We start from the raw sequence: 144,179 nt of genomic DNA, 5'->3' as shown, positions 1-144,179 counted from the left end.
GTTTGCATGGGTCATATACCCCAAACATAGTGTTGTTTGTTACTTTTGTTTAAGGCCCTAGGTAATTCTAATGTGCAGCCAAGGTTGAGAACCACTGCTATAGGGTCAGACTACAGAGGTTCAAATCCCAGCCCTGCTATATGACTTTAGGCAATAGACTTAACATCTCTGTGCTTCGATTATCATCTCTAAAGTAGGGATAGCTAACTATATCATAGAGATATGTGGATTAAGGAGGCAGTGTATATCAAAAGCTTAGTAGGCACTCAATAAATGTTATTTTTATTGTTAGTAATCAAAAGGATAATAGGGCATGAGATTCATCTTAATATTGACTCTGCCAGCAAACTATCATTTTAGTGGAAAGCACGCATTTAACTACATTTAAAAATCTTGTTGTTTTTAACTTACAACATCTTCACTTCTACAATTCTCTTAAGAACTTATGGTTTTTGCTGGACAAACACCAGACACCACCTATGATTGGAGAGGAAGCGATGATCAATTATGAAAACTTTTTGAAGGTTGGTGAAAAGGCTGGAGCAAAGTGCAAGTAAGAATAATATAATTAACAAAAGAATATGTTATGTTAAGCATTTTAAATGCCTCAAATATTGGCCGGGCACAGTGGCTCACACCTGTAATCCCAGCAGTTTTGGAGGCTGAGAGGATTGCTTGAGCTGGGGTGTTTGAGGCCAGCCTGGGCAACTTAGGGAGATCTTGTCTCTACTAAAAATAAAAAAATTATCTGGGTGTGGGGGCGTACACCTGTAGCTACTCAGGAGGCTGAGGTGGGAGAATTGCTTGAGCTTGGGAGGATGAGCTGTGATTAAGCCACTGCACTCCAGCCTGGGTGACAGAGCAAGACCTTATCTTTAAAAAAAAAAAATAAACAAATCCTCAAATATTAAATGAAGTAAATGGAATGACATTTGAGTCCATTTAAGTTACTAATGAAATTTAATAAAATTATTTACAGTCAAAAAATCACATTGGTATGAAGTTATTAAAATAAATAATATAGCCAGGTGTGGTGGCTCATGCCTGTAATCCCAGCACTTTGGGAGGCCGAGGTGGGCACATCACGAGGTCAAGAGAACAAGACCATCCTGGCCAACATGGTGAAACCCCGTCTCTACTAAAAATAGAAAAATTAGCTGGGCGTGGTGGCGTGTGCCTGTAATCCCAAGCTACTCGGGAGGCTGAGGCAGGAGAATCACTTGGAGGCGGAGGTTGTTCCGAGATCGTGCCACTGCACTCCAGCTTGGCAAAGAGTGAGACTCCATCTCAAAAAAAAAAAAAAAAAAAGAAAAGAAATGATTTCGTTTATGACACTTTCAGCCTTAAGACAGACGAAAGCAAACAAAAAAGAATGCAAGGCCAGGCACTGTGGCTCATGTGCCCATCTCTGCAAAATAAAAAAAAATTTAATTAAAAAAAAAGAATGCAAACATTTATGACTTCGGCTAGGCATGGTGCCTCACATTTGTAATTCCACTGCTTTGGGAGGCCAAGGCAGGTGGATCACTTGAGGCCAGGAGTTCAAGATCAGTCAGGGCAACAGAGCAAATCTCCGTTTATATATATATATATCTTTTTTTTTGAGATGGAGTCTTGCTCTGTCGCTAGGCTGCAGTGGAGTGGCGCAATCTTGGCTCACTACAACCTCCGCCTCCCGGGTTCAAGTGATTCTCCTGCCTCAGCCTCCCAAGTATTATTGTATTAACAAAAGAATATGTTATGTTAAGCATTTTAAATGCCTCAAATATTGGCCGGGCCAATATAAATACAATATAATACAATATAAATACCCAATACAAATACTTTTTGTATTTTTATTAGACACGGGGTTTCACCATGTTGGCCAAGATGGCCTCAATCTCTTGACTCATGATGCGCCTGCCTCGGCCTCCCAAAGTGCTGGGATTACAGGCAAGAGCCACCGCGCCTGGCCAAATCTCCATTTCTTTAAAAAAAAAAAAAAGTTTGACTTAATATTTTAAGTTTTTGAATTATAAGGAGTCTCTGTTGTTCTTTCATTTTTAATTGTATGAATTTATGCCATTGTTTGCTAATTTATGTAGAAGTCATTTTCTCTTACTTTGGCAGATCATTTAAATCTTTATTTTCTTTTCTTAGGCAATTTTTCACAGCAAAAGTCTTTGCTAAACTCCTTCATACAGATTCATATGGAAGAATTTCCATCATGCAGTTCTTTAATTATGTCATGAGAAAAGGTGATTCATTTTTACTGTGCTTGAACTCCTTATCCGGGAATCAAGTAGCTTTTTGGTCTGTGCTTTTATAAGTATTTCTTCCACGTGAAATCACTCTAAGTTTGAATAGTAGAATTTCTTATCTTTTGACCAAGATGTGTTACATAAACTTGGGTTATAAAAAAACAAAAATTTTTTAAACCCTCATGTGTCTTAAAGATAATAGTAGACTAGAAATATTAAGATCTGAACCAAGAGTTTTAATGTATGGTAATTTGAAATAATTTTAATTTACTGATAATTTTATTTTACCAATATATTACAAGTTGAGTTGACTGATAGTTTCAAACCCACAGCTGTAATATCAGTTTCAAGGAGCATCTATTAAACAGTTTGGACTTATGATTCCTACAAGTGCCATAATAATCTGTGAAAGCCTATTGTATACAATCTTTAATAATTGGTTGCTGTAATTAACCTCAGAAATAAAAGCAGCTTCATTGAAGGCATAACATTATACTAGCTGTCCCTGTTTGGTGGAACACAAGTTCAATTGGTAAAGAACAGTATGTTCAAGGCGTCAATTTTATTATAGCTTTAGTCATGGTAGAATTATTGAACTCTGCCATTCTATGGTTTTTTGTTTCAAGCAATTTTGTGGTGAGAAGAAATGTTTTTAGAGTTACTAGATTAGCTTGTCTCAAATCTAGCTCTTTATCTCCTTTTTCATATCTGAAGGATAGATCTTAAGAATTACTTTCATTTTCTTGTTTATTGTCAGTTTGGCTTCATCAAACAAGAATAGGACTCAGTTTATATGATGTCGCTGGGCAGGGGTACCTTCGGGAATCTGTAAGTATTAACCTTATAGATATTATATTAACTCTTATAGACACCAAAATGTAAACTGTAGTTATCACTGGGTGTTGGGACTACAGGCTCTTCTCATAATACTTTGTTTTATTTCTGTCTGTGTGTGTTTGTGTGTACATACTTAGTTTTACCGTAACAAAGCAACTTGTACACTTTCAACTTTTAAAATTGAACATCATCTTTCCAGTGAAACAAAAAACAAATTTAAAATAAAATTACAATAGAGAATGTCAATTCCAAATAAGATCCTACAGGTTCTACTGATTTTCCCATGGAGTAGCAGCGTTCAAGTCATCATTAACAGAGAATTTATGCCGGGTGTGGTAGCTCATACCTGTAATCCCAGCACTTTGGGAGGATGAGGCAGGTGGATCACCTGAGGTCGGGAGTTCGAGACCAGCCTGACCAACGTGGAGAAACCCCATCTCTACTAAAAATACAAAATTAGCCAGGCGTGGTGGCACATACCTGTAATCCCAGCTACTTGGGAGGCTGAGGCAGGAGAATTGCTTGAACCCAGGAGGCAGAGGTTGCTGTGAACCGAGATAGCGCCATTGCACTCCAGCCTGGGCAACAAGAACGAAACTCCATCTCAAAAAAAAAAAAAATGTATTGGCTGGGTGCGGTGGCTCAAGCCTGTATTCCCAAGGCCTGTACTCCCAACACTTTGGGAGGCTGACGTGGGCAGATCACCTGAGGTCAGGAGTTTGAGACCAGCCTGACCAATATGGTGAAATGCCATCTCTACTAAAAATAGAAAAATTTGCTGGGCTGTGGTGGCGCATGCCTGTAATCCCAGCTATTCAGGAGGCTGAGGTGGAAGAATCGCTTGAACCTGGGAGGCGGAGGTTGCAGTGAGCCGAGATTGTGCCGCTGCACTCCAGCCTGGGCAACAGAGGAAGACCCTGTCTCAGAAAAAAAGAGAATTTATTTTAAAGGTGTCATTTTAAACTGCAAGGATGCCCCTTAAAAATCACAATTAAACATGCCAAAGGAAAAGCAATGTTGTCAAAATGCTCACTTTAAACTATCAAAAGGTTTCAAACCTACCCTTTGCTGACCTTCTATAACCCCATTTTATAAAATTTATTTTCTTTTTTTAAATAAGAGACCGTAGACAAGGAGACCAGGCGTGGTGGCTCACGCCTGTAACCCCAGCACTTTGGGAGGCCGAGGCGGGTGGATCACGAGGTCAGGAGATTGAGACCATCCTGGCTAACATGGTGAAACCCCGTCTCTACTAAAAATACAAAAAAAAAAAGCCGGGCATGGTGGCGGGCGCCTATAGTTCCAGCTACTTGGGAGGCTGAGGCAGGAGAATGGTGTGAACCCAGGAGGCAGAGCTTGCAGTGAGCTGAGATCACACCACTGTACTCCAGCCTGGGCGAGAGAGTGAGACTCCGTCTCAAAAAAAAAAAAAAAGAGAGACAGACAGTAGACAAGGAGATGTTGGTAAATGCTAACTGTCCATATTCACATAGACACATAGTCTATGCGCTCAATAGAGGAAAGCAGCTAGAATTCTATGCACTACTACACAGGGGCCTAGCACCTTCCAGCTTCCAGTAGAGCAAAGGGAACAGGTTTTTCTTTTTTTTTCCATAGACCTCGGTGGTGTTGATTCCATATAGTTTTTGTTCAGACACAGGATGTTTCCGTTTTGGGGTTTGGTTTTTTATTTTTATTTTTTTAACAAATGACATGTGTTACTAAACAAATGTTTAATGTATATTGACTATACAAATTCCTTTTTAGATTCTTTGTCTTCAAACTTTAAAAAAAAAAGGCCTTTTGGCTGGGCGCAGTGGCTCATGCCTATAATCCCGGCACTTTGGGAGGCCGAGGCGGGCAGATCATGAGGTCAGGAGATTGAGACCATGGTGAAACCCCGTCTCTACTAAAAATACAAAAATTAGCCAGGCATGGTGGTGGCCACCTGTAATCCCAGCTACTCAGGAGGCTGAGGCAAGAGAATCGCTTGAACCCAGGAGGCAGAGGTTGCAGTGAGCCTAGATCGTGCCATTGCACTCCAGCCTGGGTGACAAGAGCGGACTCTGTCTCAAAAAAAAAAAAAATAAATAAAAAGCCTTTTAAAGGGGAAAATAAAAAGAATGTAGCATTTTAACATTTAAAAATCACTGAAAAAGTTTTGGTTATTCATGAATGATATTAATGTGTCACTATTTTTTGAAGGGCCAAGAATTCCACCACCCCCCCTTTTTGTTTTAAGAAAATATAAGAGAAGCCAGACACGGTAGCTCACGCCTGTAATCCCAGCACTTTGGGAGGTCAAGGCGAGTGGATCACTTGATGTCAGGACTTCGAGACCAGCCTGGTCAACATGGTGAAACCCTGTCTCTATTAAAAATACAAAAACATCAGCTGAGCATGGTAGCAGATGCCTGTAATCCCAGCTATTAGAGTGGCTGAGGCAGGAGAATCGCTTGAACCCAAGAGGCAGTTGCAGTAAGCTGAGATCATGCCACTGCACTCCAGCCTGGGCAACAGAGCAAGACTATGTCTCAAAAGAAAAAGAAAAAAGAAAATATGAGAGAGAAAATGAATGTAACTGTATTGCCACCTCTGGATTTAAGGTTGCTAGGTCAGTTACCAAGAGGCTGCTTGTTTCCTATTAGGCACTGCTGTAATTAGGCCAAGTTATCAACAGAGAATTGTAACTTCATGGTCCAAATGGCTATGCTTCTTCTAAGTATGGGTATCTAAATTATATGGACTTACTTTTCACCTCAGGCTTTTTTCCCAAATATACAGTGCTTTTTTTTTTTTTTTTTTTTTTCTGAGACAGAGTCTCGCAGTCGCCCAGGCTGGAGTGCAGTGGCGTGATCTCGGCTCACTGCAGGCTCCGCCCCCTGGGGTTCACGCCATTCTCCTGCCTCAGCCTCCCGAGTAGCTGGGACTACAGGCGCCCGCCACCTCGCCTGACTAATTTTTTTTTGTATTTTTAATGGAGATGGGGTTTCACCGTGTTAGCTAGGGTGGTCTTGATCTCCTGACCTCGTGATCCGCCTGCCTCGGCCTCCCAAAGTGCTGGGATTACAGGCGTGAGCCACTGCGCCCGGCCTCATACAGTGCTTTTTTTAAGGTTGTAGGGGAGAGGGGAAGGGAGTTGGGCATAAATATAAACTAGGTTAATTAATCAAATAATTATTCAGAGATAAGAGTTAAAGAAATGTAAATTTCTTGTTACAGTTCGTATGGTTCCTGCTATAATTTGTTGCATTCTGTTTTGTCTAGATTTCTGTAGATAGAATCTGTTAGCTCATTCTGAACATTTATACTGTAAAACCTTTCCAGGGCCACACTACAATTCTCTTTAAGGTTCAGACCAACTTGACAATAAAAGGCTCTTGCTTCTGGCCATCTCTTTCTAGCAAGGAAGACATAATTAGCCACCTGCTGGTACTTGTTTAGAGGTCAGGTCCAAAACTGGAGTGCTTCCCTAGCTCTGAGAATTCTTGTTAGCAGTTCACTTGATTTATAAAAACAGCAATATTGATTTATAAAAACAGTCCCCTGTTACTGCTTGTCTTGCCTCTTTCCATGGATGGAAACAAAGATTGAAAGAGAGATGAGCAAAAGGGAGAGAAAAGAAACAGTGTACTTCTATAGTTTTTAAAAAGGAATAATTTTCCCCTTCTCTCAATGAAAGAAAACACTTCTCTCAAAGTATTTCTTCCATCCTTGGCCCATTGCCTTTTGAAACCTAGACTTTGTGTCTTACTAATTTGAAAGGCAGTGGCTTCCAGACCAACATTTATAATCTGAGTAGAGTATACAAAGTTTTATTCACTTATTAAATCTTATTAAGCATTTAGTAAACATTTATTTGGGGGCAGGTATTATTCTAAGCTTGTAGGGCTCATGTTTTACTTTGTGACAATCTGTTTTGCCCAGATTTCTTTTTTTTCTTTCTTTTTTTCTTTTTTTTGCCCAGATTTCTGTAGATGGAATCTGTTAGCTCATTCTAAACGTTATACTTTAAAACCTTTCCAGGAACACAGTACAATTTTTGTTCCCTTGTAGACCTATTTGTTCTAGGAGAGTGGGAAGACAGACACTAAATTATAAGCAGATAATATCAAATAGCCACAAGTTATATGTAGAAAATAAAACAGTAAACTAGGCAGGAATATGACTGGGATTGACAGACGATTTTAGGTAGGCTGGAAGGAGCATCTTTTTGAGATAGTGATTAAGTTTTAGCCATGAAGTATGAGAAAGAAGCCAGTCTTATGAAGATGTAGTATAGAGGAAACAGCAAATACAGTGTCTCCAAAGCAAAATGAAGCCTGGACCTGTTCTAGGAAAAGAAGGAAGCCAGTGTGGCTAGAACAAGGATTATAGTAACAGAAAATGAAGTTGGAGAAGTAGGCAAGGGCCACATGTAGGGCCTTTTGGGCCACAGTAAGGACTTTGGATTTATTTTGAGGCTAATGGGAAACCATCGGAAGTTTTAAACTGAGTCTGTCAAGATATGATTTACATTTTAAAAGATCATTCTGGATGCTGTATGGAGGATATAAGGAACTCAAAGTACAGCCAGGCACAGTGGCTCATGCCCGTAATCCCAGCAACTTTGGGAGGCCGAGGCAGGCGGATCGCTTGAGGTCGGGAGTTCAAGAACAGCCTAGCCAACATGACAAAACCCCATCTCCGCTAAAAATACAAAAATTAGCTGGGTATGGGGGTAGGCACCTGTAATCCCAGCTACTTGGAGGCTGAGGCAGGAGAATCACTTGAACCTGGGGAATGGAGGTTGCAGTGAGCCAAGATTGAGCCACTGCACTCCAGCTTGGGCAACAGAGCAAGGCTCCATCTCTAAATAAATAAATAAATCTAGAGTATAAGCAAAATATTTAGGCACCTTACTGTGATAGTCCAGGTGAAATGATGGGCCCCTGACTAGGGTAATTGGTGGCTGTAGAGAAAGCCAGAAATAGATTAATTCAATATATATTTTGGACTCCCCTCCTCCCCAGAAAAAACACAAATTGCTGCTAGATTGGATGTTCAGGGTAAGGAGTTTGAAGGCATTGATGAAGAAAAAGAGAAGCCAAAGACAAGTCTTACATTTTTATTTTGAGTAACTCTTGGAATACAGGAAAAGCAGGTGAGGACCAAGGTTGGAGATGACAAGAGAGCCCCATTTTGGACACTTCAAGTTTGAGATGCCACTTGTCCTGTAAACTTAAAAGTATCTCAGATCTACTAGAAATATGATATTTGAAATGGTTAAAGCAAAAATAACATTGTTAAAGTAAATATAAGAAACCATGGGAGGGCACAGTGGCTCACGCCTATAATTCCAGCACTTTGGGAGGCCAAGGCAGGCGGATCCCTTGAGGTCAGGAGTTCGAGACCAGCCTGGCCAACATGTTAAACCCCCTCTCTACTGAAAATACAAAAATTAGCCAGGCGTGGTGGTACGTGCCTGTAATCCCAGCTACTCAGGCTGAGACACAAGAATCGCTTGAACCCAAGAGGTGGAGGTTTCAGTGAGCTGAGATTGCGCCACTGCACTCCAGCCTGGACTGGACTGAGACTCAGCCTCAAAAAAAAAAAAAAAAAAAGAAAGAAACCATGGGAGGCTTTGAAATATATAATCCTGTAATAGGGAAAGCCTTTCTAAGTATGACAAAACCCAGAAGTCTAGAAAACAATAAATTCAGCTAAATTTTTAAAGATCTATAGGGCAAAGCCCATGTTAAAGTAAAAAGAAAACAACAAACTGGGAGAAATATCTGAAACAGTCAGAAATGGCCAATTACCCTAATATATAAAAAGCTCCCAGAAATCAAGAAGAAAGCCATTAACCCAATAGAAAACTGGGCAAAGATATAATGTATAAAAAGTAAAATTCAAATGCTTCTTAATCATAAGAAACAACTAACTTCACATAAGAGAAATGCCAGATAAATCTACACTAAGTTGCCATTTTTCACCTATCAAATTAGCAAAGATCAGAAAGTTTGAATCGACACCTTTAGCGTTTAATTTTTTCACAGTGCTTCTGAGCCAAAAGAAATCCCTAAAAGTTTCACTTATTAACTAGTTAATTCTAAACAATGAGTATTCATTAAGCTTATTAGCCATTTGAATAAGTAATACACTTAAGTTGAAAGAAGATATTTTTATTTCATTCTTAAGTACAGTTATTAATGGGATGTGTACAACTACTTAAACCTGGGAATTAGACTGGACACTTGTCCTCCTCATTTCCTGTTCACTAATTTTTGTGTGGTACTTTACCACAGGAACCATCAAAACCTAGCTTTGCAAAGATTCATGTCATCAAAAGGAATATATTTGGTTGGGTGTGGTGGCTCACGCCTGTTATCCCAGCACTTTGGGAGGCCAAGGCGGGCAGATGGCGAGGTTAGGAGATCGAGACCGTCCTGGCTAACACGGTGAAACCTTGTCTCTACTAAAAATACAAAAAACTAGCCAGGCATGGTGGCACTCGACGGTAGTCCCAGCTACTCAGGAGGCTGAGGCAGGAGAATCGCTTGAACCTGGGAGGCGGAGGTTGCAGTATGCCAGGATTTCGCCACTACACTCCAGTCTGGGCGACAGAGCAAGAGTCCATCTCAAAAAAAAAAAAAAAGGAATATATTCATGACATTTTGGTGATTTAAAAAAATTTTTAAAAAGGAATAATAACCAGGCACAGTGGCTCACACCTGTAATTCCAACACTGGGAGGCCAAGTTGGGCAGATAGCTTGAGCTTAAGAGTTCGAGACCAGCCTGGGCAACATGGTGAATCCCCATCTCTACCAAAATACAAAAAATTAACTGGGTGTGGTGGTGGATCTCTGTGGTCCCAGCTATTCAGGAGTCTGAGGTGGGAGGATCACTTGAGCCTGGGAGGTAGAAGTTTCAGTGAGCCGAGATCATGCTACTGCACTCCAGCAGCCTGTGTGACAGAGTGAGACCCTGCCTCAAAAAGAAGGAATACATTGAGATCCAGTATTGAAAATGTGAACTACCTTGAGCATGTAGTTCTAGCTTATAGCAATATCTGTCATGCAGTATCTGACAAATGTTGCTGTTTCACTCAAAATTTTAAAATATCCTGATGCACCCCTGTACATTAACTGTGGTGCTCCTGGGACACCTGTGTGCAGAATTCGGAACTGTAGAAATAGCCTTCACATTGCTGGTGGGAGTATAAAATTCACATGGCGTTTGTGGGGAGATGGAAGTTTCCCAGTGTCTATCAAAATTCTACATGTGCATATGCTACAACCCAGCAGGTCCACTTATAGAAATTATATTCTATATTCTTCCACAATACCTATGAATGAATAATTAGGTTAGCCCTTATGGTATTATTTTTCGTGTAGCAAAATATTAGGAAAAAACTAAATGTACCAACAGAGGCCTAGTTAAATATGGCACATCTATACAATGATATAATATATAGCTATTTATTCTCAAAGAGTGGAAGCTATTTGAGAGTCAGTATGGAATAACTGTAAAATATATTACTGAATGACAAAAGCAGTTTTCATGGTATGTTGATACATCCTTTGTGTAAAAAGAGGGAAAGGCCAGGTGCGGTGCCTCACGCCTGTAGTCCCAGCACTTTGGGAGGCAGAGGCGGCTGGATCACGAGGTCAAGAGATCGAGACCATCCTGGCCAACATGGTGAAACCCCGTTTCTACTAAAAATACAAAAATTAGCTGGGCATGGTGGTGCACGCCTGTAGTCCCAGCTACTCAGGAGGCTGAGGCAGGAGAATTGCTTGAACCTGGGAGGCGGAGGTTGCAGTGAGCTGAGATCACACCACTGTACTCCAGCCTGGGCAACAGAGCAAGACTCCATCTCAAAAAAAAAAAAAAAGGGGGGAAAGAAATATATATGTATTGGTTCATATTTGCATCTGTTACCTTTGGGAAGCTGCATCAGAAGTTGATAATACAGGTTACTTAACCTCTGGGGAGAAGAAATAGGTGAGAGGCTTTTTAATCAATATCTTTGTTCCCTTTGAATTTGGAACAATGTAGAATTTACTACTTTTCAAAAATGTTAAAACTTAAATTAGTAGAAACAAAATTTAATGCAAAATAGTTTTACCACTAAAATAGTCATGAATTTATTTATTTATCAATATAGTATCAATGCTGAATTTTTAGTAATGAAATTATATTCTAATATCTAATGAATCAAGATTGGACATTTAACACTTTATTTTGTTTTATTTTCAGGATTTAGAAAACTACATATTGGAACTTATCCCTACGTTGCCACAATTAGATGGTCTGGAAAAATCTTTCTACTCCTTTTATGTTTGTACAGCAGTTAGGAAGTTCTTCTTCTTTTTAGATCCTTTAAGAACAGGTAAAAGAAAATCTTATCTAACTTAGATAATATGAGGCTATTATTATATCTAAATCTCAATAACTAGAGAAAACTCTTGAAAAATATCATTTATTTTCCTGTCACTGCCATTAAAAATTTGGTGAATTTCAAGGAGATAAAAAGGTAGAAAACACAGTAGCAGTACTTTGGTTATGTTTATCTGAAGATCTTTTATGATTTACTTGCCCTGACTATAACCTGCTATGTGACAGACGGGGGGACGTCACCTAACAGTGGAGAAGTGTGAACTGGGTAGTCAGTCATAAATACCTCCTTCCAGTTCTAGGAAGCCAGTTATTCGGATATAATTTGCTGTCTCTGCTATGTAACATATTGCAGAATTGTTCTCTTTTTGATGAAAAATCTGTATTTGGAAATATGAGAGCCATTTAGCCAGTGATGCATATTTTTCTCATTCTCTATAAGGATCAGATTGGTAAATATGGCCTCATTAACAGTATGTTTTATTAACTGTTCAAACCTGCCCAGACTTAAATACATGTAACTGGAGCAGAGGAAAGGACAGAGAAGGTCCAAATCAAAGTGCCTGATTGTCCTTGTGTCCTTGAAAATTCAGCTATGGGCCCGGCACAGTGGTTCATGCCTGTAATCTCAGCACTCTGGGAGGCTGAGTTGGGTGGACCACTTGAGCTCAGGAGTTCAAGATCAGCCTGGGCAACATGGCAAAACTTTGTCTCCACAAAAAAATTACAAAAATTGGCTGGACACGGTGGCTCACACCTGTAATCCCAGCTACTCGAGAGGCTGAGGCAGGAGAATCGCTTGAACCTGGGAGGCAGAGGTGAGCCGAGATCGCGCTATTGCACTCCAGCCTGGGCAACAATAGTGAAATTCCGTCTCAAAAAAAAAAAAAAAAAATACAAAGATTAGCTAGGCGTAGTGGCGTGCGCCTGTAGTCCCAGCTACTTGGGAAGCTGCTGAGGTGGATCACTTGAACCCAGGAGGCAGAGGTTGCAGTGAGCCAAGATCGGGCCACTGCACTCCAGTCTGGGCAACAGAGCCAGATCTTGTGTCCAAAAAAAAAAAAAAAATCCAGTTATGAATCCAATCACAGCATATGGTAGCTGACAGTGTTTTTTGAACTCCTCTACTATAAGTACACACATATATACTTTTCTCTTTCAAATTTTACAAAATAATATCACATGTTTTGACTGTTACATAGTATGCTAAGCATTTTACATGGATTCATTCATTTTCATCTCATAACCCCATAAGAAAGGTACACTATTGTCCACGTTTTATGTGTAAGGCAACTGAGACTTAGCTAGGTTACATATTTAAAAGTGGCATTCAAACTCCCATCTGGGCTGGGTGTGGTGGCTCACACCTGTAATCCCAGCACTTTGGGAGGCTGAGGTGAGAAATCACCAGTGCCCAGGAGTTCAAGACCAGCCCTGGCAAGATAGACCTTTTCTGTACAAAAAAAAAGCAGCAGCCAGGCGCAGTGGCTCACGCCTGTAATCCCAGCACGTTGGGAGGCTGAGACAGGTGAATCATCTGAGGTCAGGTGTTCAAGACCTGCCTGGCCAGCCGGGCGCGGTGGCTCACGCTTGTAATCCCAGCACTTTGGGAGGCCGAGGCGGGCGGATCACGAGGTCAGGAGATCGAGACCACGGTGAAACCCCGTCTCTACTAAAAATACAAAAAATTAGCTGGGCATGGTGTTGGGCATCTGTAGTCCCAGCTACTCGGAGAGGCTGAGGCAGGAGAATGGCGTGAACCCGGGAGGTGGAGCTTGCAGTGAGCCGAGATCGCGCCACTGCACTCCAGCCTGGGCGAAAGAGCGGAAGCCCCTTACGTAAAAAAAAAAAAAAAAAAAAAAAGACCTGCCTGGCCAACATAGTGAAACCCCATCTCTACTAAAAATAGAAAAAATTAGCTGGGCGTGATGGCGGGTGCCTGTATTCCCAGCTACTTAAGAGGCTGAGGCAGGAGAATCGCTTGAAACCGGGAGGCGGAGATTGCAGTGAGCCGAAATCACACCATTGCACTCCAGCCTGGGCAACAAGAACAAAACTCTGTCTCAAAAAAAAAAAAAAAAGAAGAAGAACAAGAAGAAAAAAACAAACTCTGCTTTTAAACCACACCTATGTACCTGTGTATTGCTTTCTAGTCCAGAACCTGCCAAAAATAAATGGAGACAGTGTCCCTGTTAGTATGCCAGCAGTACTATATCTATAATCACAACTTTTTTGAAAATCTGACATCAGTATAATTTTAGAATTTACCACTTAGATTTATATAGCTGAGGTATACAACTAGAGATGTTATTAAATGTTGCCTGTAGATTTCTCTCTTTTTTTTTTTGCAGGGTGGGGATGGAGTTTTGCTCTTGTTCCCTAGGCTGTAGTACAATGGCTTGATCTCAGCTCACTGCAACCTCTGCCTCCCAGGTTCAAGCAATTCTCCTGCCTCAGCCTCCAGAGTAGCTGGGATTACAGGCGCCCTCCACCACACCCAGCTAATTTTTTGTGTTTTTAGTAGAGATGGGGTTTCACCATGTTGGCCAGGCTGGTCTGGAACTCCTGACCTCAGGTGATCCACCCGCCTCAGCTTCCCAAAGTGTTGGAATTACATACGTGAGCCACCATGCCCGGCCGAGATTTCCCTTTCTGTAGCAGTATGTAATAAGGACTTTGGAGCATAAGAGCTCGAAGCTTTAAGCTTTAAAATATCAATTGTGTGATTGTTCCTGTTAAAAAAAAATTTTTGTGATTGAGTTGCTCTTGAAATTAATTGTGTTTCTTTATGTTCTTAAAGGAAAGATAAAAATTCAAGATATTTTAGCATGCAGCTTCCTAGACGATTTGTTGGAGGTAAATGTTTTTAAACTACTTAATTGTATCGCTTGACAGTTGCTATCTTCTAATGATGTCTTTGTGTTCCATTAGCTAAGGGATGAGGAGCTGTCCAAGGAGAGTCAAGAAACAAATTGGTTTTCTGCTCCTTCTGCCCTGAGAGTTTATGGTATGTTCCCATCATCATGCTAAAATTTGAATTCTCCATTCTTCAGGTAATTGGTGTTCAGAGGACAGTTTTATACATACACTGATATACCTTAAGATCAAAGTATTTAATTACCTTAAGCTCTAGTATTCTACATTACCAAAATTTACTTGTTTAAATACCAATGTTTTAACTTTTTGGACTCCCCCCAACCTTTTCTTTTTGAAGACAGGGTCTCACTCTGTCACCCTGGCTGGAGTGCAGTGGCACAATGACGGCTCAGTGCAGCCTTGAAGTCCTAGGCTCAATCTTCCCACCTCAGTGCCCCTACCCCACCTCACCCCACCGACCCCAGTACTGGGACTACAGGCGCCATGCCTGGCTAATTTATTTATTTTTTTTAGAGATGGGATCTCACTGTATTGCCCAGGCTGGTTTCAAACTCCTGGGCCCAAGCAGTCCACCTGCCCTGACCTCCCAAAGTGTTGGGATTATAGGCATGAGGCACTGCACCCAACAGAACCCTTTTTAAGTTAATACACTTTATTTTCAATAGAACAGAATGTAATTTGATCCTTGTTGACTCAGGAGCATCATTATGAACATTAGCTGTTGTCATGCTTTGTTGATAAAATGCTGTTCCCAGGGTCTACTGATGGAGCTATTCTACATTATCTTGTTGGGTGGTCTTTTGACTCCTTTGGCTTTTTTTTTTGGAGATGGAGTCTTGCACTGTTACCTGGGCTGGAGTCCAGTGGCACGATCTCGGCCCACTGCAACCTCCACCTCCCAGGTTCAAGCGATTCTCCTTGCCTCAGCCTCCCAAGTAGCTGGGATTACAGGCACCCGCCACCACACCTGGCTAATTTTTTTTTTTTTTTTTTTTTAGTAGAGACAATGTTTCACTATGTTGGCCAGGCTGGTCTGGAACCCCTGACCTCTGATCCGCCCTCCTCGGCTTCCCAAAGTGCTGGATTACAGGCATGAGCCACCGTGCCCGGCCTCCTTTTGGCATTCTTACCTCTACTTTCAAGTGCTAGCATTTCAGTGCTTTTTGTTGTCCTCTACCTCCATTTAATTTAGAAACCTGGGAATGTTTAAAAAGACTGCAAACTGAAAACAAATAATGATGTAAGTGAAACAGCCCAGAGACTATGGCCTTCATGATGGGTTTTCTTTGGCTGTTTCTAGCCCAAGGGTTTTTCTGATCAAGATTGCAAAGGTAGCTGATAGTATTACACATAGGCCACTACCCTAATCATAACATGAATAGTTTGAAAATCAAAATATTAACCAAGAAAAAGAACTTTTTGTTAGTCTATTCTTCTGATTAAAATTTTATTGTGGTCATAAGTGTCTTTATTATTTTTCTTCCCAAGGCCAGTACTTGAATCTTGATAAAGATCACAATGGCATGCTCAGTAAAGAAGAACTCTCACGCTATGGAACAGCTACCATGACCAATGTCTTCTTAGACCGTGTTTTCCAGGAGTGTCTCACTTATGATGGAGAAATGGTAGTAGTTTAAATCTGCTGCTAAGTTTTAAAAGTTTAGGCTCCCAGAGTTTCCACAAACCCTTTTCTTGATGTAATACAGCCCTTTTTTTTTTTTGACACAGAGTCTTGCTCTGTCGCCTAGGCTAGAGTGCAGTGGTGTGATCTCAGCTCACTGCAACCTCCACTTCCTAGGTTCAAGTGATTCTCTTGCCTCAGCCTCTGGAGTAGCTGGGATTATGGGCACATGCCACCGCATCCAGCTAATTTTTCTATTTTTAGTAGAGATAGGGTTTCACCAGCTTGGCCAGGCTGGTCTTGAACTCCTGACCTCAGGTGATCTGCCTCCCAAAGTGTTGGGATTACAGGCGTAAGCCACCACACTCGGCCCAGCATTATTTATATCAGTGTGTAACAGTGTCTTTAAAATGTGTAAACTGATCAAATTACTTGAGATTCAGAGTCTTTGGTCTTAATGTAAATTAAAACGTCTGCATTATGGCCTCAGGGCAAATAGAAAAGCTTATTTTGTTCATTTCATTGTCAGTGCACCTATTGTACGGTAGTGCATTCTAGTTTAAAAAAAAAAAAAAAAGCCGAGGCCAGGCTTGGTAGCTTATGGTTATAATCCCAGTGCTTTGGGAGGCCAAGGCCACAGAACCACTTAAGGCCAGTCGTTCAAAACTAGCCTGAGCAATATAGCGAGACTGTCTCTACAAAAAATAAAAAAATTACTTGGGCATGGGTGGAATGTGCCTGTAGTATAGCTACTCGGGAGGCTGAGGCAGGAGGATTGCTTGACCTGAAGAATTTGAGGCTGCAGTGAGCTATGATGAGGCCACTGCACTCCAGTCTGGGCAGTAGAGTGAGACCATGTCTCTTAAAAGCTGAAACATTAGTAAATTATTCTGCTATTTTCATTTAGATAGTTCCGTCATTAAATTACCAAGTCAAATGTAGTAACACATATGCCATGATTTAATTCTGAGAATCAGGTTGTATTAGTCTCTAGAAGTGGCTATATGAAGATAACATGCACTTGTCTTTTTATTATGACAATGCAAAATACTTGAGAAGGAAAATTCTAAACAGCATTTTAAAATCACTATTTTTGCTGCTAAAAACATGGGTTAAGAATCTGATAACTTTGGGAGGCCGAGGCGGGTGGACCACGAGGTCGGGAGATCGAGACCATCCTGGCTAACACAGTGAAACCCCGTCTCTACTAAAAATACAAAAAATTAGCCGGGCGTGGTGACGGGCACCTGTAGTCCCAGCTACTCCGGAGGCTGAGGCAGGAGAATGGTGTAACGGTGTGAACCTGGCAGGCGGGCTTGCAGTGAGCCGAGATGGCGCCACTGCACTCCAGCCTGGGCAACTGAGCAAGACTCTGTCTCAAAGAAAAAAAAAAGAATCTGATAAATTTCCCAAACCAGTTATGCTTAAAAAATAGTCATATTGTCATGAGAATGGGGGTCTTACATTTTATCATTTAGCTTCAATAGCAGTTTGCTAAATAACACCATTAGTAACAACAAAAGAAAAGAAGGGAAAAGGCACAGAAAGTTTACTTTGTAACTCCCACAGCTGTAAACAATAGGCAGTGAGGAGCTTATATTATTAATATAATGATTCCTGATGAATAAAGAAAATCAGAGGCTACAACTCTGGATGAAGTCAGATCACAATCTGCGTTCTTTACCTCTTTAGTACTATTTATGCAGAAAGGAACTTTTCTAAGAATATAAAATTTTTATCTAAGTGAGAACCTCCCAATTACTTTACTACTTTCTTTTTTTTTTTTGAGACGGAGTCTTTCTCTGTCCCCCAGGCTGGAGTGCAGTGGCGCAATCTCAGCTCACTGCAAGCTCCGCCTCCCGGGTTCACGCCATTCTCCTGCCTCAGCCTCCTGAGTAGCTGGGACTACAGGCGCCCGCCAACATGCCCAGCTAATTTTTTGTATTTTTAGTAGAGACGGGGTTTCACCGTGTTAGCCAGGATGGTCTCGATCTCCTGACCTTGTGATCCGCCCGCCTCGGCCTCCCCAAGTGCTGGGATTACAGGCTTGAGCCACCGCGCCCGGCCTACTTTACTACTTTCTACCATTAAAAAAAAATCTATGAGTATCCTGTGTTTTGTTTTGGTTTTTGTTTTAGACGGATTCTCGCTCTGTCGCCCAAGCTGGAGTACAGTGGCGCGATCTCAGCTCACTGCAAGCTCTGCCTCCTGGGTTGACGCCATTCTCCTGCCTCAGCCTCCCGAGTAGTTGGGACTACAGGCGCCTGCCACCATGCCAGGCTAATTTTTTGTATTTTTTTAGTAGAGACGGGGTTTCACCGTGTTAGCCAGGATGGTCTCGATCTCTTCACTCTCGGCTCACTGCAAGCTCCGCCTCCCGAGTTCACGCCATTCTCCTGCCTCAGCCTCTCCGAGTAGCTGGGACTACAGGCGCCCGCCACCACGCCCGGCTAATTTTTTGTATTTTTAGTAGAGACGGGGTTTCACCGTGGTCTCGATCTCCTGACCTCGGGATCCACCCGCCTCGGCCTCCCAAAGTGCTGGGATTACAAGCGTGAGCCACCGCACCCGGCCACGTATCCTGTTTTTATAGGGAAGGCTTTCTGTTCTCTTCATGTCTTTCTGGCCTTTACATTTTGCCTTTTTATGGATGAGAACAGTGTCAGCTCACTGTAAAATGTCTGGCAATCTCAAGACAGCTTCTTATTGGAAATCTGAATTAAAAATTTTAAACAATATTTTAAAATAGCAATTTAAATATACTGTTCTGAGACTGGGCACGGTGGCTCACACCTGTAATCCCAGCATTTTGGGAGCCCGAGGTGGGTGGATCACCTTGAGGTCGGGAGTTTTGAGACCAGCCTGACCAACTTGGAGAAACCCCTTCTCTACTAAAAACACAAAAGTAGCCAGGCGTGGTGGTGCATGCCTGTAATCCCAGATACTCAGGAGGCTGAGGCAGGAGAATGGCTTGAACCTGGGAGGTTGTGGTGAGCCGAGATCGTGCCATTGCACTCCAGCCTGGGCAACAAGAGCGAAACTCCATCTCAAAAGAAAAAAAAAAAAAATAGTATACTGTTCTGTTCATTCCAGATAAAAAATGTTTTTCAAAATAACTGCACTGAAATGAAGTTATAAGTTTATAGCTTAGTCACTGTCTTATCTGTTTCAAAAGTTTGAAGCAGGATGCAGTAGTTCATCCCTCTAGTCCCAGCACTTTCGGAGGCCAAGGCCAGATGATTGCTTGAGCCCAGGAGTTTGAGACTAGCATGGGTAATACAGGAAAACCCCATCTCTACAAAGAATTTAAAAAATTAGCCAAGTGTGATAGTGTGCACTTGTAGTCTCAGCTACCTCGGAGGCTGTAGTGGGAAGATTGCTTGAGCCTGGGAGATCAAGTTTGCAGTGAACTATGATCGTACCACTAAACTCCAGCCTGGTTGATAAAGTGAGACCCTGTCTCAAAAACAAGAATAATGAAAGAAAATTGTAGTTTAACACAGCAAATCTCTCATAAAAAAATGAACTAGGGCTGGGCACAGTGATGCATGCCTATAATCCCAGCACTTTGGGAGGCCGGGGCAGGCGGGTCACTTGAGGTCAGGAGTTTGAGACCAGCTTGGGTAACATGGAAAATCTTGTCTCTACTAAAAATATAAAAATTAGCTGGGCATAGTGGTGTGCACCTGTATTCCCAGCTACTTGGGAGGCTGAGACAGGAGAATCGCTTGATCCTGGGAGGCAGAGGTTTCAGTGAGCTGAGATTGCGCCACTGCACTCCAGCCTGGGCGATAGAGCAAGACTGCATCTCAAAAAAATAAATAAATAAAAAAGAACTATGTCCTCAAAACTGTCCTGTGTAGATTATATATAGAATTCCTATGGCTGGGCACGGTGGCTCATGCCTATAATCCCAGCACTTTGGGAGGCTGAGGCGGGCGGATCACCTGAGGTCGGGAGTTCGAGACCAGCCTGACCAACGTGGAGAAACCCCACCTCTACTAAAAATACAGAATTAGCCAGGCGTGGTGGCACATGCCTGTAATCCCAGCTACTCGGGAGGCTGAGGCAGGAGAATTGCTTGAACCTGGGAGGTGGAGGTCGTGGTGAGCCGAGATTGTGCCATTGCACTCCAGCCTGGGCAACAAGAGTAAAACTCTGTCTCAAAAAAAAAAGAAAAAAAAATCCCTAGAAACCAATATTAAGTATATAAATGGATTTCCCACTTCATAACTTAGGGAAAAAAATTAAATTTGCCACCTTTGATTGCAGAATAGCTTCAAATCATAAGATATTCACTTGAAAGTTAATTTCAACTAAGGCCTCTAATGAACATTATTTTCTGTTCTGTAGGACTATAAGACCTACTTGGACTTTGTCCTTGCATTAGAAAACAGAAAGGAACCTGCAGCTCTACAATATATTTTCAAACTGCTTGATATTGAGAACAAAGGATATCTGAATGTCTTTTCACTTAATTATTTCTTTAGGGTAAGTCTCATTTGCATAAGTGAGTCATTGTTCCTTAAGATATATCATTTGGTTGCTGCCGGTGCGGTGGCTCATGCCTGTAATCCCAGCACTTTGGGAGGCCGAGGCAGGTGGGTCACGAGGTCAGGAGATGGAGACTATTCCTGGCTAACATGGTGAAACCCCGTCTCTACTAAAAATACAAAAAATTAGCCAGGCGTGGTGGCAAGTGCCTGTAGTACCAGCTACTTGGGAGGCTGAGGCAGGAGAATGGCCTGAACCCGGGAGGTGGAGCTTGCAGTGAGCTGAGATTGCACCACTGCACTCTAGCCTGGGCGACAGAGCGAGACTCCGTCTCAAAAAAAAAAAAAAAAAAAAAAGGCCGGGCACAGTGGCTCACGCCTGTAATCCCAGCACTTTGGGAGGCCGAGGCGGGCGGATCACGATGTCAGGAGATTGAAACCATCCTGGCTAACATGGTGAAAACTCTTCTCTACTAAAAATACAAAAAATTAGTCAGGTGTGGTGGTGGGCGCCTGTAGTCCCAGCTACTCGGGAGGCTGAGGCAGGAGAATGGCGTCAACCCAGGAGGCAGAGTTTGCAGTGAGCCAAGATTGCGCCACTGCACTCCAGCCTACTAAAAAAAAAAAAAAGAAAAAAAAAAAAAAAAAAGGAGATCACAAACATGGCTGGGCGGGCATGGCTCACCTTGTAACCACACTTTGGAGGCCGAGGCAGGCAGAAATCAGGAGATCGAGACCAGAAACCCTCCTACTAAAAAACAAAAAAAATTAGCCGCCCGGTGGTGGGCCCTGTATCCCACTGCTCGGAGAGCTGAGGCAGGAATCGCTGAACCGGAGGCGGATTGCATGACCGAATCGACCACACTGCACTCACCTTGGGGAGAAACACAAAAAAAAAACATGGCTAGAGGAAATTATATATTGAACATATATTGGAAAAAAAAAAACTACAACTACCAAAGTCTATAAAAATTCCTGTGGAAAGGAGCTACCTTTTCTGAACTGCTTAGCATCTTACAAGTTTTTCATCACAAGTATAGCATTTATCACATATTTGTATTTCCAATGGTAGTACAGCCCCTGACATGTATTTACATATTTTTGTTTTACATCTAGTCAAATCAGCTTTCACTCAGTTATATTTTTTTAAGTAGGAAAGAAAAAAAAACTAAAAACTTGATTTCTTTCTGAAATCTGTTATGTAAATGCTTTTATTAAATTTAAAAATCGGCCGGGTTGCGGTGGCTCATGCCTGTAATCCCAGCACTTTGGGAGGCCAGGGTGGGCGGATCACAAGGTCAGGAGATCAAGACCATCCTCACTAACATGGTGAAACCCCATCTTTACCAAAAATACAAAAAAATTAGCTGGGCGTGGTGGCGGGCGCCTGTAGTCCCAGCTACTCAGGAGGCTGAGGCAGGAGAATGGCATGAACCCAGGAGGCAGACCTTGCAGTGAGCCGAGATTGTGCCACTGCACTCCAGCCTGGGCAACAGAGCGAGACTGAGTCTCAAAAAAAAAAAAATTAAAAAATCACACCCCAGGCATGGTAGCTCACACCTGTAATCCCAGCATTTAGGGAAGCTGAGGCAGGAGGTTCACTTGACCACAGGAGTTTGAGACCAGCCTGGGCAACACAGGGAAACCCCAACTTCTACAAAAAATTTAAAAAATTAGCTGGGTGTAGTGGTCACATGCCTGTGGTCCTGCTTACTGGGGAGGCTGTGTCCAGCCAGTTGTAGATACTTTTATTTGCTATGTTGAAATAAATAAACCATAAAAATAATTTTTAGGCCAGGCGTGGTCGCCCATGCTTCTAATCCCAGCATGTTGGGAGGCCAGGCAAGGAGGGTTGCTTGAGCCCAGGAGTTGGGAAACCAGCCTGGGCAACATAGGGAGACTCCATCTCTACAAAAAAATTAAAAATTAGCTGGGCGTGGTGGCACATGCCTGCAGTCCCAGCTACTTGAGAGGCTGGGGTGGGAAGATCACTAGAGTCCGGGAGGTCAAGCCTGCAGTGAGCCATGATTGTGCCACTGCACTATGGCCTGAATGCAGAGTAAGACCCTATCTCTAAAAATAAAAATTAAAAAAACTGAATGCTATATGGGCTTATATCAGCGGCTCATCTGAGAAAATAAATACCAACCCATCATAGGAATGCCCCTACTTTAGACAAACCTATTAAGTAAAAATCCAATCTTAGGAAAATAAATGTATTTGAAATTAAACACTGAACTCTTTTTCATAAAGATTTCTTTACAGTATTTTCTACTCTTAGTGGAATATTAAATTGTTTTAAAAATACTTTAAAAATATTTCATATAGGCATTTTGTCAAAGCTTATTTAGGCCTGGTTACATGGGATAAGGTAAAAAGTGTCCAGTGCTGAGCCCTATAATCCTGGGCTGTTCATAGAGCATTTGGACATCAGTATCCTAGTGATAAAGCTGGGCCTGGATGATTCACTCTAGATCATACCATCTAAGTCTATTACTGTATTAACAGAGCGTGTACCCAGATTCTTATCTACTTCAAAGGGATTCCTTTATGGATACTCTGATTATTAGTGGTAACAGAGTAGGCATTAGGAACAAAGTTGACTATTCACCAAAATTTGAAACTTCACATTTCCAGTGAATAATGCTCACCTGAAGTATTTTGTATTCCCACTGGATGACAGCAGTTTCTTCATTTTTTTGTTAAAGTTTATAAAAAGGAAGAGTTTTGGGAGGTCTACCTCCATTTCTTGTATTACGTAGAAAGCAAAGTGTAGGGTAGGAAGGGAGACAGTAGATTGGGGGTTTTAAGAGAATAGTGAAGGCAGGAATAACATTCATGGAAAATGAGAGGAGCAGATGAAACAGAATCTGCTTGATTAAACAGAATAATTGTGATGAAACAATAATTGTGAGGCCATGTTGAGGGCCCATTTGAGGTTGGAGAACATTCCTATGTAGAAGCAGCAATCCGTAATCTTTTTTTTTTTTTTCCTGAAGTTCTCAATAGTTAAGATATAGGTCTAAAAAGGTCAATACACTAATCGAGAATTTAGGTTTTGCTCACTGATGTGGAATAAGGTCAAGAAAGCTAAGAAGATTGGCAAGAGAGAGAAGGATGAGGTTTGTGGGCTGATAGGAAAGGAAGTGTAAGTAGAAAGGGGTTGTAGGGCTAGAGAGGGATGTTGTGTATTTCATTTTTTACTTACAGATTTATTTCTATTAAATACAGGCCATACAGGAACTAATGAAAATCCATGGACAAGATCCTGTTTCATTTCAAGATGTCAAGGTTATCTTTTCCTTTAATTTACGTATTACCAGATAATTATGAGATAGTCATTTGTATTACATGAAATTTTATATGAAAGCAACTAATGAAGTACTATTTGAATCAAGTGTTTGCTTTTTGTTCTGAACTGATATTTAAATCATTACGAACTGAGACCACACTTGCACTATTTATGTAGTTTATAATTTTAGTATTGTCATCATTATGTTTTCATTGGAAGCATTCATTCAGACAGTCAGGGGGCCGGGCACAGTGGCTCACGCTTGTAATCCCAGCACTTTGGGAGGCTGAGGCGGGTAGATCACCCAAGGTCAGGAGTTCGAGACCAGCCTGGTCAACATGGTGAAACCCTGTCTCTGCTAAAAATACAAAAATTAGCTGGGCGTGGTGGTGCATGCATGTAATCCCGGCTACTCAGGAGGCTGAGGCAGGAGAATTGTTTGAGCCCAGGAGGTGGAGGTTGCAGTGAGCTGAGATCGTGCCACTGCACTCCAGCCTGGGCAACAAGAGTGAACTCTGTCTCAAAAGAAAAAAAAAAAAAAAGAAAAGAGTCAGTACAGTCTACATCCTATGGCAGTCTATTCAACTGTAAACTATATTTTTACCTTGGAAACTGTTTTAGTATGCTACCTCAAAGAGCCTGTTCACTTTGAGTAATTTTACTACAAATTTTATTTTACTACAAATTTTGTAGTAATTTTACTACAAAAAGATTAGAAAACATGTACTAATTCCCTGTAAATATCTATGTTGTACACTTCATGATATAGAAGGAGGTCTTCTATATGTTGCAGTAAGTTTTAGCAGAATTTAGCTTCTTTTTGGATGTCTAATGCATATCCAGAGAGAAGAACTCCCCTCTCCCATCCTAATAAAATATTGACATCAATATTGGAAATGAAGCTTTGTCACTATCTCTGAAACATTTAGATGTTTAACTGAGCTGAACTGTTAGCAAAAAAAAATTAAACCAAACCCGTTAGCCGGGTGTGGTGGTACGCGGCTGTAATCCCAGCTACTTGGGAGGCTGAGGTAGGAGAATGGCTTGAACCTGGGAGGCGGAGGTTGTGGTGAGCCGAGATCACACCATTGCACTTCAGCCTGGGCAACAAGGGTGAAACTCTGTCTTAAAAAAAAAAAAAAAAAAAAAAGCCTGGGCGCAGTGGCTCACGCCTATAATTCCAGCACTTTGGGAGGCCAAAGCAGGCAGATTACTTAACATCAGGAGTTTGAGACCAGCCTGGCCAATATGGTGAAACCCCCATCTCTACTAAAAATACAAAAATTAGTTGGGTGTGGTGGTGTGCGCCTGTAGTCCCAGCTACTTGGGAGGTTGAGGCAGAAGAATCGCTTGAACCCAGGAGGCGGAGGTTGCAGTAAGCCAAGATTGTGCTACTGCACTCCAGCCTGGATAACAGAGCGAGACTCCATCTCAAAAACAAAACAAAACAAAACAAAAAACTACAGAGAAAACCTTGTTTCACCAATTAGAAGGCAACAGAAAAATATGTAAGAAATTAGTTAACGTGCAGTCCCTGAACACTGCATTAGATAGTTCTGTCACTAATTACCTATGTAGCTGGATTAGGCACTGAGCCTTGGTTTCTTCATCTATAAAACGAAGGATAGCTATCACATAGCTAAGGAGTTATCCAATAAAATTTTGTGGTTGTAGGTAGAGAAAAGGAAACTGCCTGTTAAATGGAAAAGAAAAAAAGTAGAACAAAAAATTAACATAAGCCCAAGTGGCAGCCCTCAATTTTATTCCTCTGTACTTCAGTGGATGCAAACAGCCCTGAATTTTGGATCACTGTGTGTGATAGAAATTAAGTGGATCAAATTTCATTGTATTTTTTTTCTCTCTTGCAGGATGAAATCTTTGACATGGTAAAACCAAAGGATCCTTTGAAAATCTCTCTTCAGGATTTAATCAACAGTAATCAAGGAGACACAGTAACCACCATTCTAATCGATTTGAATGGCTTCTGGACTTATGAGAACAGAGAAGCTCTTGTTGCAAATGACAGTGAAAACTCTGCAGACCTTGATGATACATGATCTCTGAAAGACTAGACTGTCTTATATTAAGAAATACTTGAATGCTGCATGTAAAGCCTTTAAAGCAAAATCCTCAGAAATGGTCTAAATAAAACACTTGATATACCTAGAGAACACAGCAAATGTTTTGGTTACTGGAATTTTGGTTGCAATAGTTTTAGAAGCAATAGGACCAAATATTGCTTGTTAGGAGGTAGGGTAAGTTCTGGTTCGTTTTAGTTCAAAGAAAGATGGGAAGTGTGATTTGCTATAGGTAGATGATGTTCAGTTTAAATCTGTATAATCTTCAGAGATGAAGTTTCCATGGAATATTTCTGACAGTCATTTAGAATGTGAATATTTGAGTGACAGTGCATATATATATACACACACGTGTGTGTGTGTGTGTCTATATATATAAAATCTCAAAGATGACAAACTTACCCATTCATTAGAGTAGAGCCATTTTATTTCTGGGTTAGGATTAGGATTTTTTTTTTAGGGGGGTCAAGCAATTCTCCTGCCTCGGCCTCCTGAGTAGCTGGGATTATAGGCACCTGCCAACACACCTGGCTAATTTTTGTATTTTAGCAGAGACAGGGTTTCACCATGTTGGCCAGGCCTGTCTCGAACTCCTGACCTCAAGTGATCTGCCCGCCTCGGCCTCCCAAAGTGCCGGGATTACAGGTGTGAGCCACGGCGCCCAGCCTTTTTTCTTTTTTATTTTTTTCTTGAGACAGTCTCCGTCTGTTGCCCAGGCTGGAGTGCAGTAGCATGATCTCTGCTCACTGCAGCCTCCACCTCCCAGCTTCAAGCAATTCTCCTGCCTCAGCCTCCTGAGTAGCTGGGACTTCAGGTGTGCACCACCATGCCTGGCTAATTTTTGTATTTTTAGTAGAGATGGGATCTTGCCATGTTGGCCAGGCTGGTCTCGAACTCCTCACCTCAGGTGATCCGCCCGCCTCGGCCTCCCAAAGTGCTGGGACTATAGCCACCATGATTCACAGTGATACATGAGCCACTGTGCCCAGCCTTGTTCTTTCTTGTAATTGGATGTTTTAATAAAATGTATTCAAACTACTATTTTACTTTCATGAAAATCATTGGTATAAAAAATTTGTCAGCCGGGTGCGGTGGCTCACGCCTGTAATCCCAGCACTTTGGGAGGCTGAGGCGGGCGGATCACAAGTTCAGGAGATGGAGACCATCCCGGCTAACACAGTGAAACCCCGTCTCTACTAAAAATGCAAAAAATTAGCTGGGCCTGGTGGCGGGCGCCTGTAGTCCCAGCTACTCGGGAGGCTGAGGCAGGAGAATGGCGTGAACCTGGGAGGCGGAGCTTGCAGTGAGCCGAGATCGAGCCACTGCACTCCAGCCTGGCAACAGAGTGAGACTCCGTCTCAAAAAAAAAAAAATTGTCTAGTTTTATTAACCAATACCAGAGTTACATTTTACAAAACTTAATTCCAAGCCTGGACAACATGGCAAAACCAAGTCTCTACAAAAAATAAATAAAAAACATTAGCTGGGCATAGTGGTGTGAGCCTGCGGTCCCAGATCCTTGGGAGGCTGACAGGGAAGGGACTGCTTAAGCCCAGGAGGTCGAGGCTGGAGTGAGCCATGATTGCACTATTGCACTCCAGCCTGGGCAACAGAGTAAGACCCTGTCTCAAACCAAAAAACAAACTTCATTTTGTCAAGGATTTTTGTTAAAGAATTTATGTTAATTCAGGATAAAGACTTCAGTTATACGTTACATTTAGTTTTTATGAGATGCTGAAAGATTAGAAGAAGGTAAATATGAACTATCTATGATCCAGAAGGAACTGGAATTCTTTTTTTTTTTTTTTTTTTTGGAGACGAGTCTTGCTGTGTTGCCCAGGCTGGAGTACAATGGCGCAAACTCGTTCACTGCAACCTCCGCCTCCCAGGCTCAAGCGATTCTCCTGCCTCAGCTTCCCGAGCAGCTGGGAGCACCTGCTACCATGCCCGGCTAATTTTTGTATTTTTAGTGGAAATCCATCTCTACTAATTCACCATGTTGGCCAGGTTGGTCTCGGACTCCTGACCTAGTGATCCGCCCACCTCGGCCTCCCAAAGTGTTGGGACTATGGGCGTGAGCCACTGTGCCCAGCTGGAACTGGAATTCTTAAAAGGACTGAAAAGGAAGTAGAAAAAAGTGAGTGAAAGAGGCTTAAGGTAAGACAAACCATTGAATACATTTATGGGAAATTTTATAGTTTGCATAAACAAAGCATAAACTTAAGGCACAGTGAATAACTGTATTGATAAACATAAACTAGCCACTATTGGACAAGCAGCAAAAGTAAAATTCAAGAAACAAAACCTTCATAAGTCACTACTTCCTTTTGTTACAGTCATAAAATTTTCTGGGTAAACTCTAGATACTAGTACCTCTAGGGAGACAGGATTCAGAAGATCACTTTTAGACACACCTACCTTCACTTGATAACCAGATAAATATCTGTGAGTGAGAGGTACTATCTCAAATGAAGTTAAAAACAAATTAGAAGGAAAAGGTCAGGTTAGCATGTTTTAGAACTATTGGTAAACTATAATTCATGGGACATTATATAATCAAAAGATTAATATTTTAAGCACTAAGTTATAAAGGGTTTACACCCATAAATAAAAAGATTACCATCACTTACTATGAAACACCATTCCATGAATCCATGTAGCTAGAACACTCCTAATGAAAAGTTTAATTATCCTTCAACCTGTAGTTGAAGAACTCAGTTCATGTTCATTGACAGATTTCCATTACAGACCCACTATATTGATGTTACTTTCTTTGACACTATATTTTATGTAGATACATTAAGATTGAAAACTTAATGCTGTTTAGAAGGCTATTAATATAACTTAATTTCTGAAAGCTTTGAGTTTCTGAAAAGGCTTTTAAGATCAAAATTTCTGAAACACTCCACACATTCTTCCTCACCCACATTTAATTATAAATCAGTGTTATACTGATAAAAGGTTCTATACACACATTTAGAAATGTGTGTGTGTGTGTGTGTGTGTGTGTGTGTGTGTGTGTGTGTATTTTTCTTTTCTCCCAAGATGGAGTCTCACTCTGTCACCCAGGCTGGAATGCAATGGTGCAATCTCGGCTCACTGCAACCTCCACCTCCCTGGTTCAAGTGATTCTCCTCCCTCAGCCTCCCGAGCAGCTGGGATTACAGACGTGCAGCACCATGCCCAGCTAATTTTTGTATTTCTGTAGAGACGGGGTTTCACTACGTTGGCCAGGCTGGTCTCAAACTCCTGACCTCAAGTAATCTGCCCGCCTTGGCCTCCCAAAGTGCTGGGATTATAGGTTTGAGCACTGTACCTGGCCATATTTAGGAATATTTTCAAAATTAGCTTCACAATATATACATTTATAAGGTTTACAAATAACCAAGTAGGTAGAGGAGTGGCCAACCAGATTCAAGCAAACTGTCCAGTCTTCACTATTGCTACTTCTAAATGATGAATGATGGGTAATTTCATTAGGCTATCATAGTACCTTACACAATATCTAATTGCTCCTGATGGATTAAATCTATACCTGTCCCACTATCCCCCAATCCCCTCCAAACCACTTTTCTATAGGATTAACACTGAACGGATAACATAACCAGGATGCCACATGGATATTCACTAGGTATTAACATTAATAAATCTATTTCATAAGTAGTGTTTTAATATTATGTTCAAAGCTAGTTATTTGAGTCCTGAAAAAGAATACAAGATTAAGTGGCTTGCATTAAAAAATGGAAGCCTATCTTAATATCTGGTGTTATAAATACAGATTCTTACATAAAACAGTTATTCTCAATGAAAGAAAATTCAAAGTGCTTCCATCTTGCTCCTTTTATTATATGGGGAAGCATCCTTAGTGTGAAATTAATGGTTAGATATATAAATGCATGGCATAACATGAGAAAATCTAGGAGAAAATATCCTCATTTTAATCTAAGACTATGGAATTATCAATTCCAATTAGACTTAATCAGCAACTTACCTTTTTTAAAAAAAGCAAATGCACAAATAGACAGGCTTGATAATTTAACTCTTCTTAACTATTAAGGCTCTAGGATGTCCTTAACTTTTTTAAAAGATCATTTTAAAACCAAAGCACTAATTCTATGCACAGTAAAAACAGTACAAATATCTGAATTTCAGATCTGGCTTTTGCTAGATAAGATCCTAAAAATGAAGAAAACATTTTCCCTTTCCAGATATTTTAATAATTTAAAATATAAATAATTGTATTAAGTCCCACTGAATAAAGAATGTGAAAGTTTTTGTATTTAAAAAAAAAAAACTTAAGAGTTTGAAGCTTGATAGTCATTTCGTTTTATGGTGGGACAGAGACTGGATTTTGCTTGCTTTCCATAATTACTTCACTGTCTCCCTCCATTTCAAAATTGACATTCACAAATGAGCTGGATATCACTGTCTCTGGTTGATCTGTCTGAACAATGGAATCAGTCTGCAATTTATTCTGTTGATATTGTCTTTCTGCTTCTTCAGACATCCTGTTTTCTTCTTCTTCTTCTTCTTCCTAAAAAAAAAGGAGCAACATCAAGAATAGTTGAAATACGAAAGGCCAAAAGGTACATAGTGCTGTTTTCCCCACTGTCAGCTTATGTTTAAAAAAAAAAAAAAAAGCCGGGCACGGTGGCTCACGCTTGTAATCCCAGCACTTTGGGAGGCCGAGGCGGGCGGATCACGAGGTCAGGAGATCGAGACCACGGTGAAACCCCGTCTCTACTAAAAATACAAAAAAAAAAAATTAGCCGGGCTTGGTGGCAGGCGCCTGTAGTCCCAGCTACTCGGAGAGGCTGAGGCAGGAGAATGACGTGAACCCGGGAGGCAGAGCTTGCAGTGAGCCGAGATTGCGCCACTGCACTCCAGCCTGTGCGACAGAGCGAGACTCTGTTTCAAAAAAAAAAAAAAAAAAAAGCAAAAAAAAAAAAAAAAAAAAGTGTCACGTTCAAATCAGTTTGGTCTAATTAAGACATACTTTCCCTTTCTCCTGCTCTCTAATTGAAATAACTACTGTAAAACATTTTAAGGAAAGTAGTTTTCTCTTGTTTTTTTTTTTTTTTTTTTTTTTTTTTTTGGAGAAAGAGTATTGCTCTGTCACCCAGGCTGGAGTGCAGTGGCTCACTGCAACCTCTGTCTCCCAGGCTCAAGCAATTCTCCTGCCTCAGCCTCCCGAGTAGCTGGGACTACAGGCACCTGCCACCACGCCCAGCTAATTTTTGTATTTTTAGTAAAGACAGGGTTTCACCGTGTTGGCCAGGCTGGTCTCGAACTCCTGATCACAAGTGATCCACCCACCTTGGCCTCCCAAAGTGTTGGGATTACAGGCATGAGCCACCGTGCTCAGCCCAAAAGAGGTTATTTTTTATAACAGGGTCCAGCACTACATCACTTAGATGAGACCTGAATTAGCTTTGACAAGGACTATATTTCTTTCAGATTAAGTCTAAGCTAAATAAATAAAAAGTTAGCTTCAACTGTATCACTTCAATTGTAGGGTGTCAGTCTATTCGGTTGAATAGGTTGGTTCATTTACTAAATGATATATAGCATAGTTAGTTTTCTCATAAGCATCAAATATATAGATAAGGCAGCACCCACCCTCAAGAAATTTACAACTTAGTAGGGAAGTTAAGACATGTAAAAACAGTATTATGACAGATGTAGAGATTTTGAATGGGTAAATAATTTCTAGTTGCAGAACTACTAAATTCATTGAGGAGGTGGCATTTGTATTGGACCCTGCAGAACAGGTAGTCAGTACACAGTGAGTAGCCCCAGAAGATTACTCTGGGGCTTGCTTGAGAATAGAGAGAGACCACTTAGGAGGCTAGTATAATAGTCCAGATGAGGTAATGAGGCTCTAAGCAAGGCTTATAGTGTTAAGAAATACTTACTTGTTCATAAAACAGGTTTGAAACCATATGACAAATGTTAAGTCAGCTGACCTTTCCAGGCTCATGTCCAGTCACTCCCACATTGTACCTTATGCTCCAGTGACAATAAACTATTATATTTTTGCCATTTCCCCAACCATAACAATGTACCTTCATGCCTCTACATTCTAGCTTTACCTGAATTGCTGCCCTCTATTTGCTTGAAGAATAGCAGATGCCAATATTTGTTGTGCTCACTAATATACACTAGGTGCTGTTTCAAACATTTTATATATTAATGTATTTAATCCGTAGAGCCGCCCCCGAGCATGGATGCTGCAATTCTCCTCATTACAAAGATAAGGAGATTGAGGCTTATAGAGGGGTTAAGTGTTCTGTCCAAGGTTACAAAGTTTTAAGTGGCAGAACAGATTTTGAATTCAAGCCTTTTGGTTCCTGAGCCCATGATCTTAAGCACTAAAGGCTTTTATATTTTAAGACAAAATTCACTTCACTCTCACCTTAAGACCTCACTACTTTTAAACTGCCCTCAAATTTTTGCGCATTAACACCTGGCACATACACATTTCTTGTACTTAAATTTTTATCTGTGTCAAACCCACTCCACTTTTCCTATATCCAGTCCATGTACTCTAAGTATCTTGTTTCTTCATCTTAGAATTAGAATGATAATCCAAAGAGAGGCGTGTGAAGATTAAATAATGTATATAAGGCATCTCACACAGCACTAAGACAATAAAATCTAGCCTAGTTTTGCACACAGATCATAGGAAAATTCCAGTTTTAAGGAATTCCAAAATGTATGTTACTTTGATAAAAGAAATTAATAACTCTAGAATGAAATGCCTAGCGTAAGAGAGCTATATGTTGGGCAGTTAGAAAATACATATGCTCAGTATGCAGCCCATCAAGTCCATAGCAAACCAAACTGAATCAAGAAAATGTAAAAAGGAGGCATACCTCCTTCTTCATCCGATAATATTCATCAATGGCATATTGGTACTTTGGGGTGCTGATACCCAAAACAGATGCAATCTTCTCTCCAAGGAAGTCACACACTGAAGATACAAAAGTTAAAAGACTTACATAATTCTATAAACATTTCTTGAGCACTTTCTATGTGTGAGACACTGTAGGAATACAAGAGTTACTGATCCTGCTCTCAAGGAGATTATAAAAACCTAATATATCTCTCTTCTGTATATCTTCCCTGATTTCTTCAAGAAGTACTGGTGGTTTCAAAACTCCCAACAAGTCTTTTCATATCTGTATTAGAACACTTATCACTAGGTATATCTGTTATATGTTTATGTCTTTAAGAAAAGTGTATATTGCCAGGCATGGCGGCTCATGTCTATAATCCCAGCACTTTGGGAGGCTGAGGCAGGCAAATCACATGAGGTCAGGAGTTCAAGACCAGTTTGAACAACATGATGAACCTCATCTCTACTAAAAATACAAAAATGAGCTGGGCATGGTGGCGGGTGCCTGTAATCCCAGCTACTCACAAGGCTGAGGCAGAAGAATAGCTTGAAACTGGGAGGCGGAGGTTACGGTGAGACGAGATCACACCACTGCACTCCAGCCTTGATGAAAGAGCAAGACTCTGCCTCAAAAAAGAAAAATGTATACTCAGAAAGCTGGGATATCACTGGGCTGGAGGAAGGGAACGGCTTGTAGTATAACACTCACTGAGTGCCTACCATGTGCCAGGCACTGTGAAAGGTTAGGCGTAGAGAGGTTAAAGAACTTAACCCAGACTGATAAAGCAGATCCAAAGTTCAAAGCTAGGTCTGAATCTAAAGCTCATGTTCTTTTCATTACACCAACCTGTCTAGCATATATTGAGTGCTTAGTAAATATTTGTTGAATCAATTACTATTCACAATTAGCTCTAATAAAAAGCAGAAAGTGATAAAAAACTATGAGGGAGTTAAAAATGAAAGCAGAAGAAAGCTTTATAATTTAAAACCTATATTTTAAATTAGCATTATTAAGTTATAAGTTGATAATTCATTTCCTTCAAATATCACTTAGTCACATCTCAATTTAAGAAACGAAATATTAATGAAATAGAAATATAAATTAAGTATAATACAGGCTTTAGAATAAGCAGTGAGACAGATTGAGAATGTTATTAATTGGAAACCAAATGACAAAGCAGCAAAATAGCTGTTAAGAGAAAGGGTTTAAGAACTTGAAAACCGTATCTAAACTAACATAGTCATTTTTCATTCCTCAAAAAAAAAAAAAAACCATATTGGAAGCTGAAGAATGTTTTAATGTGAAGTACAAGTTAGGTTACTATCTCCCAATGCTAGCTAGCTCTTGAGGACAGTGATTAACTCCCTATTGTTTCTCCTTCAGTTTGGAAACATCCTATTTAGCAAAGTTCCTGTTGCTGAAGCATGTTACAGTAATTATACAATATTCAAGCAGAAAAGCAATACCTGAGAGAGTTGATGTAGCAGCCCGAAGCATGTAAAACCATAAGTAGGGGCCCCAGGTAAGTTTTGTCTGCAATAAGAACTCATGTTAGTAACATTCATACCTAAATTCATTCCACATATTTAGGCCATAATGAAGTAGTCACATACTTGGTAGGCACCGGGAATATTCTATAGGCAGTACTACAAAGAGACTGCAATCCAATCAACAATTTAAAATCTTTAGAGTTAAAAATTCCACAAAGATATTTTACATTCACCCATATAACTACCACTACCTTAAGCCCATAGAAGAATCAAAAAAAGATGCAGCCACTGAAATGGAGGTGGTAATCGCAGTCTGGATTATTTTATGAGTTGACAATCCAGAGCTTTCCTTTCTCCTGTCTTGCTGCATTTTTGTCTCCACTATTTATAAACACAACACCACAGGGGGTGTTCAGTCAATAGAAAGAAACTTAAGGATGCCATCTGACATACTTATGCTATAGCAGGGAAATAAAGGTTCACAGAAATTAAACAGGATATGTAAGGGAACATCAAATGAGCTTTTAATGGTGGGAAAATAAGGGACAAATAAGTGGCAAGATAAGTTTTGTTTAAGTCTTTTTTTTTTTATTATTATTATACTTTAAGTTCTAGGGTACCTGTGCACAATGTGCAGGTTTGTTACATATGTATACATGTGCCATGTTGGTGTGCTGCACCCATTAACTCGTCATTTACATTAGGTATATCTCCTAATGCTATCCCTCCCCCCTCCCCCCACCCCACGACAGGCCCCGGTGTGTGATGTTCCCCATCCTGTGTCCAAGTGTTCTCATTGTTCAACTCCCACCTATGAGTGAGAACATGTGGTGTTTGGTTTTCTGTCCCTGCAACAGTTTGCTCAGAATGATGGTTTCCAGCTTCATGCATGTCCCTACAAAGGACATGAACTCATCCTTTTTTATGGCTGCATAATATTCCATAGTGTATATGTGCCACATTTCTTAATGCAGTCTATCAATGATGGACATTTGGGTTGGTTACAAGTCTTTGCTATTGTGAATAGTGCTGCAATAAACATACATGTGTATGTGTCTTTATAGCAACATGATTTATAATCCTTTGGATATATACCCAGTAATGAGATGGCTGAGTCAAATGGTATTTCTGGTTCTAGATCCTTGAGGAATCACCACACTGTCTTCCACAATGGTTGAACTAGTTTACAGTCCCACCAACAGTGTAAAAGTGTTCCTATTTCTCCACATCCTCTCCAGCACCTGTTGTTTCCTGACTTTTTAATGATCACCATTCTAACTGGTATGAGATGGCATGTGGTTTTGATTTGCATTTCTCTGATGGCCAGTGACGATGAGCATTTTTTCATGTGTCTGTTGGCTGAATAAATGTCTTCTTTTGAGAAGTGTCTGTTCATATCCTTTGCCCACTTTTTGATGAGGTTGTTTGATTTTTTCTTGTAAATTTGTTTGAGTTCATTGTAGATTCTGGATATTAGCCCTTTGTCAGATGAGTAGATTGTAAAAATTTTCTCCCATTCTGTAGGTTGCCTGTTCACTCTGATGGTAGTTTCTTTTGCTGTGCAGAAGCTCTTTAGTTTAATTAGATCCCATTTGTTAATTTTGGCTTTTGTTGCCATTGCTTTTGGTGATTTAGTCATGAAGTCCTTGCCCATGCCTATGTCCTGAATGGTATTGCCTAGGTTTTCTTCTAGGGTTTTTATGGTTTTAGGTCTAACATTTAAGTCTTTAATCCATCTTGAGTTAATTTTTGTAGCAAACTTGACAAAAACAAGAAATGGGGAAAGGGTTCCCTATTTAATAAATGGTGCTGGGATAACTGGCTAGCCATAGGTAGAAAGCTGAAACTGGATCCCTTCTTTAAGTCTTAAAAAAGGACTAGACCATAGAACTCAAGACAAGCTCATTGCATATTTGGTAAGCCAGGGCCACTGGCAGAATGCAATCCACAATGCACACCTACGTAGTTAATCTTGGTTCTGTAATTCCAAATGAATTTTGTGAAGCTTGCCAAACAGATGTTATCTGCCTCTCTAGATGAAGCCAGTGATAAAGGCATGCTTCATTGTACCAATACGTTTATCCAAAGAAAACACAGTACAAAGCCTTCAAGGAATCAAATGTATTAATAATTGTTTTCTGGAGTTTTTTTTAAGACACAGTCTCACTCTGTCACCCATGCTAGAATGCAGTGGCACAATCTCAGCTCACTGCAACCTCTGCCTCCTGGGTTCAAGTGATTCTTGTGCCTCAGCCTCATGAGTAGCTGGGATTACAGACGTGCACCAATTGCACGAATTTTTGTATTTTTAGTATAGATGAGGTTTCGCCATGTTGGCCAGGTTGGTCTCAAATTCCGGCCCCATGTGATCCACCCACCTCAGCCTCCCAAAGTGCTGGGACTACGGGGGTAAGCCACTGCGTCTGGGCAATAATTGTTTTAATATGGCTTCCAAGGAGGGGAGAAAGAGAAAAACTTGTCCATAATCTTCTTATATATACTAATGATTAAAAGGGCATTAAAAAGGCAAACACAAGAATATCTGTTGAGACTGAGTGGATGGGGCAGGGCGCAGTGGCTCACGTCTAATCCCAGCACGTCTAACGCCCAGCTAATTTTTTGTATTTTTAGTAGAGACGGGGTTTCACTGTGGTCTCGATCTCCTGATCTCGTGATCCGCCCACCTCGGCCTCCCAAAGTGCTGGGATTACAAGCGTGAGCCACCCGGGCTCCGATTTTTCAAGACTACTTGACTTCTTTTACAACATGGACCCTTCCATATAGGCAATGAAACTAAAGCAAATGGTGGGAAAAGAACTGTTACCATATAGAACAACTTTTAGAGAAATAAAAAAGTAAAAAAAGTCAGACAGAAATTACTACGTATTTCCATGAAGTCACAGCAAGTACGCCTTTCTCTCTTGCCTCCCCTTCCACCTCCTCCCATGCCTAACACAGCAAGACCAACCCCTCCTCTTCCTCCTCAGCCTGCTCAATGTGAAGACAATGAGGAAGAAGACTTATGATGATGATCCACTTCCCACTTAATGAACAGTAAATATATTTTCTCTTCCTTATAATTTTTTTTTTTTTGAGATGGAGTCTTGCTCTGTCGCCCAGGCTGGAGTGCAGTGGCGCGTTATCTGCTCACTGCAAGCTCCGCCTCCCAGGTTCATGCCATTCTCCTGGCTCAGCCTCCCAAGTAGCTGGGACTACAGGCACCCACCACTACGCCCGGCTAATTCTTTTTGTATTTTTAGTAGAGATGGGGTTTCACTGTGTTAGCCAGGATGGTCTCGATCTCCTGACCTTGTGATCCGCCCGCCTCGGCCTCCCAAAGTGCTGGGATTACAGACGTGAGCCACCACGCCTGGCCCCTTATAATTTTAACCCTTTTTCCTTTCCTTTCCTTTCTCTGCCTCGCCCCACCCCGCCCCACCCCGCCCTGCCTCGTCTCTCTTTGTCCCCCAGGCTGGAGTGCAGTGGTTCGATCTCGGCTCACTGCAACCTCTGCCTCCTGGGTTCAAGCGATTCTCCTGCCTCAGCCTCCCAAGTAGCTGGGACTACAGGTGCCCACCACCACACCCAGCTAATTTTTGTATTTTTAGTAGAGATGGGGTTTCACTACATTGGCCAGGCTGGTCTGGAACTCCTGACCTTGTGATCTGCCCACCTCAGCCTCCCAAAGTGCTGGGATTACAGGCATGAGCCACCACGCCCGGCCAACATTTTCTTTTCTATAATGGAGGTCAATATAAGCAAAATGTAATTCACCCATTTTCCACCACCTAGAAATAATTATCCAAATATCAGGGTATCTTTCCAGTCTTTTCCTGAGCATATACTTATTTTTACAACATTGTTGTCCCTTACATATTTTCTCTATCCTATTTTTCCACATGTATTATATCATATTAATATAATTATAATATTAAGCCTATTTACTTCATCTGCTTAAATTCCTAAAGGTGGAATTAACTAGGCCAAAAATATAATCATTTAGGAAGGTCTTCATTCACTTTGCAAAACTTCACACTAGAAAATCTGCCAATAAATATGCAGTAGCAACGTATGTGATTGCCCACTAACTTGTAGCTCCGCCGGGTGTGGTGGCTAATGCCTATAATCCCAGCACTTTGGGAGGCCAAGGTGGGCAGATAACGAGGTCAGGAGTTTGACACCAGCCTGACCAACATGGTGAAACCCCATCTCTACTAAAAATACAAAAATTAGCCAGGTGTGGTAGCGTGTGCCTGTAATCCCAGCTACTCAGGAGACTGAGGCAGGAGAATCGCTTGAACCCGGGAGGCGGAGGTTGCAGTGAGCTGAGATCGCGCCATTGCATTCCAGCCTGGGCGACAGAGTACATCTCAAAAAAAAAAAAAAAAAAAACTCCCTCTCTCTCTCTCTATATATATAGTTATAGTTGTTACCTATATAAATGGATTGAGTGATGCTTTTCTAATATAGTCAAAACTAAAAATTATCTGGTCTCATTTTTTGCCTCAATTTTTTTTTTGAGAGAGTTTCACTCTTGTTGCCCAGGCCCAAAGTGCTGGCATTATAGGTGTGAGCCACCATGCCCGGCCACCTATAACAATATTTTTAAAATATATATAGACTTACACAAATATACACATATTTGAGGAATATTAACTGAAACTAAATTAATGTGTAAGAGAATTAGAGACGGTATGTTTATTCTTAAGGTTCATCTAAGGTAAAACTGAAGTGAGTTACTATAAGATTATAAAAAGATCGGCCGGGCGCGGTGGCTCACGCTTGTAATCCCAGCACTTTGGGAGGCCGAGGCGGGCGGATCACGAGGTCAGGAGATCAAGACCACGGTGAAACCCCGTCTCTATTAAGAATACAAAAAGTTAGCCGGGCGTGGTGGCGGGCGCCTGTAGTCCCAGCTACTTGGAGAGGCTGAGGCAGGAGAATGGCGTGAACCCGGGAGGTGGAGCTTGCAGTGAGCCGAGATTGCGCCACTGCACTCCAACCTGGGCGACAGAGCGAGACTCCGTCTCAAAAAATTTAAAAAAAAAAAAGATTATAAAAAGATCTAGGTCTCCACTTTTTTTTTTTTTTTGAGACAGAGTCTCGCTCTGTCGCCCAGGCTGGAGTGCAGTGGTGTGATCTTGGCTCACTGCAACCTCCACCTCCCAGATTCAAGCAATTCTCTGCCTTAGCCTCCCGAGTAGCTGGGATTACAGGCTCCCACCACCATGCCCACCTAATTTTTGTATTTTTAGTAGAGATGGGGTTTCACCACCTTGGCAAGGCTGATCTTGAACTCCTGACCTTGTGATCCATCCCCCTCGGCCTCCCAAAATGCTGGGATTACAGGTGTGAGCCACCACATCTAGCATAGGTCTCCACTTCTTATCCTCTACTAGTGTCATATGCCAGGCGTATTAATCTTAAATCTTTATCTTAAATGTCAGGGTTTTAAAAATTGAGTCTGTTTTACAGAAGTACTATGGAAATACAGGACCTTTTCAAAATTCCTTTGTCTTATCATATTTATGATGTATTAAGAGGAAACAGAAAATTGAAAGTCTGCTCTTAACATTAAGTGAAGCCAGGTTTATCTTCAGTTGTTAAAAGAACTGTGCCCAATAGGGCCAGGCATGGTGGCTCATGCCTGTAATCCCAGCACTTTGAGAGGCCAAGGTGGGCAGATCACCTGAGGTCAGGAGTTCGAGACCAGGCTGACCAATATGGAGAAACCCTGTCTCTACTAAAAATACAAAATTAGCTGGGCATGGTGGCACATGCCTGTAATCCCAGCTACTTGGGAGGCTTAGGCAGGAGAATCGCTTGAACCCGGGAGGCAGAGGTTATGGTGAGCCGAGATTGCGCCATTGCACTCCAGCCTGGGCAACAAGAGTGAAACTCTGTCTCAGAAAAAAAAAAAAAAAAAAACTACTCCAATGGATAAGCATTGGCTGTTGTATTGGTCTACAGCAGGAAACCTAATGATACATTGAAATTGGCTAGTAGTGGTGAGATTTAGCTATACACATTAAAAAAAAAATTTTTAATTGGCTAATAGGGTATTATCTACAAAGATGTGGACAAGGTTTCCAACAATGAACAGAATAGTACCTCAGAGCTAATAGCACTGAGAAAGCCATTAATATCCCTGCTGTTGTTTAAATGTGTCCCCTAAAAAACGTGTGTTGGAAACAATATAACAGTGTTGGGAGCTGGGACTGAATGAGCAGTGATGATGCCATGATGGCTCCAGCATCATGAATGAATTAATGCCATTATTATGGAAGTGGGTTTGTTATAAAATCATGAGCTCTATCCTCTTCTCTCTCTGTCTCTCTCTCACCCTCTCACCTTCTGCTATGTTCAATGATGCAGCAAGAAGGCCCTTGCCAGATGCCAGTCTCTCAGTCTTGGACTTCCCAGCCTCCACAACTGTAAGCCAATAAAGTTCTGTTCTTTATTAATTACCCAGTCTGTGGTATTCTGTTATAGCAGCACAAAATGGGCTATCACAAACCCAATAACTGAAGGGGTAAAAAGAGAGAGCAGTTACTGGGAACCCTGGGATAATACCCAAATGGAGAAGGCTTCCCAATACTAGCTGTGGCCTTAGTAGAAAATCCAGTTACCCATGGCATATAACAAGGAAGGAATCCCAGAATCAGAATGGTGAAGAGTAAATAACACAACCTCATTTTATTCCCTGCCCTCTAATTTCCTGCTGGTGGTTCACATTGGCTAAACTCAATAGAAAGCCAGAGGACAAGAGAGTCTACTAATACAGTGCATACATGCCGAAGTACAATGCAGCATGCAGAGGAGTAGACAGTAAATCTACAGGAGCAAACAGAAACTTCATATGATGCCTAGTCCACAAACACAAGAAAGGATATGGTGATAAGAAGTAGTTTTATGGTTACCTGCTATCAAAATGCTCTAACATTAAGATACCAATCATCTGTTAACATACTCCACCAGGCCGGGCGCGGTGGCTCACGCTTGTAATCCCAGCACTTTGGGAGGCCGAGGCGGGCGGATCCCGAGGTCAGGAGATCGAGACCACGGTGAAACCCCGTCTCTACTAACAATACAAAAAACTAGCCGGGCGTGGTGGCGGGCGCCTGTAGTCCCAGCTACTCGGAGAGGCTGAGGCAGGAGAATGGCGCGAACCTGGGAGGCGGAGCTTGCAGTGAGCCGAGATCGCACCACTGCACTCCAGCCCGGGCGGCAGAGCGAGACTCCGTCTCAAAAAAAAAAAAAAAAAAAAACATACTCCACCATGTAAAAGATTTTCTACTTACTCAATAAAAAACCTATTTATTGCCACCGATGGAGATTCTGAAATACATATTAGAAAAATTATCCATGTAAAACTGCTGGAAGAAAACATAGGGGAAAACTACATAACATTGGTCTAGGCAATACTTTTTTGGATTTGACCCCAAAAGCTCAGGCAACAAAACCAAAACCAGACTAATGGGATTACATCAAAATAAAAAGCTTCTGCACAGTAAAAGAAACAATCAACACAGTGAAGTGACAACCCATGGATTGGGAGAAAATACTTGCAAGTCATACATTTGATAAGGGGTTAATATCCAAAATATGTAAAGAACTTAAACAACTCAAAAGCAAAAAAACAACCTAATTAAAAACTAGGCTAAGGACCTGAACAGTTACTTCTCAAGAGAAGGCATATGAATAGTCAACAGATATATGAAAAAATGTTCAACATCACTAATCATTAAGGAAAGGCAAATTAAAATCACAATGAGATATCACCACATACCTGTCAAAATGGATATTATCAAAAAGATAAAAGATAACAAATGTCGGCAAGGATGTAGAGAAAAGGGAACCCAGGTGCACTTGTTGGTGGGAATGTAAATCAGTACAGCCATTTTGGAAAACAGGATGGAGGTTCCTTGAAAAACTAAAAACAGAATTACTATATAATCCAGCAATTCAATTTCTGAATATATATTGAAAGTAACTGGAATCAGTGTATCAAAGAGATATCTGCACTCCCATGTTTATTACATCATTATTCACAATGGCCACATTATGGAACCAACCTAGGAGTCCATATCAGATGAATGGATAAAGAAAATGTGATATATATACAAAACGAAATACAATTCAGCCTCTAAAAATAGGGAATTCTGTCATTTGTGTAACATGGATGAACCTGGAGGACATTATGCTACTGAAATAACCCAGGCACAGAAAGGCATAATACCACGTTTTCACTTACGTGGAATCCAAAACTGAACTCATAGAAACAGAGAGCACAATGGTGGTTACCAGAGGCTGGGGGTTAAGGTGAAATGGGGAGATGCTGGTCAAAGAGCTCAGTGTTACAATTAGGAAGAATAAATGGTAAGTACTTGAGGCAATAAATATGTTTAATAAAAACAGAAAAATGGGCTGGGCATGGTGGCTCACGCCTGTAATCTCAGCACTTTGAGAGGCTGGGGTGGGCAGATCACCTGAGGTTGGGAGTTTGAGACCAGCCTTACCAACATGGAAAAACCCCATCTCTATAAAAATACAAAATTAGCCAGGCGTGGTGGCGCATGCCTGTAATCCCAGCTACAAGGGAGGCTGAGACAGGAGACTCACTCTAACCCAGGAGGCGGAGGTTGCGGTGAGCTGAGATCGCGCCATTGCACTCCAGCCTGGGCAAGAGCAAAACTTCGTCTCAAAAAAAATAAAAAAAAAACCAGAAAAATAATTCAAGATTCAAAAGCCTCTATTATGTATACATTCCATTAACTATAACAATGGCATTTAAATATATACATGAAGTTGGCATCAAGATGCTCTTTTACGGCCAGGCGCGGTGGCTCACGCCTGTAATCCCAGCACTTTGGGAGGCCGAGGGGGGTGGATCACTTGAGGTCAGGAGTTTGAGACCAGCCTAACCATCATGGTGAAACCCTGTCTCTACTAAAAATACAAAAATTGGCCAGGAGTGGTAGCGCACACCTGTAATCCCAGCTACAAGGGAGGCTAAAGCAGGAGAATTGCTTGATCCCAGGGGCGGAGGTTGCGGTGAGCGGAGATAACGCCACTGCACTCCAGCCTGGGCAACAGAGTGACACTCTGTCCCCAAAAAAAAGATGCTCTTTTACTACTTTAAACAACACAAGAAAAATGGATTTGAGGCCAGGAACTCATGCTTGTAATCCCAGCACTTTGGGAGGCCAAAATAGGAGGATCATGTGAGCCGAGGAGTCCAAGACCAGCCTGGGCAACATAATGAGACCTCATCTCTACAAAAAACTTTAAAAATTAGACAGGCGTGGTGGCCTGTATCTGTAGTCCCAGCTACTTAGGAGGCTGAGGTGGAAAGATCGTTTGAGCTCAGGAGGTCAAGGCTATAGTGAGCCATCATCATGCCACTGTACTACAACCTGGGCAACAGACGAAGACCTTGTCTCAAAAAGAAAAAAATTAAAATAAAAAAGGATTAGCATTCCTATGATTTTCATAGTATCAGACCAGTAATCCCAGCACTTTGGGAGGCCAAGGTGGGTGGATTACAAGGTCAGGAGTTCGAGACCAGCCTGGCCAACATGGTGAAACTCTGTCTCTACTAAAAATACAAAAATTAGTTGGGCATGGTGGCAGGCACCTGTAATCCCAGCTACTTGGGAAGCTGAGACAGGAGAATCATTTGAACCTGGGAGGTGGAGGTTGCAGTGAGCCGAGATCGTACCACTGCACTCCAGCCTGAGCGATAGGGTGAGACTCCGTCTCAAAAAAAAACAAAATTTGCTTCTTATACCTTTTAAAACAAAGTCTACATTAATGAAAAACAAAATTAATGGCCATCTATTGCTGGTGGAAGTTGAAGGAAATGCACAGCAGGTAACACATTTTTATTTAAAGAATATTCTGCTTGAGCACCATTCTGTCTATATAAAAGGATTCAAAAAGTAATCAAATACTCAGCGGGCAACTTCCCTAAATGGCACTTAAAATGTGCTTATCTTGCCAGAGAAAAATTGAAAAAACTATTCAGGTGGAAGTCTTTGGTTAGTTCTAAGCTTTAAAAATCTTTTCTGAACAGAAATGAGAATGTTGTCTGGCAAAAAAAAAAAAAGATTCAGTGGAAAAATCTCCTGAGTGGCTGAATACATTATGGTTTAATACATTAAACCATAATGTATTCTATTAATATTTAAAGTTTCCCTCCAAGGCGGAGCTTGCAGTGAGCCAAGATCGCACCACTGCACTCCAGCCTGGGCGAGAGAGTGAGACTCCGTCTGAAAAAAAAAAAAAAAAGTTTCCCTCCAAAAATATTATAGTTATTTAAGGGAAATAAAACCACCTGCAAGTTTATTTTATGAATGTAATTCTACATTAAGCTACACACAAAAAAATATGGTGACAGACTAATATTAACATGGGCGTACATAAAAAATTAACCAGATGAAGTCATTTGCAATTCAGGCAGCTATAAAAAATATCAGAGAAATAGGCCCAGCTCGGTGGCTCACGCCTATAATCCCAACACTTTGGGAGGCTGAAGCGGGCGGATCACGAGGTCAGGAGATTGAGACCATCCTGGCTAACACGGTGAAACCCCGTCTCTACTAAAAATACAAAAAAATTAGCTGGTCGTGGTGGCGGGTGCGTGTAGTCCAGCTACTTGGGAGGCTGAGGCAGAAGAATGGTGTGAACCCGGGAGGCGGAGTTTGCAGTGAGCCAAGATGGTGCCACTGCACTCCAGCCCGGGTGACAGAGTGAGACTCCGTCTCAAAAAAAAAAAAAAAAAATCAGAGAAATCAATTGTATCTCTTTTTGCTAAAGACTTAAGTAATTATTATTCTATCTCAGTTAATTTAGTCAACATGTATAGTCACATTTCCTAATTATAAATTTTTCATTAACTGTATTAGGTTTTTCTGTGAAAATTTTACTTAGAATTCAAGTAAAATGTCCTCTCTCAGCTTCAGGCTGTAAAGCTACCAACTGACAGTATAATAACAGCTCATATTTGCCTAAAAAAAATTGTACTTTTTTTTTGTTTGTTTGTTTTTGAGACAAAGTCTTGCTCTGTTGCCCAGGCTGGAGTGCAGTCGCTCGATCTCGGCTCACCGCAACCTCCATCTCCCAGGTTCAAGCGATTCTCCTGCCTCAGCCTCCCGAGTAGCTGGTATTACAGGTGCACGCTACCACGCCCAGATAATTTTTGTATTTTTAGTAGAGACGAGGTTTCCCCATGATGGCCAGGCTGGTCTCAAACTCCTGACCTCAGTGATCTGCCCACCTCGGCCTCCCAAAGTGCTGGGATTACAGGTGTGAGCCACTGCACCTGGCCCATTGCACTGCACTCTTAAAGGCATGAAGTATCAAAAGGGAATTTTTTTTTTTTTTTTTTTTTGAGACAGAGTCTCGTTCTGTGGTCAAGGTTGGAGCACAGTAGGGTGGTCTCTGCTTACTGCAATCTCTGCCTCCTGGATTCAAGCGATTCTCCTGCCTCAGCCTCCCGAGTAGCTGGGATTACAGGCTTGTGTCACCAAGCCCAGCTAATTTTTGTATTTTTAGTAGAGATGGAGTTTCAGGGTTTCACCATGTTGGCCAGGCTGGTCTCAAACTCCTGGCCTCAAGTGATCTGCCCACCTCAGCCTCCCAAAGTGTTGGGATTACAGGCGAGAGCCACCGTACCTGGCCCAAAAGAAAAAATATAATTTTAAAGCTTTAAACTTGATATTTCAAAATTGGAATCATAAAACAAATCAATTTTATAAACTCAAATGATACTAAATCTGGGTGCACAGCTAGATTTGTTATTTAAAAAAGAAAATGATACTAAATAGGAACTATGGAGAAAATTAATTAATTAATTTATTTATTTATTTTGAGATAGTGTTTCACTCTTGTTGCCCAGGCTGGAGTGCAATGGCGGGATCTCGGCTCACTGCAACCTCCACCTCCCAGGTTCAAGCGATTCTCCTGCCTCAGCCTCCCAAGTGGCTGGGATTACAGGCACCGGCCCCCACGCCTGGCTAATTTTTTGTAGTTTTTTTTTAGTAGAGACGGGGTTTCACCATGTTGGCCAGGCAGGTCTCAAACTCCTGACCTCAGGTGATCCACCCACCTTGGCTTCTCAAAGTGGTGGGATTATAGGCAAGAGCCACCATGCCTGGCCCCAAAGGGAAAATATAATTTTAAAGCTTTAAAATTGATATTTCAAAATTGGAGTCATAAATCAATTTTATAAACTCTAAAATGATACTAAAATCTGAATATAGAACAGGATCTTTTTTTTTGAGATGGAGTCTCGCTCTGTTGCCGGGCTGGAGACCAGTGGCGCGATCTTGGCTCACTGCAATCTCCGACTCCCAGGTTCAAGCCATTCTCCTGCCATTCATCCGCCCACCTCAGCCTCCCAAAGTGCTGGGATTACAGGCGTGGTCCACTGCACCCGACCTATTTTTTTTTTAAATGATACTAAATAGGAACTATAGAGAAAATTTAAAATATAAGTTATAGGGTTTCAATCTTGAATCGAGTTCTAAAATTATCTCAAGTAAAAAAAAAAAAAAAACAAAAACCGCAAGTAAAATTTCTTGTGCTACTTGCTATATTTGCTTTATTAATTAATACTACTATATATTTTTCTTTTCTTTCTTTTTTTTTTTTTTGAGACAAGGTCTCACTTTGTTGCCCAGGCTGGAGTACAGTGGCATGATCATGGCTCACTGCAGCCTTGAATTCCTGGGCTCAAGCAATGCTCTTGCCTCAGCCCTTCAAAGCAAAGATTACAGGCGTGAGGCACTGTGCTCAGCCAAGTCACTTTTCAGTGAGTTTTCATACATATTATCTCATTTAATCTTTAAAAACAACTACACATAGGTGAGGCAAGTTATCTCTCTTCTTTGTAATCATGGAACTTTAACTACAATGAAAGTTAAGTTTTTGTCAAAGCAAGGTGACTACTACAGGACAGAGCCAGAACTAAAAACCAAGTTTCTGACGTCTCATGGTACCTCTCAGTGAAGAAAATATAAAAAGATTTCTTATCACCCAGGGATCTGTTGGATTGGGCTTCACAACTCAGGGAAATTCCAACATGAATATGCTATATACATGGTCATTAAAGACTTTAAGAGTGGATATAGACCTCTATCATAACAGCATGAGGAACTCTGGACCCACTTCCCAGTAAAACTGATGAAATTCATTAAAAAATAAACATTTAAAGCCCCTGGAAATGGTCTTAATGGCATATAAATGAATAAACATCTATTCAAGAAAATCTATGAAAATTTGGTAACAAAAGCAAACGTCTGTGGTAACTGAACTAAGACCACTCCCTCTCAGCACCCTCCCAGCAAAGGGAGGCAGAAACTGCACTTCAGACTGGTACAGCCAAGAATACAGGGTTCCCCCTCCCCTCAGCTTCCAGTTGGGTTTTCTTCTCAGGTGGAACAGAATATTAACCAGCACTTCTCATCTATTACTAAGGCCAATTTCCAGGTAAGTGTAGTTGACAGGGGGTGACTTCTTCCACCAGCTTCTGCTCACAGAATAGAGGCTCTACCTTGAGCATGGCACCAGTGAGAATACCAGCGCCCTGATCGCCTTTACCCAGTTCATAAGGCAGCAGAGGCAAGTTCTACGCCAGCAGGGGCAAGTCAAAAATACTTAAAGCTACTAACCCCACCACCCATAAATGCTCAGCTCCTAAAGTGAAGGTGTTATTCAGACAGAAATGAGCCATTGTCCCCACCCCCAGCTCCAAAACCTTGGCTCAGAGATTGCCCTGAGTGACAGGCAGAAGGGCGGGGCTGGGGTACAGAGTCAGCCAGGACAGGAAACAAAGCAGATAACTCCTAATCTCTTCCCAAAGGAACTGACTTCATTTGCAACACACCTAGAAAAGTCCAAGGCTAAGGGTGTTCTCAAAAACATTGGAGATTGTAGCAAAATGTACAGTGGTCCCCCTTTATCTGCAGGGGCTGTGTTCCAAGACCTCCCATGGGTGACTGAAACTACGGATAATACTGAACCCTATACTATGTTTTTTCCTATATACACATACCTATGATAAAGTTTAATTTATAGATTAGTCACAGTACGAGATTAACAATAGCTAATAACAGAACAATTATCACAATACACTGTAATAATAGTTATATGAATGTGGTCTCCCAAAATATCATGTTGTACCGTATTCGCCCTTCTTCTTCTGATGAAGGAGGTACCAAGTGTGACAGTATGAGATTTTATGATGCTACTCAGAACGGTGATCAACTTAAAATTTATCAATTGTTTATTTCTGGAATTTTCCATTTAATATTTTCAGAGCACAACTGACCATGGGTAATCACAAAAAGCAAAACTACAAATAAAGGGGGGACTACTGTAACTGGGAGAAGATTCCTAGATTCAATAAAAATACAGGCTAAACTATAGGCTAGCTAATTTGCAGGAAAGAATAGGAGTGGAGAATAGACTTCACTAAAAGAACACGGCAGTCACTAAACAAATAAACAGGCAAATAACAATGACAAGATGTGGGGGCGCAGTACCCAGAGTTGCTATAATATATAATCTAAAATATCTAGTGTCCAACAAAAAATTATGAGACATGCAAAGAAACAGAAAAGTATGACCCATACATAGGAAAAAAAATCAGGCAACAAAAAATACCTGTGAGAGTGACAAGATGCTGGATTTAACAGAAAAAAAAATTCAAATAGCTTTTATAAATATGCTTGAAAATGTAAGAAAATAACAAATTAAAAACAAAGGAAGGTATAACAGTATCACATCAAGTAGAGAGTATCAAAAGAGACAGAAATTATTAAAAACAAAACAAAACAAAAACTGGCCAGGCGCAGTGGCTCATGCCTGTAATCCCAGCACTTTGGGAGGCCAAGGCAGGTGGATCAAATGAGGTCAGGAGTTCCAGATCAGCCTGGCCAACATGGTGAAACTCAATCTCTACCAAAAATACAGTAATTAGCCCGGGCATGGTGGTGCGTGCCGGTAAGCCCAGTTACTCCAGAGGCTGAGGCAAGAGAATCACCTGAATCCAGGAAGCAGAGGTTGCAGTGAGCCGAGATTGCGCCACTGCACTCCCGCCTGGGCGACAAGAGTGAAACTCCATCTTAAAAAAAAAAAAAACAGCCAGGCTCAGTGGCTCACGCCTGTAATCCCAGCACTTTGGGAAGCCAAGGAAGGTGGATCATTTGAGGTTAGGAGTTCAAGACCAGCTTGGTTGTCTCTACTAAAAACACAAAATTGGTGGAGTGTGGTGACTCACGCCTGTAATCCCAGCACTTTGGGAGGCCGAGGCGGGTGGATCACAAGGTCAGGAGTTCGAGACCAACCTGACCAACATGGTGAAACCCCGTCTCTACTAAAATACAAAAATTAAAAAATACAAAAATTAGCAGGATGTAGTGGTGTGCATCCGTAATCCCAGCTACTCGGGAGGCTGAGGCAGGATAATCACCCAGCCCGGGAGGCAGAGGCTGCAGTGAGCCGAGATTGTGCCACTGCACTCCAGCCTGGTGATGAGTGAGACTGTCTCAAAAAAAAAAAAAAAAGAAAGAAAGAAATGTAAATGCTTCTGTAGAAAATATTCACTTAATTCAAAAGATAACAGTAGAAAAGAAAGGAGCAAAAAGACATGAGACATAGAAAATAAAAGGTAAAATGGCAGATGTAAATCCAACTATATCAACATAAATTATGAATGGATTAACAACCGAATCAAAGGGCAGAGATTGTTAGACTGGATAAAAAAAAACAAAATCCAACTATATGCTGTCTACAAGAGATACTTTAGATTAAAAAATACAAACAGATTCACAGTAAAAGGGATGGAAGAAGATATACAAAACAAACTATAAAAAAGCTCACACTGGCCGGGCGTGGTGGCTTACACCTATAATCCCAGCACTTTGGCAGGCCGAGGCGGGTGGATCACAAGGTCAGAAGATCGAGACCATTCTGGCTAACACGGTGAAACCCCATCTCTACTAAAAATACAAAAAATTAGCTGGGTGTGGTGGCACGCACCTGTAATCCCAGCTACTTGGGAGGCTGAGGCAGGAGAATGGCGTGAACCCAGGAGGTGGAGCTTGCAGTGAACCGAGATCATGCCACTGCACTCCAGCCTGGGCAACAGAACGAGACTCTGTCCCCAAAAAAAAAAAGAAAAAAAAAAGTTCACATGGCAATATCAGTAGCAGACAAAACAGACTTTTTTTTCCTTTTTTTTCTGAGGCAAGGTCTTACTCTGTCACCTAGACTGGAATGTAGTAGTGAGATCCCAGTTCACTGCAGCCTCAACCTTCTAGACTCCAGCAATCCTCCCAACTCACCTCTCCAAGTAGCTGGGCCCACAGGTGTATGCCACCACGCATGGCTAATTTTCTTTATCTTTTGTAGAGACAAGGTCTCACTACATTTCCCAGGCTGGTCTCAAACTCCTGGGCTCAAGAAATCCTTCTGCCTCAGCCTCCCAAAATGCTGGGATTACAGGCATGAGCCACCATGCCAGACCTAAAATAGACTTGAAAACAAAAAACATAACTAGAGATAAAGAAGGACATTTTATAATGATAAAAGGGTCAATCTATCAGGAAGATACGAAATTATAAATACATATGCAGTTAATTTAATAACAGAGCACCAAAGTACATGAAACAAATCTGACAGAAAGGGAGGGAGAAATAGACAATTCAACAATAATAGTTGAAGACTGCAATATCTCATTTTTAATAATAAATAGGGGCTGGGCACGGTGGCTCACACCTGTAATACCAGCTCTTTGGGAGGCCAAGGTGGGCGGATCATGAGGTCAAGAGATCGAGACCATCCTGGCCAACATGGTGAAACCCCGTCTCTACTAAAAATACAAAACTTAGCCAGGCGCACGCCTGTAATCTCAGCTACACGGGAGGCTAAAGCACGAGAATCACTTGAACCTGGGAGGCAGAGGTTCCAGTGAGCTGAAATCGTGCCACTGCACTCCAGCCTTGGCAACAAGAGTGAAACTCTGTCTCGAAAAATAATAATAATGATAATAAATAGGACAACTGGGCAGACGATCAGGAAGGAAACAGAAAGCTTGAACAATACTATAAAATCAATTAGACCTCACAGACAACTATAGAACACTTTCAACAACAACAGAATATACATTCTTCTCAAGTACATATGGAACATTCTCTAAGACAGACCACCTACTAGGCAGGCTATAAAACAAATGTCAATACATTTAAAGGGCCAAATAATATAAAGTATGTTCTCTGATCAGAATGGAGTGAAATCAGAAATCAATAAAAGGAAATAAATAGACAAACTCACAAATACGTGGGAAGTAAACAACGTACTTCTAAATAACCAATGGGTCAAGGAAGAAAACCAAAAGGAAAAAAAGAAAATACTTTAAATAAAAATGAAGGTATAGGCTGAGCGCAGTAGCTCACACCTATAATCGCAGCACTTTGGGAGGCCGAGGCAGGCAGATCACCTAGGTCAGGAGTTTGAGATCAGCCTGGCCAACGTGGTGAAACCGTCTCTACTAAAAATACAAAAAATTAATTTGGCATGGTGGCGTGCGCCTGTAATCCCAACTACTCGGGAAGCTGAGGCAAGAGAATTGCTTGAACCCAAGAGGCAGAGGTTGCAGTGAGCCAAGATCATGCCACTGCACTCCAGCCTGGGCGACAGAGTGAGACTCCGTCTCAAAAAAAAGAAGGTATAACATACCAAAACTTATGGAAAGCTGGGCATGGTGGTGCACATCTGTAAACCCTACTACTTGTGAGGCTGAAGCAGGAGGACCGCTTGAGCCCATGAGTTCAAAGCCAGCCTAGGCAATATGGCAGGACCCCATTTGTAAACAACAAGAACAACAACAAAAATTTGTGGAATAAAACTAAGGCAGTACTTAAAGGGAAACTTGTATTCGTAAATGACCAATTAAGAAACCTAGCAATAACCTAGACTTCTGCCCTAGGACACTGGAAAATGAAACACAAACTACACCTAAAGCAAACAGAGGAAGGAAATAATACAGGCAAGAGCAGAAATTAATAGAGAATAGAAAAACAACAAAGAAAATCATGAAACCAAAAGGTGGTTCTCATGGAAGACCAATCAAAATTGGCAAACATTTAGCTAGATTGACCAAAAAGAAAGAGTAAACGCCCAAAATTACTAGAATCCAAAATGAAAAGGAAAATCAACCTTATGAAAAATAAAAAGAATTATAATGAAATACTACTGTATGCCAATAAATAAGATAACAGATAAAATGGACAAATTCCTAGAAAGACACAAACTCATACACAACTGACTCAAAAGGGAACAATCTTAATAGCCCTATAGCAAGTGAAGAGACTGAATTAGTAATCAAAAAAACTACCCACAAAGAAAAGCCAAGGAGGCTTCACAGCTGAAGTCTTCCGAACATTTAAAAAATAATTAAGGCCAGGCGCTGGCTCACACCTGTAATCCTAGCACTTTGGGAGGCTGAGACGGGGGATCATTTGAGGTCAGGAATTCAAGACCAGCCTGACCAACATGTTGAAACCCCATCTCTACTAAAAATACAAAAAAAATTAGCCAGACTTTGTGGCATGTGCCAGTAGTCCCAGCTACTTGGGAGGCTGAAGCAGGAGAATTGCTTGAACCCAGGAGGCAGAGGTTGCAGTGAGCCAAGATCACACCACCGCACTCCAGCCTGGGTGACAGAGTGAGACTCTATCTCAAAAAACAAAAATGAAAAATAGTTAGCTGGGCGCAGTGGCTCACGCCTGTAATCCCAGCACTTTGAGAAGCTGAGGTGGGCAGATCACTTGAGGTCAGGAGTTCAAGACCGGCCTGGCCAACATAGTGAAAGCATATCTCTACTAAAAATACAAAAATTAGCTGAGTGTGGTGGTGCGTTCCCGTAGTCCCAGCTACTTGGGAGGCTGAGGCAGGAAAGTTGCTTAAACTGGGGAGGCAGAGGTTGCAGTGAGCCAAAATCGTGCCACTGCACTCCAGCCTGGACGACAGAGCCAGACTCATCTCAAAACAGAGGCAGAAACAACCTAAATGTCCAACAGCTACAAATGGATAAATAAAATGTATAATATATTCACATGATGGATTACTTGACCATAAAAAGGAATGAAGTAGTAACACATGCTATAACATAAATGAACCTTAAAAACATTATGATACGTGAAAGACCACAGATGAGTCCATTCATATAAAATAGGAAAATCTATGCACAGAAAGTAGATTAGTGGTGGCAGGTGGGATGGAGGATCGGGGTGATGGCTAAAAGGTATGTGGTTTCTTTTTATTTACTTATCTTTCACTTACTCTGATAAGAACGTCAAGTTTCTTTTGAGGTGATGTAAATGTACTAAAATTGACTATGGCAACGGTTGTACCATATATATCCATACATAATTATCTGTGAATAATTAAAATCACTACATTGTAAAATATAAATGGTTGAATTATATGGTATGTAAACTGTATCTCAAAGGTTTAAAAAAGGTGTAAATCTTTAGTAAAGTAATAGATATATTCTTTTTATAACTATGTTTATTCTGCTTCTAGGTAAACATAGGCCACCTTTTGAGACAATGACTTTTAAAAACATAAGCAAATACACATAAATATATACAGATAAACATGAATTAACCCTTCAAAGTAATTAAAAAGAAGACATTTATTCCAACAATTATTTCATTGCATGAAATACCTCTTTAATATTATACCTGCATTTGGAACTACCTTCAGAGTATATGGTATAATCCTTTGAATATTTTATGTGTAGAAAATCTGATATATATATATATATTTTTAGATGGAATTTCACCCTTGTTGACCAGGCTGGAGTACAATGGCACGATCTCAGCTCACTGCAACCTCTGCTTCCCAGGTTGAAGCGATTCTCCTGCCTCAGCCTCCTGAGTAGCTGGGATTACAGGCACCTGCCATCACGCCTGCCTAATTTTTTATATTTTTAGTAGAGACACGGTTTCACCATGTTGGCCAGGCTGGTCTCAAACTCCTGACTTCAGGTGATCCACCCACCTCGGCCTCCCAAAGTGCTGCGATTACAGGCGTGAGCCACTGCTCCTGGCCTGCTTATGATTTTTTATTTTTTTTATTTTTTGAGACCAAGTTTTGCTCTTGTTGCCCTGGCTGGAGTGCAGTGGCGCGATCTTGGCTCACTGCAACCTTTGCCTCCTGGGTTCAAGCAATTCTCCTGCCTCAGCCTCCCCGGTAGCTGAGATTACAGGCATGCGCCACCATGCCTGGCTAATTTTTTTGTATTTTTAGTAGAGATGGGGTTTCTCCATGTTGGTCAGGCTGGTCTTGAACTCCTGACCTCAGGTGATCTGCCCACCTTGGCCTCCCAAAGTGCTGGGATTACAGGTGTCAGCCACCACGCCCAGCATGATTTTCTAATAGCCAAATATTTAAAGTCAAATCTGACGAAAAGGAATAACATTTTTAAAATCAAATATAAACAATTCTCTATTCTGTTACTATGCTTAATTTTCTTTATAGCACTTTTCATAGCCTGATAATTATAGTACGTATGCATTTACTGCCTGTCTTCTCACTAGTACATGAGAGCAGAAATTTATATCACCCACTGCTTAAAATAGTACCTGTTAGAAAGTCAGTAAATATGATTACCTGGATTCTCAAAGTAATTACTTGAAGGGCATTTCTTTATAAATAAATAAAAATTTCTCCATAAATATATAGCTAGTCTCATAATTGTATAGTCACATCTTGTATAATTTAGAAATTCTCCAAGTTAGTTGATAAGGCATACAAAGTTCAGAAATGTATATTCTTATCTTCCAATCAAAACTTGAGGCAAACTTTGTTTTGTTTTGTTTTGTTTTGTTTTGTTTTGTTTTGGAGATGGAGTCTCACTCGGTTGCCCAGGCTGTAGTGCAGTGGCGCGATCTCGGCTCACTGTAAGCTCCGCCTCCCGGGTTCGTGCCATTCTCCTGTTGAGGCAATATTTTAAAAAGCTGACAACTCCCTAAGTTTTGAGTGGAAACTATCATGGTAGTACAGTCCTTAAATCAAAGGTACTGGGATTCAAGCACTCAATTTAGTAAGATAAATCTTTTTTTTGAGACAGAGTCTCGCTCTGTCCCCCAGGCTGGAGTGCAATGGCGCGATCTTGGTTCACTGCAACCTCTGCCTCCCAGATTCAAGCAATTCTCCTGTCTCAGCCTCCCAAGTAGCTGGGATTACAGGTGTCCCCCAATACATCCAGCTAATTTTTTGTATTTTTAGTAGAGATGGTGTTTCGCCATGGTGGCCAGGCTGGTCTCAAACTCCTGACCTCAGGTGATCCACCCACTTCAGCCTCCCAAAGTGCTGGGATTACAGGTGTGAGCCACTGCGCCCGGCTGATCAATCTTAAATCTATCCATACTAACACAGTACTCTAACACTGAAAAACAAGCTGTTTCAGGCTACTGAAATGCTGGAAATGTTTCCATCCATATCATGTAAAAATATTATCTTCTATCAAAATCACCATACATAATATTTTATAATAAGAATATAGTTGATTTAAACCTCAAAAGGTCCCTTCCACTCAATGTTTAGGGAAAAAAAATAAATCAAAACAAAGCCCACTGAGGAAAGAATCATCAATATGAAACCTACCGGATCAACAGTAGGCAAAACATCTTTCTTCTCCAGGCCATCAACTTCATCTTCATCTGTGCTGTATTCTTCCATTGTTTCGCCACTAACAAAGTGGATGACTCTCCTTGGGACTTTCTTCTTTTTTCCTATGACTCCCAGTTCTACATTTTCAAAGCCTCTTTCGTTACTCATCTATATCAACGATATTTTAAGAAAATGAGAGTTTCAAGTGAGATTAATTTTCTTTCATTACACGTGAAAAACTTTTGGTAGGTTTATTGTAGTAAAGAAACAAACAAATCTTTAAGCAGTTTTGGTTTGTTCTGAGACAGGGTCTCACTCTGTTGCTCAGGCTGGAGTACAGTGGCAAGACTACGGCAGACCAAATAAAACCCACCATTTGTAAACCAAATCTGGAAAGCAGATTATCAATGTTCTATCTCTGAACTTCCAGATGTCTTGGCCAGTAATACATATGTAACAAAAGAGATTTCTGATAGTAAAAAGATTTCACAAGTTCTTAAACTTTAGTAGTCTATGGAATTTTTTTTTCCCCCAGACAGGGTCTGGCTGTTGCCTAGGCTGGAGAGCAATGGTGCAATCATGGCTCACTGCAATCTCAAATTCCTGGCCTCAAGTGATCCTTTTGTGTCCACCTCCTGAGTACCTGGGACTATAGGAGCATGCCACCACACTTGGCTAATTTTTTTTTCTATAGGGACAGTGTCTGGCTATGTTGCCCAGGCTGGTCTCCAACTACTGGCCTTAAGCAATCCTCCTACCTCAGCCTCCCAAAGTTTTAGGATTACAAGCATACGTCACTGTGCCTGAGCTGGAATTCTAATACAAATTTTACTCCTATATATTTACACCATATATATATATATATATATATATATAGTGGGAGATGGTGAAGAGCTTCTTTTCATTGTCCTCTTGCCTCAAGTTTAAACTCCTAAGAAAACTGCCTGAAGTTGGGCCAGGTGCGGTGGCTCACACCTGTAATCCCAGCATTTTGGGAGGCCGAGGTGGGCGGATCACAAGGTCAGGAGATCGAGACCACGGTGAAACTCCGTCTCTACTAAAAATACAAAAAATTAGCTGGGCGCAGTGGCAGGCGCCTGTAGTCCCAGCTACTTGGGAGGCTGAGGCAGGAGAATGGCGTGAACCTGGAAGGCGGAGCTTGCAGTGAGCCGAGATCATGCCACTGCACTCCAGTCTGGGCAACACAGCAAGACTCTATCTCGAAAAAATAAAAAAAAAGAAAACTGCCTGAAGTTTAAACTTCCAGATTTCAAAAAGATACAGTACATACAATTGTGAAGAAAAATCTGCAACAGTGGTTACTCTATGAATAGAAACTAAGATGGGGGAGAAGGAGCAGACCAGGGAGTAGTCAAAGGAGGCCTTTTATTCTTTTTGCATATACAGGACTACAGTACTGTCATGATTAGAGTCTATGTTCATAGAATTCTCTAGGATAGTCCAGAGTACAAACATTTTGTTCTCTATAAAGATTCTTGTGGTTATAAGCAAATATAATTTAAACCTGTGACTGCTGTTCAACCACTGGAAAAGCTCTTTGAATTGCTATTGCAAAAAAAGTATTATACTGATAAAAACAGTGAACTGCCCAGTTATGCAAGTATAAGCTACTTTATTTTTATATATTGTTTCATCTTAATCTTCTAAGGTCCTTCTTAGAAAACAGATACGATTCTTCTCTGCCTTTTACCTCTCAAAGGTAAGTTTAGTCATTAGCCAGGATTTGAACTGCAGATCATGAAAATTTGGTAACAGGCTAGGAGTGGTGGCTCACGCCTGTAATCCCAGCACTTTGGGAGGCTGAGGCAGGAGGATCACATGAGGTCAGGAGTTCGAGACCAGGCTGGCCAACATGGCAAAATCCCATCTTTACTAAAAATACAAAAATCAGCTAGGCATGGTGGTACACGTCTGTAATTCCAGCTACTTGGGAGGCTGAGGCATGAGAATCACTTGAACCCAGGAGGTGGATGTTGCAGTGAGCCGAGATCGCACCACTGCACTCAAGCCTGGGCAACAGAGTCAGACTGTCTCAAAAAAATAAGGCTGGGTGCCGTGGCTCAGGCCTATAATGGCAGCAATTTAGGGGGCCAAGGCAGGTGGATAACCTGATGTCAGGAGTTGGAGACCAGCCCGGCCAACATGGTGAAACCCTGTCTCCACTTAAAAAAACAAAAATTAGCTGGGCGTGGTGGCACGCACCTGTAGTCCCAGCTACTCGGGAAGTTGAGGAATGAGAATCACTTGAACCCAGGAGGTGGCAGCTGCAGTGAGCTGAGATCGTGCCACTGCACTCCAGTCTGGGTGACAGAGCGAGACTCCATCTTAAAAAATAAAAATAATAAACTATTTAAAAAATAAAATTTGGTAACATAGGCTATCTATGTATTAACATGAAAAAAAGTCACAATTCTTTCTAGTCTGTCCTGAGGGTTCAAACAAATCCCAGCCCTTAACAAGGGAAGATCAGGTCATTTATTGTGTCCATGAAAAAAATAAACAAGTAGTTAACCCAGGACACATTTCTTCTACCCACCCCCAACCCCTACCAATCCCCAGGCACTGATAGCCATCCCTACCCAGTCTCATGTTTACCCTTGAGATAAAATTTGGCTATGGTTGTCCTGAGATCAACGTTTCCTTTTGGACCATGACTCAGCTTTTTGGATCCCTTAATTTCCTATGCAAAGGAAAGATAGATGAGCTAAGTTAGATCTCCAGTCATCCTACTAACTGGATGGATCTAATGTCAATGCAACAGCTCCAGTCAGTGAATAGAGAGCTCAGATCCTTCACAGTATACCACCATGCCCCACCCTATCCCACCCCCAAGACAGTAGAGGCTTCTCACTGCTCCCTCTAGCAATCTCTCATTGGCTTAATTTTTTCCTTCTATGACACAGGCAAAGGAAGGAATGTCAGTGCTCAAAAAGCTTCAGATTTTAGAGTATTTCAGATTAGGGATAATGATTCCAACCTCTACTTGGGAGGTGGGGGTGGGGGGCAATGAAGGAAGCACTAACAGGTAAAACCAACCAGAAAATCATTTGATACAAAATTCCCAATAATTATATTTTTAAAAGATTTTTCTTTTTTTTTATTTTTCAAACATCAACTTGAACCAGAAATCCAATAATTACAAATAAAATTTACACATGGCTGGGCACGGTGGCTCACGCCTGTAATCCCAGCACTTTGGGAGACCGAGGCGGGCAGATAACTTGAAGTCAGGGGTGTGAGACCACCCTGGCTAACATGGTGAAACCCCACCTCTACTAAAAAAATACAAAAATTAGCCGGGCGCGGTGGAGCGTGCCTATAATCCCAGCTACACAGGAGGCTGAGGCAGGAGAATCGCTTGAACCCTGGAGGTGGAGGTTGCAGTGAGCCGAGATCGTGCCATGCACTTCAGCCTGGGCAACAGAGTGAGATTCTGTTTCACAAAACAAAAAAAGTTACACTGTGAATTTTCCAAATGCTTCATTTTATAAATCTGCAAGTAAGAAAAATTTCACTGCCAATTATGCAAATTCCATAACAAACCCCAAAGATCTGATAGTTTCATAACACCAGGAAATTATGAGGTACCATGTCAATTAACATTTTACTCCATTTTATAGTTAACCAAACTATAAATGTGCTTATCTTTATTCTCAGGATCTGTTTTTTTCTTTTTTGAAAAGGGGTCTTGCTCTGTCATCCAGGCTGGAGTGCAGTGGTGCGACCTTGGCTCACTGCAACCTCTACCTCCTGGGTTTCAGCGATTCTCCTGCCTCAGCCTCCCAAGTAGCTGGGACTACAGGCGTGAGCCACAATACCCAGCTAATTTTTCTATTTTTAGTAGAGATGGGGGTTTCATCACGTTGGCCAGGCTGGTCTCGAACTCCAGACCTCGTGATCCACTCGCCTCAGCCTTCCAAAGTGCTGGGATTATAGGCATGAGCCACCCCGCCCAGCTCAGGATCTGGTTTTAATGGCAATTTTTTGTATATACTCCCACGGCACCCAGACTTCTTTAAAACACATACTATGCTTGGAATTTATTCTTTGTCATCTTCCCCAACTAGGCTATTAGCAACATGGGGGTAGGTACTGCTATATCTTTCAGCCTAGAGTTCCTGGCACATAGTAAGTGCTTGGTAACAGAGGTGCCAAATAAGTCAATCACTGAGTGGTACTGAAATTTTAACTCCTTTAAAAACATCAAGGCTGAGATTCTGGTTAAAAGTCTATTCAGAGAAGCTGCTGGATAGAATGTCACAACAGGAGGCCGGGTGCGGTGGCTCACCCCTGTAATCCCAGCACTTTGGGAGGCCAAGGCGGCAGGTGGATCACGAGGTCGGGAGTTCAAGACCAGCCTGACCAAGATGGTGAAACCCCACCTCTACTAAAAATACGAAAATTAGCCAGACGTGGTGGCGCGTGCCTGTAGTCCTAGCTACTCAGGAGGCTGAAGCAAGAGAATTGCGTGAACCCGGAAGGCGGAGGTTGCAGTGAGCCGAGATCACACCACTGCACTCCAGCCTGGGCCACAGAGTGAGACTCCGTCTTAAAAAAAAAAAAAAAAAGAATGTCACAACAGGTACTGGATGGCCTGTTTGGAGGCCTAATTCTAGACCCTATCTCCTATCTCTTACTCCCTTTCCCTACATTGCACTAGGGACTTTTTAGTTCTGCCAAACTTGGGAAGAAGTGTAAGATAGCGGCCTCTCCCTCTCCTGAGATGTCCACTTCCCTGGCTTCTTCCCTCTTACTGTGCTCAACCCCCTGGGCACAGAACTGGAGTTCCCAAAGATGTTTCTGATTCAGGAATGTGAATCCAAAAGCACAAAGGGCAAATCAGAAAACGGAACTCATTGGTGTTTAACGAGAAAGAAGAGATATTTAATATTTAATAATATATATAATATATAAGAAATATATAATATTGAATGATAAAATTCCAGACAGACTACACCAAAACTTAATAGTTACCTTTGGGGAATGAGAACATGAAGAAAGGGTGGTGGTGGGGTATTTCTGTGAATTTTTATCTTTTGTTCTACAGCCTTCTTTACTGTTTAAGTAGTTATTTGTTAACCAAGAATGTGAAAACAACATAATATCAGTAACCCAAATCAAAGAGCCTCGCACTTCAAACAACATTTAGCTGGTACATAAGTACAGGTGTGTTTACTTTGCTATTAGATCCAGGGCGGAGGTAGTGATTTTAAAAAAACAATTCTAGTAACAACAGGAAAAATCAAATTGAAAAACATCAAGCACCATGGACTCAAAGGTTAAGTGTAAGTGCACTTGCCAACAACAGGTCTTAACTCAACTGAAAATGACGTGGCTTCCTTATCAATTCATGTTGTCCCCTGAATCCCCTTCTTAAGTAGGAGGAAAAAAACAAATTCCATATAGAGTCTGGTATGTGGGAAAGTTGTGTTGTTTTTGGAGTTTTTTTAGTTTTTTATTTAAAAGATGGGTTCTTGCTCTGTTGCCCAGGCTGGATAAGCTTTTGTTAATGCAAACGACATCTTATACTATAAGAGATACACAGAGATATACTCACAGTTTGGGGGAAATGTCTTACTAACATTCAGGTACTTAGTTTCAAAAATGAAGCTACTGAAAAAGCTTCATTCTCATGGAGGATAGGAAGAGTTACACACATGAGCAACTCAAGGGTTTTTTGTTGTTGTTGTTGTTTTGAGACAGTCTCGCTCTGTCTCCAGCCTGGAGTGCAGTGGCGTGATCTCGGCTCACTGCAACCTCCACCTCCACGGTTCAAGCGATTCTCCTGCCTCAGCCTCCCGAGTAGCTGGGACTACAGGCGAGCGCCACCACGCCCAGCTAATTTTTGTATTTTTAGTAGAGAAGGGGTTTCACCATGTTGGCCAGACTGGTCTCGAACTCCTGACCTCAGGTGATCCACCCACCTTGGCCTCCCTAAGTGTCTTTTTGTCTAATACTGAAAAGTTGCAAGAAACTTTAACTCTCTAAACCAGCGCTGTCCAATACAGTAACCACTAGCCACATGTGGCTAATGCGCACTTAAAATGTGGTCAGCCAGAACTGCGATATGCTGTGCGTGTAAAATGCACCCAGGATTTAAAAGACTTAGAAAAGACTCCAAAAGAGAATGCAAATACTTCATTAATAACTTTCATAGTAATTTTAGGTTGAAATTGTCTTGATAAATTAGGTTAAATAAGATATGCTATTAAAATTAATATCGGTTTCACTTTTTTAAAACGTGCCTACTGGAAAATTTTAAATTACAATTTTCAATGCAGCTTGCATTCAATTTCTGCTGGACAGCGCAGCTCGGAACCTTAGTTGCCTCGGGGGTGAAATGGGGCTAACACCCACCTCGAGTGGTTACTGTAAGGATTCAGTGAATTAAAGCCGATAAACGTTTGGCATATGCCAAGCAAAGGGCAGATGCCAAGGCAGGCGCGCTCGCACCAGAAGAGACTGAGAAATGGTTGAAGCCGCCCTCACCTGGCTTCCAGCTACTGCAAGGACAGCCTCTGGGGGACACGCCTTCCTTCTTCCTCTGGTAGACCAGAAGCTGGACTATCACCCCAGGAACCCGAGGCCGCCCAAGTCTGCTGTGCTGCCAACCAAGAGATTGGCGAGTGAGGCGGGGGGCCCTCCTTCCCACAAGCTGGTCTCACTGAGCAGAAACAGGGGTACAGTGAGGAGGAACTCCAAAGCTGGGGCGGCCCGCTCGGAGGACGGCCGGGCAGGCTAAAAGAGCGGCCCGCGGAGAAGGCAAGGAGGCGGCTCGGCTCCCCGGACGTCAGCCTCGGCGGCCCCACCTACCTGCCCCGCAGATTCCCCGAATGCCGCGGCGGCCGCAGCTCCCGAGGCTGCGACGGCTTCTCCTCGTTCCACACGGCCCACTGGCTCCTGGTCCATCGTCGTCGCCACCACAGGGCTGCTGGCGCTGGTGAGAAAGAGGGTAATGGCCGGTAAGCCCACTTCCATCCTTGGTCTCCCCGCCCAGTCGCTGGCCGAGCCAGGCTGTCGGGAAGTGGGACTCACCCGCAGCGCCCCGCCTCGCGCCGTGCCTAGCCAAGTTTCTGGGAAGGGGACTCGCCGGCCTGAGGGGCGGGGCCAGCCCACGCCTCGCCTAGCCCGCCGGGCTCCGTACTCCCAAGACTGCAGTCTGGGAGGCGCAACTACCGGCTCGCGCGGGCGAGGCGGGGCGGGGCGGGGCCTTGCGGGGCGTCGCTTCCGGCCAAGCAAGCTTCCAGAGCTGGTGGATCCCCGCCTGGCACCGCCTGTGACGTCATTCCTGGTACGTGTACCTGAAGCCTGGCGTCTCGACCTCGGCGCAGCCCCTCACCAGCTGCGTCCGGGGCAGTCACCCCCGCAGGACCTCGGTTTCCGCACTTGTGAAATGAAGACAGCTGTGTCGTTGTACTTCAAAGGCTAGTGATGGGATGTGGTTGCTGAAAAATGTAAAATGTACGACTCGTGCTGCACTTTCCATTCCTAACGTGGGTGACAGTCCAGCCAAAATACCCTCGAAAGAAGAACCCCAGGCGTGATATTTGCTTACTCTTGTCTGAAATACTTAAGTATAACTGTAGAAAGTGTTAAGTGAAAAGACCTGAAGGAGAGCAAAGGGCAGTAGTAAGCTTCCATCTTGACAAATGTAAGGAATGTTTTATCTGTGTCTTGAAGTCGTGTGCTTATGTTAGAGGGGGCGTCCCAGATTTTTTCCGTCTTTCGCAATGTTCAACCAAAGTAAAAAATCATGCAATTACTGCATGACTTCAACATCAAACAAGTCTGAGGTTCTGCCGGTAAATGGTTTATTGTTGTTTTAGCGTGAAAGTTTTCACAAGTATGTAGGGGTCAAAACCAAAACATACATTATTTTGGCTATGGGAGGCTTCATTTGATACTTTAAATTCCATTTTCATACTAGTCTCAATTCAGAAATGCTCCCTAAAGTTGTATGACCTTGTAAATGTTTTTCATCATAGCAACAGCAGGCCCAAATATTAAATATTCCTTTCTCTTCTGTGCCAAAGTTCTTCTCCTTACCCTCTGCCTAATGTTATTGTACACTTCCTATCCCATGTATAACTGGAACGGAAAAACAAAACCAAAAAATTTAAAAACAAATAATCATTTGAAAACTATCTACACCTTAAAAACTAGTTGGAAATCCATATTGCTCTGTATCCTGGTAATAAAATCAAGTTAGGTTGCTGCTGAAGTAAACAAGTTAGTACATGATCTGACTCTGTATGGTGGCATCAGCAGGGAGTTGAGACAGTCCAAAACAGCAAAACCAAACTCGGCCATAAATTGAAAACAAAAATAAAGAACCAATTGTTAAGACTTCATGAATTGGCATTCATAAACAACACAGTTCTGCATTATATGTATTCAAAATCTCTTCCTTCTTACTGGCAAGCAGGGCAATCAACAATCTTTATTACTAAAAATTTGTGGAATATTTATAAATGCATGATTTTATTTTCCAAATTGGCAATTAAATATCAAATTACAATTTTCTTTTTCTTTTTTTTTTTTTTTAAGATGGGGTCTTGCCCACGCTGGAGTGCAGTGGCACAATCTTGGCGCACTGCAACATCCGCCTCCCGGGTTCAAGCAATTCTCCCACCTCAGCCTCCCGAGTAGCTGAGATTACAGTTGTGCACTACCACGCCCGGCTAATTTTTGTATTATTAGTAGAGACTGGGTTTCACCATGTTGGCCAGGCTACTATCGAACTTCTGACCTCAGATGATCCACCCACCTCAGCCTCCCAAAGTGCTGGGATTACAGGCGTGAGCCACCACGCCTGGCCTCAAATTACAATTTTCATTGCCAAAGCAGAATATATTTTTGCGGTTTACAAATGTATTTCTTAGTTTACTGAAAATTCAAAGTACAAGTTATATTCTAACATGAACTGGAAGTATTTCCTAAAAAGTTATTTTTAACACAAATATGCAATTGAAGAGCAGTTTATTACAAATCAACAACTCGGGCTGGGCACAGTGGCTCAGGCCTGTAATCCCAGCACTTTGGGAGGCTGAGGCGGGTGGATCACGAGGTCAGGAGATCGAGACCATCTTGGTTAACACTGTGAAACCCTGTCTCTACTAAAAATACAAAAAATTAGCCGGGCATGGTGGCAGGTGCCTGTAGTCCCAGCTACTCGGGAGGCTGAGGCAGGAGGATGGCGTGAACCCGGGAGGCGGAGCTTGCAGTGAGCCGAGATTGCACCACCGCACTCCAGCCTGGGCGACAGAGCGAGACTCCGTCTCAAAAAAACAAAAACAAAACAAATCAACAACTCAAAGCAACATAAAAGCATAGAAATTCTAGTGGTTTTATTTGGGGCATTTATATTTTTGTCATTATTTCCAAACTGTTATAGCTCAACCAAAAGTAGGGCACCAAGGCAATGTGCCAAATTTTTCCTTCTTTCACTTTGTAACATAAATTGTATCACTATGACAAAAATAAATTCAAGTATTACGATAATTTATCTACTTGAAAACAATGTGGTCTAAATTTATCATTTAATGATACATATAGAGCTAAAAAGGTAAATTTGGATTGAACCATTTCTGCGTAAGGCTGGGAAAATAAATCTGAATAAAATTTGATAACCAGGAGTGTTCATCAAATAAACAAGACATTCTTAGGGTTTTAACATAGCTACATATATATACTTTGATAGAGAATATTTTTTAAGTTATCCATCAAACAGGACAATATATTTTTACCAAAAATAATGCACAAGAAAAAAAGATGATAAAAATAAAAATGCATTTTAGGTTCAGTCTAAGCATAAAGAATTTTTTTTTTTTTTTGAGACAGGGCCTTACTGTATCACCCAGGCTGGAGTGCAGTGGCACAATTATGGCTCACTGCAGACTCAGACGATCCTCCCACCTCGGCCTCCTGAGTAGCTGGCATGCGCCATCACACCTGGCTAATTTTTATATTTTTTGTAGAGATGAGGTTTCGCCATGTTGCCCAGGCTGAAGAAGTTATTAAAATCATGGTAGTGGTTTCACTTATGGAGCACAATATGCCAGGTACTTTGCTTTCTTTGTATTAACTCTTATTCCTCACAACAATTCTGATATATTACTGTAACTACCAACATGTTATAGATGAGGAAACAAAGAGAGGTTAAGCAACTTGCTCCAATGACACAGCTGGTAAGCAGCAGAGCCAGGATTGAAACCCAGGCATTCTGATTCCACTACCTACACACTTAGCCATTCCGCCCCATTGAGAATGAAAATGTCAAAAAAATACAAGGCCAGTAAGTGTTAGGAAGGCAAGACATTTCCACACCAAAGGTGAGTATGTTATTTGGAAGATTTGGATGGAAATGAGTAAAGTATGTTTCTTTTTAAAAGTCTTTTAGTAAGCTTTAAAGCTCTATATGTAAGAAGCAGATGAAAATACCAAGTGAATTTTTAGATTTGATGTTATGTAAGGTTTTGTTTTGTTAATTAAAATTTGGTCAGGTTTTGTGTTTGTGTGTGTGTGTGTGTGTGTGTGTGTGTGTGTGTGTGTGGTGAGAATATACCAGTGATATCCAACCACCAAAATTTTCTTTTTTTTTTTTTTGAGACAGTCTCACTCTGTCACCCAGGCTGGATTGCAGTGGCGTGCTCTTGGTTCACTGCAGCCTCGATCTCCTAGGCTCAAGTGATCCTCCCACCTCAGGTCCCAAGCTGGGACTACAGGCACACATCACCACACCCAGCTAATTTTTGTATTTTTACCAGAAACGGGGTTTCACCATGTTGGCCAGGGTGGTCTCAAACTCCTGGCCTCAAGTGATCCACCCGCCTCAGCCTTCCAAAGTGCTGGAATTACGGGTGTGAGCCACCATGCCCGGCCTAGAATTTTCTGTATGGTATTAGGCATAAAATAACTAGCTTTCTTTGTACACTATGCCTAGACTCAGTAATTTTAATGTTGGAGAGCTGTGCATCTTCATCTAAAATCTGTAGAACCCTGAGTGTCTTCTGATAAGAATCTGTAACAAATATAAAGATATAATCCTTTTTTTTTTTTTAGATAGAGTCTTGCACTGTCACCTGAGGTGGGGTGCAATGGTGCGATCTTGGCTCACTGCAACCTCTGCCTCCCGGGTTCACGTGATTCTCCTGCCTCAGCCTCCCGAGTAGCTGGGATTACAGGTGCACACCACCACACCCAGCTTATTTTTTGTACTTTTAGTAGAGATGGGGTTTCACTATGTTGGCCAGACTGGTCTCGAGCTGCTGACCTGGTGATCCTTCCACCTTGGCCACCCAAAGTGCTGGGATTACAGGTGTGAGCCACTGCGCCCGGCAAAGATATAATCCTTTAAGGGATTATATTATTGATTCTGTTAAAGACAAATTATCTTTATTATAATAAAGACATAATCCTTGAAAGGATTATATTATTGATCTTTAAAGATAATGATTAAGAATGCCTCATCTCTCAGAGCAAGATCATACTTTTTTTTAACACAGTAAGAAGGAAATTGCAAAAAAAACAAGGGACACACATCAACTGAAGAGTTTCACATTCTTATTTCCTACCAAGTGGAATGTCAAGAAACATGCAGCTATTTCTTGTACCAATTCTGACAGAATTGAGATTATGAACCCCTTAATTGATTTCCCAAGGTCAGAAAGCGTGGGCCAATGATGATATCCAATAACAATTCCTACCTCTTTTGGGTCACTGAGGAACAAGTTTCCCTTTCTATATAAAAGCATAAAACACAAGCAAACATGATTCCTGAAATATGGAAATATGCAGACATTACATGTTCTCACTTGATGCAGATATGAGACCTCTCTCTGGAAAAAGGCTCACAAAACTTTAGCATGTCTTGCTTAAGAAAAATAGTCCACAGTCACAGGCTGCAAAGGAAAAGCCTATATGCAGCAATGTCAGAGGAATCTCAGACCTCAGGTAGGGGAGTTTCTTAGTGTCAGATTCAACTGAATCATCCCTCTTACAAACAAGTATTACTGTGCAATTTCTTGGCTGTTTTTCCACTTATGATCCAAGTGGTACCAACAATGCACTGTGTTAGGCTAATGAGAGAATCTTTTAAGCCAAGCGAAGCTAAAAGATGTAACATGCTCTTCAAATGAAGAGAGAAAAACGTAGTGAAAGGACTGCAAAAAGTAGCATATGCATGCCAAAATCAAAAGAACCTATATGGCAGTCAGCACCACATTAATAAAAGGAAATGTAACATAGTTACCAGCTTACAAGGCATATTTTTACTTTAAAAGACTCCAAAAATTGGCCGGGTGAGGTGGCTCACACCTGTAATCCCAGAACTTTGGGAAGCCAAGGCGGGCGGATTACGAAGTCAGGAGATGAAGACCATTCTGGCGAACACGGTGAAATCCCATCTCTACCAAAAATACAAAAAATTAGCTGGGCATGGTGGCGGGTGCTTGTAGTCCCAGCTACTCGGGAGGCTGAGGCAGGAGAATGGCGTGAACCCGGGAGGCGGAACTTGCAGCGAGCCGAGATCGCACCACTGCACTCCAGCCTGGGCGACAGAGCAAGACTCCGTCTCAAAAAAAAAAAAAAAAAACTCCAAAAATTATATTGTATTAAATATGCCCATATTACAGATAAAGGCCAGTACAAGAGACATAGGGCTTAGGGTCTTAGGTAAGCAATTACTGAAAACTGAGTACCTACCTACTCCTAGTGGCAAAGTGTGGAGGAAAACTATCGTAGCAAGATTTCACAGTGCATCCATTAACTACAAAATTAGCTACAAAAATAAGCCAAAGGCTACCCAACTGACTTAGAGGTAAAGTTTAAATTAATCCCCAGCATGTGAGGTGTAAAGTCATCATTCCTACAACTCATGGCTCAAAAGCAAAGAAGGTACTAGGTTCAAGCGTCATGTAACCCCTAAATGTTTGGAACGTGGTAATTAGAACTTGGGGCAGAATTTTGAGGATGATGACTAATCTAGTGAATCCAAAGAATGATAGTGATAAAGAGATCAAATGATGTAGACTTGAGCTGTGATGATGGCCTTCTGGTTTTGGATATGATCATTTACTTGGCTTTACCAATAACTATTCATTTATCAATAACTATTCGTAGGTCTTGAGGAAGATCAGTAATTATATTGTATTTAACCATGATTCTCACTGACATGGTTGTTTTTATTAGACCTCATTCAAATTCTCTGGCTGCTCTCTGTATTCAAATACTAAAATATTTTACTCTACATAAGCATCAAGTTGAAATTCCTTCACATTTTAATTTTCAATACTTTGTTCCATTTTTTACTGAAATATTTGCTTGTATGTGTATATGTACCAGAGCTACCTGTAAAATAAATTCATTCAAATTTATTTTATATTATGATTTGCTGTTTAGATTTTCTAAATTCACTAAAATACTAATATATTAATTTTACTGTAACATTAATATGCATATTACGGGGCTTTAGCTCCAGCAAATTTCCTGGTTTTTTTGCTACCTGTTTATCAATATTCATGTATAACATTATATTTCTTTTTAGTTATGTGATACTATATTTCACATTACTAATAATATTAGTACATTATTACTGCATATTAGAACTTAGGACTTACTCTCACATTGTAACATACTGTATTTACTTGAACAAAATAATGGTTTATATAACACACATTACATGATAAAAAGAATTTAATTTTTTCCAAAAAATTTCTCCAGAAAATTGTGAAGCATTGGGCATATATATATACCTTTGTATCTTATATACCATTAAATATGATACTTTCAGAACACTGACATCTATCACATTTAAATCGTTAATTTCTGTCTGGGCGGCATGGCTTATGCCTGTAATGCCAGCACTTCTGGGAGGCCAAGGCAGGAGGATCACTTGAGCCCGGGAGTTCAAGACCAGCCTGGGTAACACAGTGAGACCTTGTCTTCACAAAAAATTTAAAAATTGGCCGGGCACAGTGGGTCACGCCTGTAATCCCAGCATTCTGGGAGGCCGAGGCAGGTGGATCACTTGAGGTCAGGAGTTTGAGACCAGCCTGGCCAACATAGTGAAAACCCATCTCTCTCTTTTTTTTTTTTTTTTTTTTTTTTTTTTTGAGACAGAGTCTTACTCTGTCCCCCAGGCTGGAGTGCAGTGGCACAGTCTTGGCTCACTGCAACCTCCACCTCCCAGGTTCAAGCAATTCTCCTGCCTCAGCCTCCCAAGTAGCTGGGACTACAGGCACATGCCACACCTGGCTAATTTTTGTATTTTTAGTAGAGACAGGGTTTCACTGTGTTAGCCAGGCTGGTCTTGATCTCCTGACCTCAGTAATCTGCCCACTTCGGCCTCCCAAAATGCTGGGATTACAGGCGTGAATCACCCACTCTACTAAAAATACAAAAATTAGCTGGGCACATGCCTGTGGTCCCAGACTTGGGAGGCTGAGGCAGGAGAATTGCTTGAACCCAGGAGGTGGAGGTTGCAATGAGCTGACATCGTGCCTCTGCACTTCAACCTGGGTGACACAGTAAAACTCCATCTCAAAAAACTAAATGAAATAAAATAAAAAATTAGCTGAGTGTTGTGGCACACTCTGATAGTCCCAACTACTCAGGAGACTGAGGCGGGAGGATTGCCTAAGCCCAGGTCAAGGTTGCAGTGAGCCATGACGGCACCACTGCACTCCAGCCTGGGTGACAGAGCAAAGACCCTGTCTCAAAAAAAAAAAATTAATAAATAAAAAAGCATTAATTTCCCCTTTCTTCATTTTGTAGTTTGTGATATTTAATTTCTCAATTTGTTGTTGTCTTATAATTACATGAGTACTGTAAGCTTAAGGAAGCTACACCTAGTTTTATGGTTACATATATTTAACATTATAATAAAATTCAGGAAGAATTCAATGTTGTACGGTATTAGAGCTAGCTAGTGGTCTAAGTTGGGAGTATATGAAAAAAATGGGGTCCATTTTAACAATAGTGAAAAACAAATGGAAATGTGTTCAAATTATTAAAGGATTTAATTTTGGTATTTGGTTTGGCTATGTCCCCACCCAATCTCATCTTGAATTGTAGCTCCCATAATTCCCACGTGTTGTGGGAGGGGCCTGGTGGGAGGTAATTGAATCATGGGGGAGTTTACCCCATACTGTTCTCATGGTAGCAAATAAGTCTCATGAGATCCGATGGTTTTATAAGGGGAAACCCCTTTTGCTTGGTTCTTATTCTCTCCTGTCTACCACCGTGTAAGATGTGCCTTTCGCCTTCCACCATAATTGTGAGGCCTCCCCAGCCACATGGAACTGTGAGTCAGTTAAACCTTTTTCATTATAAATTACCCAGTCTTGGGTATGTCTTTATCAGCAGCATGAAAACAGACTAATACAGTAAACTGGTACTAGTAGAGTGGAGTGCTGCTGTAAAGATACCCAAAAATGTGTAAGCAACTTTGGAACTGGGTAACAGGCAGAGGTTGGAACAGTTTGGAGGGCTCAGAATAAGACAGGAAAACATAGGAAAGTTTGGAACTTCCTAGAGATTTGTTAAATGGCTTTGACCAAAATGCTGATAATGACATAGACAATGAAATCCAGGCTGAGGTGGTCTCAGATGGAGATGAGGAATTTGTTGGGAACTGGAGTAAACGTGACTCTTGCTATCTTTTAGCAGAAAGACTGGCAGCATTTTGCCTCTGCCCTGGAGATTTGTGGAACTTTGAATTTGAGGGAGATGAATTAGGGTATCTGGCAAAAGAAATTTCTTTTTTTTTTTTTTGAGATGGAGTCTCGCTCTGTTACCCAAGTTGGAGTGCAGTGGCATGATCTCAGCTCACTGCAACCTCCACCTCCTGGGTTCAAGCGATTCTCCTGCCTCAGCCTCCCAAATAGCTGGGACTACAGGCGCATGCCACCATGCCTAACTAATTTTTGTATTTTTAGTAGAGACGGGGTTTCACCATGTTGGCCAGGATGGTCTTGCCCTCTTGACCTCGTGATCTGCCAGCCTCAGCCTCCCAAAGTGCTGGGATTACAGGCATGAGCCACTGCACCCAGCCTCTGGAGGAAGAAATTTCTAAGCAGCAAACCATTCAAGAGGTGACTTGGGTGCTGTTAAAATTATTCCCTTTTAAAAGGGAAACAGGATAAAAATTCAGAAAATTTGCAGCCTATGTGATAGAAAAGAAAAACCCATTTTCTGAGAAATTCAAGCTGGCTGCAGAAATTTGCATAAGTAATGAGGAGCTGCCAGCTGTGGTGGCTCACGCCTGTAATCCCAGATGAGACTTTGGACTGTGGACTTTTGAGTTAATGCTGAAATGAGTTAAGACTGTGGGGGACTCTTGGGAAGGCATGATTTGGTTTGAAATGTGAGGACATGATATTTGGGAGGGGCCAGGGACAGAATGATATGGTTTGGCTGTGGACCTGGTGGTATATAAATAAATCATGGAGGCGGTTCATAAATGACTCATGGAGGTGGTTTCCCCCATACTGTTCTCATAGTAGTGAATGAGTCTCATGAGAACTGATGGTTTTTTAAGGGGAAACCCCTTTTGTTTGGTTCTCATTCTCTTTTGCCACCTGTACCCCCATTGTATCTAGGCAGGCAGATCACCTGAGGTTGGGAGTTTGAGACCAGCCTGACCAACATGGAGAAACTCCATCTCTACTAAAAATACAAAATTAGCCGGGTGTGATGGCATGTGCCTGGAATCCCAGCTACTCAGGAGGCTGAGGTAGGAGAATCACTTGAACCCAGGAGACAGAGGTTGCAGTGAGCTGAGATTGTGCCATTGCACTCCAGCCTGGGCAACAAGAGCGAAACTCTGTCTTAAAAAAAAAAAAAAAAAAAAAAGGAGCCAAATGTTAATCACCAAGACAGTGGGGAAAATGTCTCCAGGGCACGTCAGAGACCTTTGCAGCAGCCCCTCCTATAACAGGCCCAGAGGCCTAGGAGGAAAAAATGGTTTTGTGGGCTGGGCTCAGGGCCCCCTGCTATATGCAGCCTTGGGACCTGGTGCCCTGTGTCACAGCCACTGTAGCCATGGCTAAAGGGTGCCAAAGTACAGCTCAGGCCACGGCTTCAGAGGATGCAAGTACCAAGCCTTGGCACCTTCCACGTCATGTTGAGCCTATGAGCGCACAGAAGTCAAGAACTGAGGTTTGGGACCCTGCACCTAGATTTCAGAGGATATATGAAAACGCTTGGATGTCCAGGCAGAAGATTGTTGCAGGAGCAGGGCCCCCACAGAGAACCTCTGCTAGGGCAGTGCAGAAGGGAAATGTGGGGTTGGAGGCCCCCCCGAAGAGTCCCCACTGGGGCACTACTTAGTGGAGCTGTGAGAAGAGGGCCACCATCCTCCAGACCCCAGAATGGTAGATCCACCAGCTGCTTGCACTGTGCACCTGGAAAAGCCACAGACAACACCAGCCTGTGAAAGCAGCTGGGAGGGGGGCTGTTCCCTGCAAGGCCAAAGGGGCACAGCTGCCCAAGGCTGTGGGAGCCCACCTCTTACACCAGCGTGACATGGATGTGTGACAAAGGAGGCAAAGATCACTTTGGAGCTTTGAGATTTGACTGCCCCACTGGATTTCGGACTTGAATGGGGCCTGTAGCCCCTTTGTTTTGGCCGATTTCTCCCATTTGCAATGACTGTATTTGCCCAATGCCTGTACCCCCATTGTATCTAGGAAGTAACTAACTTGCTTTTGATTTTACAGGCTCAGAGGTAGAAGGGACTTGCCTTGTCTCAGATGAGGCTTTGGACTGTGGACTTTTGAGTTAATGCTGAAACGAGTTAAGACTGTGAGGGACTGTTGGGAAGGCATGTCTGGTTTTGAAATGTGAGGACATGATATTTGGGAGGGACCAGGGGCAGAATGATATGGTTTGGCTGTGGACTTGGTGGTATATAAATGAATCATGGAGGCAGTTTCCCCCATACCGTTCTCATGGTAGTGAATGAGTCTCATGAGAACTGATAGTTTTTTAAGGGGAAACCCCTTTTGCTTGGTTCTCATTCTCTCTTGCCACCATGTAAGATGTGCCTTTTGCCTTCCACCATGATTTTGAGGCCTCCTCAGCCACCTGGAACTGTAAGTCCATTAAACCTCATTTTCATTACAAATTATCCAGTCTTGGGTATGTCTTTATCAGCAGCATCAAAACAGATTAATACAGGTATATAGTACTTATGCTGTGAAACATCACTTGAATAAAAACTGTGAGAACTGAAGGATAGCTTTTGTAACTAAAATGACAATTTGAGGACCTAATGGAATCAGAATTTTAAAGAACATTTTCAATTTCCTCATTTTAGCAGAAAAAGAAAGATAAAGGGAAGCTGAACAAAGTGTCCTAGACCTTTAGTTGTCCTTTGTTTTAGTTATTTATTTACTTATTTTTTAGAGACAGGGTCTCACTGTCACCCAGGCTGGAGTGCAGTGGTGCAATTTTGGCTCACTGCAGCCTTGACCTCCTAGGCTCAAGCGATCCTCCTGCCTCAGTCCCCCAAGTAGCTGGGACTACAGGTGCACACCACTATGCCGGGCTAGTTTCTGTATTATTATTATTATTTTTTAGATATTAGAGTCTCACTCTGTCACCCAGGCTGGAGTGCAGTGGTGTGGTCTTGGCTCACTGCAACTTCTGCCTCCCAGGTTCAAGTGATTCTCATGCCTCAGCCTCCTGAGTAGCTCAGATTACAGGCACCGGCCACCATGCCCAGCTAATTTTTGTATTTTTGGTAAAATCAGGGTTTCACCTTATTGGCCAGGCTGGTCTCAATCTCCTCACCTCAAGTGACCCATCCGCCTTGGCCTCCCAAAGTGCTGGTTTTACAGGTATGAGCCACCACACCCAGCCTAATTTCTGTATTTTGTAGCAGTGGAATTTCACCATGTTGCCCAGGCTGGTCTGGAACTCTTGGGCTCAAGCGATCAGCCCACCTCAGCCTCCCAAAGTGCTGGGATTACAGGCATGAGCTACTGCATTCAGTTGTTTTTTAGTTGAGATCTCCCTATGTTGCCAAAGCTGGAGTGCAGTGGCTATTCATCAGCAGTAACTATTCATAAATGATCATAGTTCATTGTGACCACCAACTCCTGGACTCAAGCAATTCACTGATTTGCCCACCTCAGCCTCACAAGTAGCTGGTACTACAGGTGTGTGTCAATGTCTTGTCACTGTGCCTGTCTTGTTATTGTTATTTTTGCTTCTGAAAAAGATATAAAATATACATATATATTTAAAAAATATTGTTTGTGTCAGACACACAAATATTTAAAACTATGCCTGAAGCCATCAAGGTTATTATGGCCACAGGTTTCAATTTCCTTTTTTGCTCAAAATGCAAAATTGATACCCTGAGAATAGAGTCACAAACGTGTACCTAGAAAAGGTAGTATGTATCAGTTAATAAGAAAACTACTTTGGAGAACAGTATTTTCTCTGTTGTCAAATGTTTATAGCTTAGTAAGATTTCTGCAGAAAACAAGATACATCATTTTAACATGGTATATAATTTTCTACAGGGTTATTCTAGTCTTCAGCTAGCAGAAAAACTAGCTAAAACCTTTTTATTTTAGTTTTTAAAGGGATATAAAACCTTTGCCCAAGTTAACAAGAAAATCTCAATTGCATTCTTTTTTTTGAGATGAAGTTTCACATTTTTGTTGCCCAGCCTGGAGTGCAGTGGTCCGATCTCAGCTCACTGCAACCTCCGCCTCCCCGGTTCAAGCAACTCTACTGCCTCAACCTCTCAAGTAGCTGGGATTCCAGGTGCCCACCACCACACCCGTCTAATTTTTTTTATTTTTATTAGACACGGGGTTTCACCATGTTGGCCGGGCTGGTCTTGAACTCCTGAACTCATGATCCGCCCGCCTCGGCCTCCAAAAGTGCTGGGATTACTGGCGACAAGATCTTTTTTAAACAGGAGTCATAAAAAATTAGCACCATAAAAACTGTTTCTTTCATTCTTACTTCTAGAAATCAATCACTTGCTGAAGATCAGTTCATACTAATTCAGAATACACTGTTATACCATATATATTATCTACTTGATGTCAATAATGAATAGGCATAATATAAATAAATTATTCCAGTATTTTCAATTCCTTAATTTATTTAAAAGCCATTGTTCCAAATGAACCATGCAGCAATCCAAGATAACTAAAAACCAAATCAACTTTGTTCCGGTCTCATGATTTATGTTTTTAACTTTCATTTTAGATTCAGGTCATTTTTTTTTTTTTGAGACGGAGTCTTGCTCCATTGCCCAGGCTGGAGTGCAGTGGCGCACTCTCAGCTTACCACAACCTCCACTTCCCGAGTTCAAGTGATTCTCCTGCCTCAGCCTCCCAAGTAGCTGGGACTACTAGGTGCGTGCCACCATACCTGGCTAATTCTTTTGTATTTTTGGTAGAGGCGGGGTTTCACTATGTTAGCCAAGCTGGTCTCGAACTCCTGACCTCATGATCCTCCCGCCTAGGCCTCCCAAAGTGCTGGGATTACAGGCATGAGCCACCATGCCTGGCCTTTCTTTTTTTTGTTGTTGTTGAGACAAGAGTTTTGCTCTTGTCGCGCAGGCTGGAGTGCAGTGGCAGGATCTTGGCTCACTGCAACCTCTGCCTCCCAGGTTCAAGCGACTCCTCTGTCCCAGCCTCTCGAGTAGCTGAGATTACAGGTGTCTGCCAGCTAATTTTTATACTCTCAATAGAGGCAGGGTTTCGCCATGTTGGTCAGACTGGTCTCGAACTCCTGTCAGGTCATTATTTTTAATATATAATAGTGACAACCTAATACTTGCAATTATTTTTCCTTTAGAAGATGTATACATTAGCTATTATCATCGAAGTATATCAAGTTCTTCAAGTATATTTTTGGTATGTAGAAAACATAACAAAAATGGCTTTAAAAAAATGAAAGATTAAACCAAGCATGGTGGCTCATGCCTGTAATCCCAGCACTTTGGGAGGACAGAGTGGGCACATCACTCGAGGCCATGAGTTCAAGACCAGCATGGCCAACATGGTGAAACCCCATCTCTACTAAAAATACAAAAATTGGCCAGGTGCAGTGGCTCATGCCTGTAATCCCAGAACTTTGAGAGGCCAAGACAGGTGGATCACCTGAGGTCAGGAGTTTGAGACCAGCCTGGCCAACATGGTGAAACCCCATCTCTACTAAAAATACAAAAATTAGCCAGACATGGTGGTGCGCACCTGTTATCCCAGCTACTAGGGAGGCTGAGGCAGGAGAATTGCTCAAACCTGGGAGGTGGAGGTTGCAGTGAACCAAGATCATGCCATTGTACTTCAGCCTGGGCGACAGGAGGAGACTCTGTCTCAAAAAAAAGAAAAAAAAAAAAAATTAGCCAGGTGTGTTGTCACGTGCCTGTAATCCCAGCTACTCAGGAGGCTAAGGCAGAGAATCACTTGAACCTGGAACGCAGAGGTTGCAGTGAGCCGAGATCGTGCCACTGCACTCCAGCCTGGGCAACAAAGCAAGACTCCATCTCAAAAAAGGAAAAAAAAAAATCAATGATTGGCTGGGTGCAGTGGCTCAGGCCTGTAATCCCAGCACTTTGGGAGACCAAGGCAGGTGGATCACTTGAGCTCAGGAGTTCCAGACCAGCCTGGGCATGAGCCACCACACTTGGCCTCTTCTTTTTTTTTTTTTTTCTTTTGAGACGGAGTCTCACTCTGTCACCCAGGCTGGAGTGCAGAGGTGCGATCTCGGCTCACTGCAATCTCCGCCTCCCGGGTTCAAGAGATTCTCATGCGTCAGCCTCCCGAGTAGCTGGGACTACAGGCATGCATCACTACGCCCAGCTAACTTTTGTATTTTTAGTGGAGACGGGTTTCCATGTTGGCCAGGCTGGTCTTGAACTCCTGACCTCAGGTGATCCTCCTTCTGTCACCCAGGCTGAAGAGATCCACACTTCAGCCTCACAAAGTGCTGGGATTACAGGCGTGAGCCATCGTGCTCGGCCCCAGGCATAGTTTTAAATGACATTTATCTATTGGCTTTTCCATTGAGTTTTTAGTGTGATAAACTGATAATGTTTAACCATAAAGAAAGTTAACAACCCCTTAACTTATAACCACTTTGAAGTTTATTTTACAGCATTTTAATTGAAACATTATTTAACTACTGACCAGGACTGTTTACAAACGCAATGCTTGGCCTTCAAGACAATTAAAAATCTTTAAGTACTAAAATTTTACATCATGATTTAACTTAAGTGTTATGATGGTGAAAACAGAAGAAAATCTAAAGCAGACATATAATGATTTCCACAAAAACCATGTATTTCTCCCTTACATTAAAGGGAGGAAAGAAGGAAGGAAAAAGAAAAGGAGGGCAAAAGGGGGAGAGAAGAAAAGGAAAGAGTGCATGATAAGCAAGAAAAATACACTTTCCCCCCAATTTGCAAAAAGAAGGGAAACTCTGAGGTCTCAGCAAATTAGGTATTCAACTGAGTCAGTTTATATTAAGGCATTTTCTTTACATATTATTGAATCCCATCATGCCTTTCATGTTGCCAGCAGCACCCTGTTGAAACTGCCTCATCATTGACTGAAGTCCTGCCATACCACCTAGAGCAAAAGTAGGGAAGTAGAGTTAAAAACAGATAATTATTAAGCAGAACTGGAAACATTTATTACTTCTGCCTAATAAGTACTTCTAAAAATACTGAATTCTGATGGCAATTTAGTCATCAGCCTTAAAGAACGTACCACCTAAAAATTTGTATTATCACCAGTATCTTCATCAATAAAAGAGAATGAATAGCCTATCTTATGGAGTTATTGTAAGGAATAAATGAGGTGATACATAAAAAGATCTTAGGATACTACCGGTCACACAGTCAATAAATCTAAACGAAAATTTTTTTTCTTATAAATCCAAAAGGGTCTTACTCTAAGTTACATAAAAAATAATCAATAGGGGATTATTTCATAGGACTTACAAAAAGAAAATGATTCATTTATTGAACATCTACTATATGCCCAGAATTGTACTGAATGTCTTCATATATATTATCTCATTTAATTGTCACAATATCTTGATGAGATATGATCTGTGATTTTACCGAAGGGGAAAGTGAGGTTCAGAAAGTTTAAGGAACTTTGTAAAGGTTATACAGTCAAAGTAGAACTCAGGTTAAAAATCCTCAGTCGTATAATTAAAAATATCCGGGTTCTAAAATAAAGGAAAAAGTCACCAGAACAAACAAACAAAAGATGATTAAACAGCTTGCTCAGACATCACAGAGATGGCAGCAGAGGAGTGAATAAGACCTCAGCTAATAAGCCCTATTACAATTTAATTCAACTTAGGATTCAGATGACCATTTCCCTGAAATCACACACCTTTTGAACATATTTTCATAATATTACAACAAAAGGCTTATCATTAAAACTCAACCCGCAAATTAAACTGCATTAGTAACTGCCAACAACTTGGTATTTACCCATGTGATGAAGAACTCTAGGATCCATCATTTTGGCCATTTGTTGGTTCAATTTTGCCATCTGTGACTGGCTCACATTCTTAGACATGTCACCACCTGAGGGGGAAAAAAAAGATTTTGAGTCAGTGTAGGAGGTAATATAATCAGTATAATCAGGGTATAATAGAAAGTTTGATGAACTGAGTAAATACAAAGAAAAAATTACATAATCCTATCACTCTAACATAATTATTTCTATTTCTACATATTCCCTTCTAATCTTTATCTCAATGACATACTATTTTTTGAAGAACATGTAAAATTCTTTTTGAGACGGAGTCTTGCTCTGTTGCCCAGGCTGGAGTGCAGTGGCGCAATCTCGGCTCACTGCAAGCTCTGCCTCCCGGGTTCACGCCATTCTCCTGCCTCAGCCTCTCCGAGTAGCTGGGACTACAGCGCCCACCACCACGCCCGGCTAATTTTTTTTTTTTGTATTTTTAGTAGAGACGGGGTTTCACCGTGGTCTCGATCTCCTGACCTCGTGATCCGCCCGCCTTGGCCTCCCAAAGTGCTGGGATTACAAGCGTGAGCCACCGCGCCCAGCCAAGAACATGTAAAATTCTATATAAAAGGACATTTAAAAGTCCTTTTTAAGGCTACGATTTATGCTAATACTTTATTTATATCTGTGAATAAGCCACTATTAGCAAAATTGTACCCAGTGTTTTATTTTTTATTTATTTTGAGACGGAGTTTTGCTCTGTCACCCATATCTTGGCTCAGTGCAAACTCCGTCTCCTGGGTTCAAGTGATTCTCCTGCCTCAGCCTCCCAAGTAGCTGGGATTACAGATGCCCGCCACCACACCTCGCTAATTTTTGTATTTTTAGTAGAGACAGGGTTTCACCATCTTGGCCAGGCTGGTCTCAAACACCTGACCTCGTGACCCACTCACCTCGGCCTCCCAGAGTGCTGGGATTACAGGTGTGAGCCACCGTACCTCGTCAGCCAGCAGTTTTTAATAGTAAGCTATAACAACGGCTTAATAGTGATACAGGGGAATGCTGGACAAAAAGCTGAGTTTATAGACACGGGTTAATTAGCAAAGAGACTGGATGGCTGGTAGATGAATATGAAAGTATGAGTCTGTTGGGCCGGGTGTGGTGGCTCACAACTATAATCCTAGCACTCTGGGAGGCCAAGGCTGGCAGATCACTTGAGGTCAGGAGTTCGAGACCAGCCTGGCCAACGTGGTTGAAACCCCATCTCCACTAAAAATACAAAATAAATTAGCCAGACATGGTGGCACACGCCTGTAGTCCCAGCTACTCGGGAGGCTGAGGCAGAATTGCTTGAATCCGGGAGGCGGAGGTTGCAGTGAATCGAGATCGCACCACTGTACTCCAGCCTGGGCGACAGAGCAAGACTGTCTCAAAAAAAAAAAAAAAAAAGAAAGTAGAAAGTAAAGTATGAGTCTGAGAGAATATGAAGATGTGTATGTATCTAAGAAGTTTTTTTTGTTTTGTTTTGTTTTGTTTTTGAGATGGAGTCTAGCTCTGTCACCCAGGCTGGAGTGCAATGGCATGAACTCAGCTCACTGCAACCTCTGCCTCCCGGGTTCACACCATTCTCCTGTCTCAGCCTCCTGAGTAGCTGGGATTACAGGCATGAGCCACTACGCCCAGCTAATTTTTGTATTTTTAGTAGAGACAGGGTTTCACCATTTTGGCCAGGATGGTTTTGATCTCTTGACCTCATGATCTGCCCGCCTTGGCCTCCCAAAGTGCTGGGATTACAGGCGTGGGCCACAGTGCCTGGCCAGAAGTTTTCCTTAAGTAATGAAAACCTTCAGAGAATACAAAGACAAATAATGCAATTTCATTTGTCAAGGAATTTCTACACTATGTCAAAACACCACAGTAAAAAGGGCAGTCAATGAAAGAGATGCAGTCTGGGTGAGGTGGGTCACATTTGTAATCCCAGCACTTCGGGTGGCGAAGGTAGGCTGATTACTTGAGCCCAGGAGTTCAAGATCAGCCTAGGCAACATGGCTAAACCCTGTCTCTACAAAAAAAAAAAAAAAAAAAAAAAAAAGCATTAGCTGGGTGTGATAGCACGCGCCTGTAGTCTCAGCTACTTGGGAGCCTCAGATTGGAGGATCGCTTGAGCTTGAGAGGTCAAGGCTGTAGTGAGCCATGATCATGCCATTGCACTTCAGCCTCCAGCCTGGGTGACAGAGCAAGACCCTGTCTCAAAACAAAACAAACAAAAAACCACAAAAAATAAACGCACTCTGAGCCAGAATAGGTAAAAACATCCTTTAGACAACAGCTGTACTCATAAAAGAAAGGAAAGCAAGAGATCATCACTACAACAATGAATAGAAGAATTGCTTCAACAATTTTTTTTTTTTTTTTAAAAAGGTTCTTGCTCTGTCGCCCAGGCTGGAATGCAGTGCCCTAATCATGGCTCACTGCAGCCTTGCCCTCCTGGGCTCATGGGATCCTCCTGCCTCGGCCTCTCAAAGTGCTGGGATTACAGGTATAAGCCACCACAACCATCCAAAATTATTTATTTGAAAGGGGCATTAACTATGGTACTTCTCAAAAGCATTTATAAAAAATGGGACTCAAAGCTCCTCCTGATTCTCCAATCACAGCTGGTTAATGTGAATAAATCATGTGAATTATAAACTATGAATGAAAGAGAAGATATGTTTTTATAATAAAATCTGTGAAAACCATTTATGATGAATAAATCTGAAGAAGATGGGAATTCCATGCTCATTAGTGATTTGTCCTAAGAGTTTGTTTATCAGCATTTAAAACTTCTAAAATGTATTTCAAGTTTGGTGTGACACAGCTGTGTGTATATCCACTGCCAGCTTCATCTTGGGTTATTCCTTTATTGAGGAATCAATGCATAGATAAGATCTGGATGGTGAATCTGTTCTATCAAGAACAGTCAGGACTACAAGGGAAAGACATTACAGTGATGTAATGTGTTTATTAGTCACTATCTGAAATAGCATGGGATGGTAGGAATTATAACCAATTTTCAACATGTTTGTCTAATTTTTTTGTCACAAAAGAGAAAATAGGATATCACAAGGAAAATAAGGAAAGCTTTAAAGACAAAAGGTAATTTAAAACATTTGAAAATACTCATTCTTTTAGAAGCTATTCAGTGGTATTGTTCATCTTCAGAGCTTGTCTAATTAATATTTTTGGAAATAATAAATTCATTTTAATGGGTTTCAAGGCACATTTTCAGACTCTGAATTAGTTGTTTACATTATAGAAAAAAATCAAAAAGAGGACTGAACAGCTGATAGTCTTTGGAAAAACTTATCTTTTTACGATACACAATACACAGCAAAATAAATTCCATTGAGATTAAAAAGTCAAACACAAAATAAAACCAAAAACAAGTAGAAGCCAGGCGGTAGTGGTGCATGCCTTTAATCCCAGTTACTCGGGAGGCTGAGGCAGGAGAATTGTTTGAGCCTGAGAAGCAGAGGCTGCAGTGAGCTGAGACTGCACCACTGCACTCCAGTCTGGGTGACAGAGAGAGACTCTGTCTCAAAATAATATAAATAAATAAATATAATGGAAATTATATTACTACAAAATTTATTTAGCATCTACTATGTTTCTGATCAAAACAGACAAAAATCCCTAGTCTCATGGAACTGCACAAAAACTGATCTGATATAGAAGTGAATGAATCAGCCTTACTGCCCAAAAAAGCGGCACTACAGTAGACAAAGATACACACATAACTCGAACAGTATTACTCAGAAGTTAAGAAGTGTGTGTGTGTATGTGTGTGTGTGTGTGTGTTTGGGGACCGGAGTCTCACTCTGTTGCCCAGGCTGGAGTACAGTGGTGCAATCTCGGCTCACTGCAAGTTCCGCCTCCTGGGTTCAAGTGATTCTCCTGCCTCAGCCTCCCAAGTAGCTGGGATTACAGGTACACCCCACGACACCCGACTATTTTTTGTATTTTAAATAGAGGCAGGGTTTCACCATGCTGGCCAGGCTGGTCTTGAACTCCTGACCTCAAGTGATCCGCCCACCTCAGCCTCCCAAAGTGCTAGGATGACAGGCATGAGCCATCGCGCCTGGCCAAGAATTATATTTTGAAGAATATTTGACAACATGGAAAAATAGTTATGATATATCAGAAGAAAACTTAGTTATAGCAACTGTTATTTGCAGTAGGATCCATTGGATTCTCTGGGGAGTAAAGGTAATGTTTTTTTTTCCTTATATTATCTAACTTTAATATAATGTGTTCACAAAAAGAAAATCATTGCTTTATTAATTATTTTTTTCATTTACCCAAACTACACAGATGTGAAGTTTTTTTTTTAAATACTAATATTACCTTGAATATGAAAACAGATAAATCACAGGTCACATAAATCCTGGAAGTACTTGAAAATAACATGAAATTCAGCTGTGAATTTTCCAATACTGGCAGTACTCTTTTTTCTCAACTTCCTTTCTTTTCCGTCTGTTAACTAATAACAAGCTTATTTTTCTTACCTTTGAAAAGTCCTTTGATACCTCCCATCTTTTTTACCATCTGTGCAAACTTGGTATATTGTGTCAAAAGTTCTTGAACATCTCTTGTTGATACACCCGATCCTCTTGCTACTCTTTGGATTCTTCCTGGTTGTTTACTAAAAACTTTGGCACCATCCGTACTGTCTAGTTCTGTAGACGAGGGTCAATTACTCTCACACACAATTATCATTCATCATCAAAGCAGTTATGTGCAAATGGGCAATATATAACTTCAAAGAGCTTAGGAGATGTTTTTAAAGTGATAACTATCTCATTTTTCTCTTTTTATGTTACAAAATATCTTACATATAGAAAAACAGACATAATACATAGTCAAATTACCACCCAGATTTAACAAATGTTATAATTTGCTACGTTTGCTTTTGAGTTTTAAAAATTAAACACGGAGGCCGGGCGTGGTGGCTCATGCCTGTAATCCCAGCACTTTGTGAGGCCAAGGCAGGTGGCTCATGAGGTCAGGAGTTCGACACCAGCCTGGCCAATATGGTGAAACCCCGTCTCTACTAATAATACAAAAATTAGTGGGCATGGTGGCATGCGCCTGTAGTCCCAGCTACTCGGGAGGCTGAGGCAGAAGAATCGCTTGAACCTGGGACGTAGAGGTTGCAGTGAGCCAAGATTGCGCCACTGCACTCCAGCCTGGGCGACAGAGCGAGACTCCATCTCAAAAAAAAGAAAATACGGAATATATTCAAAAGAACATTTATAGTATTCATAAGCTATAAAAACAATAAAACAAACATGTACTTTCTACTATAAAAACAATAAAACAAACATGTACTTTCCCTACAGTTTAAGTAAACTATTAATAGAATGTTTTGAGACCCCATGTCCACCACTTCCATACTTCATATGTCTACCCCCTCCAGGCCCTCCAAACACCAGAGGTATATGGTATATTTAGAAAATGAACACAAATGCTCACCTTAGCTCTATCCTAAATATTAATCATAAATTCATAAATGTAGACTATATAAGCAAGCAGAAGGAGGTAGGTTCTATCCATAATCAACAGAAAAATTATTTCCTATAATCAAGTAATTACTACTACTAGTATTTTAATTCTCTCAGTAGCATATAGTGAATTAATTCCCGCAGTTGTCTGATCACTCTTAGAATATCAGGTGCATTTCTTCTAGCTTCAGTTGCATGCAATCTCAGGAATGGGATGGACTTTAGTCAAAATGTCCATTATGTCTGCATTCCCTCTGCAATATCCCCCAAATAAATGGTTATCTAGCCTTGGTCTTAATATCCCCAGGAGAGATGACCTGCTATCTAATGTAAGGCTGTCTATGCCATTCTATTATACTTAGGGAAAAATCTTCTTTACACATATTAAATTGAAATCCGTTTACCTGGCACTTCCATTCCTATTCATGTATATGTCTCCTTGCTACGCATAAAAAATATGACTTTCAAAATCTTTTTTTTTTTTTTTGAGACAGAGTGTTGCTGTCACTCAGGCTGGAGTGCAGTGGTGAAAGCTTGGTTCACTGCAACTACCACCTCCAGGGTTCAAGTGATTCTCCCACCTCAGGCTCCCGAGTAGCTGGGACTACAGGCACACGCCACCACAGCCAGCTAATTTTTTTTGTACTTTTAGTAAGGACAGGGTTTCACCATGTTGCCCAGGCTGGTCTCGAACTCCTGACCTTAAGTGATCCACCCACCTCAGCCTCCCAAAATGCTGGGATTACAGGCGAGAGCCACCGCACCTGGCCGGCTTTCAAATGCATAAGAGCTACCATGTCTCCTGTGAATTTTCACTGGATGACAAATATCCAACTCTGACTCTTCTAACATGGTTTAGAACCCCATTTATCATCCTGATTTCCTACATCTTTTAATTTGTCTATACATACCCTCTAAGTATATTGTCCAGAAGTGAACTGAAATCCAGGTGAAGTCTAAGTATCAATGCAATACTAACAAAGATACAATATCTCAAAATAAAGTCATGATCAAAACCTCCAAATCCATTTCATAAATGCGGCTTTTAAGCCACATCTTCCTTATAAAAGATTTATGAAAAATATGTATTATATTCCTTCCAACAGCTCAAATCAAATGAAAGAAGATAAACTAATAGCAGCACATCGTGGCAAGCAATATGACAGAGTTAAGCAAATAGAGGAAGGGGCCTTAATTCAAAGAAGGAAGGAAGTCAGGAAAGGTTCTATACTGGGCAAATTACTCAACTTCCCTGTATCCCAGTTTCCTAATTTGAAAAAGGTAGATAATAACTGAATATGCCATAGGAGTTGTTATGATGATAAAATGAATTAATATATTTAAAGTGCTCAGGACAGTGCCTGGCACAGAATGGATACTTTAGATATGCTGCAATTATGAATTCTACATGCAAACATTTTTGCAGTGTTAAAGATAGTGAGGAAAAAGACAAGCTTAAAAGAAAAAGACAGTCTTATTTGGGTTACTATGAAAACCTGGAGCTCAGGAAAAAGAGATTACAAAAAAAAACAATAAATCAGATAGTAGATAAAGCACAGATATGAAAAACTGTTCAAATTGTTAGAATATTACATAAACTTAGTTGATAAAGCAGCAGCAGCAGGGTTTGACAGAACTGACTCCAATTTTGGAAGACGTTCTACTGTGGGTAAAATGCTATCCAACAGCATTGAATACTACAGAGAAATCTTTTGTGAAAAGAATAGTCAATCAATGGGGCAAATTTCATTCTTGTGTTTTAAGAAATTGCCACAGCCACCTTGACCTTTGGCAACCATCGCTGTAATCGGTTAGCAGTCATCAACATCAAGCTAAGACCCTCCACCAGCAAAAAGATTATAATGCACTAAAGGCTTAGATGATCATTAGCATTTTTAGCAATAAACTATATTGTTTTATTTTTTCTTTTGAGACAGAGTCTCACTCTGTCGCCCAGGCTGGAGTGCAATGACACAATCTCGGCTCACTGCAACCTCCGCCTCCCGGGTTCAAGCGATTCTCCTGCCTCAGCCTCCCAAGTAGCTGGGATTATAGGTGTGTGCCACCACGCCCGGCTAATTTTTTTTGTATTTTTAGTAGAAACGGGGTTTTACCATGTTAGCCAGGCTGGTGTCAAACTCCTGACCTCAGGTGATCCACCCGCCTCAGCCTCCCAAAGTGCTGGGATTACAGGCGTCGTAAGCCACTGTGCCCGGCCAACAATCAACTATTTTTAAATTAAGGTATATACATTGTTTTTTAGACATAATGCTCTTGCACACTTAATAGACTACAGTATATGTATTTGTAAACATAACTTTTATATACACTGGAAAACCAAAAAAATCTGTATGGCTCACTTTATTGCATATTTCCTTTACTGCAGTGGTCTAGAACCAAACCCACAATATCTCTGAGGCATGCCTTTATAGGGTCAGGGGAACAGAGCAGTATACTGAGAAAACTGAATTCTTATGTTTCAGACCGAAAGAATTTTCTAAACATTGCTTAAGCTATCCATTTCTTAGTTTCCCAATGTATGTTAGCAATATTAAAGCTCCATGAAGAGACTTTCAGTAAATATTTTTTTTTCATAGAGGCAGGGTCTTGCTAGTTTGGCCAGGTTGGTCTTAAACTCCTGGCCTCAAGTAATCCTCCCACCTTGGCCTGCCAAAGTGCTAAGATTACAGGTCTGAGCCACCTCACCCAGCCAGATTTAACTCTTTAAAAACTAGCATTCCACCAAATTTGACTCGGAGTTCTCCTTTTAAGTTATCTCTATGAACATCATGAAGAACTAGTGTTCTTTCCTTGTAACTCATTTGGAGAAGTATTGTACTAGACATTTCTCTCAATGATGAAGGCAATCCAATAATCATAACCCTTTGAGTAAGAGCTTTCAAGCTATTACAAATCTACCTAAAAATAATCTTTCAGGCTAAATTTCTCCCCATCTTGTCCACAAGAATACAGTGAAACTCTCATCTTACTGACACTCAGAACATTGTCGCCTGAGGAAAATAATCTGCCATCTTACCTTGATCATTCATACTATCCATTATTGTCATTAATTTCTTCAGCCTTGCCATTGACTCCTGTTCATTTCCTTTGCTCATAAAATCTGTTCCAAAACCAGGGATCATCCCCTAAAACACATTTAAACATAAAGTCAATAGTAGCTTAATAGTTCAAAATGTCCACATTTAACTATTAGGTTTAATATTGACACTAAGTCTTACATATATTTTTACCCAAATGTAAAAATAATTAAAGCAAGTGTATCTATTCTTAGAAAATTTAATGAAAACAAAAGAAGGTATAAACTTTTAAGGATAACTAACCAAGATCTGACTGAAGGGGCCCATTTTCATGATATTTTGAAATTGCTCATACATGTCTCGCAACGTAAACTGACCTGAAATACAATGTAAATAATTCGGATATATTAGAGTATGTACATTTCCATTCAACAAAACTAATTTATTCCTTAATCATGAATTTATCTTGAAGCATACTTATAAAATATACAATCAATAAATATTCACCAAGCAGTTACCATGTGCAAGATGACAAGATGAATGCTGGGGAGAATACACAGTCACAGACAGGTCCTATCCTAGAGAAGCTTACATTCTATCTGAGAAGACACATATACAAACACATAAAGAACCTGAAAACAAGGTACATAAACTACACCTACTAGGAAAAGTAAAATTTTACAGGTTGACAATATCAAAAGTTAAAGAGGATGTGGACCACAAAGAACTCCCATATGTTGGTGAGAATATAGAATAGCAAAACACTTTAGAAGATTGTTTGGAGTTTCTTAAATAGCTTAGGTATCTATGAACAGGAAAATGGATACACTGTGGAAAAAATATTATTCAGCAATAAAAAGAACAAACTACAGATTAGTACAACTACATGAATGAATATCAAAATATGCTTAGTCAAAGAAAACATTGGAAAAAAAGGATATACTCAGAATTTATTTTTTTAAGAGGGTTGTGCTCTATCACCGAGACTGGATTGAAGTGGTACAGTCATAACTCACTGGTAGCCTCAAACTCTTGAGCTCAAGTGACCCCCCTGCCTCAATCTCCAGAGTAGTTAGGACTATGGATGCATGCCACTGGATTTTTCTAAGAGATATGGGTCTTACTACGTTGCCCAGGCTGGTCTCACACTCCTGGCCTCAAATGATCCTCCCACCTTGGCCTCCTAAAGCACTGGGATTACAGTGTGAGCCACCATGCACAGCCCAGGACTTCTATAATATGAAGTATTACTGGGAAAGGGCATAAGCAAACCTTTTAGAGTAATGGAAATGTTCTGTTTCTTGATTGGGTGTGGGTTACTGTGCATTTGTCAAAAAAAGAAAGGTATCCTTAGGATTTGAGCATTTCATTGTATGTATACTAATCTAAGCTTTAAAAACAGGAATGGAACAAGCCAAAAGAGAAAGTATTTCCTATTTATGTCCTAAAGATAAAAAGAGAAAAGGTATTTGGTTCAGACATTCTGAATGTGAAGTGGCAGTACAATACCTTAAAAGAAATGTTACAGCAGGCAACTAGAAAAGCAGAATTAAACAGTGGAAGAGAGGATTAAGGTTGAAATACATATTTGGCCATTTATACAGAAGTGATAATTAAAGCTAGGATAATATAAGAAATCTACAGACACGGAACTTAGAGTCTGAAAACAGAAAAGGCAGAAAACACTTAAATATTAGGAACCAAGGAAAATAAGAAAGATCACTACATGTGGAAATTAGGAGACCCTTGGAGATCTCAGAATGAGTAGAATATTAGGAAAAGAAACAAAAACGTAGAGACTTAAGGAGAGTCAGGAGTCAGAAAGGAAACAGAGTAGGAATATACACCCAGCTTCTTGGTGGTAGCAGAAACAGTGGTAGGATTATTCAAGATAGAAAAAGGAAGGAGCGGCCAGGTAAGGTGGCTCACGCCTGTAATCCCAGCACTTTGGGAGGCCAAGGTGGCAGATCACCTGAGGCCAGGAGTTCGAGATCAGCCTGGCCACCATGGTGAAACCCCATTTCTACTAAAAATACAAAAATTAGCCAGGCGTGGCAGTGCACGCCTGTAGTCCCAGCTAATGGGGAGGCTGCGGCAGGAGAACTGCTTCAAACTGGGAGGCGGAGGTTGCACTGAGCTGAGATTGTGCCAGTGCACTCCAGCCTGGGCGACAAGAGTGAAACTCTGTCTCAAAAAAAGAAAAAAAAAAGAAAAAAGGGGGCAAAGGAACAGGCAACAAAGGATAAATTCATTCATTCAATAGTTGCTGAAGACCTACTATGTGCCAGACGCTGTGCTAGGTACTGTGAACATAAAAGATGAATAACACAGCTATGACCTCTACCTTCACCTTCAAGCAGGAAAAACATCAAATAATTGTGGTGAATAATATAAAAATTAATTGTAGGAAGTGATAGAAACATCTGTCAGAAGGTTCCAACTCAGTCTAGGGTTCAGGTGAAATGTCCCTAAAGAAGGACATTTAAGGAGAAATCTGAAGTGTAAGTAGCAGCTAGCCATCTTGGCCAGAGGAGATGATGGCAGAGGTAAGAAGAGAGACAGAGGGACTGGCAAAGGCAACAGCCCAGATGTGAGAGACAGGAATGTACATTTGAGAAACTAAAAGAAGTCCAGCATAGCTGGCACACAGAATACTAAGAACAACAATGCTAAAATACAACATGGAAGATGTGAGCTAGATAGTAAAATCAGTTAAAAACTTTAAAGGGGCAATAGAAAGCCACTAAAGAATTTTAAGAAGAGCAGTAATGGGATCAGATTTGCAGTTTTGAAAGATTATTCTGGGCTGTAGTATGAAAAAATACATCAAAGGGGAAGAATACAGGAAGATGAAAGATCTGTTGAAAGACTTACAGTAAGAAGATCTAGGAAAGAGATGAACTAGCATAGTTGTAGGGCGGCTACAGAGAAGGGGATGGAATGGAGATACTTAGGAGGTGGAAACACTTGGACTAGTTAACTGATGGAGAAAGGAGTGGGCAGAGTGAGGAAGAAATAATGACACCCAAGTTTCTGACTCTGGCAACAATATAAATGATATTAATATTCATTGATAAGACAACAAGGTGAGAGGTTGGGATGGGAATAAGGATATGCTGAATTTGAGATTCTATGAAACATCCAAGAATGGTCTAGTAAACACAGATACATGAGTCTGAAGCTCCTGAGAAAGATGACTTCGAATGATCCCTGAGAAACACCAGCATTTAAGAGAAAAGTAAAGGCACAATTATCTGGTAAGATAAGTGAGAAGAAGCAAAGAGGCAGAACAGTTACTGTGGTAATTAAAGATTATTTTTAGAACAACTGGAATGGTCAAGAATAATATACATTGAGTGTTTATGATGTGCCAGACATTGTACATGCATCAGCGAATGCAATCTTCACAACCATATGAAGTAGTTAGTATTATGTACTTTTTATAGATGACAAAATTGAGGCTAAGTAATTTAAAAAGTTATAAAGCTAAAAAATACATCAGAGATACAAAAACAGGTATGTTATATTTAAGAACCTGAGCTCCTAATCAGAATAATATCCTTCTCTACAGGAGTGGTCTTTGCTGTGGGGTAAAGCAAATGTGGTATATTTAATTTCATCCTTGTGTTCTAACTTACTTTTTTAACCTGTTTAACTTCAAGGAACCGGCCAAGCACAGTGGCTCACACCTGTAATCTCAGTACTTTGGGAGGCCAAGGTGGGTGGATTACCTGAGGTCAGCAGTTCAAGACCAGCCTGGCCAACATGGCGAAACCCCATCTCTACTAAAAATACAAAAATTAGCCGGGCCTGGTGGTACGTGCCTGTAATCCCAGCTACTCGGGAGGCTGAGGCAGGAGAATCACTTGAACCCAGGAGACGGAGTTTGCGGTGAGCCAAGATTGCACCACTGCACTCCAGCCTGGGTAACAGAGTGAGACTCCGTCTTAAAAAACAGAAAAACTTCAAGGAACCTAGTGAAAGCCTTGATTTTAATCTTAATTTTATTACAATAAAGAAAATAAAAACACTGAATTCTGTAACTGCTCAGCTACCTGAGATTTTAAATGATTTGCATATAAATCATCTAAAATAATAAGCAGTAGAAGATCTGACTCTAACAGATACTACATTTCAAATAACTTAATAGTAACTTTATAAAAAAATCAATGGAAGAAATCTGAGATGAAGTGCTTTTTTGTCACTTATATACCATGTTTCAACTTCTCTATAAGTGCTTCATTGTCATCCAACTTCAACTCGTTGACTTTATCTATCAGTCCTTCAATGTCGCCCATACCTAAAAGATGCAAAAAAGAAAAATTAACAACTAATACTATACCCTGCTTTACATTACACAAAACACATTCACATACATAATAACCTTGTGAGGTTACTATAATAGGTTAGGTATTCTTACTACACTACACAAATGAGAAAACCGAAGCTAAGAAAGTTAAGTGGCATGGCCAGGAGCAGTGGTTCATGCCTGTAATCCCAGCACTTTGGGAGGCCAAGGTGGGTGGATCACCTGAGGTCAGGAGTTCAAGACTAGCCCGGCCAACATGGTGAAAACCCGTCTCTGCTAAAAATAAAAAAAATTAGCTGGACCTGGTGGTGCATGCCTGTAATCCCAGCTACTTGGGAGGCTAAGGCAGGAAAATCGCTTGAACCCGGGAGGCTGAAGTTGCAGTGAACCGAGATCCCGCCATTGCACTGCAGCCTGGGTGACAAGAGCAAAACTCTGTCTCAAAAAAAAAAAAAAAGTTAAGTGGCAACAAACAAGTGGCAAAGCAAGGACTGCAGCCCAGGGTTTAACTCCAAATTCCATGCTCTCTAACTATACCACCTTGAGACATTGCCAAAGTATTATTGCCCTTACATTGGCTATTATTAAAACCACTTGTTTTTGTACTGTGCTCTAAAACTTTTCCAAAGAACTTTCTACTAGATACCTCATTTTAACACTTTCACAACAGAAAGCAGATAACCATTATCTCTATTTTACAGGTAAGAAAATTAAGTCGTAGAAAGAAATGATGTGCTTAAATTAGTGAGGACAAAATTAAAACCTATTTCGTCCTAAAGATACATTGTATTTCTTGGAGATTTTTCTATATCCCCACCACTGTACATACCAAGAAGTTTGCTAATAAAAGGCTGTGTTTTGAAAGGTTCAAAGTCATCTATATGTTCCCCTGTACCAATGAAAATAATCGGACTTTTTGTGGCAGCGACTCTGGAAAAAAAAAGAAAATATAAAATAAACTCAAAAGAACCCCACAAATTTCCAGCAGATCTGAAATTCGAAGTGAATCCACCTCCAAAGCTAATTAGACAAAGGTACAAAACTCAGGTTTCATTTCACAAGTTATAATAGAACTATATCAGACAGGCTCCAAAATTGTTTCTATTTAAACTTCCTTTATAAACCATATTAGGCTCACTATTGAAACATATTTTAAATGATCAATATGAAAGCTATAAACACATATCCTTCCCCATATAATCCCAAGACAGAGGACAACAGTATCAATGATACTTACGCACTGAGCGCACCACCTCCTTTTGCATGGCCATCAAGTTTTGTCACTATTACTGACGCTACATCTACTTTATCTTTAAAAGCCTTAGCCTGGGCTTCACAAGCCTGCCCAATGGAGGCATCCATCACATAAACAATGTTATCAGGTTGCTAGAAAGTTTAAATAGAAAAGATACTTTAGAAAAGATTTTTATTACTCCTAAGCAAATGTCATCATTAGAAGCTATAAAACAATATTTAGAGCCAGGCACAGCAGCTCATGCCTGTAATCCCAGCACTTTGGGAGGCCGAGCCGGGTGGATCATCTGAGACGGAGTTCAAGACCAGCCTGGCCAACATGGTGAAACCCTGTCGCTACCAAAAATACAAAAATTAGCATACAAAAATTAGCCAGGCATGGTGGCAAGCGCCTGTAATCCCAGCTACTTGAGAGGATCAGGCAGGAGAATCACTTGAACCCAGGAGGCAGAGGTTGCAGTCAGTTGAGATCATGCCACTGCACTCCAGCCTGGGGCGACAAGAGTGAAACTCCATCTCAAAAAAAAAAAAAAAAACAACCCCACAATATTTACACTATAAATAATTATTCAATCCATAAATATTTGTTGAAGTACTATGTATTATCAGGTACCATCTAGGTCCTGAGAACAAAAAGGTAAATGAGAAAATATTTGTCCTAAGAAACTTGCATTCTAGTCAGAGGACATATATAATAGATAAACATTTCAGATGTATAACAACGAAAATGGGATAGAGAGTATCAGTTTTGAAGTATGGGAGCATTTTCTAGTAAGGTAGTCAGGGAAGGCCTCTCTGGACCTAATGTTTGAGCTGAGGCCTGAATAAAGAGGAAAAGGTTATGCAAAGATTTGAAAGAATGGCAATCTAGGCAAAAAAAGTACAAAGACAAATCAAACTATAAGAGTGTATCCTGAAAACGGATAAAATACACTTGAGGCTATTTCCCTTAGATCTGCTCAACTTGGTCAAAATAACAACATAACTGAAAAGAAACTTATTAGCATCAACCACAAACCAAAGAATTACTGCTAACACTCCAATGTCAAGACGTGGGTTCCTAATAATACATGCTGCAGATATCTATAAACTGCTTCTCCTCCCCCAAATTGTTTCCATCACACTTTTAAAGAGACACAAAATGATAATTAATATTTTTTAATGTATTTAAAAATCTAAGTATTTCCAACTGAATTTTTAAAAAGGAAATTCAACAGACACTAAAGGCTAATTACTAATTTTTTTTTTTTTTTTTTTTTTTTTGAGATGGAGTTTTGCTCGTTGCCCAGGCTGGAGTGCAATGGTGCGATCTTGGCTCACTGCAACCTTTGCCTCCCGGGTTCAAGCGATTCTCCTGCCTCGGCTCCCAGGTAGCTGGGATTACAGGCACCCGCCACCACGCCCAGATAATTTTTGTATTTTTAGTAGAGACAGGGTTTCACCATGTTGGCCAGGCTGATCTCGAACTCCTGATCTTATGATCCATCCGCCTCAGCCTCCCAAAGTGCTGGGATTATAGATGTGAGCCACCACACCCAGCCTAATTACTAATTTTTAAACGTTTTCTTATGCATACTAATAGATGATTAAGTGAAAAAGGAAATTATTTTTTCATACTTATGAAAATTTTATATTTAATGGAGAGCAAAAATAATGAAATTAAGTCCCTACCACATAGATATAGGTGCCCAAAACAAAAATAAATTACTTGGGATCTGCCTCACAGGCAAAGAATAAGTTACATTGGTCATATACTCAACCTGGTTTTATAATTAAATTAACCAAAGTCCTAATAATAGTGTTACACTGAAAGCTACTTACTATAGCATTAGCAACTTGAAGCATTTCTTCAAACAAAGAGTCTTCTTGTTTGTGGCGGCCACTTGTATCAACAATAATAATTTCAAAATTTTCATTTTTAAATTTCTCTACTCCTTCAGAAGCAATGATGACAGGATCCATTTCTGTATAACTATATAACATGGACAAATGATTTAACAAAACGACAAAACTTCCAAATACTACTAATTCGGAAATTGTTAATTTACCTATAATCTATTTTGAAAAAGCCAAAATGACCCCAATTTCAATTTAGAAGAAGAAAATCTATGAAGTATTAAATACAGAATCTACTTCTAAAAAAGCATGAAGCATTATCCAATTTTCCAATTCCAAAACCCAGTATGATTCTACTGCATGTCTTTTTTGAATGAATTGTGTCTCCTTCAAATTTATTTTTTATACCTTCTTTAACAATTGAACTCATGCTCACAGTGTTTCACACATTTTTCCATTTAACATCCCTTTGGAAGCATTTTATAAAACGAGTAGATATTCTTGTAACAAGCCTGAGCAATATAGTGAGATTCCATCTCTACAAAAAAAAATTTAGCTGGCATAGTGGAATGCGCCTATAGTCCTAGCCACTTGGGAGACTGAGGCAGGAGGACCACTTGAGTCCATGAGTTCGAGGCTGCAGTGAGCTTATGATCACGCAACTGCACTCCAACTTGGGCAACAGAGCAAGACCACGTCTCTTTAAAAATAACACGGGGAAAAAAGAAAAAATATTTCTGTAAAACATAACCTTGAGGTTATACAGCATTCTATCAAATGGCTGTATCATTTATTAAATAACACCCTACTATTAGACATTTGACATTTTTCCAGTTTTTTTTTTAATTTTTATGTATTTATTTATTTTTGAGACAAAGTTTCACTCTGTCGCCCAGGCTGGAGCGCAGTGGTGTGATCTTGGCTCACTGCCACTTCTGCCTCCTGGGTTCAACGGATTCTCGTGCCTCAGCCTCCCAAGTAGCTAGGATTACAGGTGTCTGCCACCAGGCCTGGCTAATTTTTGTATTTTCAGTAAAGATGGGGTTTCACCATGTTGGTCAGGCTGGTCTCAAACTTCTGACCTCATGATATGCCTGCCTTGGCCTCCCAAAATGCTGGGATCACATGCATGAGCCAATTTCTTTTTTAAATTTATTTATTTATCTATAAATTTATAAATTTATTTATCTATAAATCTATAAATTTATCTATAAATCTATAAATTTATCTATAAATCTATAAATTTATTTATCTATAAATCTATAAATTTATCTATAAATTTATAAATTTATTTATCTATAAATTTATAAATTTATTTATTTATAAATTTATTTATTTATTTATTTATAAATTTATTTATTTATTTATTTATAAATTTATTTATTTATTAGTTTCGCTCTTGTTGCCCAGGGTGGAGTGCAATGATGCAATCTCAGCTCACCACAACCTCTGCCTCCCGGGTTCAAGCGATTCTCCTGCCTCAGCCTCCTGAGTAGCTGGCATTACAGGCACGCGCCACCACGTCCAGCTAATTTTGTATTTTTAGTAGAAACGGGCTTTCTCCATGTTGGTCAGGCTGGTCTTGAACTCCCGACTTCAGGTGATCCACCTGCCTAAGCCTCCCAAAGTACGGGGTTTACAGGTGTGCGCCACTGTGCCCAGTCTAAAAAAAATTTTTTTTTTTAAAACGGTGTCTAGCTCTGTCACCCAGGCTGAAGTGTAGTGGCACGATCTCGGCTCACTGCAACCTTCGCCTCCCAGATTCAAGCGATTCTTCTGCCTCAGCCTCCCAAGTAGCTGGGATTACAGGCACCCACTACCACGCCCAGCTAATTTCTGTACTTTTAGTAGAGATAGGGTTTCACTGTGTTGGCCAGGCTGGTTTCAAACTCCTGACCTCATAATTCGCCTGCCTCAGCCTCCCAACGTGCTGCGCCCAGCCTGAAAATTTTTTAAATTTATTTTTTGTAGAGATGAGGTCTTGCTATATTGCTCAGGCTGGTGTCCAACTTCTGGGCTTAAGTGATCCTCCCACCTCAGCCTCCCAAAGTGCTGGGATTACAGATATGAGCCACTGTGCATGGCAGTGTTTCCAATTTCTTGATATTAAAAATACAGCCAATATAATTGGTACGTAAATGTTTCTTCTTTGACACTATGTTATGACACACCCTTATAAGTTGAATTTGGAACAAATGGTATGACCATTTAAGGCTTTTCACTTTTATGAGGCAAATCTCTTCCATAAAAGTTTAATCTCATCCCTATTTCACTACATTTTCACAATCCCCAATACAACCTTTGTCAGCTTGAAAATCAAGAAATGAGATATTTTAATTTGCACTCTTCTGATTAGTGGCAACTTTTTATATGCAGATCACTACTATCAAATAAAGACACATAATGTTACAAAAAAAGCTTTTCCCCTAAATTAAGAACCACCACCAAAAACTCAGGTAGAAATACACTTAATAAGAATATGTGTGTGGCTGCGTACAGTGGCTCAAGCCTGTAATCCCAGCCCTTTGGGAGGCTGGGGTGGGAGGATCATTTGAGTCCAGGAGCTTGGGACCAGCCTGGGCAACATAGGATATTTTATAAGACAGGGTCTTCATAAAAAGTTTTAAAAAAAATTAGCAGGGCATGGTCAGGCGTGGTGGCTCATGCCTGTAATCCCAGCACCTTGGGAGGCCGAGGAAGGCGGATCACCTGAGGTCAGGAGTTCAAGACCAGCCTGGCAAAACCCTGTCTCTACTAAAACTACAAAAATTTAGACAGGCGTGGTGGTGGCCACCTGTAATCCCAGTTACTCAGGAAGCCGAGACAGGAGAATCGCTTGAACCCAGGAGGTGGTGGTTGCAGTGAGCCAGGATTGCACCATTGCACTCCAGCCTGGGTGACAGAGGGAGACTCTGTCTCACAAAAAAAAAAAAAAAAAAAGCTGACAGACAAGAAGAGGCATATAAGTGTTAAAATAAAAAACAGTAACCTACCTTCCATAAAATGGAATTCTTGCTTTGGTAGCATTCTGTTTTAGTTGGTCAAAAGCCCCTAGAAGATAAAGAGTTCATGAATCCTCAAACTTGAAAATAAAAATTATATACAACAATTTTCAAATTTCAAGACATTACCTGCTCTGAATGTGTCTGCACATATTAAACACGTCTTCCAACCTTTCCTCTGGTAATAATACGCTAGCTGGGTGAGAAAAGATTTAAAAATATAATATCATAAAATATAACAAATTATACATATAATTTCTTCTGTTTTTCCTTATTATTTACCTAAGGAGTAAAATAAAACTGCTTATAATTCTCCTGAAAATATTATTAAAGATTTTTGAATGTGGCAAATTTCCTACAAAGTTTTATATTCTAATTGTCATGCAGTAGCATTCAAATATAAGATGATCAAGTAGCAAATGATCATAGTAAAAAATGTTAACTACTATTAATGTTAATTAACAACAACAACAAAACGATCTAAAAATCATCCTTTTCTCTTTTTCCCTCTCAAACTGTAACATATATGAAGCTTGTGGAAAAATCCCGTAATATTGTTGAGACACCCAATTCGGGAGAAAGGAGTGGTAAACTGAATTAAAAATTAGCATAAAGCGGTCAAGGCTACAGTAAGCTATGTTCGCGTGCCACTGCACTCTAGCTTGGGCAACAAAGTAAGCCTCAGTCTAAAAAAATATTGCATAAGGATATACAAAATGAAGATCTATAGTATGCTGGGTGGGAACCTGAAAAAGGAGTCCTGAGCCATAGAGGATAAAGTAAACTCCATGTTCTTTTCTCCAAAAATCATACAGTCACTTCCTGAAAGGATAGGAATGGTCTTTTTTTAATAAAAGAAATTGCATAGTTACAGATGTCTACCTTCTTACAAAAAAGAAATCATAAGAAACTATGAGGATCTCTCCTCTTATCCTACAAAAAACTATTTAAAAACATACATCAAGTAACAGAAAATTATAAAGCAACAGTATTATAAAGCCTGGCTTTATAAGATATTTTAATATATTATAAATATATTTTAATATATCACAAAATATATTTTATTATAAGTATATTTTAATAAAATATAAATAACATGTTATTTATAATATATAAATGTATTCTAATTAATTATAATTAATAAAATATATATTTCAATATTATAAAGCCAGGCTTTATATTTTTATATTAAATACGAAACTTGATTTATACAAACCTATCTTCCATATGACTTCTTTTTAAATTAAGTTCAATTTACCTTTGAACATGTTGTTGTTTTACCACTCCCTTGCAATCCAACAAACATAATCACATTTTGTTTTCCTTTAGTGGGTGTCCATGCCTTAACTCCAGGGTCTACAAGCTAAATACCAAAAATAAATTAAAAAAAAATCAGGTTAACATACATTTAAATTCAAAACCCCTTCCCCACAACTTTTTTTTTCCTTTTTTGAGACAGGGTCACATTCTGTCACCCAGGCTGGAGTGCAGTGGCATAATCAGAGCTCACTGCAGCCTCGATCTCCTGGGCTCAAATGATGCTCCCACTTAAGCTTCCCAAGTAACTGGGACTACAGGCACATGCCACCACATCTAGTTAATTTAAAAAAATTTTTTTTGTAGAGTCAGGGTCTTGCCATGTTGCCCAGGCTGGTCTCCAACTTCTGGGTTTAAGCAATCCTTCTGTCTCAGCCTCAGAGTGCTGAGATTTCAGGCGTGAGCCACCGTGCTGCCACAACTTTTAAAGTATGTAAATAAGGACATTTTCATGTAAAAGCTACCATAAGCTATTATAATACAATTATTCCCCTTTGTATAGACAGAGTAAAATTTAAGAACATAAATTTAAGAAGTCATAATCAAGTCTATACTCCAAACCAATTCAGAGGTAAAGATCTCACAAAGTTTTTTAGAACAAGCTGGAGTATAAAATGTGAAACCAAATTTAAGCCACAGGAGGAATCTACATCAGCACTACAGAAATGTAATACAAAACTGTATGTGAAGGCTACACATGAATTTTAAAATTTCCAGTACTGACATTTAAAAAGCAAAAACAGGTGATACTAATTTTAATATCTACCCCAATACATCTAAAAAATTATCATTTTCATATGTAATCTATATAAAAAATTAATGAGATATTTTACATTTCTTTTCCCATACCAAGTCTGAAAATCTGGTGTGTATTTTATATGTAAAACACGTCTCAGTTTGGACTAGCCACATTACAAATGCTCAATAACCACATGTGGCTAGTGGATGCCATACTCGAGAGTGCTAATGTCCATATTCAATTTGAGAAATATTTACTTAACAAAATTACAGATTATATGTGAAAGATTTTCCAGGACAAACTGTAAATTCTCCAATGCCAAATATTTACTGTAAAGTTACTACATTTAGAGGGCTAGTAAAAAATAATCATCAACTTTAAAATGACAGTCAGTGGAAAACTGAGGTTCATATAGGGATAGCCTCCAAATTAAAAAAGCATGGGACATTTAGGGCCGGGCGTGGTGGCTCATGCCTGTAATCCCAGCACTCTGGGAGGCAGAGGCAGGCAGATCACAAGGTCAGGAGATCGAGACCATCCTGGCCAACACGGTGAAACCCCATCTCTGCTAAAAATACAAAAAATTAGCCAGGCGTGGTGGCAAGCGCCTGTAGTCCCAGCTACTCTAGAGGCTGAGGCAGGAGAATGGCGTGAACCCGGGTGGTGGAGCTTGCAGTGAGCCGAGATCGCACCACTGCACTCCAGCCTGGGCGACAGAGCGAGACTCTGTCTCAAAAACAAAAACAAAAAAAAGCATGGGACATTTAAAAAATAATTCACTTGGGAGTCAGTTGTTTGGAGCTTGCAATGTATGATGTAATAATAAATCCATAATAGTTAATGTCCTAGATCAGGGGTTGGTAAACTATGTGAAAATAAAGTTTCAATGGAGGCTGGGTGTGGCGGCTCATGCCTATAATCCCGGCCCTTTCTGGGGGGACAAAGGAGGAGGATTCATTGAGACCAGGAGTTTGAGACCAGCTTGGGCAGCATAACAAGATCTTGCCTCTACTAATTTAAAGAATTGTACAGGTGTGGTGGCATGCACCTGTGGTCCCAGCTAATCAAGGAGGCTGAGGCAGGAAGACTGCTTGAGCCCAGGAGTTTGAGACTGCAATGAGCTATTAGTCCCGCCTGGGCAGCAAGCTGTAAAGTTATTACATTTCTAGTTATTACACTGAAAAAAATTTCAATCTAATACAGTCATGCCCATTCATTTACCACTTTTTTTGTTTTTTTGAGACACGGTCTTACTCTGTCACCCAGGCTAGAGTGCACTGGTACAATCATGGCTTACTGCAGTCTCGAACTCTTGGACTCAAGCGATCCAACCATCTCAGCCTCCTGAGTAGCTGGAACTACAGGCGTATGCCATGATGTCTGGCTAATTTTAGTATTTGTTTGTAGAGATAGAGTATTGCTATGTTGCCCAGACTGGTTTTGAACTCTTGGCCTCAAGCAATCCTCCAGCCTTGGCCTCCTGAAGTGCTGAGATTACAGGTGTAAGCCACCGTGCCTGACCCATTTACTGCTTTTGTGCCACAACAGCAGAGCTGAGTAGTTGCAATAGAAATCACGTGGTCCAAGAAGTCTAAACCTTTGAGAGAAACTCTGCCAAGCCATCCATAAAAATTACATAATCCATATTATACCTGAATTTCAAGGAAAGCCATGAGGCAGAGAAGAGAGGAAAATACATTTTCTTATACCTTTCCTAGGCATCAGCCTACCCTAAGGCAAACTTTTGAAATAGGCAAAATCTGTCTTAAACATAAATCCACTTCCCTTCCTCATAGATCCTTTCAGTACACTGATGCTGTTCCACATTCACCTCCATTTTCTACATGTCATGGCAAAATCTCCCAGCTCTCTATGGACCCATTATTTGGAACATATATGTTTTAATAAATAATTTTATAAATTTGTCTTCTCTTCTTCCCACCATCGAGAACAGCAGTTTTCAACTCCTTGGTCTCAGCGCTTCTTTATAATCATGGTAGTTTGTAAAGGTTAGCTACAATGTAGAATCTGAAACCATATAAACTTTTATACTCTGTTACATTAAAATCTGTGATTCCATCTTGCATTTTAAATGAATCTTATACTGGTACATGACCTTGTAACATCACGCACTAGCTATTCACAAAACATTGGTTCACTGAGTTAGGCAGATCTCTCGTTATTGACACATTTCACTATACATAATCAAAAAACTTTATTCATTAATATCAATACTGACCCTCATCAGAAAAGTTAGTGGGATACTGTCAAACTCATGATAGAGACAGATGATAGATACAAGTCCTTTTTATTTTTATTTTAGATGGAGTTTCGCCCTTGTGGCCTAGGCTGGGTGCAATGGTGTGATCTCAGCTCACTGCAACCTCTGCCTCCCAGGTTCAAGCCATTCTCCTGCCTCAGCCTCCCAAGTAGCTGGGATTACAGGCATGTGCCACTAGACACGGCTAATTTTTTTTTTTTTTTATTTAGTGGAGACAGGGTTTCACCATGTTGGTCAGGCTGGTCTCAAACTCCTGACCTCAGGTGATCCACCTGCCTCAGCCTGCCAAAGTACTGGGATTACAGGCGTGCGCCACCATGCCTGGAGGCTTTGTTTTTTTTTTTTTTTGAGACAGGTCTCGCTCTGTCGCCCAGGCTGGAGTGCAGTGGCATGATCTCAGCTCACTGCAACCTCTACCTCCTGGATTCAAGCGATTCTCCCACCTTACCCTCCCGACTAACTCAGTTTACAGGTGTAAGCCACCGTTCCCAGCTAATTTTTGTATTTTTTGTAGTGATGTGGTTTCACCATGTTGCTCAGGCTGGTCTCAAACTCCTGGGCTCAAAGAGTAGTAGTCCCAGCTAGTAGGGAGGCTCAGGTGTAGGGATCACCTGAGCCCAGGGAGGATGAGGCTGCAGCAAGCCATGATCACACCACTGCACTCCAGCCTGGGCAACAGAGTAAGACCCTGTCTCAAAAAAAAACCCAAAAAAACAACAACAAAAACCCAAACAAACAAAAAAAATGGTGATGCATGCCTGTAGTCCTAGCTTCTCTGGAAGCTGAGGAGAGAAGATCGCTTGAGCCCAGGAATTTGAGGCCGCAGTGAGCTCTGATCACGCCACTGCACTCTAGTTTGAATGACAGGGACTCTGTCTTCAAAAATAAATAAACAAATAAACAGTCCAGAAACTACTAGTATCGTCTGGTGCCACTGCCTTGATTCATACCAGGGAGTTTTACCTACCATTGTTTTCAGTGCAAATGTCAACATAGTACAAAAGTCAAATAATGTCTTAGTATTATGAAAATAATTTTGACCTTGCTTTGTACACCATTGCTCTAGACCATAAGCATCTGAGTATAACGACCAGTCATTTATTTCTGCTATCAGCAGCATTTGGCATACTTCCTGAAATAAAGTAGGTACTCAATAAATGCTTCTTAATAAAGCACTTGATGCTCCAGAATTGCCTACAGTTATGAGCCCCTAACAATAAAAATTTCTGGCCAGGCACAGTGGCTGACATGTGCAATCCTAACACTTTGGGAGGCCAAGGCAGGTGGATCACTTGAGGTCAGGAGATCAAGACCAGCTAGGGCAACATGGCAAAACCTTGTCTCTACAAAAAATGCAAAAACTAGCTAGGCATGGTGGCACATACCTGTAGTCCCAGCTACTTGGGGGGCACTGAGGCAGGAGGATTGTCTGAGCCCAGGAGGTTGAGGCTACAGTGAGCCATGATTGCACCACTGCACTCCAGCCTGGGTAACAGAATCAGACTGTCTCTTTAAAAAAAAAAAAAAAAAAAAAAAAAAAAAAAAAAAAAGAGGCCGGGCACAGTGGCTCATGGTTGTAATCCCAGCACTTTGGGAGGCTAAGGCAGGCAGATCACTAGGTCAAGAGATAGAGACCATCTTGGCCAACATGGTGAAACCCCATCTCAACTAAAAATACAAAAAAAAAAAAAAAAAATTAGCTGGGCATGGTGGCACACACCTGTAATCCCAGCTACCTGGGAGGCTGAGGCAGAAGAACTGCTTGAACCTGGCAGACAGAGGTTGCAGTGAGCAGAGATCATGCCATTGCACTTCAGCCTGAGTGACAGAGGGAGACTCAAAAAAAAAAAAAAAAAAGAAAGAAAATATTCAAACAATGGGGGGGAAATGATTGTAGAACTAGTGGGCATCTATTCCTCTAAAAAAATTTTTTTGTTTTTTTTAAAGACAGGGTCTCACCCTCTCCCCCAGTCGGGAGTGCAGTGGCACAATCACGGCTCACTGCACCCCGAACTCCTGGGCTCAAGTAATATTCCTGCCTCACCCTCCGGAGTAGCTGGAACTACAGATGTGCACCACCATGCCCGGCTAATTTTTGTATTTTTAGTGGAGACGGGGTTACACCATGTTGGCCAGGCTGGTCTCGAACGCCTGACCTCAGGTGGTTACCCATCTCAGCCTCCCAAAGTGCTGGGATTACAGATGTGAGCCACTGCGCCTGGCCTGCACCAGCTAATTTTATCAATTTTTTTTTTTTTTTTTTTTGTAGAGACTGGTTCTCACTACATTGCCCTGGTTGGTCTCAAACTCCTGGCCTCAAGCAATCCTCCCACCTCCACCTCCCAAAGCACTGTGATTACAGGCATGAGCCACCATGCCTGGACTAAAATAATTTTTTTAACAGCTCCTTTCTTTTTTTCTTCTACAACTGAGCCAATATATATTTTTTAAGCTCTAAGATTTTCACCATAATTTGCATGATCAGCAATAAGGTGAGGCAGGGCAACCGGCTATATTTACTACTTGAAAATAAAACTTTCACTAATTCAAAATTGCTCATAATCTAGGCAAGAACTGGGATACCTGGTCTTTGCAAAGGGAATTCCTTACACAACGAACAGTGTAGAAAAGAATACTTGCTATATGTAACTTTGCCATACAAAAGCAGGACCATCACTAGGCAAAACATGATAGTGAAAGAGGAAAAACTTAGGCCCTTCCATCAACCAATCTGTAGTGAAATTTCACTCATCACATCTTGGCTTTGGCATTTTTTGCAGGAATAGTACTAGCCTTCATATCTGCACTCAGAATTATGTATATTCAGTAAAGTCTACAACAAAAATAGGTCCTGGCCAGGTGCAGTGGCTCACACCTGTAATCCCAGCACTTTGGGAGGCTGAGGCGGGCAGATCACCTGAGGTCAGGAGTTCAAGACCAGCCTGACCAACACAGAGAAACCCCGTCTCTACTAAAAATACAAAATTAGCCAGGCATGGTGGTGCATGCCTGTAATCCCAGCTACTCGGGAGGCTGAGGCAGGAGAATTGCTTGAACCCGGGAGGCGGAGGTTGCACTCCAGCCTGGGCAACAAGAGTGAAACTCCTTCTCAAAAAAAAAAAAAAAATAGGTCCCTAAGAAAACTCAATAATCCTTTCATTAATATTTTAATACAGATGAATATTCCATAAAAAACATATTAAAAAATTCTGAAATATTTGTAGTGCTAATGTGTTTTTATCCACTGAGTATAGAATCACGGTACAATCTTCATATACTTTTACCTTCACAAGTTCTTTAAATACAGCATGCTGAATCATTTTTCTTTTGTTAAGACCAGATGCCATCTCTTCAAGATCAATAGCAGACCTTTATGATGGTGGTTGGTGATTGGGGTGGGGACGAGAAAATCAGTTAAGAAACTCTAAGAAAAAGAAGCTTCTGCTCCAAAAAATGTACAACATTCAGTCATTCATATTAATAGTCTTCCAATTAACATTCATGTAATTACTACAGATTCGTAAGTCTATATCATAAAGCCATGAAGTATTAGATGCAAGACTTTGGTTTTCAAGGATTACACTTGAAAGTATAAATATAAATTTGTCATAATATCACCACAAAGAACTAGTTTTATTTACTTTTCTTGCAGCTTATATATTTTATATATCTTTACAACAGAAATCAGGACTACTTTCTCTATTTCTTTTCTTTCTTTTTTTTTTTTTTTCAGACAGAGTCTCACTGTCAGCCAGGATGGAGTGCAGTGGCATGATCTTGGCTCACTGCAACCTCTGTCTCCCAGACTCAAGCAATTCTCCTGCCTCAGCCTCCCGAGTAGCTAGGATTACAGGCGTGTGCCACCATGCCCGGCTAATTTTTTGTATTTTTAGTAGAGACAGGGTTTCACCATGTTGGCCAGGCTGGTCTCGATCTCCTGACCTCATGATCCACCCACCTCGGCCTCCTAAAGTGCTGGGATTGGCATGAGCCACCGCGCCCAGCTACTTCCTCTATGTCTAAATGCTTACATGCTGGTAGTCGCACAACTAATCTCAGTCTAACAATACAAGGAGAGATGTCTAAAGCATGGTAAGAGATAAGATTCAAGCAGTTAACTGAGCTACCTGTATTGCTCTGTGTGTCCTACCAACTCAGTGCCTCTCCCAATGAATACGATAACTGAGACCACACATTAATTCTTCATTCAAATATGAAACAGAGAAACCAAAAGGAGAACAAAAGAGAATACAGTCCTCCAATAATGAAGGTTAAGATCATCTTAAGCCTAAAAAGAATAAAATGGCAGTACTTTTCTATGAAGAACCTGAATTGTTAAAAGGCTTTATATATTAAAATACTATACAGTATTTAATCGAATCCATCCAAATAAAAGAATAGTAAAATAGAAAAAAAATATGTAATTAAATGAAAATCACATGTAGTTCATTCTTTGAACCATCATTATGGAAACATACTACACATGCTCTCACCCAACATATGAGCTCCAACACAGCACTTTTCCAGTGCTGCAGAGCAGAAATGATTCCTGATACAGCAAACACTTCTAGTTAGCACCTCTTTCCAGTAAACTAAACTTAACTGTGCCTGTGTTTTACCTGATTAATTTAACTTACTTAACATTTTCTCTTAGTTGCTTCACTAGTTTAATATTAACATCTGCTTCCAACAAAGCGGTACAGACTTCTTTTAGCATAGCATTCAATACCTGAAAATAAAGAAATAAATGAAATTTAAAGCACCCAATGTATCATTTCAGTTCCATAAAAACAACGGTTGATCACTTATACAACCACAGCTTAATAAAATAATACCACACTACTGGGTTTTTCAGTTAGTTCTGGAGAGATAATTTTATTAAATGTTTAGTCATTTTGTCAAAATAAGAGACCCCATTTAGTTTTACACCCAAGTATTAATTACCACAATTTTATTCCTATATAAAAGTAATTATAGGCCGGGCATGGTGGCTCACGCCTGTAATCCCAACACTTCGGGAGGCCGAGGTGGGCAGATCACTTGAGGTCAGGAGTTCAAGAACAGCCTGGCCAACACGGCAAAACCTCATCTCTACTAAAAATACAAAAATTAGCTGGGCATGGTGGCACGTGCCTGTAATCCCAGCTACTCAGGAGGCTAAGCCAGGAGAATCACTTGAACTCGGGAGGCAGAGGCTGCAGTGAGCCAAGACAGTGCCACTGCACTCCAGCCTGGGCGACAGAGTGAGACTTTGTCTCAAAAAAAAAAACAAAAAACAAAAACAAAAACAAAACACACACACACACACAAAGTAATAATAAAGACAATATTCAAGCCAAAAAAAAGTTACTACAAATAGATGTTGCCTTTGATGTTTTCTACGTTATTGAAGAGCTCCTGTCACTATTATGTAGTGGTGTATAGTCACAATATTTGCTTTTCTTTTTTTTTTTGGAACAGAGTTTCACTCTTGTTGCCCAGGCTGGAGTGCAATGGCGTGATCTTGGCTCACTGCAACCACCGCCTCCCAGATTCAAGAGATTCTCCTGTCTCAGCCTCCCTAGTAGCTCGGGATTACAGGCGCCTGCCACCACGCCCAGCTAATTTTTTGTATTGTTAGTAGAGATGGAGTTTCACTATGTTGGCCAGGCTGGTCTCAAACTCCTGACCTCAGGTGATCCGCCTGCCTCAGCCTCCCAGAGTGCTGGGATTACAGGTGTGAGCCACCATGCCCGGCTTAATATTTGCTTTTCTTAAAAACTGGACAACTATGGAAATAAATGTGACAGAAGAAAGTTACCCAGTCTTGTCGTTTTTACTTAGAGCAGCAGAATACAGTTGGAAAAGAGGCTACCCTTCATTAATAACTTATTATCATCATATGTTTGTTGAATTGCAAGGCACTGTAGTTAAAAGGTCATAAAATTAAAAGTCTTAAGAAAAGATGAGGCTTCAGTCACTCATGTATATAAAGTGCTCACACACTAGAATGTAAACTCTATGAGGGTACGAATTTTAGTCTATTTTGTTCACCACTGTATCTCTGGTGCCAGCAAAAATGTCTGCAAAAACATAGGCCCTCAAATATTTCTTGAATGTAGTCTCTCCTTCAACTCACTTAGTATGCCCTACAGAGAGAGGCTAACCAGTTTTCTCTATCCCTCATTAAAGGGGTCTGATAAAACTGGAACTGATCTTTCACTAGAGGGCTTTCTCCTTGTTAATTAGCTAGCAGCACAGTATCAAGAACAGAGAAGCTGCCAATTTAAGCAACAGCTGTTACTCTACTTCCCACCAAGAACTCCTCCCCTGGTTTCCTTTCCTTTCTACTATAAACACAAAGAACATAAGGGCTACACAACAGGGAAAACTGTTTGGAAAGTTGTTTTATATATTTGGAATTACAAGACCAAACAATGATTTAAGTTATGATTTATTATTTAATAAGCAGTATTAGAAAAAGCCCCGTATGAGGAACTAGGAAAAAAAGGTTCTAATCCTGGTTCTTCCAAATAAATAATCACATGAAACTGACTTTTTGTTTCTGTTAAATAAGAGGCTGAACTAAATGATCTCTAAGATGGTCTCAAAATTATTTAATTCCATTAGTTTAGTGTTGAGATCAAATTCCATGTAAGAATTCTACATAAGTTTTCTAACCTCCAAGTTAGAAAGTTTATTTGATACTTAAAACCATTTTCTATGGTAAATGCTATTTTTCCTATTTTATACACTAAGGAATCTAAGGTTTAGTTGCCCAAATTTACATCGTACAGCTGCTAAATAGCTACAGTGGGACTCTAACCAATGTCTTCTAACACCAAATTCAGTACTTTTCCATTGTTGATACAAAATACAAAGTATACTTGTGAACCATAGTCATCGTTTTCAATTAATAAACCACTAAGATACAATCTGTGGGGGACAAATGGAACAAAGAAATATCTTAATATAGCCGGGAAGAAAAGTATTTTAATATGATCTAAGGAGTGGCTTACAAAATCTCCAAAAAACTGAAGATTTCAAAGAAAATGAATCAAAACAGACAAGATGGAAATGCTGGCCTTTTATAAAAATGCTAAATAAAAGTCACAAAGAAAAGGACAGATAAGCACAGGCCTAGCCAAGAAGAAAGAAGCAGGGTAATGAAATTTTAGGTCTGTATCAATAAAGAAAACAAAAGTACAGTTCCAGATTTAAGCCACTTTCAAAAGATAAAATATGTTATTTTTACATGTAAATTAAGGTCAGTTTTTTTTTTTATTTCTTTTGGAAAATTCTTTATAGAAAGTTGAAGTAAATTTGAAGTTGTGGTTAATTTCTCAATAAAACACTACTTACTGTATCCACTTTTAGGCTTTTATCTACAAGTATTAAGTCTACATCAAAATACATATAAATACAGGGATTATTAATAAGCCATCTTCCCAATGCTAGTGATAATATACAATCATATATATATTTCATACAATATTTTACATACCTCTTCATTGATAATGGTGGCATTGCTCAACGAGCGTAATGCTGATGTTATTTTTCTTCCAAGGTCTGCTAGAACCATCTTGACAGCTTTAAGATGTACTCACGAAGAACTCTAGAGCGGAAAAAAAATTAAGTGAGAATAATCAATTTCATTTCCCATGACTGAAGAGTTCTAAAGAGTATTTAAGTTCAAATTACTCTAGTGTTTAGATTCTGTAAGTTCACCTTCTATAGCTTCAACCTGTGCTTAAATAGTCATGTCATAAAGATAAAACTGCTACTTGGTTATGATGCCTTATATTCGAATACTTAATTGGAATCGTATCTGAATCAGCAAATTTAACATGTCAAATAACATACTTTGAGGAAATAATGACATAATTTCACATTAAATATGTTCTTTTTTTGGCACAATACTTATGAATAACTGAATTATGTATCATGCACATTTTTAAATTAAAAGAGGAAAAAAAGGTGAAATCTCCAGGAATATTGCCTAATTTCCCACATCAAAGGACTCTGCAAACTATTTTGATTCTTGCTCCTAAGCAAAAAAAGAAAAAAGGTTTTAATAACTTTTCTAGTACAAAAAAAGCAACTGTTCAGCTATTAGCTATATTGAAGCGCTGTACTAAGTGATTCCACATACGTTATTTCATTTTATTCTTCTAACCACAAAGGAAAGAGGTATATTATTTTACTCTTCTTTTTCTTTTTTTTTTGAGACAGGGTCTCACTCTGTCACCCAAGCTGGCGTGCAGTGGTGTGATCACAGCTGACTGCAGCCTCAACTTCCTGGGCGCAGGAAATCCTCCTGCCTTAGCCTCCCAAGTAGCTGGGACCACAGGTGCATGCCACCATGTCCAGCTAATTTTTATTATTTGTAGAGATGGGGTCTCACTATGTTATGTTGCCAAGGCTGGTTCTCTTCCCATTTTAAACCTGTTTCTGATTCCAGGAAAACTCTAAAATAAGATAATGATTTAAGTTATCATTTATTATTAATAAGAATTATTAGAAAAAACCCTGGATGAGGAATCGAAAATAAAATTCTAATCCTCGTTCTTCCAAAAAATAGTCACATGCAACAGACTTTGTTTCAGTTAAGTAAGAGTTCTTCCCTTTCCGGCTCTAAAATCTTCCTCTTTTATAAAAGTATTACATATTAGATGTACTTACTACTTGTAAGGATGTAAGGGCTTACGGATGACAAATAAGCAAATATGATTTGTAGTCCCTGCCCTCAAGATGCTTACCCACTAGCTGGTAGGACAAGGCACACAAATGAACACTAAAATAAACACTAAGAGAGAATTAGTCCTGTCTGACTGCTTACTAACAGGGACATCAGCTTTTCTTGCCTTCAAACTGAAACACTGGTTCTTTGTGGGTCTCAAACCTTTGGATTAAAACTACATCAATGGCTCTCTGAGTTCTCAGGCCTTCAGATTCAGACTGGATCTACACCATGGGCTCTCCTGGGTCTCCAGCTTGCCAACTCATCCTACAGATCTTGAGACTTAAGTCTCCATAACGGCCTGAGCCAATTCCTTATAATAAATATATATCTTTATATCCATTTCTCCCTCCCTCTCTCTCTCTCTAGAGAGAGAAAAAAAAAGAAATAGGAAGAAAAAGGCCAGGTACAGTGGCTCATGTCTGTAATCCCAGTACTTTGGGAGGCCAAGGAAGGAGGATCACTTGGGCTCAGGAGTTGGAAACCAGCCTGGGCAACATAGCAGGACCTCAACTCTTAAAAAAAAAAAAAAGTAGCCAGGCATAGCGGCATATGCCTGTAGTCCCAGCTACTTGGGAGGCTGAGGGGAGGACTGCTTGAGCCAAGGAGGTCATGATCACACCACTGCACTCCATCCAGCCTGAGTGACAGAGTGAGACTCTGTCTCCAGAAAAAAAGAAAACAGAAAAGGAAGAATTTTAGACTAAGGCAGAGGGTATAGGCTTTATTGGAAAGACTGAGTATGAATTTGGTCCTGAAATAAGAGTAGAATTTGAGTAAGTGGAGAAGACAAAAGGGAATTTGAGGAAGATGAAATAGCATAAGCAGAAATGGAGAGAGAGGTAAGTCTGGGACATACTTATGCCTTATATATGCACTGTACTTATGGATCACTGAGCATTATTTAGGGGACAGGAAACAAAACATTCTGGTCAGGACAGAGGTGTATACAGTTAGAAGGAAACAGAGGTTTCAAAGGGCTCTAAAAACAAGGTCTGGGAGTATCAATTTTCCAACATGAATAATATTAGCAGAAAAGGTAACTCTTCAAAACAACTGTTTTGGTAACCCTTCCAAGCTAATGTAGTCTAATTTAGTCAACCAAGATTATCCAGACTAGATCCCTTCTACAGAATACACAGGAGATTAAAAATAAGAGAAACAGCACCAGGCGTGGTGGCTCACGCCTGTAATCCCAGCACTTTGGGAGGCCAAGGTGGGTGGATCATCTGAGGTCAGGAGTTTGAGTCCAGCCTGGCCAACATGGCAAAACCCTATCACTACTAAAAATACAAAAAAAAAAAAATTAGCTGGGCACAGTGGCAGGCACCTGTAATTCCAGCTACTCAGGAGGCTGAGGAAGGACAATCGCTTGAAGATAGGAGGCAGAGGTTACAGTGAGCCAAGATCATGCCATTGCACTCAGCCTGGCAACAAGAGCGAAAGTCCATATTAAAAAAATAAATTTTGGGCTGGGTGCGGTGGCTCACGCCTGTAATCCCAGCAGTTTGGGAGGCCGAGGCAGGCAGATCACCTGAGGTTGGGAGTTCGAGACCACCCTGACCAAAATGGAGAAACCCCATCTCTACTAAAAATACAAAATTAGCCGGGTATAGTGGCACATGCCTGTAATGCCAGCTACTTGGGAGGCTGAGACAGGTGAATCGCTTAACCCCAGGAGGCAGAGATTGCAGTGAGCTGGAGATCGTGCCATTGCACTCCAGCCTGGGCAACAAGAGCGAAACTCCATCTCAATAAATAAATAAATTAATTAATTTTAAGACAAACAGGAAGATGAAATAGCTGACTCATTCACCATAGAGAAAGTAAAGAGGTGAGAGGAATCAAAAAAAGGCAGGAAGGGAAAATGCATTCGAGGACCTATCACTGGCAAACAGATATCCCAGGCTGAGATATAAATTAAACACTACACTTTCACTCAAGTACAATTTGGTAATTTAGAACTTTAAAAAAACTTACTACCAATACTTGATGAAATTGAAAAAAAAAATTGCTTACCATAAGATTTTTTTACAATTACATTGTTACTTAACCTGAGAGCCAACTACTTCATGGAAAAGATCCAGGACTTTTTATTTCTTATGCCATACCCATTATACAAAATAATTATTGATCCTTAAATTAATATTCTTCATTTAAGAAATAAGATTCAGATGTTTCAGTTTATATCCTTCACCATGGTGGTACTGGGAGTGATATAATCCTATTTATGACACCACAATTAACTTTTTTAGAGGTCATGTCATAAACAGATCATCCTTCATTTTAAAAAGCCATACTAAGCCAGGCATGGTGGCTTACGCCTATAATCCCAGCACTCTGGGAGGCCAAGGTGGGCAGATTGCTTGAGGTTGGGAGTTCGAGACCAGTCTAGCCAACATGGTGAAACCCCATCTCTACAAAATATACAAAACTTGGCCGGGTACGGTGGTGTACTCTGGTAGTCCCAGCTACTCAGGAGGCTGAGGCAGGAGAATCACTTGAACCCGGGAGGTGGAGGCTGCAATGAGCCGAGATCACATCACTGTACTCCAGCCTGGAAGACAGAGTGAGACTCCATCTCTAAATAAATAAATAAATAAATAAGCCAGACTAGTTAACTTTTTGGGAGGCAAACTCTAGGAAGTGTCTTTAATTTTTTAAAATTAATTTATTTTAGATTCAGAGGGTACATGTGTATGTTTGTTACACTGGTATACTGTGTAATGGTGGGGACTGGACTTATACACATATGACCCAAATATTGACCCTTGAACCCAAGAGGTACTTTATCAATCCTCAGTCTCCTCCCAAACTCCCCCATTTTGGAATGGTCTGTGTCTACTACTTTCATCTTTATGTTCATGTGTACCTATGTTTAGCTCTCGCTTATAAGTAAGAACATGAGATACTTGATTTTCTGTTTCTAAATTAGTTCTCTTACGATAATGGCCTCCTGCTCCATCCATGTTGTTGCAAAGGACATGATTTCATTCTTTTTATGGCTGCCTAGTTAATTCTTAAATATAAATCTAACTTTCCATGTTAACCGGATGTTTTAAATTTAGAAATTTTAAAAACTTCTGTGAGGTTTTCCAATATATTTTTCCTTCTGTAAGTAGTTACTGGCAGTGTGTATTTTAAAACATTTTTGCCTTAAATTAAAAAAATATATTTTTTATTATGTAATACATGAATACATATAGTTTTAATATATAAAATAACAAAATCTGTCCGGGCCCAGTGGCTCACGCCTGTAATCCCAGCACTTTGGGAGGCCAAGGCGGGTAGATCACCTGAAGTCAGGAGTACAAGACCAGCCTGGCCAACATGGTGAAACCCCATCTCTACTAAAAACACAAAAATTAGCCAGGCTTGGTGGCAGGTGCCTGTAATCCCAGCTACTCGGGAGGCTGAGGCAGGAGAATTGCTTGAACCAGGAGGTGGAGGTAGCAGTGAGCCGAGATGGTGCCATTGCACTCCAGCCTGGATGACAAGAGCAAAACTCCGTCTTAAAAACACAAAACACAAAAACAATAAAATAAAATCCTGCATTTCAGTAGAGGAATAAGAACATCTAATAATACCTTTAACTTGGCCAGGCACGGTGGCTCACGCTTGTAATCCCAGCACTTTGGGAGGCCAAGGCGGGCAGATCACGAGGTCAGGAGATCAGGACCACGGTGAAACCCTGTCTCTACTAAAAAATACAAAAAATTAGCCGGGCGTGGTGGCGGGCGCCTGTAGTCCCAGCTACTCGGAGAGGCTGAGGCAGGAGAATGGCGTGAACTCAGGAGGCGGAGCTTGCAGTGAGCCGAGATTGCGCCACTGCACTCCAGCCTGGGCGACAGAGCAAGACTCCATTCTCAAAAAAACAAACAAACAAACAAAAAAAACCCTTTAATTTACAGTGTTTCCTCTACAATGTCCAAGGATGATGTGTTCCTGAAAACTCCGTTAGAATTTTGCTTAAAATCTCAATGACTTCCATTGCACACAGATGTAAAGTCCTCAGAATGGACTGTAAGGCCCCCTCCACACACACACACACACACACACACACACACAGAGACACATACGCACGCATGACTGATTTTAATCATACTGACCTCCTTGCTATTGCTGCTACACATTTCCACCTCAGTGTTTCGGTACTAGCCAGCATGCTCTTCCTCTGCTTGACAACATAACTCCCTCCCTCATTTCCTTCAGATTTGTCCAGATGCCATTTCTCAATGAGGTATCCCCTAATCACTTATTTAAAACTGCAACCCCCTTCCCTTTATTTTTTCCTATTGTTCTATTATCAACTGACATATGGCTTATTTATAGTATCTGTCATCTATAATCTCACTATTGAAACGTAAGCTGTGGCCAGGCGTGGTGGCTCACACCTGTAATCCCAGCACTTTGGGAGGCCGAGGTGGGTGGATTGCCTGAGGTCAGGAGTTCGAGACCAGCCTGGCCAACATGGTGAAACCCCATCTCTACTAAAAATACAAAAATGAGCCAGGCGTGGTGGCAGATGCCTGTAATCCCAGGTACTCAGAAGGCTGAGGCATGAATCGCTTGAACCCAGGAGGTGGAGGTTACAGTGAGCCAAGATCGTGCCACTGCACTCCAGCCTGGGTGAAAGAGCAAAATTCCATCTCAACAAAAAAAAAAAGAAAAGAAATTTAACCTGCTTGAGGGCAGGGATTTTTGCCTCTTTTGCTTTCTCCTGTGAGCTCACTGCTTTATCTATCCTCAGCCCTATACAGTAAATCCTTAATAAAAATGAACATTATGAATGAATGAAATGATGTATTTAAGGCCTTAGGGAAAAAGCGAGACCAGAGAACTAAAGTCATGAAAGGCATTGTAAATATCTTTAAAAGCCATTAAAATAAATCAATGAAGATAATATGATGAATCAAAATCGATAACTTGGGTAATTTATACTGTACATTAAATATATTTATTTGTCATTAATTATAATTCTTCAGAATTTCCCTGCCATGCATTTACAACAAGATACTTAAAAATTAACCTCACCTTGTTCTAATATGTACACTAAAGTGAAAAATACCTTTTGTAAGTTAATAGCTAAGCCTAAATCTCAGGTTGGAGTAATCTACAATTCAAGTACACTCTCAAGATTCTCTTGCCTAACCAAAATGATTTATAGAAATAAATCTGTATATGCTAGAATTTCACAAAAGAAGAATCTCTACTTAGATGGGGCTTTTAGAAAGGTAAGAGATTACCACACAGTACTTTCCTACAGTTGAACATCTATTATCTCATTCCACTCTTACAACGATTTTATGATATAAGTAGGATAGGGAATAGAACAGCCATTCCCTGCCAAAAAAAAAGCAAAATGACTTCCCATAGTCCTTTGGCTGGAGTATGAATGATGCTTTAAATTATAGGGTTGAATACACCTGCTGGAAACTGCAAGGACAAATTTTGCTGCTATGCTATAATAGAAGAAATCACTTTTTAATCATATTTAAAGATGCATATTCCTCTTTGTGGAGGAGTAATTGCAACGTTCAGAAAGAAATGATAAGTATCACTTCAATCAGAACAGTACATACAAGGACTGATCCTGGCTCGAGTCACAGGGTCTTCTAACTGGGGTCTGACTAGGATTTGGATAGTGAGCAATGGAAACAGGCTGAAGTTTGGGGTGCCCTAAGTAAGGCAAGCACAGGGCCGAGTATCACACTTACTTGCTGCAGTGTGAAGTACTGGAAAGAGCATAGATTTTGGAGTCTGACAGACTTAGATTCAAATCCTAGCTCTGTTACATACTGGCTGTGTTACTTCGGGCAAGTTATTTAATCTCTGAGCCTCACTTTCCTCACTTGCAAAATGGAGATAATACTATTACCAAGGTAGTTACCCTGAAGGGCTGTTGTGAGGATTAAATGAGACAATACGTATAAAGCTGTCTTCAAAAACCTAGCATATTAACTATTAACTTCCTTTCTTTTTTTAATGATACCAACTATCTCTCTATTATATGGAGAGTAAGTAAGCTGGAAATTTTCTGAACAATCTTACTGAAGTGTCTGTCCTATCATCCAGGAACCACTCCCGGAATCTTTAAAATTTAGTGGCAATTACAACTGCCAGATTATTATTCAACAGAAGCTGCAGTGTCCAAAAACCCACCTTTCTCTACATAAACAATTATAAATATTCCTGCCAGATTTGCCTGATCTGAGATTATATAAACAGAGTCTAATGATTAGATGTGTCAAATCCTATTACAACATAATCCCTACAAAAAAGTTCTTTTTTTTTTTTTTGAGACGGAGTTTTGCTCTTGTTGCCCAGGCCAGAGTGCAATGGGGCAATCTCAGCTCACTGCAACCTCCCAAGCAGCTAGGATTACAGGTGCCCGACACCATGCCCAGCTAATTTTTTGTATTTTTAGTAGAGACAGGGTTTCACCATGTTGGTCAGGCTGGTCTTGAACTCCTGACCTCAGGTGATCCACCCACCTCGGCCTCCCAAAGTGCTCGGATTATAGACAGGCATGAGCCACTGCGCCTGGCCAAAAGTTCTTTCTTCTAAGTCCTTGTCAATGACTTTTTGAATCAATATTAGCCTCAAGAACTAAATATACTTAGAAAAATCACTTCTACATAGTACAGTCAGCCTTCTGTATCTGGGGCTTCACAACCATGGATTCAACCAACCACAAATCAAAACATTCAGAAAAAAAATTGTCTCTAGTGAACATGTACAGACTTTTCTTGTCATTATTCCCTAAACAATACAGTATAACAAGTATTTTCTTAAGTATATAAATATGGTATAACAACTATTTACATTTTGTATTAGGTATTGATCTAGAGATGCTTTAAAGTATATGGAAGGATGTGCATAGGTTATATGCAGATACTACACCATTTTATATCAGGGACTTGAGCATCCTCTGATTTTGGTCCTGGAATCAATCCCCCCCCCAATTCAAGAGATTCTCCTGCCTCAGTCTTCTGAGTAGCTGGGACTACAGGCGCATGCCACCACGCCCAGCTAATTTTTGTATTTTTAGTAGAGATGGGGTTTCACCATGTTGGCCAGGATGGTCCCGACCTCTTGACCTCGCGATCCGCCCACCTCAGACTCCAGAAGTGCTAGGATTACAGGCGTGAGCCACCGCACCCAGCTTAGTAAAATATATTTTAATGACTAACTTTACAATGTTAATTATGACTTTCAAATTTAGGAATTGTTTTTCATGCTGAATCTACTTATTCCCCAAGGAAATAATTCACCTTTATGTTCTGTGATTACAAAATGATGTATGTTCATTGTAAAAGTTAAAACATTACAGAAATATTTAAGGTAGAAAATATAATTCCCCTAATTCTACCCACTCCCATACCATGGTAACAACCAATAATAATTTGGTATATATTAATATGGATTGTATTTTCTAGGTATATTAATTTAAGCAAGGTTTCCCAAGAATTTATGGTTTTGGCGGGGAGTAAAGACGGGAGCAAAAATTAGGAAAATTCTTTTGTAAAATATGCTTGCTAATGCTAATAACAGGCTTAAATGCAAAAGGCAGACCACAAAACTGCGTATGTAGTAGAATCCATATTTTGTTAAACACAGTCTAAAAACAAGTATTAAAAAATATTAGCCATCAGGGAATTGTAAATCAAAATCTTAATGAGATATCATCCAAATACTTGTACATGAATGGTCAGAGCAGCATTATTCATAATAGCCAAAAAGTAGAAACAACCCAAATATTCTTCAACTTATGAATGGATAAGTAAAATGTAGAATAAAATACAAAGGTATATCAGTAGGCAATAAAAAGAAATGAAGTACTGAACATATGCTACAACATGGATTAATCTTCGAAACATAAGTGAAAAAACCCAGTTACAAAAGACCACGTATTATGGTTCCATATGAATTGTTCAGAATACATAAATCTATAGAGACAGAAAGTGGATTAATAGTTGCTTAGGGCTCAGGAGATGGAGTACAATAGGGAATGATTGCTAATAGGTATAGGGTTTCTTCATGGGATAATAAAAATGTACGAAAATTGATTATGGTTGCACAACTTTGTAAATACACTACAATCCTTTCAATTGTACACTTTAGGTGAACTGTGTAAGAATTATGTGTGTGTGCGCGTATATATATATATATACACACACACACATATATACACACACACACACATATATATATATATATATATTTTTTTTTTTGAGATGGAGTCTCTCTCTGTCACCCAGGCTAGAGTGCAGTGGCAAGATCTCAGCTCACTGCAACCTCTGCCTTCCGGGTTCAAGCGATTCTCCTGCCTCAGCCTCCCGTGTAGCTGGGACTACATGGAGGGCTACCATGCTCGGCTAATTTTTTGTATTTTTAGTAGAGATGGGGTTTCACCTTGTTAGCCAGGATGGTCTCGATCTCCTGACCTTGTGATCTGCCTGCCTTGGCCTCCCAAAGTGTTGGGACAGGCTTGAGCCACTGCACCCAGCCAAGAATTATATTTTAATAAACTGTTAAAATAACATTTGTTATCTCTGGATGATGAATAACTAGCAGTTTTTTTTTTTTTTTTTTGAGACGGAGTCTCACTCTGTGCCCACTGGAGTGCAGTGGCACAATCTTGGCTCACTGCAACCTCTGCCCTCCGAGTTCAAGCGATTCTCCTGCCTTGGCCTCCCGAGTAGCTGGGATTCCAGGCGCCTGCCACCACACCCGGCTAATTTTTTGTATTTTTAGTAGAGATGGGGTTTCACCATCTTGGCCAGGCTGGTCTTGAACTCCTGACCTCATGATCCACCTGCCTCAGCCTCCCAAATGCTGGGATTACAGGCGTGAGCCACAGTGCCCAGCGATTTTTATTTTCTTATATCTTTTTCTAATTTCCAATTTTTTAGTAATGACTGAGAACATTATTTTTTAAGTCAAGGGAAAATTATTTTCCAAAGTGCTCCTTGTGAGAATTAGAGTGCAACTAGTCAACAGACTAGAGGTTGGGATGGAGCTGCCACTTGTATTCATTTACTCATTCATTAAACACCTACTATGTACTCCAGAAATTGTCCCAGCATGAGAGAAGTTCTAACTCCTAATCAAATATAACAGTTTAACACAAGACTCCCTTCAAAAGATAAATTATGCATCATACCATCTCTGCCTTAACTTAGCACCAAAGGTTATATTCAATTATATCAAGAAGTATCAAGCAACTTTCTCTTCATTAAAGTAATTGTTTTTCAAATTTTAAAACTCATTTTATGTAAAATAATATCACAGCACCAATTCATACTTTTGCAGCAAAAAAGGTATACCAAAAAAAGTCAATTAGCAACAAGAGGTAGTAACTCAAAAACACTGGGAATCATTTCTTTACGATACTTTTTGGCTATGAGGTCAACTATAAAAAGAATCTTTACATAAAATGCTACCAATTAGAAAATTAAAACGAAAATCAAAAGAATTCCTTGGAAATGGTTGGCCTTAAAAGTTGAAAAGAAAAAGGAAAAGTGAAAAATAAAAAAGGAAAAGGAGGGATAAGAGGCATATGCTCAAGCAATGGGTTATTTCAATGACATTTAGATAATGCCTATCAGTAAAAATTAAATGCTCAGACTCTCCAGAGATAGTAAGGTAAAAAAGTTTTACCTTAACTTCATCTAAATTCTTAACCTGGAGTGCAAAACAAGACATTTATGTTTTGAAAACTTTCACTAGCTATACTGATGTGCAGCCAGGGTTCCTAATCACTACATTAAGTATATTTAATAACATGTCCCAAAGAAAACAACGGAAGGAGAAATCTGTTCTATACCTTAAAAACATCTTTAGATACAGTGTCACAAATACATTGGAGGGAAAAAAACTGAAGAGCCAGGACACTACATGCACTACCCATACTCCATAAGGCTAGTTGAGACAAGATGTGGCCTTGAACTAGAGAAAAAGACACTAGGGTTAAGGGCTAACTCACGAAGCAGAATCTAATGACCAAATGGTTATGGCAAGTGAAGGAAAATAAGGCAAAAATGATTCCAATATCTCTAGTTTTTATAACCAGATGGCTAGTGATGCCATTAACCAATGAATGGAAGGCAAAAAGGGAAGGTGGTTTGAAAGTCAGAAAGAGGAGTTAATAGAGAAAAGGTCAAAGGGACTTAATGTATTATTTTTAATGTTCTACTTTTCATGAAGGATGTGTACATAGACGTTCATTTTATTATCCCTCCAACTAGCTGGGACTACAGGCGGCGCCACTAAGCCCGGCTAATTTTTGTCTCTTTTGTTGAGACAAGTGGTTTCGCCATGTTACCCAAGCTGGTCTCGAACTCTTGAGCTAAAGCAATCTGCCAGCCTCAGCCTCCCAAAATACTGGGATTACAGGCGTAAGCCATTGCTCACAGCCCTTATAATCCTTTTAAAAATTTAACCTACTTGTATCACAAAATTCAACCAGAGGTCAAAACTCAGAAACGCACTGAGAATCACTGCTTTTATACACTTTCGTATGCATGACGTATGTCATAGTGAAAAAAAAAACAAAAAACGGAAGGTGAAGACAGTGCATTTGGTTTTGGACCTAATGAGTTTGCAGGTTTTAGGGGAAAGTACAGAACTATCAACTCATGAGATGGAGGCTAAAGAATAAGGTTTAGGTAGGGCATGGTGGCTTACACCTGTAATCGCAGCACTTTGGGAGGCTGAAGCAGGCGGATCACTTCAGGTCAGGAGTTCAAAACCAACCTGGCCAACATGGTGGAACCCCATCTCTACTAAAAACACAAAAATTAGCTGGGCGTGGTGGTGGGCGCCTGTAATCTCAGTTACTCCGAAGGCTGAGGCAGGAGAATCGCTTGAACCTGGGAGGTGGAGGTTGCAGTGAGCCGAGATGGTGCCTCGGTACTCCAGTCTGGGCGACAGAGCAAATAGGGTTTGGAAAAGAACAAGGTTTGGAAATGAAAAGAATAAGGTTTGGACATGGTTGGCACATAGGGACAATGCCATGGAAGCAAGCAAGAAGCCTCGAGGAGAGCCTGTGGAAGACCATTTGGGTTATAGCAATGACTGAGGAACAACTAAAAGCACAGCGTTAACCAAGACTGAAAATAACCAAAGGGATAGAAGCTTTTACTAATTCCCTTTCCCTTTCTCCATGGCACATAGGAGAAAATCAATTTTTAAAAAGCTACATTTATGGTTATCTTACTGTAATCCTGTGGCAGGTCCAGAATTTCCAAATAGATGGGGTTAGAGGAGTAATCTGGAAGGAAGACTTGAAGACGCTTTTGCATAGTACTCTACATTAAGGTGGAAAATACCAGTTGGCCATATCAAAAAACTGAGGAAAAGCGATTTGAGGGAAATATTTCCCTCCCCTTTGGCACCACGATTGCTATGTTCTAGGAACTAAACCAAACCAAACCTCTTACCTAATCTCCTTTCCTCCTCATAACAAGCCTATTAAGCAGATGAGGAAATTGAGGCTAGCTTGGAATAGAAACTGGCTCAGGGTCACAAAGCACCTAAGGAGCACTTTAGCTCTCCCACAGCTTTCTACAGCTCTTTATATGTAACTAGTGTTTCTCATTACCCATCTTGATATAATGTGTATTTATGTGCGTTAGCTTCTCAATGGCAGAGTTAGCGTTACTCATTTCTGTATCCTTGTAGCCAAGAACAAGTATATATTTTGTTAAATTAAGCATGTGAAAGAAGCAGGTGAGGATAGCATGAAGAAAGGCATCAGGGGAAAGTTTCAAGAAATGGATGGTCAGTAGCGTCAAATGGTACAGAGAGAGCTACCAGTCTGTCTTAAATCATCGTTGGCATTCAACTGATATTCCATATTCGTTTACTGAACGTCTACTACACGCAGGACATTGTGTTAAGCACTACAAACACATAGGAAAAATAAAAGTCTGTTACAAGTAAAAGGATTTTCGGGGAAGTAGCCTCATCTAAATTCTTGCTCAGGAAAGCAAAACGAAGAGTCAGGCCTGCAACTGCCTACATCCTATTTGGCTCAGGTAAATCGAGAGACAACTCAAAAGAGTCACAGCGCATCTTTAATAAAACTTCTCATGGAAGACGAGATAAAGAAGAGCCACAGAAACTCAGTCTCGGTAACGATGGCCGGTGGCCAGGGAGGCGGACTTCCCCCGGAGTCTCCTGCCTCCTAAGCAGCGCTGGGGCTGCCCCTAGCTGCCCCTCCGTAGTCTGGGGCGGGAAAAAGCAGACACTTACCGCAAAAGACACCGCTAAAGCCGTGGCCCTAAGGGGCCGGGAATTCCTTAGCGAGGCCCCACGCCGTCGGAAGAAACCCAAGAAAGCTGGGAGCAGACAGACAGGTACGACCCCACAACCCAACTTCCCGACCTAGATAAAGTAGGGTCCCAACGCCCAGGACCGCGTCGTCAACTCCCACCAGCTGGAAAACCGACGGAGCGCCACCGAACCTTCCGCCCAATGAGGAAACGTCACCACTCCGCGTAGTCCAGCCTTTCTAGAGGAGGATCCACTTCCGCTTCCGGGGCACACGCCGCGTTCCTTCTACGCGGCTCCTGAGACAGTTGAGATGTTTATTTGCTTACATTGGTTTTTGGTTTTAGTTTCCTACCGCTGAATAACTGCAGTAGTAAAGTTAGTGGTAAAATAGGAGGCTGTCTAGGGACGTGATTTCGGGGAAGAAGTCAAGCCTCGACGAGCCACCTTAAGAAAAGTGACTAGGCGGAGCACTCCCAGCTAAGAGCGGAAAGATGAGAGATGGAGGTGTGACTGAAGGCAGGGATCCCGGGGCGCACGTGAGACCTCCGTAGAGGGGCGGGGCTTAAGGGCTTCGCAGACTAGAGGCTTGTTCCGCGGAAGGTGGGGGCGGTCTCTGCTTGCGCATGCACAGTGCCAGCCACTGCCTGCGCGGCTTGCTCCTGCAAGGTAAAATTTCCCACTGCGAAGCAGGCAGGGATGCTGCGGCCGCTTCGCGCTGTGGCTCCTGCCGACCGCCAGCCGCTGCTACAGTGGATGCGAACTACCCGTAAGTGTAAGTGACCAAAGCCAGAGGCAGGCGGTGGGGGCAAGGATATGCTGCAGGCGCTGACTTTGAGGACTTAGGCGGGGTGAAGCCAACAGCCTTCCTTCGGATCGTTGTGCTGGTCTCTGCTCTCCTGGGGGGTAGATTGACCAGGGCTCAGAGTGCTCTAACGGAAAAGCGAGTTAGTTGCTCGCCACACGTAGAGACCAATTAACAAGAGCGAGCCCTGGCATACAAGAAGAGGGATTTTATTTCCGAAGCCAGTCCGCTTCGCCTTTGGAGCAAAACAGCGGGCATTTTATAAGGTACGAGAGGAAATGAGCAAGAAGTCTCTGCGAGCTGGTGCCTTATCTACCGGGTAGTTGAGTTGGTGTCTTTCTGAGCAGAAATAAGTTGTAAAAGTGGCCAAGTGGGTATGCTTTCTGCTTACCCTTCTGAGGCGACTCCTGGCGGTGGGAGTTGCGTCTTGGATCTCGTAGATGAATTTGCTCTGTAGAGAATGGTCTGGTGAGGGGAGTTGAGAGGTTATTTTGCATTTCAAAAAGGGCTAAGTGGGAAGTGTAGTGGGGAGGGGAAAAGAGGAGAAAAAATAAACTATCTCTTGGAAAATGGGGGTAATCGGATACAGTACCACTTGGAATTAATTGAGTGTGGGAAGACCTGGTTCTGAGTGGTTTGTGAGTTTGCAGCAGACTTCGGACAAGCCTTTGCCTAACCCTTTTTCTGAAAGAAAATAGAGAGTTAGCCCTCCTCCCCATTACTCCCACAAACTTGTTAGGATTGGTACGTTGCCACCTGAAAAAGCACTTTGCAGCAGAGGTTTTAGGCTGTAGCGTTAGTAGGAAGTGTTAAAAGAAAAACCTTAGCCAAGTTAAATTTAACAGTTTGAGCAAAGAACGATTCGCGAATCGGGCAGGCTCAGAGAGATTGCAGCGCAGCCAAGTGTTGAAGATTTATAGACAGAAAAAGGCTGCAGTGAGCTTTGATCCCGCTGCTTCACTCCAGCCTCAGCGACGCAAGACCCTGTCTCTTTCAACACACACATTAAAACTGAGGAAATGTGGTAGCTAGATCTATTATTGAAAAATGGGATAGATGTATTCTGGCAAAGGAAAGCCTGATGAAAGCTCAAGAAAATAGGATATGCTTATGTTTGGTAACTATAGCAAACTATCCTATGCGTGTGTGTGTGTGTGTGTGTGTATTTTGAGACAGAGTTTCACTCTTGTTGCCCAGGCGGGGGTGCAGTGGCGCCATCCGGCTCACTGCAACCTCCACCTCCCAGATTCGAGCGATTTTGAGTGGCTGGGATTACAGGCATCCGCCACCACGTCCGGCTCATTTTTGTATTTGTAGTAGAGACGGAGTTTCACCATGTTTCCCAGGCTGGTCTCAAACTGCTGACCTCAAGTGATCTTCCTGCCTGGGCCTCCCAGAGTGCTGGGATTACAGGCGTGAGCCACCATGCCTGGCCACTATGCCTGTATTTTGCTGAATGTTGATTTCCATGGTTATTTTTATTCAAACTCATGACTTGAAATGTCGTTGTTAGCTGATGACTTCCAATTTTAGATTTCTAACCTCGACCTCTTAAAATTCTTTGTGATGTTAGAGTCAGTAGGTTTAGGTATTATAATTATCATTATTACACATTTTAGGAGTCATTTTAGATAAGATGTCAAACTGAAGTTAACAGGAACATCTGATGGTGAGATTTGACCTGGAAAGTATAGAAAACCAGATATACAGCTTTGTTTATTTATTTATTTATTTATTTATTGAGACGGATTCTCAGTCTGTCACCAGGCTGGAGTGCAGTAGCACGATCTTAGCTCATTGCAACCTCTGCCTTCTGGATTCAGGTGATTCTCCTGCCCCTAGAGTAGCTGGGATTACAGGCACGAACCACCGCGTCCAGCTAATTTTGGTATTTTTAGTAGAGACGGGGTTGCACTATGTTGGCTAGGCTGGTCTTGAACTCCTGACCTCGTGATCTGCCCTCCTCCGCCTCCCAAAGTGCTGGATTACCGGCATGAGCCACCGCGCCCAGCCGGATACAGCTTTATTTCTATATACAGAAAATCAAGATAAGAATTTCCATAATATACTGAGTCTCCTATCACTTCATCTAAACCCTATGTTGCGCATTTCTTTTTTGTTTTTGCTTTTGTTTTTGAGACGGAGTCTCGCTCTGTCGCCCAGGCTGGAGTGCAGTGGCACTATCTCGGCTCACTGCAAGCTCCGCCTCCTGGGTTCACGCCATTCTCCTGCCTCAGCCTCTCGAATAGCTGGGACTACAGGCGCCCGCCACCACGCCTGGCTAATTTTTTGTATTTTTAGTAGAGACGAGGGTTTCACCGTGTAAGCCGGTATGGTCTCGATCTCCTGACCTCGTGATCTACCCGCCTCTACCTCCCAAAGTGCTGGGATTACAGGCGTGAGCCACCGTGCTCGGCCGCACATTTCATTCTTCATATCCCATTTGTCAATAAAACAGCACCGATTTACATCTTTTTTTCACATTCCTCAGCACAAGGTCATTTATTCTAAAACCACTGAGTGCCTACTAAGATGTCACATACTGCCTAGAGCTGGCAATTGTAAAATTACTAAAACATCCTTGCCCTCAAGATTTGTTTTGTTTTGTGGAGCCATTTGCAATCTAAATCTTGATTTTTTTTTTTTTTCCTGTGTTTTGTTTGTTTTTGAGATAGGATCTCTGTCACCCAGGCCGGAGTGCAGTGGCACCATCATAGCTCACTACAGCCTCACACTCTTGGCCTCAAGGGATCTTCCCACCTCAGCCTCCTAAAGTGTTCAAATTACAGGCATGAGCTACTGTACCCAGCCTCAAATTTTAGAGATATCAATTGAGACTCTATTTTTCAGAATCAGGAAGACTTGAAAGAATGTTTTGGATAATTTTGTAAACAAGTGCATATGTTTTTACTTTTCTTTTTTTTTTTTTTTGAGACAGAGTCTTGCTGTCGCCCAGGCTGGAGTGCAATGGCACAATCTTGGCTCACTGCTACCTCCACTTCCTGGGTTCAAGTGATTCTCCTGCCTCACCCTCCTGAGTAGCTGAAAGTACAGGCACGTGCCACCACGCCTGGCTAATTTTTTTGTATTTTTAGTAGAAACGGGGTTTCACTGTGTTAGCCAGGATGGTCTCAATCTCCTGACCTCGTGATCTGCCCACCTCGGTCTTCCAAAGTGCTGGGATTACAAGCGTGAGCCACTGCGCTCGGCCCTATTTTTACTTTTTTTAAAGTTACTTTTTGTTGTTGTTTTTAAAGAAAGGGTCTCACTCTGTCACCCAGGCTGGAGGCTGGTGTGCCGTGACACCGTTATAGCCCACTGCAGCTTTGACCTCCTGGGCTCAAGCAGTCCTCCCACCTCAGCATCCTGAGTAGCTGGACTATGGTGCAAACCACCACACCTAGCCTTTTTAAATTTCCTGTAGAGACAGGGTCTCACTATGTTTCCCAGGCTGGTCTTAAACTCTTGGCCTCAAGAGATCCTCCCACCTTGGCTTCCCAAAGTGCTGGGATTACAGGCATGAGCCATCGTATCTTATCTAAAGGTACTTCCTGTGCCTCTCTTCAGCAGACCCTGTAGTGAGGAAGCTCAAGCAATTTGTTAAACAATTTAAAAAATAACTTGAGTTTCTGAAGAATGTTTATTAACACGAATATTTTAAGAAGTGAGGCGGCCGGGCAGTGGCCCACGCCTGTAATCATAGCACTTTGGGAGGCTGAGATAGGCGAATTGCCTAAGCTCAGGAATGTGAGACCAGCCTGGGCAACATAGTGAGAACCTGTCTTAAAAAAAAAAAAAATTAAAAATTAAAAAAAATTTTAAGAAGTGAGAGTATCACTGAGCTTAAAATAAAGGAATATGGTTATTTATAATCCTTAAAAAAGGTAGTGTCTTAGTATACCTTCTTTATTGTGGTAAAATATATATAAAATAAAATTTACCATTTTGACCTTTGTTTTTTTTTTTCCTTCAGACAGAGTCTTGCTCTTTTCCCAGGCTAGAGTGCAATGGCACAGTCTTGGCTCACTGCAACCTCCGCCTCCCAGGTTCAAGCAATTCTCCTGCCTCAGCCTTCTGAGTAGCTGGGATTACAGGTGTGCACCACACCTGGCTAATTTTTGTATTTTTAGTAGAGATGGGGTGTCACCATGTTGGCCAGGATGGTCTCGATCTCTTGACCTCATGATCTGCCCGCCTCGGCTTCCCAAAGTGCTGGGATTACAGGTGTGAGCCACCGCACCCAGCCCATTTTGACCATTTTTTACTATATAGTCAAGTGGCATTAAATATGTTCACGTTGTTTTGTAAATATCATCACTATTAATCTCCAGAACTCTTGTCTTCCCAAACCGAAACTCTTAGTATACCTTTTTATGAAGTGGTCTAAGTACAGCACAAAAGATTCTTCTAAACAACCGTTTTTCATTTTCCTAATTAGATTTCCTTTTTCCTGGGGAAAATTTTTTTTTTTTTTTTTTGAGACGGAGTCTCACTCTGTTGCCCAGGCTGGAGTGCAGCCTCCTGAGTAGCTGGGATTACTGGCACATGCCGCCAAGTCCGTCTGATTTTTATATTTTTAGTAGAGGTGGGGTTTCACCATGTTGGCCAGGCTGGTCTCGAATTCCTGACCTCAGGTGATCTGCCCACCTCGGCCTCCCAAAGTGCTGGGATTACAGACCTGAGCCACTGTGCCTGGCCTCTCCTATAGTTTTTAAATAAATTTTTAAATCTCTGGCATTAAGTCATTTAAAAAAATGTCTTGCATGACATTTGCCTAGACTTTTAATTTAAATTATAACTCTTGAATTTTTATACCCTTTGATGGAATAGCAAGAGACAACGCTAGATGTTGAGTATGGCTTTGGTTTTGAGTTTAAGAGTTTATTAAAACTAGACAACATGGCTGTGTGCAGTGGCTCATGCCTGTAATCCTGGCACTTTGGGAGGCGAGGTGGGCAGATCACCTGAGGTCAGGAGTTTGAGACCAGCCTGGCCAACATAGTGAAAAAATTAGCCAGGCATGGTGGTGTGCACCTATAGTCCCAGCTACTCCGGAGGCTGAGGCAAGGGAATTGCTTGAACCCAGGAGGCTGAGGTTGCAGTGAGCCAAGATTGCGCCACTGCACTCCAGCCTGGGCGACAGAGTGAGCCTCCATCTCAAAAAAAAAAAGAAAAGAAACAGGATGTAAAACAAAGGTGGGATCTTAGACGTTTCTTTGTACAGCTTAGGCTAGGAAATAATGAGCACTAGTGTTGGAAAGATAAACCAAGTCTGAGGGGCAATGCAGGCAAAAACAAGTTCCTCTCCCCCCAAAAAAAGATAAAATAAAAAGCAGTTAAAATACAGCAGTACTGGAACTCATTGATTCTGATCCTCTGGCAGAGTATCTTTTCCCTACTATTTTCCTGATGTGTATGAAGTGGGCTCTTGACCTAGATTTCAAAGTGTAGGAGACTGATTGCAATCCATTAAGTGAGGGGAGTTGAGAACCAGAACTGCAAGTGGGGTCCCCAATAGGGCATATAAAAAAGATAATGCAACAGCAGTCTGTTAACAGATTCTACTCTGAAGGCTCTCGTTATTTCCTGAATATGCAAAATAGAAATGAGGACATTAAACCAATAACTCATACAAAGTCTCTCCTTTTCTTTTTTTTTTTTTTTTTGAGATGGAGTCTCACTCTGTCGCCCAGGCTGGAGTGCAGTGGCGCGATCTCAGCTCACTGCCAGCTCCACGTCCTAGGTTCATGCCATTCTCCTGCCTCAGCCTCCTGAGTAGCTGGGACTACAGGTGCCTGCCACCACACCCGGCTAATTTTTTTGTATTTTTTTGGTAGAGACGGATTTCACCGTGTTAGCCAGAATGGTCTTGATCTCCTGACCTGCTGATCCGCACACCTTAGCCTCCCAAAGTGCTGGGATTACAGGTGTGGGCCACCGCGTCTGGCCCATGCCTGGCTAATTTTTGTATTTTTAGTAGAGACAGGGTTTCACCATGTTGGTTGATCTCGAACTCCTGACCTCAGATGACCCGCTCACCTTGGCCTCCCAAAGTGCTGGGATTACAGGCATGAGCCACCGTGCTGGGCCTCTTCTTTTAGACAGAGTCTTGCCACGTCACCCAGGCTGGAGTGCAGTGGTGTGAACACAGGGCTCACTGCAGCCTCAACTTCCCAAGTTCAAGTGAGCCTCCTCCCTCAGCCCAAGTAGCTGGGATTATAGGTGCGTGCCATCATACTTGGCTAATTGTTGCATTTTTTGGTAGTGACAGCGTTTCACCATGTTGTCCAGGGTGATCTCATACTCCTGAGCTCAATTATTTCACCAACCTCAGCCTCCCATAGCACTGGGATTGCAGGTGTGAGCCACTGCGCCCAACTGCTCGTACAGTTTCTATTAAGGATCAAGTTACAGAGGGTAGAAAATTAAGGTTTGCAGGAAGGAAATTAACCAGATAGTCAAGAAGTATTTAAATGCTTAAAATAACAAGAGGTGACTAGACACTTACAGGAGATTCTCTGTATCCTTTGTTGTAAACACCTCTTCATTGAGTAGAATTGAACATGTTGCTGAGCAGTAGCTACAGAGCTTTTATAGGTTCTGTTAAATGAATAAAATTGTACTTTTCTCTCAATCGCATTTGTTGTCTATTAAAAATGGCCAGGATATGTGAAAAGAATAATACATCATGAGTAAGTGGGTTTATCTCAGGAATGCCCTGTTGGTTTAACATTAGAAAATCAATGTAATTCACCAAATTTGCTGAAACATACGTACAGTCATACGTCATTTAACAACAGGGACAGGTTCTGAGAAATGCATCGTTAGGCCATTTCATTGTTGTGCGAGCATCATGGAATGTACGGTACTTACCCAAACCTAGATTTTATAGCCTGTTGCACCTTCTACAAACCTGTACAGCATGTTCCTGTAGCAGCTGTAGGCAGTTGTAACACTGTGGTTAGTATATGTGTATCTAAACATAGAAAAGGTACAGTAAAAATATGACATTGTAATCTTATGGGACCACCATGGTGTGTGCAGTCTGTCATTGATGGAAGTGTCATTATGTAGTACGTGACTGTATTTCAGAATTGTTAAGAGAGTGGGTTTTGGCCGGGCACAGTGGCTCAAGCCTTTAATCCCAGCACTTTGGGAGGCTGAGGTGGGCGGATCATATGAGGTCAGGAGTTCGAGACCAGCCTGACCAACATGGAGAAACCCCCATCTCTACTAAAAATACAAAAAATTAGCCGGACGTGGTGGCACATGCCTGTAATCTCAGCTACTCAGGAGGCTGAGGCAGGAGAATTGCTTGAACCCGAGAGGTGGAGGTTGTGGTGAGCTGAGATGACGCCATTGCACTCCAGCCTGGACAACGAGAGCAAAACTCTGCCTCAAAAAAAAAAAAAGAGAGTGGGTTTTAAATGTTCTCGACATAGAGAAATAATAAATTTGGCCGGGTGCAGTGGCTCATGCCTGTAATCCCAGCACTTTGAGAGGCTGAGGCAGGAGGATCACCTGAAGTTGGGAGTTCGAGACCAGCATGGAGAAACCCCGTCTCTACTAAAAAAAAAATACAAAATTAGCCAGGCGTGGTGGCGCATGCCTGTAATTCCAGCTACTCAGGAGGCTGAAACAGAAGAATCGCCTGAACCCAGAAAGTGGAGGTTGTGGCGAGCCGAGATCACACCATTGCACTCCAGCCTGGGCAACAAGAGCAAAACTCTGTCCCAAGAAAAACAAAGAAATAATAAATATGTGGTGATGAATATGTTAGCCCGGTTTGATCATTCTACAATGTATACATTCTACCCCATAAATATATACAATTATTATTTGTCAATTAAAAATAAAATTTTAAGAAAATGGCTGAGTAGACTTGTGATGTGGAGGGCCTTAAAAATCTCAAGATTTGATACACTGAAAAATAGAAAATCATTAAAAATTTGTAAGGAGAGGGAGTGATATAAAAGTGAAGTTTAAGCAAGATTCACTTAGGTGAACAAGGTATTTTATAGTGGGGAGAAGCTGATATTGAGGAACTGGTTATGAGTTTGTAATGGTATTCAGAGTGTGAGATGATGACTGTGGCTATGAGATAGTTGAATTGGGAATGAAGGGAAAATAGGTTTCAAAAGAAAAAGTGGTGGGACTGAATACCTGACTAGGTAACAAAAAGTGAGGTTTGATTCATAGGCTGTCAGCTTTGGGGACTTTTCTTTCCCCATATAATTAATTAGATGTAAGCAGGAAATTTTAAAGAATTGATTTTTCCCTTTAGAGAAGCTCTTCTTTCTCCATTCCCTTCCCCTCTATGTATGTAATTTGAGAAAAGCTCTACTATCCTTTAGGCAGCTGATTAGCACCTTCCTTTAATCTTTTTCCAAGCAACATAGTATTACCACACATTCACTGTTTACGTGTTGAGAGGTGTTCCACCTCACTAGTAATTAAATAAATGCAAATTAAAACAACCAGGTTTTTTTAGTTTTATTATTTTTTCAGGTAGGATCTCACTCTGGTTGCCCAGGCTGGAGTGCAATCGTCTGATCATGGCTCACTGCAGCCTTGACCTCCCGGGCTCAGGTGATCCTCCCACCTCAGCCTCCCGAGTAGCTGGGACTACAGGCATACACCACCACGCCCAGCTACTTTTTAATTTTTTTTGTAGAGATGGGGTTTCACCTTGTTGCCCAGGCTGGTCTCAAATCCCTGGACTCAAGCGATCTGCCTGCCTTGGCCTCCCAAAGTGCTGGGATTACAGGCATGAGCCACCATACCCTGCCCAAGTTTGTTTTTATGATAATATTCAGTGTTGTGAGGATTTGATGAGACTTGTGTTCTTTTTATTTTATTTTTTAGTTTTTGAGAGGGAGTCTCATGCGGAGTGCAGTGGAGCTGTCTCGGCTCGCTGCAACCTCCAGCTCCTGGGTTCAAGGAATTTTTCTGCCTCATCCTCCCAAGGATTACAGGCGTGTACCACCATGTCCAGCTAACGATGAGGCAGGATTTTACCATGTTGGCCAGACTGGTCTGGAACTCCTGATCTCAAGTGCTCTGCCTGCCTCAGCCTCCCAAAGTGCTGGGATTACAGGCGTGAGCCACCATGCCCAGCCAGAGACTCGTGTTCTTTTTTACTTCTGTTAAACTGATGTCTTTCAAGAAAGAAAGAAATGTGCAAATATGTAGGAAAAGCCTTTTAAATGTTGAAGCACTTCTAAAAATTTATAGTAAGGAAATAATCAGATGCAAAGAGATGATGTTTGTCAAAATGTTTGTTGCAGCATTCTCAGTTTTATACAATTATAACTATATTTAACTGTCTGAGGGTAGCAGTGAATGGTTAAATAGAGACTACACAGCCTTCAAAAGTAAAGTTTCCACAAATTTTAATTTTAATGACATAGCATAAATGCTTAGGATATGCAGTGGGTTCTCCATATCCACAGATTGTACATTTGTACATTGATCCAGCAGAGAGTTGAAAGTATTTCAAAAATAATAATATACTATTTTTAGAAATAGAGCATAACAACTTTTTTTTGAAACGGAGTTTTGCTCTTGTCGCCCAGGCTGGAGTGCAGTGGCACAAATCTCGGCTCACTGCAACCTCTGCCTCCCGGGTTCGAGCAATTCTCCTGCCTCAGCCTCCCGAGTAGCTGGGACTACAGGTGCCTGCCACCACACCTGGCTAGTTTTTGTATTTTTAGTAGAGATGGAGTTTCACCATGTTGACCAGGCTGGTCTCGAGCTCCTGATCTCAGGTGGTCCACCTGCCTCGGCCTCCCAAAGTGCTAGGATTACAGGCATGAGCCACCGTACCCGGCTGCATGTCTGCTACTCCTGAATTGACATCGCTACTTATGTATCTAAAATGGCAGGGTATAGATGGTGCCACTATTCTCTCATCAGGATACCTTCCATTAAGGTTAGTGGAACTGCGCAACCATTCATAGCTCAGATTCATCAGTCACAAAAGAACCCCAGATGATTATGCTGTTCATAAAAAACAATTTTCTTTAGTATTTTGGTTCTGCTTTAATCTTAATCCCTAGGATAACAGATGAGATACTCAAGTTCAGAGAGGTGTGGAAGTCATTTGAGAGAGCAGTCGGGCCCAAGTGATTTCCTTATGCCGAGGCAGCACATCATCCTTTTTCCTCAAAAATAACAGCAACAACATTCCCGCAGCTTGCCTTCGCAGCGTTATATCATGCTGCAGAAACCAACTCAACTATGCAAAACTACCACCAGGATTGGCCGACACCAGGAGGGATTCCAGAGACCACGCTGCAGGGAGCATACAGAAAGAAAATTAAGAGATCAGGTCAGTTAGCATTCACTGATGAGCAATGGGAAAGTCTCAGCTCATGGTGTCACACGAGAATGCACATGATGTGCATTCTGATAATGCAACCCTTAGATCAAAAAGCAAGAGGAGAAGTGAATGTCTGACATCATTGACTGCGGATAGTTCATGAAGAGATAAATGAAAGTAAATATGTTAAATTTACTCTGAGTGCTTCTTAAAGTTTCTCCTATTCTTCCTAACCCTACAGTCTATTCAGCCTAATCAGCCCTAAATTTGGTTTTAAACAGTTTTTCATGTAGTGCTTCAGCCATGTCCCCAATTCTTTTGAGTCCTCAACCCTTTGACTCATCAGTACTATTCATTCAACAAATATTTTTTGAGAGTATACTGTTTGCCAGGCTCTGGAAAAACAATCAAGGCCCAACAAGAGCCAATGATGTGATCGTAACTACATCCAGGTCCTTGTTTTTTCCTCCATTCCATTTCCCTCAGTTGTATTCATGATGAAGCTCACCTTTTTCTTTCTTGTACATTTGCCCCTTACACTTTTACTTATTCTTCTATTCCTTTATTGTTAGAATTAGTTCTCATTTTTGGCCGGGCACGGTGGCTCACGCCTGTAATCCCAGCACTTTAGGAGGCTGAGGTGGGTGGATCACGAGGTCAGGAGATTGAGACTATCCTGGCTAACACAGTGAAACGCTGTCTCTACTAAAAATACAAAAAAAATTAGTTAGGCGTGGTGGCGGGTGCCTTAGTCCCAGCTACTCGGGAGGCTGAGGCAGGAGAATGGCTTGAACCCAGGAGGCGGAGCTTGCAGTGAGCCAAGATCCCGCCACTGCACTCCAGCCTGGGTGACAGAGTGAGACTCCGTCTCAAAAAAAAAAAAAAAAAAGAATTAGCTCTCATTTTTCTTCTCCAGAACTCTTTCAGGTTCCTTCAAATCCTAACCCTTACAGGAAACCTATGTTATGAATATTGTTTTGTAAAGCAAGGCTAATAATCTCTTCTTGGCCAGGTGTGGTGACTCATACCTATAATCCCAGCCCTTTTGGAGGCTGAGGTGAGAGGATCATTTGAGCCTAGGAGTTCAAGACCAGCCTGGATAGCATAGCAAGACCCCATCTCTATTAAAAAAAAATTTCCACCCACTAACCTGAAAACAGCAATTCTCCATGTGGTTTTCAGATTATAAATAACTGAATAAAGGAGCTAAATTCGTTGTTTTTTTTTTTTGAGACAGAGTCTTGCTCTTGTTGCCCGGGCTGGAGTGCAGTGGTGCGATCCCAGCTTACCGCAACCTCCGCCTCCCAGGTTCAAGTGATTCTTCTGCCTCAGCCTCCCATGTAGCTGAGATTACAGGCACCTGCCACCATGCCTGGCTAATTTTTGTATTTTTAGTAGAGATAGGGTTTCACTATGTTGGTCAGGCTGGTCTCAAAACTCCTGGCCTAGTGATCCACCCACCTCCGCCTCCCAAAGTGCTGGGATTACAAGTGTGAGCCACCGCGCCCAGCCATCTGCACATTCTTAATAGTGCTATGCATATAATCAGTTTTGTGAAATCCACGATGTATACAATGAGAAAAGTAATCCTTGTATGTTAATAATTGACCCACAAACTTCAACTTTTTGTCTTATTTATTTATTTATTTTTGAGATGGAGTCTCTCTCTGTCGCCCAGGCTGGAGTGCAGTGGCACAATCTTGGCTCACTGCAAGCTCTGCCTCCCGAGTTCACACCATTCTCCTACCTCAGCCTCCCAAGTGGCTGGGACTACAGGCACCTGCCAGCACACCTGGCTAATTTTTTTTTTTTTGTATTTTTAGTAGAGATAGGGTTTCACCGTGTTAGCCGGTATGGTCTCGATCTCCTGACCTCGTGATCCACCCGCCTCGGCCTTCCAAAGTGCTGGGATTACAGGCATGAGCCACTGCGCCCGGCCCAACTTTTTATCTTAAATTTCCTTCTGATCCTTATACATCCATACCTGATTTTTATGTACCAACCAAGTTTCTTTGTTTAAATGTAGACACATTTTTAGGTATTCAAGCAGAATGGTTTATTATACTTAAGGTAGAAGGAATCAAACATTTGTTTCTTTGTAGCCACTTGCTGGTATATCGTATACCGCTAATATTAACAAATGACTACTATTTATAAGCATGAAGTTTTAATAGCATTTTATTATTTGAAAACTGCACTCTGGGATAAGATTACTTGTTAAATATTTTAATGGTAAGTCACTGACATGTAGGACTCAGAAGACCTGGTATTAGGTTAAATTTTTTCACCTATTATTAACTAATATAATTTCTTTGAAGAAATGTTTCTGGGTAAATATTTGTAAAATATGCTACTTAGGATAGACAAAATGATCTATGAGATTCCTTTCAACTAGAGTTTTATATATTTCTCATGGCCTGTTTTGCATCCTTCCTGGTCAAAAAGTTGCTAAGGTCTCAGAAATAAAACGAAAGTAGAGCAGTTACTTGCATAAGCAAAACATGTCTTACTGTGCCTTTTTGTTGCTCTCAGAATGTTAGCATACAGACCGCTGACATTTTGCTTTATTTAGCAATAAAAAGATACTTCTTTGTACTTTGTTTCTTTTGACGTTTTTCTCTCCACCAGTTGCAGCAGCAGCCGGAACCCGCAGTTCACATTGGTGCATTCCTTTATGATGAAGACTTATTGATTCATTATATGAGAAAGGAAAAATAAGCAGAAACTACTGCATGATGTGCACCTCACACCAGACAGCACCTTTAGGTAGGCACTTAGGTATGCAAATCTGATGACTCTATGTGTATTTTTTCTTACACGTCATGAGTATGCAAAGTTTGGACTAAGCTATTCAATGTTTTCTGAAAGCAAAAAGCCAACCCGTGGCATGGTTTTTACCAAATACTGCAGTTAGGGAGAGTAAACGAATATTATCTCAGGAGAATAGGTCACTTATTGTCCCCCAGGATATATTTAGAAACTTTGTTTTGTTTTGTTTTTTGAAACTGAGTCTTGCTGTATCGCCCAGGATGGAGCGCAATGGCACGATCTCGTCTCACTGCAGCCTCCGCCTCCTGGGTTCAAGCAATTGTGCCTCAGCCTCCCAAGTAGCTGGGATTACAGGCACCCACCACCACACCTAGCTAATTTTTTTGTATTTTTAGTTGAGACGGGGGTTTCACCATGTTGGCCAGGCTGGTCTCAAACTCCTGACCTCAAGTGATCTGCCCACCTCAGCCTCCCAAAGTGCTGGGATTACAGGCATGAGCCACCACGCCCAGCCTAGAAACTGTTTTTCACAGTTTTTTTTTCCCCAGTCAAGTAAGGCAGTGAGATGTTTTTCACATCTAGAAACTATTTAATCAGAGGCAACTCTGCAGGTTCAGAAACTAAACAGAGGTGACAATACAAAGGAACTGACTCATACTCTACATATTGAACAGAGATTGGTAAACCATACACTGATTGATTTACAATGAGAAATATAATTTCCAAGGAGGCTGAAATGTTCTCCCCATAAAAACATCTACTTGAGCTGGGCATGGTGGTGTGTACCTGTAGTCCCAGCTACTTGGGTGGCTGCGGTGGAAGGATTGCTTAAGACCAGGAGTTCAGGGCTGCAGTGCAGTATGATTGGGCCTGTGTGTAGCCACTGCACTCCAGCCTGGACAACAGGAGACCCAGTCACTTAAAAGAAAAACATCTGGCTGAGCACAGTGGCTCAGGCCTGTAATCCCAGCACTTGGGAGGCCGAGATGGGTGGATCTCTTCAGCCCAGGAGCTCGAGACCAGCCTGACCAACATGGCAAAACCCGGTCTGTACTAAAAATACAGAAAATAGCAGGGTGTGGTGGTGCACACTTGTAATCCCAGCTACTCATGAGGCTGAGGCATGAGAATCGCTTGAACCCAGGAGGTGGAGGGTGCAGTGAGCTGAGATCACACCACTGCACTCCAGCCTGGGTGACAGAGCAAGACTGTCTAAAAAAAAAAAATCTCCTTAAGAAATCAGATAGTGATGAGATATTATTGGGCGGGCATGGACACAGAAGACAGAGATAGATAATCTTGAGAAATCGTTCATTCAGGCTATAATTTGACCCAGTAAAGCATCCCAATCCATATTAGAGAACTTCTCTAGTGACAGAAAGCCGTCTTTGTTCAGACTGGGTAGATTTGTCTAGTCATGTTGCTTTAGACATGTATTTCCCTGCTCACTTACATTTAGGATTATTACATAGAGTGGGCTACCCCTCTGGGTAAATAATCTTGTGCTTATATTACTGATCTTAGATGATATCATTATCAAAGATTAAATACCAAATTTGGAATATGTTGCTAAACAGATATATTGTACCTCTATTATAATTTGAGATTAAACTTCTCTGATTTATTAGTTTAAGATCCTATTTCTCAGGCCGGGCGCAGTGGCTCAAGCCTGTAATCCCAGCACTTTGGGAGGCCGAGGCGGGTGGATCACGAGGTCAGGAGATCAAGACCATTCTGGCTAACATGGTGAAATCCTGTCTCTACTAAAAATACAAAAAATTAGCCGGGTATGGTGGTGGGCGCCTGTAGTCCCAGCTGCTCGGGAGGCTGAGGCAGGAGAAAGGCATGAACCCGGGAGGCGGAAGTTGCAGTGAGCCTAGATCGCACCACTGCACTGCAGACTGGGCGACACAGCAAGACTCTGTCTCAAAAAAAAAAAAAAGATCCTATTTCTCAGTGATACTTCTAGTTTCCAGTTGAGGTAGTTAAAATTCACAGAATGAAAAGGACTTGGACAATAATAGAAGAAACACTAAAAAGTTATTAATAACTTTGGGAGGCTGAGGTAGGTGGATTACCTGAGGTCAGGAGTTTGAGACCAGCCTGGCCAACATGGCAAGACCCTATCTCTAATACAAAAATTAGCCGGGTGTGGTGTGGCACATGCCTGTAGTCCCAGCTACCTGGGAGGCTAAGGTGGGAAGATTGCTTGAACATGGGAGGCAGAGGTTGCAGTGAGCCAAGATCTTGCCACTGGCGCTCCATTCTGGGCAACAAAGTGAGATAACATCTCAAAAAAAAAGTTAATAACTGTAACATCCTGTTAAAAATATTTATAGAAGAGCTATGTTTGACAGAGAAAAATTTGAAGATCAGGATGTGTCTTCCCATAAAAATCTTATTTTTAATTACTGGGTAAACAGGCCAGCCTCCCCATTGTAGAGAACTGTGATGAATCTGAAACAGTTATCACCATAAGGGACTTTCCCCCTCTCTGTCACAAGGGGCATGTCTAGCTACAAGACTGTAGTGGTGACTCTGTAACCCAAAGAAGCACTAGTCTGGCAAAGAGGATAGAGAAGATGAGGATCCTAGGGAGATAACGACTAGATTGCTTATAGCCCAACCCCCAAGAATGACTTCAGAGGCCTAGTCACACCTTTTATTCTCTTCTAAGAGATTGGCCTACCTGCTTCTATTTTACTTTTCACCCTCTGTTAGTTAGGACCAAGGTTCCTCCCCTTCCTGATCATTATTACATAGAACATAATATAAGTCTTTGGGTTACCTACATATCAGAAGAAAACCAGACTCAGGCTATCTCAGATATTTCATGACAGAAACTAGGATGAGAAGATAGATTAGGAGGCTAGAAATGGTGACAGTTAAACTAAGTGGGATAAAAGCAATTTATGGGTGTATGTGAATCTTTCACCCCACTCCTCTCTTGCCCTCCAGAATCTATTTCAGGTTGATGAGGGCTGCCACTCTGTATAGCTCCAGAGCCAGTCATACATTTTGTAGTCTACAGTCTATGCAGCAATACATAGTACTTCTGGGGGTTAGTTCTGGGGTAAGGTGAGAAAGCCAGATGGTATGGAAGTTATGACGCTGTCCCAGGCACAACAGGCCATAGGAAGTAGAGAAAGGAAAAAAACCCAGGACCTCTAAAGCAGCAGCAAGAAGGAAATGAGGGGCACAGGAATAGAGACGGTCTTCTAAGTAGCTGTTCCCTAAAGGCCTATTAAATATCAGACTTAATATTTGTTCTAAGTCAGAGTGGATGAGTAAAAAATTATCACACGAATATTTTCCAAATAACTTCTGGATGATTTTCATTGATTAAGGAACAAAAACATGAAATATACTGTACAGATGAATATAGACGAAAGAATTAGAAGTCCAGAATGCAGTTACTTATACCCAAGCAAAATTTGATGTTCACTCTTCTAATTCTCTGGGATTTATTTCTCATTACTTCTCCCTCATGGAAATGAAATTCATTTATCATCATGTACTCTCTGACATATCAGGAAGGGTCTTGGTTGACATCAGCTCCAGGCCTAGCATAGTCCTTTATGGGGTACCATCTAGCTTGCAGACATCGACATTTGGAAAGTATTTTCTTCTGCTAGCAACAGCTTTGCCTGCCACCATCCAAGGTGACAGTGTGGCTTTATTTATTAAAGTAAAAGAATAATAAGTTATGACATAGGTAGACACTTCTAGTTTATGATGACAATTGAATTTGGGATTTCAAAGACCACGTGTCTAATTTCCTTTACTACTTTGTCTCTGCAATGCAAATTAAGGAATATCAACAAAACAGAAGTGTATGACTCTTTCTTGTAACACTTTGCTATTTTATCAGTCACTATTACCTTCTAACCCCTTCTTTTTTTTTTTGGTACTGTACTGAAATAGCATATTGAACTTTGATAAGAGCTTTTATAAAGCTGACAAATTTACTTGACCCAGGATACTGCTGTATGGCCATAAGCAAACCACTTAACACCTCTAGGCCTCTAGTTTCTCATTTTAAATGAGCAAACTAAATGTTATCCAAGGACACACCTTGCTCTAATTTTTTGTGATCCTAAGTTTGAATGCTTGTTTCTAAAACATCACTTCAGTGTGGGTTTTTTAAAATTAAATCATGAGTATTTATTTCTTAGGTTCTCAAATGGTTTTACCAAAATCTGAAATATGATTTCTGGTTGTCATTAGTAGACTTATTAAAACATGTGGTCGGCTGGGCATGGTGGCTCATGCCTGTAATCCCAGCACTTTGGGAGGCCGAGGCTGTAGGATCACTTGAGCCCAGGAGTTCGAGACCAACCTGGGCAACATGGTGAAACTTGGTCTCTCCAAAACAATACAAAAATTAGCCAGGCGTGGTGTGCACTCCTCGTCCCAGCTATTTGGGAGGCTGAGTTCGGAGGATCACCTGAGCCTGGGGAAGATGAGGGTGTAGTGAGCTGTGATTGTGCTACTGCATTCCAGCCTAGGCAGCAGAGTGACACCCTGTCTCAAAAAATAAAGGAAACCCATCTTTAAAAATATAACTATTTTAGATAATGGGAATTAATAAACTATAATCAAGGCTCTGATCAATAAGAGCCTTTTTCAGTTCAGGAAGTTGTAAGTTTTACATAAGCTACGAGATATTACTTTCATTTTCTTTTTACCTTATTGAATTATTTTTATTTATATGTTTTGAGACAGAGTCTCACGCTGTTGCCCAGGCTGGAGTTCAGTGGCATGATTTCGGCTCACTGAAACCTCTGCCTCCCGGATTCAAGCAATTCTCTTGCCTCAGCCTCCCGAGTAGCAGAGATTACAAGTGCCCGCCACCACGCCTGGCTAATTTTTTGAATTTTTAGTAGAGTCAGAGTTCCGCCATCTTTGCCAGGCTGATCTGGAACTCCTGACCTCAGGTGATCCGCCTGCCTTGGCCTCCCAAAGTGCTGGGATTACAGGTGTGAGCCACTGTGCCTGGCCAAATGATATTTTTTAAAGCTTAATTTTTAAAATTTCGAGTAGAAATAAACCCATGAGTAAGAGTTCATTCATTTGCATCATAGTGTATCTTCCTATTTTAGGTTTATCTTTCCAGTTCAGCAGTGCAACTCTATGGAGTAGAATTGAAAGGAGACTTTCGCCAATTGCAGGAAATGGTCATAACACCTGTTCACTGACAGCATAAAGGTACCTTTTAACTTAGCCAAATCGCTTTTGCATTGTTTTCCAGTCTGTTCTTGGTTGCCATTGTATAGAAACAGATTGAATTCTCTTAAATATTTTAAAACATTAATAGAGGTGAATTGTTCTAATTATATCCTATTCACATATTTCTCTCTTCCCTGATTTTACTGGAAAGTAAAATTTTTTAAATTGTCTTCCTACCAGATACAGTTTTGGTAGCAGCATTTTTGAATCTCTAGAGGTTGGTTAGAAGTGTATTTAATTAATCTCTGAATGTCGAAAATACATAAAGGCCTAAGTAACGCTCACAATACCTCTTTTTCAGCAGGTATTGTGTATGCCACAGAATAGCAGTTCATGGGGGAATGATGCCATAGATTAGGCTACAACAGAGATTTTCTCTTTTTCCCGTATTTAAGAAGAAAAATAAAAAAGGAGAAAGGAATTTTTTTGGTTGATGCAGTAATCTTTATCATTTCACTAATAGTTCTGTACTTCTGATGGCAATGCAGAGAAATACCGAGTATCTCTGATGTTAAGTGCAATCTAATGTGGAAAGATGTACCTCAGTAAAATTAAGGATGTAGTCTTCCACCCCATTTTTTTTTTTTTTTTTTTTTTTGAGATGGAGTCTTGCTCTGTCGCCCAGGCTGGAGTGCAGTGGCGCAATCTCGGCTCACAGCAACCTCCACCTCCTCGGTTCAAGTGATTCTCCTGCCTCAGCCTCCTGAGTAGCTGGGACTACAGGAGCCCACCACCACGCCCGGCTAATTTTTTGTATTTTTAGTAGAGACAGAGTTTCATCGTGTTAGCCAGGATGGCCTCAATCTCCTGACCTCGTGATCCACCCGCCTTGGCCTCCCAAAGTGCTGGGATTACAGGCATGAGCCACCGCGCCTGGCCTCCCCATTTTTACAGAAGGAAATGATTTCATTCCCTCCTCTTTCCCACCTCTCTCTCTCCCCCACTTGCTCATATTAGAGATAGAGGCAAATGATCAGAGTAAATTCATTGTCCGGCACTAAGTTCATGGTATTTTCTCACTATCTCATTTGTAGTGAACAATAATACCTTGCTCTTGCATAAGAATCACGTAACTAATAGAATCAATATAATTGACAATTGAGATTTAAAAATTATGAACTCTTAAAAATCATGGTTTATAAATGGATAACCAAGTAATTTGTGTTGGTTTCTTTTTAAAGAAGATAATAAAGGTGTACAAAATACATATTTACTTACTTTTTTTTTTTTTTTTGAGATGGAGTCTCATTCTGTCACCCTGACTAGAGTGCAGTGGCACGATCTCGGCTCACTGCAACCTCCGCCTTCCAGGTTCAAGCGATTCTTCTGCCTCAGCCTCCCGAGCAGCTGGGACTACAGGCAAGCACCGCCAC

At 41.1% G+C, this 144,179-nt stretch overlaps 2 protein-coding genes across 11 annotated transcripts in view; one reads left to right on the top strand and one right to left on the bottom strand.

The window, feature by feature from the left end:
- PPP2R3C (protein phosphatase 2 regulatory subunit B''gamma) overlaps positions 1 to 25,911 on the top strand; it is a 39,156-nt gene extending 13,245 nt beyond the window's left edge. For all 4 annotated transcript variants that reach the window (XM_032179476.2, XM_032179479.2, XM_032179478.2 and 1 more), the window contains 10 exons: positions 441 to 553; positions 2,140 to 2,237; positions 2,998 to 3,068; positions 11,320 to 11,452; positions 14,258 to 14,313; positions 14,389 to 14,464; positions 15,823 to 15,959; positions 20,309 to 20,446; positions 23,680 to 23,739; positions 25,609 to 25,911. In XM_032179476.2, coding sequence (XP_032035367.1) covers positions 441 to 553; positions 2,140 to 2,237; positions 2,998 to 3,068; positions 11,320 to 11,452; positions 14,258 to 14,313; positions 14,389 to 14,464; positions 15,823 to 15,959; positions 20,309 to 20,446; positions 23,680 to 23,739; positions 25,609 to 25,797 — 1,071 coding nt within the window. In that variant the 3' untranslated portion in view covers positions 25,798 to 25,911. The remainder of the gene's footprint in view (positions 1 to 440; positions 554 to 2,139; positions 2,238 to 2,997; positions 3,069 to 11,319; positions 11,453 to 14,257; positions 14,314 to 14,388; positions 14,465 to 15,822; positions 15,960 to 20,308; positions 20,447 to 23,679; positions 23,740 to 25,608) is intronic.
- A 2,077-nt stretch (positions 25,912 to 27,988) lies between these two features.
- LOC116484611 (signal recognition particle subunit SRP54) lies at positions 27,989 to 123,957 on the bottom strand. 7 transcript variants are annotated; one of them, XM_058429600.1, is made up of 17 exons: positions 123,665 to 123,957; positions 110,171 to 110,281; positions 107,325 to 107,416; positions 105,972 to 106,056; positions 99,609 to 99,713; positions 98,480 to 98,546; positions 98,342 to 98,399; positions 95,334 to 95,484; positions 93,496 to 93,644; positions 93,088 to 93,188; positions 92,163 to 92,249; positions 88,253 to 88,326; positions 87,949 to 88,057; positions 83,916 to 84,086; positions 79,389 to 79,484; positions 32,694 to 32,791; positions 27,989 to 30,352 (listed from the first exon to the last, which is right to left on the bottom strand). In XM_058429600.1, the coding sequence occupies exons 2-17, from the start codon at positions 110,246 to 110,248 to the stop codon at positions 30,146 to 30,148; spliced, it is 1,728 nt and encodes a 575-aa protein (XP_058285583.1). In that variant the 5' UTR covers positions 110,249 to 110,281; positions 123,665 to 123,957; the 3' UTR covers positions 27,989 to 30,145. The 7 variants fall into 7 exon arrangements, with proteins under 7 accessions (XP_058285583.1, XP_032035363.1, XP_032035362.1 ...); XM_032179468.2 differs by lacking the exons at positions 27,989 to 30,352; positions 32,694 to 32,791 and adding an exon at positions 78,009 to 78,510; XM_058429598.1 differs by lacking the exons at positions 27,989 to 30,352; positions 32,694 to 32,791 and adding an exon at positions 78,009 to 78,510 and having other exon boundaries at positions 123,797 to 123,957.
- Between the last annotated feature and the right edge of the window lie 20,222 nt (positions 123,958 to 144,179).

This window comes from Hylobates moloch, unplaced genomic scaffold (genome assembly GCF_009828535.3).
Source record: "Hylobates moloch isolate HMO894 unplaced genomic scaffold, HMol_V3 SCAFFOLD_16, whole genome shotgun sequence".
In the NCBI taxonomy this organism is placed as follows: Eukaryota; Metazoa; Chordata; class Mammalia; order Primates; family Hylobatidae; genus Hylobates; species Hylobates moloch.
The sequence above is the reverse complement of the archived record's forward strand: the minus strand, read 5'-3'. Positions and strand labels throughout refer to the sequence as shown.

Excerpts from the sequence above, each read along its gene's own strand:
- LOC116484611 (XM_058429600.1), bottom strand. The coding sequence starts at position 110,248 with ATGGTTCTAGCAGACCTTGGAAGAAAAATAACATCAGCATTACGCTCG. Across the intron at positions 95,485-98,341 it reads AGAATTCCATTTTATGGAAG|TTATACAGAAATGGATCCTG; the intron begins GTAGGTTACTGT and ends CATGTTATATAG. Across the intron at positions 32,792-79,388 it reads TAGAGTTCTTCATCACATGG|TGTGTGACTTCCTTGGAGAG; the intron begins GTAAATACCAAG and ends TTGTATCTTCAG.